Genomic DNA, 112653 nt, shown 5'->3' with positions numbered 1-112653 from the left:
TACCTAACTATCAGTGAGGAAAACTCAGATATAAAGGTAGATAGTGTGGTGGCCCTGGCCAATGGCCGCAGAAACATGGTGTGCCCTGGTCAAGAAATATGAGGACTTACGTGACCCCGAACCCAATGGTATCCTGGTGACAGAGGCAATACTGACTGCAAATGAATTGACAGCAGCTCGTCAGCCACTGCTGGGTCCAGACAGCCAGGCTGCTCCTATCTCTTACAACATTTTCAATTAATATTTTTAGACGACAGTTTGGAAATTAAAAGTATTCAGAGAAATATTAAAGTGATTCACCATTTCAACATCCAGAGGTAGCATTGCTAACATTAGGTACATTTTTTTCTAATTTTTTTTTCTGTACACACATGTGTATGTGTTTTCTTGTCATGGTCGTTGTCAATGTGTGTTTGTAAAAATAGGATCATACTGTGAATGTAGTTGGTATCTTGCTTCGTATTTGTTAACATTTTATCATGAGCATTTATTTTCTCATTCCAGTAGGCTTAAAAGTGTTTAATGTGTCACAAATCCCAAATTCTTGAGCATTTGGTTTGTTTCTACTTTCTTTTTTAATTAAGGTATGATTTAAATACATAAAATGCACCCCTTTTAGTTACTGTTCTGCTAGTTTTTAGAATCATGTAATCACCACCTCAGTCAGTTCTATATAACCCCCAAATTCCCCCCTGCTCCTTGTAGTCAACTCCTTCCCACACCCCTGGCCCCTGGAAACCACTGATCTAGTTTCTTTTTCTATAGATTTGGCTTGTCTAGAACATTGTACATATGGAACAATGCCATACGTAGCTTTTCAAAACTGTCTTTTTTTACTTGGTACAATTCATTTGAGATTAGCTATGTGATTTCATGTATCAGTTTTTCCTGTTTATTGCTGAATAGTTTCCAATAAATGAACATACCACAGTTTATTTATCCGGTTGAAAGATGTTTGTGTTGCTTCCAGTTTGGGGTGATTACAGATAAAGCTGTATTCAAATACAGGCTTTTGCTCCATTTTCTGATCGTTTTTGCTATATTACAACATTACAGTAATGAAGGTATTCCAAGCCACTTACCCCATTAAAGTGGTAATGGCATCAGCTTCCCAGTTTCTATTTCTTTTAAATCAGTCAATGAAAAAATATTTGAATATTTAACCTTTTAGATGGGGCATTTGTGATCCTCCAAGTGTGCATTGCCTAAGCCTGTAGAGGTTGGTGGAAAGCAGATGAGCCTGCTCGTGAGTCAGAGAGCTCACCTCCAGCTGCACTGACATGTACAGAAATGACGTGTCGTAGAGATAGCGTTCACTTGTTTTCTTTTCAGCCCTCACAAAAGTCCACTGGTGGTGTCCTCCAGGGGCAAGGGACAAGGTCGGTGCTTGTTCCCACTTTGTGACACATCATATGACTGTCTAGGCATGGCTAGTTTTTTCTAAGGCTGGCATTTGACTTGCAGCAAGCTCCCATTCAACTGTGCATGAACAAAATAAACCAAATGCTGTTTCACTTGGCCACAGCCATGCCAGGGTGTCTTCCTAAAAGAGAACAACCAAGAACAAGTGCACAGACGGCAGTGTGGGAGTGACTGGCTGGGTCCTTGTTTCAAAGAGCGCCTGGGTCCTACTGCTCATCCTCAGATCTCATCCTTGTCCTCCGTTTTTTTCTGTCATTCTCCGTAATTCTTACTAGTTTTTGGTATCTTTGGAAGATCCTCATTTTCTTACTTTTCCAGACTAGAAATGGGGAGTTAGCAAACTGCTTTCAAGAGAAAACCTCATCCCTTCCCTACTTTGGGTGGGTAGCTGGGGAGGGGGGCAGTAAGCCCTTAGAGATAAATCCCTGAAGTTTGCTTCCTGTTAGAATGCAAAGACTCCACAAGTGGGGCAATGATTATTAATCATTAGGGGAACAGGTCCTCTTCTAAAAACCTCTCTTCAGCTCCTTTGAGAGAGGGAATCGTACTCCCATAGCACTCTGCATCTTGGTTACTTGTTTCTGTAATATGCAATATTAAATTGAATGCTCTTTGTCTCACAAGAAATTAACTCCAGGAAGTCAGGGGCAGAATCTCTTTAAAACCCTATCTCCCTGGGGGTGCAAGGATAGTTCAGTGGTAAAATTCTCACCTGCCATGCAGGAGACCTGGGTTCGATTCCTGATCCATGCACTTCCCATAAAACAAACAAAAATTAAACAAATGGTGCTCCAATAATGGAACACACATGAAAAATAATGAAATGTGACCCTGCCATACAGTATATATATATATATATTTTAAAAATCCTATCTCTCCAGCACCTGGCACAGAGCTTGGCACAAAGCAGTTGTGCAACAAACAAAGATTTGAGTTTGTTACTGACTAAATCTGAATCAGTAATCCAGTCTGATATGTTAATGATAAAAACGATCATTTATTAAGGCCTTGTAGGTGCTTGGCATATTACATCTGTCATTTAACCTCCACAGCACACCTGCAAAAGAGATGAAATTTCCATTTTAAACATTGGGAATAGAGAAGTCAAATTGTTTGTCTGAGGTTACCGTGAATAGCCTGGTTGAGATTTGAACTTAAGTCGGCATATTTTCAAATTCTGTCATCTTTCAATTCACATTGCAATCTTTTTGGCAGCTAGCAGGTCAAATCCAGGATGAAGAAAACTGCATTTCTATTTCTAATAAAGACTTACTAATAATAAGTTTTGTCCAGCTGTTCTACCATATTCACAGAATAGTGATGACATTCTTTGACAAGAATTTGGGGGTACGAAGAAGGTGGGGGAGATTTCTTCCCCCTTCCTCAAATTTCCTTCCAGGTGGAGAGTTCCACCAGTGTATATCTGGCCTCTCCCTCTCCCTCGTCCCCAGGGAAGATGGAATGATTAATTTGACTGATGAGTGTAGGAGAAGGAACTGGGACACTGAGCTCACTACCTCTCCTTTTTCCATTTGGGAGCTAAGAGGTTGGCAGGATGCTTGCATTCTGCTCTGTTTCTCCAAGTAAGTAAGTCCTCTGGGGTGAGTGCCCAGGTGAAGAGGCCTGTGATATCTGGCAAGCAATTAAGGTCAAGTAGAAGCTCCTATTGGGAAAATCACTGAGCCTGAGAAGACTGATTGACAGTCGTACATCTTTGGAAACAAGCATGGGCTTTGAAGTCAGACAGACCTGGATTTGAACCCAAAGACCACGATTTACTTGCTTATTAGCTCTGTGAACCTGGGAAGGTAACCTAATCTCTCTGTAAAGGCAGACAATATTGACCTTGAAGGGTCACTGTGAGGATCAAATAGTATCACCTGGAACACCTAAAAAAGTACCTGGCACATAGTAGGTACTCAATAAACTCATTCAACAATTCTTTTTTTTCAAAAATCAGGTTTATTGAGTTATACATTAAATACTGTAAAATTCATGGTACTTATGTTTTTGGTTTTTTTTAAAAATTATATTATTTATTAAATGTACCAATATACAAACACAAAACATCTTTTTTTATTAACATATCATTCCATTCTACATATATAATCAGTAATTCTTTTTTTTTGAAGATGTTAATTTTTTTTTATTAATTAAAAAAAGAATTAACAAAACAATTAGAAATCATTCCAATCTACATGTACAATCAGTAATTCTTAATAACATCACATAGTTGCATATTCATCATTTCTTAGTACATTTGCATCGATTTAGAAAAAGAAATAAAAAGACAACAGAATAAGAATTAAAACAATAATAGAAAGAAAAAAAAAAAAAACAAAAAACCTATACCTCACATGCAGCTTCATTCAGTGTTTTAACATAATTGCATTACAATTGGGTAGTATTGTGCTGTCCATTTCTGAGTTTTTATATCCAGTCCCGTTGTACAGTCTGTATCCCTTCATCTCCAATTATCCCTTCTCTTTTTTTTTTTTTTAATTAACAGAAAAAAAGAAATTAACCCAACATTTAGAGATCATACCATTCTACACATGCAGTCATTAATTCTTAACATCATCACATAGATGCATGATCATCATTTCTTAGTACATTTGCATTGGTTTAGAAGAACTAGCAACATAACCGAAAAAGATATAGAATGTTAATATAGAGAAAAAAATAAAAGTAATAATAGTAAAATCAAAACAAAACAAAACAAAACAAAACAAAAACCTATAGCTCAGATGCAGCTTCATTCAGTGTTTTAACATGATTACTTTACAATTAGGTATTATTGTGCTGTCCATTTTTGAGTTTTTGTATCTAGTCCTGTTGCACAGTCTGTATCCCTTCAGCTTCAATTACCCATTGTCTTACCCTGTTTCTAACTCCTGCTGAACTCTGTTACCAATGACATATTTCAAGTTTATTCTCGAATGTCCGTTCACATCAGTGGGACCATACAGTATTTGTCCTTTAGTTTTTGGCTAGACTCACTCAGCATAATATTCTCTAGGTCCATCCATGTTATTACATGGTTCATAAGTTTATCTTGTCTTAAAGCTGCATAATATTCCATCGTATGTATATACCACAGTTTGTTTAGCCACTCTTCTGTTGATGGAGATTTTGGCTGTTTCCATCTCTTTGCAATTGTAAATAATGCTGCTATAAACATTGGTGTGCAAATGTCCGTTTGTGTCTTTGCCCTTAAGTCCTTTGAGTAGATACCTAGCAATGGTATTGCTGGGTCGTATGGCAATTCTATATTCAGCTTTTTGAGGAACCGCCAAACTGCCTTCCACAGTGGTTGCACCCTTTGACATTCCCACCAACAGTGGATAAGTGTGCCTCTTTCTCCGCATCCTCTCCAGCACTTGTCATTTTCTGTTTTGTTGATAATGGCCATTCTGGTGGGTGTGAGATGATATCTCATTGTGGTTTTGATTTGCATTTCTCTAATGGCCAGGGACATTGAGCATCTCTTCATGTGCCTCTTGGCCATCCGTATTTCCTCTTCTGAGAGGTGTCTGTTCAAGTCTTTTTCCCATTTTGTAATTGGGTTGCCTGTCTTTTTGTTGTTGAGATGAACAATCTCTTTATAAATTCTGGATACTAGACCTTTATCTGATATATCATTTCCAAATATTGTCTCCCATTGTGAAGGCTGTCTTTCTACTTTCTTGATGAAGTTCTTTGATGCACAAAAGTGTTTAATTTTGAGGAGTTCCCATTTATTTATTTCCTTCTTCAGTGCTCTTGCTTTAGGTTTAAGGTCCATAAAACCGCCTCCAGTTGTAAGATTCATAAGATATCTCCCTACATTTTCCTCTAACTGTTTTATGGTCTTAGACCTAATGTTTAGATCTTTGATCCATTTTGAGTTAACTTTTGTATAGGGTGTGAGAGATGGGTCTTCTTTCATTCTTTTGCATATGGATATCCAGTTCTCTAGGCACCATTTATTGAAGAGACTGCTCTGTCCCAGGTGAGTTGGCTTGACTGCCTTATCAAAGATCAAATGTCCATAGATGAGAGGGTCTATATCTGAGCACTCTATTCGATTCCATTGGTCGATATATCTATCTTTATGCCAATACCATGCTGTTTTGACCACTGTGGCTTCATAATATGCCTTAAAGTCAGGCAGCGTGAGACCTCCAGCTTCGTTTTTTTTCCTCAAGATGTTTTTAGCAATTCGGGGCACCCTGCCCTTCCAGATAAATTTGCTTATTGGTTTTTCTATTTCTGAAAAATAAATTGTTGGGATTTTGATTGGTATTGCATTGAATCTGTAAATCAATTTAGGTAGGATTGACATCTTAACTATATTTAGTCTTCCAATCCATGAACACGGTATGCCCTTCCATCTATTTAGGTCTTCTGTGATTTCTTTTAGCAGTTTTTTGTAGTTTTCTTTATATAGGTTTTTTGTCTCTTTAGTTAAATTTATTCCTAGGTATTTTATTCTTTTAGTTACAATTGTAAATGGGATTCGTTTCTTGATTTCCCCCTCAGCTTGTTCATTACTAGTGTATAGAAATGCTACAGATTTTTGAATGTTGATCTTGTAACCTGCTACTTTGCTGTACTCATTTATTAGCTCTAGTAGTTTTGTTGTGGATTTTTCCGGGTTTTTGACATATAGTATCATATCGTCTGCAAACAGTGATAGTTTTACTTCTTCCTTTCCAATTTTGATGCCTTGTATTTCTTTTTCTTGTCTAATTGCTCTGGCTAGAACCTCCAACACAATGTTGAATAATAGTGGTGATAGTGGACATCCTTGTCTTGTTCCTGATCTTAGGGGGAAAGTTTTCAATTTTTCCCCATTGAGGATGATATTAGCTGTGGGTTTTTCATATATTCCCTCTATCATTTTAAGGAAGTTCCCTTGTATTCCTATCTTTTGAAGTGTTTTCAACAGGAAAGGATGTTGAATCTTGTCGAATGCCTTCTCTGCATCAATTGAGATGATCATGTGATTTTTCTGCTTTGATTTGTTGATATGGTGTATTACATTAATTGATTTTCTTATGTTGAACCATCCTTGCATACCTGGGATGAATCCTACTTGGTCATGATGTATAATTCTTTTAATGTGTTGTTGGATACGATTTGCTAGAATTTTATTGAGGATTTTTGCATCTGTATTCATTAGAGAGATTGGTCTGTAGTTTTCTTTTTTTGTAATATCTTTGCCTGGTTTTGGTATGAGGGTGATGTTGGCTTCATAGAATGAATTAGGTAGTTTTCCCTCCACTTCGATTTTTTTGAAGAGTTTGAAGAGAATTGGTACTAATTCTTTCTGGAACGTTTGGTAGAATTCACATGTGAAGCCATCTGGTCCTGGACTTTTCTTTTTAGGAAGCTTTTGAATGACTAATTCAATTTCTTTACTTGTGATTGGTTTGTTGAGGTCATCTATGTCTTCTTGAGTCAAAGTTGGTTGTTCATGTCTTTCCAGGAACCCGTCCATTTCCTCTAAATTGTTGTATTTATTAGCGTAAAGTTGTTCATAGTATCCTGTTATTACCTCCTTTATTTCTGTGAGGTCAGTAGTTATGTCTCCTCTTCCATTTCTGATCTTATTTATTTGCATCCTCTCTCTTCTTCTTTTTGTCAATCTTGCTAAGGGCCCATCAATCTTATTGATTTTCTCATAGAACCAACTTCTGGCCTTATTGATTTTCTCTGTTGTTTTCATGTTTTCAATTTCATTTATTTGTGCTCTAATCTTTGTTATTTCTTTTCTTTTGCTTGCTTTGGGGTTAGCTTGCTGTTCTTTCTCCAGTTCTTCCAAATGGATAGTTAATTCCTGAATTTTTGCCTTTTCTTCTTTTCTCATATAGGCATTTAGAGCAATAAATTTCCCTCTTAGCACTGCCTTTGCTGCGTCCCATAAGTTTTGATATGTTGTGTTTTCATTTTCATTCGCCTCGAGGTATTTGCTAATTTCTCTAGCAATTTCTTCTTTGACCCAGTCATTGTTTAGGAGTGTGTTGTTGAGCCTCCACGTATTTGTGAATTTTCTGGCACTCTGCCTATTATTGATTTCCAACATCATTCCTTTATGGTCCGAGAAAGTGTTGTGTAAGATTTCAATCTTTTTAAATTTGTTAAGACTTGCTTTGTGACCCAGCATATGGTCTATCTTTGAGAATGATCCATGAGCACTTGAGAAAAAGGTGTATCCTGCTGTTGTGGGATGTAATGTCCTATAAATGTCTATTAAGTCTAGTTCATTTATAGTAATATTCAGATTCTCTATTTCTTTGTTGATCCTCTGTCTAGATGTTCTGTCCCTTGATGAGAGTGGTGAGTTGAAGTCTCCAACTATTATGGTATATGAGTCTATTTCCCTTTTCAGTGTTTGCAGTATATTCCTCACGTATTTTGGGGCATTCTGATTCGGTGCGTAAATATTTATGATTGTTATGTCTTCTTGTTTAATTGTTCCTTTTATTAGTATATAGTGTCCTTCTTTGTCTCTTTTAACTGTTTTACATTTGAAGTCTAATTTGTTGGATATTAGTATAGCCACTCCTGCTCTTTTCTGGTTGTTATTTGCATGAAATATCTTTTCCCAACCTTTCACTTTCAACCTATGTTTATCTTTGGGTCTAAGATGTGTTTCCTGTAGACAGCATATAGAAGGATCCTGTTTTTTAATCCATTCTGCCAATCTATGTCTTTTGATTGGGGAATTCAGTCCATTGACATTTAGTGTTATTACTGTTTGGATAATATTTTCCTCTAACATTTTGCCTTTTGTATTATATATATCATATCTGATTTTCCTTCTTTCTACACTCTTTTCCATATCTCTCTCTTCTGTCTTTTTGTATCTGACTCTAGTGCTCCCTTTAGTATTTCTTGCAGAGCTGGTCTCTTGGTCACAAATTCTTTCAGTGACTTTTTGTCTGAGAATGTTTTAATTTCTCCCTCATTTTTGAAGGACAATTTTGCTGGATATAGAAGTCTTGGTTGGCAGTTTTTCTCTTTTAGTATTTTAAATATATCATCCCACTGTCTTCTAGCTTCCATGGTTTCTGCTGAGAAATCTACACAAAGTCTTATTGGGTTTCCCTTGTATGTAATGGATTGTTTTTCTCTTGCTGCTTTCAAGATCTTCTCTTTCTCTTTGACCTCTGACATTCTAACTAGTAAGTGTCTTGGAGAATGCCTATTTGGGTCTAATCTCTTTGGGGTGCGCTGCACTTCTTGGATCTGTAATTTTAGGTCTTTCATAAGAGTTGGGAAATTTTCAGTGATAATTTCTTCCATTAGTTTTTCTCCTCCTTTTCCCTTCTCTTCTCCTTCTGGGACACCCACAACACGTATATTTGTGCGATTCATATTGTCCTTGAGTTCCCTGATACCCTGTTCAAATTTTTCCATTCTTTTCCCTATAGTTTCTGTTTCTTTTTGGAATTCAGATGTTCCATCCTCCAAATCACTAATTCTATCTTCTGTCTCTTTAAATCTATCATTGTAGCTATCCATTATTTTTTCTATGTTTGCTACTTTATCCTTCACTTCCATAAGTTCTGCGATTTGTTTTTTCAGTTTTTCTATTTCTTCTTTATGTTCAGCCCATGTCCTCTTCATGTCCTCCCTCAATTTATCGATTTCATTTTTGAAGAGGTTTTCCATTTCTGTTCGTATATCCAGCATTAGTTGTCTCAGCTCTTGTGTCTCATTTGAGCTATTGGTTTGTTCCTTTGACTGAGCCATATTCTCAATCTTTTGAGCGTGGACAGTTATCTTCTGCTGCTGGCGTCTGGGCATTTATTCAGATTTCTCTTGGTGTTGGACCCAGTAAGGTTGTAATATTTTTCTGTGAAATCTCTGGGTTCTGTTTTTCTTATCCTGCCCAGTAGGTGGCGCTCGTGGCACACGTTTGTCTGTGGGTCCCACCAGTAAAAGGTGCTGTGGGACCTTAAACTTTGGAAAACTCTCGCCGTCCTGGGGGTTCGCTAGCCGAAGCGGCTTGAGCCGGCCCGGGGTCCGAACGCAGGGAGGGTTGCTGGTCGCCGCAGCCAGGGAAAGAGCCCGTCCGAATTTCCTAGTCGGCCCTGGGCAACAAGCGTGGCGGGAGGGCGCCAGCGGCAGCAGCCCGCCCGAGAGAGTGCACGTTCCCCGGGAGTCACGGGGTCACCGTTCTCCGCGGCCTGGGGGTTTCCGATCCAATTCTCTCATTTGATCCGGGGGCTGCGCGTGGTGTGGGCGTCAGTCGCCTTGGTTTCAGGGGACCACCTCTCCAATTCTCCCAGCCGGCCCGGGAAGGGGGAAGGGAGTAACTCCGGCCGCTTGCCACCCCGCCCGGTAAGGCCCGCGCGCCTCGGCGATCTCACCCGAGCTGCTTCTCTCAGCCAGCCAGCCGTTCCAGGATGGGGTACGCTGTCTTTTTTATCTCTGTTGTGGCTTTGGGCGCTTTCTGTATCGTTTCTACTCCCCTAGTAGGTGTCCTGGAGAAGAAACTAAGGTCCGCGCGTCTTACTAAGCCGCCATCTTCCAGGAAGTCCTCTAATCAGTAATTCTTAATATCACATAGTTGCATATTCATCATTTCTTAGAACATTTGCATCGATTTAGAAAAAGAAATAAAAAGACAACAGAAAAAGAAATAAAACGATAACAGAAAAAAAGATTATACATACCATACCCCTTACCCCTCACTTTCATTTATCACTAGCATTTCAAACTAAATTTTATTTTAACATTTGTTCCCCCTATTATTTATTTTCATTCCATATGTTCTACTCGTCTGTTGATACGGTAAATAAAAGGAGCATCAGAAACAAACAAACAAAAAAGCATCAGACACAAGGTTTTCACAATCACAGAGTCACATTGTGACAGCTGTATCGTTCTTCAATCATCATCAAGAAACATGGCTACTGGAACACAACTCTACATTTTCAGGCAGTTCCCTCCAGTCTCTCCACGACATCTTGAACAATAAGGTGATATCTACTTAATGCGTAAGAATAACCTTCAGGATAACCTCTTGACTCTGTTTGGAATTTCTCAGCCATTGATTCTTAGTCTCATTTCACTCTTCCCCCTTTTACCATATGATCATTGCATTCTACATATATAATCAATAATTCACAATATCATCACATAATTGTATATTCATCATCATGATCATTTCTTAGAACATTTGCATCAATTCAGAAAAAGAAATGAAAACAAAAAAAATTCATACATACCATACCCCTTACCCCTCTCTTTCATTACTAGCATTTCAATCTACTAAATTTATTTTAACATTTGTTCCCCCTAGCATTTAGTTATTTTAATCCATAATAACACCGTCTTTTTTTTTTTGCATGGGCAGGCACTGGGAATCAAACCCGGGTCTCCTGCATGGCAGGCGAAAATTCTATCTGCTAAGCTACCGTGGCCTGGTACTTATGTTTGACAAAACATATATAGCCATTTAACCACCATCACAATTGAGATATGTACTTCCATCACCCCAAAGAGTTCCCTCATGTCTCTTTGTAGTCAATTTCCTCCATTGATCTCCAGGCCCCGGCAGCCAGTAATCTGATTTCCACCCCTATAGTTTTGTCTTTTCCAGGATGTCATATAAGTAGAATGAGACAGTATTATAAACTTTGGTGACTGGCTTCTTTCACTATAGCAAAATCCTTTTGCAGTTCATTCATGTTATTGCCTGTTTCAGGTTCCTAATTATTGGTGAGTAGTTTTCCACTGTATAAACCTAATTCACCTGTTAATGGGCATTCAGTTGTCCCCAGTTTGGGGCAATGTATGAGAGTTCTAATTGCTCCACATCCTTATTAACACTTGGTATTGTCACCTTAAAAATTTTTAGTCATTCTAAAATAGTGTTTAGTGGTATCTTATTACGGCTTTTACATTTCCCCAATGACCAATGACGTTGAGCATCTTTTCACGTGTATCTGTATATCTTCTCTGGTGAAGTGACTTGTTCAAATCTTTTGTCCATTTTTAAAAACGGAGTTGTTTTCTTACTATTGACCTTCAAAGTTTTTTATATATTCTGGATACAAGTCCTTTATCAGATACATGTTTTGCAAATATTTTTTCAGAGTCTCTGGCTTATCTTTTCATTTTCTTGATGTCTTTTGGAGGGCAAATTTTTTTGATAAAACTCAGTTTTTTTAAATGTTTACTTTATGGTTTGTGGTTTTATGTCCTACATTAAAAAATTTCACTAACCCAAGCTCACAATGATTTTTTTCCCTGTATTTTCTTCTAGAAGTTCCATAGGATTAGGTTTCACACCTCAGGTCTATAATCCTTCCAAGTTGATTTTTTATATGGCATGAAGTATGAGTTAAGGTTTATTTTAATTTTACTCGAACATATGAATGTTTATCTGTTCCTGCATCATTGTTAAAAATACTATCCTTTCTCCATTTAATTACCTTGACTCCTTTATGAGAAATCAACTGACCCTATATATATATGGGTCTATTTTTTGACTCCCCATTGTGTTCCATTGGTCTATTATGCCTTTCTTTTCACACCACCACACAGTTTTGATTACCGTAGTGTAGGAACAAGGGTTAAAACAAGACCCGGAGAATTTGTGGGGAGCAGCTGGCATCAGGGTGGCCATGGCAGTAAACTGTGGAGATTGTTATGTAGAGCAGTCTGGGAGGAAGAGAATGTTTACCCCAAATGGTTATGTTAAGTATGAAGGAAGAGAGCACTGAAAAATGAGCACTCTGATTCCTCAGGAAATGCATGCATGCCTTTTGTCACCCTGCAGTATATAGGTAGGATCTGGTTAAGAATTAAGTTGTCTGTTGTCTGTTAACGGCTGATCTTCAGACCCCCATCCCGTCTGTCTCTTTCTTTCTCCTCATTGCTTAATATCCTTCGCGCTCTGGTCCTGTGGAAGCAACACTGTAGTTCTTTTATATTGTGAAGCCAGATAGTGTCAACCTTCCTACCATGTTCTTCTTTTTCAAAATTGTTTTGCCTATTCTGGATCCCTTGATTTTCCATTATAAATCTTAGAATTAGCATCTCAATTTCTACTAAAATACATGCTGAGAATTTGATTAGGATTGTGTTGAATCTATAGATCAATTTTGGGAGAATTGACATCTTTAACAATATTGAGTCTTCCAAATCTATGAATGTGGTATTCTTCCCTTTTTATTTGGGTCTTCCTTCATCAATATTATGTAATATCCAGCATAAAAATCTGGTACATATTTTCTTAGGTTTATCCCTATGTATTTTCTATTATTTGATGCTACTGTAAACAACAGTCTAATTTTTAAATCACAATTTCCCATTCTCATTGCCAATATATAGATAAACCATTGATTTTTGTATATTGACTTTATATCTTACCATCTCACTAAGCTCACTTGATTAGCTCTAGTAACCTTTTTTTTTTTTTTTTTTTTTTTTTGCATGGGCAGACCCTGGGAATCGAACCCAGTTCTCTGGCATGGCAGGTGAGAGCTCTGCCTGCTGCCACTGTGGCCCACCCAGCTCTAGTAGCTTTTTATAGTAGATCCTTAAGCTTTTCTGAATAGACCGTCACATCATCTTTGTATAAAAATGCTTTCATTTCTTTCTTTTCAATCTGGATACTTTTTATTTATTGGTCCTTACCTTTTGGACCGGCTAGGACCAGTTGAGCAGGAATGATGAAATAAGACATCCTTGCTTGGGGAAAAGCACTCAGTGTTTCACCATTAGGTATGAGTTATTAGCTGTAGGTTTTACACAGATGCTCTTGCACAGGTTGAGGAAGTTCCCTTCTAATCCTAGTTTACTAGGTGGTTTTTGTTTTCTTTTCTTTTTAAAAAAATAATGAATAGACGTTGAGTTTTGACAAATGCTTCTTTTACATCTATTGAAATGATCATATTGTTTTTGCTGTTTGTTGATATGGTGAAAATCATTGATTTTCAAATGCAAAATTAACCTTGCATTTCTGGGCTAGACTCTACTGTACAATACTTTTTATGAATCTATGCTCATGAGGAGTATTGGCTGTACTTCACTTTTTGGTTAATGGCTCTGTCTGTTGTGGAATCAATGTTATACCGGCCTCATTCTATTTTTTGGAAGGGTTTTGTAGAATGTTTCTGTTTGCTAAAGCTGCTGGAAGGCAATATACCAGAAATGGTGTGATGGTTCAAAATTGTTACATACCTCAGAAAAGCCATGTTTTCTTTCCTAATACAAACTTGTGGGGGCAGACCTATTGTTCAGGGTAGAAACTTTGGTTAGATTGTTTTCATAGGGATGTGACATACCCAGTTGTGGTGTGGCCTTTTGATTAGATGGAGATGTGACTACACCATTCAAGGTGGGTCTTGATCAGTTTACTAGAGTCCTTTGAGAGGAGAAACATTTTGGCATTTCTTCAGAGCTGACACAGACAGAGACATTTGGAGATGCAGAAAGAAAACACTCCTGGAGAAGCTGTTTGAAATCAGATACCAAAGGACCAGCAGACATCAGCCACGTGCCGTCCCAGACGACAGGGGTGTTTTGGACCCATAGACCTTTCTTGAGTCAAGGTATCTTTTCCTAAATGCCTTAGTTTGGACATTTCTATGACCTTAGAACTGTAAACTTGTAATTTAATAAGTTCCCTTTTTGAAAGCCTTCCCATTTCTGGTATATTGAATTCTGGCAGCATTTAACAAACCAAAACAAATGGGTTGGCTTTTACAATGGGGATTTATAAGCCTAGAAATTTGCAGTTCTAAGCCCGTGAAAATGTCCCAATTAAGGCATCAACAGGATGATACCTTCTCTGAAGACAGGCGGCTGGCATCTGGGGTTCCTCTTTCAGTTAGCAAGGCACATGGCAGGCATCTGCTGGTCCTTTGACTCCCAGGTTTCATTTCTTTCAGCGGCCTCCTCTCTGAGCCTCTGTGAGCCCTGTCTTAGCTTCTCCTGGGATTTTCTCTGTAAGTTCTCTTGGCTTTTTCTGCCTTTTATCCTCTCATAAAGGACTCCAATGAACCTTGAATAGTGTGGGTCCCTCTCAATTGAAATAACCTAACCAAAAGTTCCCATCTACAACAGGTCTGCACCCACAAGAATGGATTAAAAGAACATGGCCTTTTCTGGAATACATAACATCTTCAAATAAGCACACTCCACCTTCTGGACCCCCAAAAGACATGTTCTTTCCATATGCAAAGTACATTCATCCCATCACAATATCCAAAGACTTAATTAAATAATTTCAGTAAGTATTAAGTACAAAGTCTCATCAAAATCAGTTACAGGCGTGGTCTGTTCTGGAGCAGAACTTCTCTCCGGCTGTGGACCTCTGAAACCTAGAACAAATTATCTGCTTCCAATATACAAAGGAGAGATAGTCATAAAGTGAACGTTCCCATTTCCACTGGGAGAAATTGGAAGGAAAACAGGGGTTACTGGACCCAAAAAGTTCCGAAAACCTGCAGGGCATATTTCATTAGATTTCCAGGCCTGAAACTCATCTACAGAATGACATTTTGTCCTCAGGGCTTGATAGAGCTGCAGCCCCACCCTTTCCAAGGGCTTTTGAAGCAGCTCTGCTCTCTCCAAACAGTGGGGTGAGGGCTCCAGTATCTCCATGAAAACTTCCAACTTCCCCTGAGGGTCCCTAATCAGACATCTTAAGTGGAGTGAACATTCCTAGCATCTAAAAGTAGAAAAACTACTCACTGCAAAAGGCTTTCTCTGTACTTCCCTGGGACAGTGCTCTTTTGTGCTGCCCAGCACTAATTTTTCATTTCCAACCCCACTGTACAGATGAGCAAACCAAACTTCAGAGAAATGAAGTGCCTTGACCACGGTCATAGGGCAGGGAGGTGGCTGAACTGGGATGGCAGCCAACTTGTTGCATTAGACTCCAAAACCGGTCATCCTTCCACTGCAACACCCAACCTCAGGCAACATTTTCCTGGAAGCTCCACACCCACTATGGTAAAAGAGGCACCTTCTCCCTGGGACTGAACCGTTCTAGCTAGAAATGTTAGCTAAGGAGAAGGATGCAGGCAATGAGGTGTTGGGGTTCAAAGTCTGGGACTTTTTTTTTTTTGTCTCTATTCATCGGTTCTGAGTACTTATTACCTCAGTGAGGATGGCTACCTCTCCACTGACATTACACCTAAACTGACACACTTAAAGAAACCAATATTCAGGAGTTAGAAAGCGTCCTACCCTGGACTCCGACTTATCTGGGCGTGGGGGATGCCGGGGCCGACTAGCTAAAATTCGGGGGTCTGGGCTCGAGCCCTCTGTCCCGCGTCAGGTGACGGCGCCCCTTCCCCGTTTCCTCGTCCGCCATTTAGGGTGACAGGCTCTGCCACCCGCCTGGGAGGGATATTAGAAGACCTTAGCCACGGAAACACTCCGCCGTTCCCGAAATGGCTCTCAGCAGCCGAAATGGGGCCGGGAGCGACTCCTCAGGCTGTGCGCGTGGACGCAATCACCGCCCCGGCTCTGTACCTCCAGGAACCCCAGAGACTAAAAGCACTCCAGCGTTTATTTGGCAGGCGAAGGCCTGGAGAGGGCGAGAGAGGCTCCGCGCACGCGCGGACAGCGGCGGGGGCGGGGTTGGGAGGGGCGGAGCCAGAGGACGGTTCGGCGAGGGCTGCGGAAGGAGAGCGGCGCGAGCCCGGGTTGTGGGCAGAGCCTGAGGCGGGGCCTTCCGGGGGCGGGGCTGTTCGTTACGCGTAGCCCCGCCCCCTCAGCCGTCGTCTGTCTCCCCGAGGCGGCCACTGCTACTGCTTGACCCTTCCCGGTTTGCGGGACCAGCCTTTACCCCGGTTCTGTGGTAACGATGGGGGACCCCAGCAAGCAGGAGATCCTGACCATCTTCAAGCGCCTCCGCTCGGTACCCACCAACAAGGTAACGGCCGCCGGGCGTGTTTGGGCCTGCTGGGTATCCCTGCGGTACCCCGCGGGCGGCCCCTGCGGGCGCCGGCGGCCGCGAGAGGAGGAGCCGGCCCGGCGTGTGACACGTCGCACTGTGTGGCCGCGGCGGCCTGGGCCTGGCCTGGGTCCGGCCGGCGCGCCTCTGCTAAGTCTCGGGAAGGAGAGCGGATGGGGGGGGGGGCGGACACCTAGGGACTCCACAGTGGGGGTGCGGCGGGCACGGGGGCGGGAGGAAGACTCCTGTAGGTTCCTGGCAGCCGACTGGGGAGCTTAGGGAAGGGGGAGCTCGTGAGAGGACGGGGGAGCACATACGAGGCTCCTAGCAAAGGGGTCAGATTCCCGGGGGACCCAAAGAGGGTAAGGGAGACTGCATGGGGGCTCTCGGGAGGGGGCCAGATACCCCCCAGGGCCCTGTGATGCAACTGGGAAGGATATCGGTCATCCTCCCCCAACATCAGAAACCCCAGCTGGTAGCACCTGGATGCTTGGCAGGCTTGGCTTGCACCCTCCCACCCTCCAGCTCACCTACGTTCCTCAGGGGCCCCTTGTTGGATCCTGATGGGTTCCCTCGTCCTGACGTGGCAGCCTCAGTTTCCCTGTTTCAAAAAGCTTCTAACTGGTCTCTGCCGTGGCTTCCAGCTTTTTCTTTCTTTTACTAGGAAAGCCCACTTGAACCCTTTCCCTTTTTCCTGTGTAGATCTCTTTGGAAATTGAGATTTTCTTTTTTTCCTCTTCAGAGGCTCTCCCATCTATAACTTTTACCACTGTGGGCAACTGGTTGGCGTTGTGATGATGCATCAGCCCAGGCGATACCCTCAGCTGAGTGTCAGAGGTCTGAGTGGGGCCCTGAGAGTACAAAGGGCTGCCCTGCCAGCTGGACACTCCCCACCCCACACTGACAAAAGTTCTGTGTGTCCACAGGTCACAGGGCCTTTACCTTGCCCCCACGCTCACCTCCAAAGGGAACAGCTGTTAACAAGCTGTGTGAGCATTTGTCATGAGCCTTGAAATGATGGCATAGAAAGTTTGTGAGTTTTACAAAATATAGTTGCTTTTGTTTGTTTTAAGACCTGGTGATCTCGGAGGTGAGACCATATTTTTACAGCTTAAAAGAAGTGAGGAAGGAAACAGTTTATTGGGGGAGATGCCTGCTGGTTGTAGAAAGGCAGGAGGGGAAAGGCTCTAGTGCTGTTTCTTGGTATTTTCTAGATTTTCACATTTAGATTGCTCCATTTATAAAGAGTGATTACTTCATAACTACACAAGATTAGAATCTGCAGTTAGCAATGTGGAAATTGAGGGTTTTTTCCTATCTCTCAGAGACAAATCAACAGGTATTCTCTTTTCTCAAAGGAAATATGCACTCTTAAATATAAAATCAGTGTCTTTTGAATGGACATTTGTGGGTTTGCTTGTAAATTGCTACCCAGATTCTGCCACTTTCTAGCTACGTTATCCTTGGGCAGTTATTTCACCACTTTGTATCTTATGTTCCTGATTGAAAATGGTGGCATGAGCTGGACCTAACTCAAAGGGTTATTGTGAAGAGTCAATGAGGAGTTCCAAGAAAAGCTCTTGAAGCAGTACCTGTACGTACTAGTCTTCAATAAATGCCAGCTATGTTTTGTTATTAATTTTTTTATTATGAAGAAGATCTATGAAAAAACTTATGTTCTGGAGTAGGATTAATAAAAACACAGAGGAAAGATATTTTCTGGTAATGTTCCACAGTGATAATGCTATGTATTTCTTGATTAAAATGTTTTATTTGATAATTGGTATGAAACCATTGTTTATACAAAGATGAAAACTAGTTTTAATTTTATTGAAGAATCAGATAACCATAAAATTTTTTAAATTGTAAAAAAGAACTCTAAGATATATGAGGCGGAAAGGTAGTTAAAGGAAAACAACTTGGTTTAATTTTCGGCAATGGTATCCAATTTCCTACTTTCGTGAATGGTGAATATTCACTCTGGATCAAAAGTATTAAGTGTCAGTTTCTTAGTTTGTGAAATCTTTTCTTGTTGCTATCCTGTTCCTTAATTTTACATAGATTGCTTGGTTATTCCTTCAACACATATTCAAATTTTCCTTTTGAAAATTTGTTTTCAAAAATAGGGTTTTTTCCTATCTCTCAGAGACAAATCAACAGGTATTCTCTTTTCTCAAAGGGAATATGCACTCTTAAATATAAAATCAGTGTCTTTTGAATGGACATTTGTGGGTTTGCTTGTAAATTGCTACCCAGATTCTGCCACTTTCTAGCTATGTTATCCTTGGACAGTTATTTCACCACTTTGTATCTTATGTTCACATATTCAATGAACTACTGCAGGATGCTGGGCACTATGCAAAGCATTGAGGATACATTGATAAATGAAAAGACATGACTCCTGCCTGTAGTCTAGTCGATGAAGGGTGTAGGGCTGCGTGGTGGTGTGTTTTCTGCTAATGAAGTGGGCTCTGGAAGCAGACTACCTGGGATCCAGTCCCAGCTCTGTCACTTCTTAGCCATGTTACTTAACTTCACAATTCCTTACTTTTCTCTAAAATGGGGATCAAGACTGGGGCATAATTTGTGGGGCTCGGTGCAAAAAGAAAATGCCAGACCCTCATTGAAAAATTATTGAGAATTTCAAGATGAGACAGCAGAGCATTAAACCAATTCTGGGCCCTTCTGAGGGCCAGACCCTGCCTGTTGCATGGCAGCCAGGAAGCTGGCCCTGACACGGGATGGTCATAGGACCTTCTTTTGTAGGGTTACTGTGAAGATCCTGAATGACTCCTTGACCCTGTCTAGAAAACTTTTTGCATCCTGCTCTTGTTTACTAAGGTACCACCTTATAACTAATTGTCTTGTCTGCTAGTCTCTGGACTCCATGAGGGCAGACTCTTTCTGAATCATCATTGTCCAATGCTTGGTTTAGTGCCAGGTATGCTTCCCATAAATGGTAAATGCATGGAAGCTATCAGTGAACTGAGTAAGTCATAGAATAGGAAGGGCATCTTGCAGAGGCTCAGTGCCCCCAGGCAGGTCATTGTGTTTCCACACTCTAAGGGCTGTTACCACGGGTGTTTTAGTTTTTGTGTCTGTTTCTCCCACTGCACAGTGAGCTCTTCAGAGGCAAAGAATAGCACATGGCCTGGTAGGGAAGAAGAGCTGGGCAGGGGACCATGGAATCAGCGGCTTTGTCTACTTTGTACTCCATCACCTGTCACTTGCCTGACATGCAGCAGGTGATCGATAAACATTGAAGTGAACCCGCTGGCACTTTTCACACTTTGCACCCACCCCCTGCCATTCTTGCCTGTTTAATGTGAGCCTGTCATGGTGAGGGCCTTTGGAAAATCCACTCGTGTTTTCTTTCTTGAATTACCCTCAAAAAGCTAGAAGCCAGGTTTTTCTAGATAATTAATTTGGGGAAACTTCTCATAGGTGGGATCTGCCTATAAAGTGTGTCGAAAATATATATATATATATATTTATATATATGTAATATATAATATATATATTTTAATCTGGAAAAAGTCATTCTTCTACTAGTAGAATTTTCACTATTCTGTTGTGAATTTAATTAATTCTAGATATAAATTTCCGTGACAAGCACTGTATGTATGTGTTTTTTTTTGCATGGGCTGGCACCGGGAATTGAACCCGGGTCTCCGGCATGGCAGGTGAGAATTCTGCCTGCTGAGATCGTGGCCCGCCCCACTGTATGTTTTAAAATACTTTTATGCCTGTTATCAATGAATAATGTTTGACTTTAGTTGGTGTCAGAAGGGCTAGTGATAATTTTCAAGCTAGTAATAAGCTTTGTAAGTTGTTCATTAGATTAACATTTACTAAGTGTCTACAGTGAGTAAAGTATTATTTTTCAGGTTCTATTAGGGATATAAAAACATGCACATCTATTCAGTAAACAGTTATTGAGCAGTTACCAGAAAATCAAGGTGGATGGGGAAGGTTCCCAGCCCCTCAGGAGTACTTTTTGCCCCTCACTGGGAAAGGGGGCACATAGTTTGGTAATGAGTGTTATAAAAGTGGCCTGGACAGAGAGAGGGGACAGACCTGGAGATGGTCACACATTTCATAGAGAAACATCTCTATGTATTGGTTGTATGTTGCTGTGTATCAAACTACCCCAAAACTTTCATACTGAGCCAACAAGCATTTATTATCTCACACAGGTTTTGAGGGTCAGTAGTCTGGGGGAGGCCTAGCTGGATGGTTCTGGCTCAGAGTCTCTCCTGAGATTATAGTCAGGCTGTTCAGTGGGGCTGCCATCATCCGAAGGCTGGAGGATCTGCTTTTACGCCTCTCTGTGGTGTCAGTAGGCCTCATTTCCTCACTTGAGCCTCTCCACAGGGTTGCCCTAGTGTCATCAAGTCATGGGAACCAGCTTCCCCTAGAGCTAATGATCAAGGGAAGGAGAGAGAGGAAGCCAGTTAATCTCGGAAATGACACACAGCCCTTCTGCCATATTCCTGTTGGTGAGCATGGGAGGTGCCTACTGTGGGCCATTCTCCTGGCTGGGGAGAGGAGAAGGAGGCACACTGCCCGCCATCTGGTGTGAAACCGCTGTCCAGGGTAACCAGGAAGGCCTGGAGCATTCCCAGCAGGGGGAGAGCCCTGGCCCTTTGGCAGCCAGCATCATTTACTTGATGAGTAGGACCTCTGGTGATGCTGCAAGGATGTCAGGCTTGAGATGGTATACAAACCTAAGTTCCCTTCACTGTGTAACTGTGTATTCCAATAAAATAAATTGAAATTTGAGGGTTTTTTTTTTCTCCTTATCTAGGTGAGATACATCCTAATAACCAGAGTTTAAACTCTAAAGTTTAAGCAGCTTTCGAGCAAGTAGTGTATTATATCTCACGGGGTCGCTCATTTGGCTAATGTAAAATAATTAATGGCTTTATTTTTCTTTCAGGTGTGTTTTGATTGTGGTGCCAAAAATCCCAGCTGGGCAAGCATAACCTATGGAGTGTTCCTTTGCATTGATTGCTCAGGGTCACACCGATCACTTGGTGTTCACTTGAGTTTCATCCGGTAAGTGAATTTTCCCCCACTGGGGGGGATGCACGTGATTACATTGTTATTTGGTCTCCTTGCCCGTTTTTGTTTTGCATTGACATTGTGGGTTTTGGAGTTTTAAATTTTATGTAATTAAGAAAGCTGGGAAACTAATTATTTTCTGTTCAGTTACTATTATATAGAGATTTGGGTCAGAAACATAAGGCAGTGATATTCAAGAAAAAAAAGTCAACATGGAGAGTTTTGAGACCGTATTTCCTTTCCTTTTGTCTTCTAATAATTTAGAAGTGCAAAGTAATCTTGCTAGGACAAACTCATGGTAGAAGAGACGGCATATGCTGTGGGCCTGCCCTATACGCTGTCCAGGGTAAAAGGCAAGATGTCCTCTTTATAGCAGGGTTCACTTTCAGCATAATCCTATAACTCTGGCACCTAAGGACACTAATCACAAAGCCTCAGTGATTTTTATATAAATTTTAGAAGCAATTTCATATACAAATCTTTCTTCTCTTTTTATCTTAAGACTTGGGCTGCCATGGGTTCCTGCTGGCAAGTAACCTGTCTCCTTCTGGCTCTGGGACTGTAGCCTATTCCCTCCAGGCAGACACAGGACCACAGGCCAGCAGGTGGTGGAAAATGCCTTTGTATAAAGTCAAAGAAATTGAAATAATAAAAAATAATGAAAGAAACACCTGTCAGGATAAACGCTTGGGTGAAGAACAAGGCCTGGATTTCAGCTTCTCTGGGGACCTTGCCAGTGCACTAGCCAGCAGCTGCTCCGACCTCCAGGATTACCAACTCACCTGTTTCTCTGCCACCTCTTTTTGTAGGGAAGGAACCAGCTATGCAGGCTTGAAGTGCGATGAGCAAATGTATTTTATTTTAAGACTTAAGAAATCTTGAACAACATGGTTACTATAAAAGCACATTTGCTCCTATAGGATAAAATCTTTTATAGTTTATGAGAGATTGTGTATGATCACCTAAAAACAATGGAGTAATAACAACAGTGTAATTTCATTTTTTAATATGCTAACTTTTAAAAGTAACTTTCCTGATGCAAAGAGTTCTATTTTCAGAAATGAATTTGTAAAGCATGATGGACTAAACATTTATAGTCTTATAACTCCATAGGTAATTCTTTAGAAAAGAGTTATTTTAGGTGTTCTTACTGCTTTCAGAGTTGCTGTTGGTTTCTTTTTTTCTTTTCTTTTCTTTCTTAGGCTCTGGTCACAGGATATTTTGATACACTTTCCTGTTCTTGTCGCTTTTCTAAATGTTAAGAAATTAAGTTTCCAGAGCAAGTTTATTTACTTTTTAACTTTTTTTTATTGTAGAATATGACATATGTACAAAGCAAAGAAATAAAAAAGCAGTAGTTTTCAAAGTAGTCTTCAACAAGTGGTTACAGGGCAGATCCCAGAGTTTGTCATTGGCTACCATACAGAGCGAGTTTATTTTATTAATAAAATCAATCAACATACAATTCGAACATTCTTAACATATGAACATTACCTACTTAGTGTGCACTCAGTGGCTCACAATATCATCACATAGTTGTATATTCATCACCATGATCATTTCTCAGAACATTTACATCACTCCAGAAAAAGAAATCAAAAGAAAAAAGAAAAAACTCATACATACCATACCCCTTACCCCTTCCTCTCATTGACCACTAGTATTTTCCTCTACCTAATTTATTTTAACATTTGTTCCCCCTATTATTTATTTATTTTTAATCCATAGTTTTTACTCATCTGCCCATACCATAGATGAAAGGTGTATCAGAACAAGGTTTTCTTTTTTTTTAATTTATTTTTTAAATACCAAAAAAACACCAAATAAATGCAGACATTCCTATTTTGATCATTCTGTTCTATATATGTAATCAGTAATTCACAATATCATCACATAGTTGCATATTCATCATGATCATTTCTTGGAACATTTGCTTCTATTCAGAAAAAAATAAAATGAAAACAGAAAAAAAAGAAATTATACATACCATACCCCTTACACCTCCCTTTCATTGATCACTAGCATTTCAAACTAAATTTATTTTAGCATTTGTTCCCCCTGTTATTTATTTTTATTCCATATGTTCTACTCCTTTGTTGACAAGGTAGATAAAAGGAGCATCAGACACAAAGTTTTTATAATCACACAGTCACATTGTGAAAGCTGTATCATTATTCAATCATCCTCAAGAAACATGGCTACTGGAACACAGCTCTACATTTTCAGGCAGTTCCCTCCAGCCTCTAATACACCTTAAACTAAGAAGGGGTTATCTATATAATGTGTAAGAATAACCTCCAGGATAACCTCTCGACTCTATTTGAAACTCTCAGTCACTGGCACTTTATTTTGTCTCATTTCTCTTTTCCCCTTTTCAGTCGAGAAGGTTTTCTCAGTACCTTGATGCTGAGTCCCAGCTCGTTCTAGGATTTCTGTCCCACATTGCCAGGGAGGTTTACACCCCTGGGAGTCATGTCCCACGTAGAGAGGGAAGGGCAGTGAGTTCACTTGCCATGTTGGCTGAGAGAGAGGCCACATCTGAGCAATAAAAGACATTCTCTGGGGGTGACTCTTGGGCCTAATTTTAAGCAGGCTTAGCCTATCCTTTGCAGGGATATGTTTCATATGAGCAAACCTCAAGATTGATGGTTTGGCCTATTGCTTTTGTTGTCCTCACTGCTTACGAGAATATCAGGCCTTCTCCATAGGGGAAAGTTGAATTTTCCCTCTTTCTCACCATTCCCCCAAGGGGACTTTGCAAATACTTTTTTATTTACTGTTCAGATCACTCTGGCATTTATCAGGGCATCACTTTAGACAACCTACAAAATCTTGTGCCCTACTCAAGGTTCCATGTACTTATGGTGTTCAAGTGAACTGTCTATGTAAGTTATATTAGGAGACACACTATTCAAAAATAAATTTTGTACCAAATAATTTTGGCTTTAGTCTCACACATAAGTTAAAGTTTTAAAATATGAATTACCGTCTAATTTCAACATCCTGCAATATGGACAATCCTTTGATCTTCCTCATACAAAAGCATTTTAAATTTGTACATTTAGTTACTATCCTTGTACACTCAAGGCATTCCTAGATTATACCATCTCAGTCTTTATCGTTTGTCTTTCCTTCTGATTTCATTTGTGACCCCAGCCCTCCTCTGTCTATCATTCTCACATTCAGTTTCATTCAATGTACTAACATTATTGTATTACAGTTAGATAGTATTGTGCTATCCATTTCTGAATTTTTGCAATCAGTCCTGTTGCACAATCTGTATCCCTTCAGCTCCAATTACCCGAAATCTACCCTATTTCTATCTCCTGATGGTCTTAGTTCTTAATTGAAATTCTCCAAGTTCACTCATTAATGTTAGATCATATCAGTGAACTATTTGTCCTTTTGTTTTTGACTAATCTCATGTCTTCTGAGTAGATACCTAGCAATGGTATTGCTGGATCATATGGCAATTCTATACTTAGCTTCCTGTGGAACCGGCAAACTGCCTTCCACAGTGGTTGTACCATTTTACATTCCCACCAACAGGGCATAAGTGTGCCTCTTTCTCCACATCTTCTCCAGCACTGGTCATTTTCTGTTTTATTGATAATGGCTATTCTGGTGGGTGTGAGATGATACTTCATTGTGGTTTTGATTTGCATTTCCCTAATAACCAGGGAAATTGAATATCTCTTCATGTGCCTTTTGGCCCTTGTATTTCCTCTTCTGAGAAGTGTCTGTTCATGTCTTTTGCCCATTATTTAATTGGGTTATTTGTCTTTTTGTTGTTTAGTTGAACAATCTCCTTATACATTCTGGATACTAGACCCTTATCTGATACATCATTTCCAAATATTGTCTCCCATTGTGTAGGCTGTCTTTTTACTTTCTTGACAAAGTTCTTTGATGCACAAAAGTGGTTAATTTTGAGGAGCTCCTATTTATCCATTTTTCTTCGATGCTTATGCTTTGGGTGTTAAGATCTAGGAAACCACCTCCTATTATAAGATTTTTAAGATATTTCTATTTCTGAAAAGTAAGTTTTTGGGATTTTAATTGGTATTGCATTGAATCTGTAAATCAATTTAGATAGAATTGACATCTTAACTATATTTAGTCTTCCAATCCATGAACACAGTATGCCCTTCCATCTATTTAGGTCTTCTGTGATTTCTGTTAACAATTTCTTATGGTTTTCTTTGTGTAGGTCTTTTGTCTCTTTAGTTAAATTTATTCCTAAATATTTTATTCTTTTGGTTGCAGTTGTAAATGGAATTCTTTTCTTGATTTCCCCCTTAGATTGTTCCTTACTGGTGTATAGAAACACTACAGATTTTTGAGTGTTGATCTTGTAAACTGCCACTTTGCTGTACTCGTTTATTAGCTCTAGTAGTTTTGGTGTGGATTTTTCAGGGTTTTCGGCATATAGTATCATATCATCTGCAAACAGTGAGAGTTTTACTTCTTCCTCTCCAATTTTGATGCCTTGCATTTCTTTTTCTTGTCTAATTGCCCTGGCTAGAACTTCCAATACGATGTTGAATAACAATGGTGATAGTGGACATCCTTGTCTTGTTCCTGCTCTTAGGGGAAAGTTTTCAGTTTTTCCCCATTGAGGATGTTATTAGCTGTGGGTTTTTCATATACTCCCTTTATCATGTTGAGGATGTTCCCTTCGATTCCTAGAGGAAGGTCCCTTCTATTCCTATCCTTTGAAGTGTTTTCAACAAGAAAGGATGTTGAATTTTGTCAAATGCCTTTTCTGCGTCAATCAAGATAATCACGTTTTTCTGCTTTGATTTGTTGATATGGTGTATTACATTCATTGATTTTCTTATGTTGAACCATCCTTGCATACCCAGAATGAATCCTACTTAGTCATGGTGTATAATTCCTTTAATATGCTGCTGGATTCGATTTGTGAGAATTTTGTTGACAATTCCCGCATCAATATTCATTAGAGAGATTGGTCTGTAATTTTCTTTTCTTGTAGTATCTTTGTCTGACTTTGGTATGAGGGTGATGTTGGCTTCATAGAATGAGTTAGGTAGCGTTCCCTATGAATTAGGTAGTCTTCCCTCCTCTTCAATTTTTTTTGAAGAATTTGAGCAGGATTGGTACTAATTATTTCTTGAATGCTTGGTAGAGTTCACATGTGAAGCTGTCTGGTCCTGGGCTTTTCTGTTTTGGGAACTTCTTGATGACTGGTTCAATCTCTTCATGTATGAATGGTTTGTTGAGGTAGTCTGTTCGTTCTCTAGTCGATTTTAGTTGTTCATGCCTTTCTAGGAAGTTGTCCATTTCATCTACATTGTCTTGTTTATTAGCATAAAGTTCATAGTATCCTCTTATTACCTCCTTTATTTCTGCAGGGTCAGTGGTTATGTCTTCTCTTCCATGTCTGATTTTATTTATTTGCATCCTCTCTCTTCTTTTTTTTTTGTCCAGCTTGCTAAGGGTCCTTCTATCTTATTGATTTTCTTATAGAACCAACTTCTGGTTTTGTTGATTTTTTTTTATTGTTTTCATGTACTCGCTTTCATTTATTTCTGCTCTAATCTTTGTTATTTCTTTCCTTTTGCTTGCTTTGGGGTTAGTTTGCTGTTCTTTCTCTAGTTCTTCCAAGTGAACAGTTAATTTTGCTCTTTCTTCTTCTTTTTTGTTTGTTTCAACAGGCACCAGGAATTGAACCCGAATCTCCAGCATGGCAGGTGAGAACTCTGCCTGCTGAGCCACTGTGACCCACCCTCTTCTTTTTTGATATAGGCATTTAGGGCAATAAATTTCCCTCTTAGCACTGCCTTTGCTGCATCCCATATGTTTTGATATGTCATGTTTTCATTTTCATTTGCCTTAAGACATTTACTGATTTCTCTCATAACTTCTTCCTTAACCCACTGGCTGTTTAAGAATGTGTTGTTGAGCCTCCGTATATTTGTGAATTTTCTGGCCCTCTGCCTATTATTGATTTCCAACTTTTTTCCTTTATCATCTGAGAAAGTGTTTTGTACGATTTCAGTCTTTTTAAATTTATTGAGTCTGGATTTGTGATGCAGCATGTAGTCTAACCTTGAAAATGGTCTATGAGCACATGAGAAAAAGGTGTGTCCTGCTGTTGTGGGGTGTAATGTTCTATAAATGTCTGTTAAGTCTAGTTCATTTATTGTATTATTCAAATTCTCTGTTTCATTATTGATCCTCTGTCTAGATGTTCTGTCCATTGATGAGAGCGGGGAATTGAAGTCTCCAGCTGTTATGGAAGATGTGTCTATTTTTCTTTTCAGTGTTTTTAGTGTTTGCCTCATGTATTTTGGAGCACTGTAGCTCAGTGCATAAATATTTATGATTCTTACGTTCTTTTGTTGACTTGTTCCTTTTATTAATACGTAGTGTCCTTCTTTGTCTCTTTTAATTGCTTTACATTTGAAGTCTAATTTGTTGGCTATTAGTATAGCTACTCCTGCTATTTTCTGATTATTGTTTGCATGAAATATCTTTTCCCAACCTTTCACTTTCAACCTATGTTTATCCTTGGGTCTAAAACGTGTCTCCTATAGGCAGCATATAATTGGGTCCTGTTTTTAAATCTATTCTGCCAGTCTATGTCTTTTGATTGGGGAGTTTAATCCATTAACATATAGTGTTATTACTGTAAGGGCAGTAATTTCTTCTACCATTTTGCCTTTTGCATTTTATATGTCATATCTAATTTTTCTTCTTTTTACCTTTACTCATAGTCTTCATTTCTTTACTCTTCTCCACACCTCTCTGTCCTGTCTTTTCCTGTCTGTGGCTATTGCTCCCTTTTGTTTTTCTTGCAGAGCCAGTCTCTTTGTCACAAATTCACTCAATGATTTTTTGTCTGAAAATGCTATAATTTCGCCCTCATTTTTGAAGAACTGTTTTGCTGGATATAGAATTCTTGGTTGGCAGTTTTTCTCTTTTAGGATCTTATATACATTATACCACTTCTCACTTCCATGATTTCTACTGAGAAATCAACGTATAGTCTTATTGGGCTTCCCTTGTATGTGATGGATTGCTTTTCTCTTGCTGTTTTCAAAATTCTCTTTTTCTTTGACGTCTGACATTCTGATTAGATTATTCTCTCTTTCTCTTTGATATCTGACATTCTGATTAGATATTCTGATGTCTTGGAGTATGTCTGTTTGGATCTCTTTGGTTTGGGGTATGCTGTACTTCTTGGATCTGTAATTTTTATTCTTTCATAAGAGTTGGGAAATTTTCAGTGATAATTTCCTCCATTAGTTTTTCTCCTCTTTTTCCTTTCTGTTCTTTTCTGGGACACCCACAACTCGTGCACTTCATGTTGTCATTCAGTTCCCTGAGTCCCTGCTCATATTTTTCCATTCTTTGTCCTATGTTTTCTTTTGCTTGTTGGATTTCAGATGTCCCATCCTCCAGTTCACTAATCCTATCTTCTGCCTCTTGAAATCTAACATTTAGGTTTCCATTGTTTTTTTCATTCTTCTATTATGCCATTCATTCCCATAATTTCTGTAATTTGCTTTTTCGGACTTTAGATTTCTTGTTTTTGTTCATTCCTTGCCTTCTTTTTTTTTTTTTTAAGTAGAAATATTGCTTTATTGGAGAAACTTACATCCAAATTACTTCCATGTTTTTTTAAAAAGTTCCAACAAGCAGAAGAAAACATACACAGCTTCCACAGGAATAAGGACAAACAAAATGAGGTTGACGATTGACCCAAATGACATTTCCTAAAAGAAAAAAATGTAATATTTAATTTTTCTTCTTTTGAGGCAGGTAAGTGAACTGCACACTTCAGAAATAAGATTTTCTTACTTTAAGAGGAGGGAGAACTGAGATCCTGTTTTTGATGCAAACTAAATGCACAATATAAAATCCATTCTTCTGACCAAGATGAGGGAAAAAACATTCTTCAACATTTCAATTCTCAGGCAATAAAATCCAAAGACCTGTTGAATCCACCTTTTGGATTCATGTACTACCTGTACTTCTTCTTCTGAGATACATTTATGGCATAAGCATTGACAGAGCCATCCACCTTTTTACCTTTTGTGGAGTCAAAGGAGGCAAATCCCATTAACTTCATTATTTCTGTTTCTTCCTCTGTTTTGCCCTCTAAGTCCTCCTCAGTAATCTGACGTTCTTTGCTCTTTGTTTCTTTTGTCTCTTTTCCTCATCTCTTCTTTCTTTCAGTTGAGAAGGGAAGGGATCTGTGTTGTCTTGGGGATCTAGACTGTCTTCTGTGAGGGGATCGAGAGCGGCTCCTCCTCCGATCTCTCTCCCGGGACCGGGACCTTTCTCGACGCCTGCGTTCTCTCTCCCGGGATGTGAACCAGGACCACCTGTGCTCCCGCCATGGGGCGCGGCTATGGGTGTGGCCCATTCAGAGTCCTCTTCTCACTCAGACCCCATTCCTTGCCTTCTTTATATCCTCCTTCAATTCATTGATTTGATTTTTGATGAGATTTTCCATGTCTGTTCGAACATTCTGAATTAATTGTTTCAACTCCTGTATCTCATTTGAATTGTTGGTTTGTTCCTTTGGGCCGTATCTTCAGTTTTCCTAATATGATTCGTTATTTTTTGCTGGTATCTAGGCATTTAATTTCCTTAACTAGTTTATTCTGCCAATTGTTTTCACTTTTTTTACCTAGGATTTTCTTGCTGGATGACTTTGTTGTCTATCTGTTCTTTGACGTTCAGTTTAGCTTATTCTAGACCTCTAGCTTAGGTTTTGTTTAACAGATCAGAATTTTTCAGTTCTTTTTTTCTTGTTTCTTGCCCTGCCTATATTGTGCCTTTTTTTTTCCCCCTTAGTAGGGTCTACTTAGGTATTATAGACCCCAGTCAGATTTTCCCAGACCAAACTGGCCTCCTCTCAGGAGGAATGATTCATGTGCACCAGTTTTCCCTGAGGGTAAGACCCAGCAGGTTGAAAGACTTTCCTATGTAGCCTCTAGACTCTGTTTTTCCTACTCTGCCCAGTGTGTGGTCCTTGTCTACCTGTGAGTCCCACGATCATAAGGTGATGTGGTACCTTTAATCCCAGCAGACTCTCCCTGCTGGAGGCGTGGTTGAGACAAAGGAGAGGTTATATGCTGGATTTAATTGCTTCAATTTTCCAGACCCTGGGGTCTGAATTCCTTGAGGGAGGGGTTCCACCTGAGCTGGGGCCCACCCCTCTCCTGTGTTAGGCACAGTTTCCAGACAGTCTCTCAGATAAGTTTAATTCTGCCCTTGCCTGAGGCACTTGGAACCTGAAAAGCCTTATAGGTATATCCAAAGAGCAGTCAAGCAGTAGAAACACAGCCACAAAAAAGAGAAGAAAAAGAAATTCCTTTTAGAGCAGATCCCCCATTCTTCAGGTTTGCCAGTCAAGAGCTTAAGTTGGTACGTTGCTCTATGTATCTCCAGGTCCTATGCATAGATTTCTCAACAGAAACCATGGAGGCGAGAAGACAGTGTCATGATATATTTAAGATTCTAAAAGAGAAAAACTACCAACCAAGAATTCTATATCCAGCAAAATTTTCCTTTAAAAATGAGGGACGATTAAAATATTTCAGACAAGCAATCACTGAGAGAATTTGTGACCAAGAGACTGGCTTTGCAAGAAATACCAAATGAAGCGGTATAGGAAGATAGAAAAAGGCAGGAGAGAGATGTGTAGAGAAGAGTTTAGAAATGAAGACTATCATAAAGGTAAAAAGAAAAAAAAATGGATATGACATACAAAACCCACAAGACAAAAAGGTAGAAGAGACTATGTCTTTACAGTAGTAACACTAAATGTTAATGGATTAAACTTCCCAATCAAAAGACGTGGACTGGCAGAATGGATTTAAAAACAAGACCCATCTATATGCTTTGTACAGGAGACTCATTTTAGACTTAAGGACAAACATAGGTTGTAAGTGAAGACTTGGGAACAGATATTTCATGTGAACACAATCAGAAAAGGACAGGAGTAGCTATATTGATATTTGACAAAGTTCAAATGTAAAGCAATTAAAAGAGACAAAGAAGGACACTATGTTTTAGTAAAAGGAATAATTCAACAAGTAGACATAACAAACATAAAAATTTATGCCCTGAGCCAGAGTGCTCCAAGATAGATGAGGCAAATACTGAAAACAATGAAGGGAGAAACAGACAGCTCTACTATAATAGTTGGAGACTTCAATTTCCCGCTCTCATCAGTGGATAGAACACCTAGACAGAAGATCATAAAAAAACAGAATTTGAATAATACAATAAACAAACTAGACTTAACAGACATTTACAGAACATTACACCCCACAAAAGCAGAATACACATTTTTCTCAAGTGCTATGGGCATTCTCAAGGATGGACCATATACTGGGTCACAAAGCAAATCTCAATAAATTCAAACAGACTGAAATCATACAAAACACTTCCTTGGATCATAAAGGAATGAAGTTGGAAATCAATTAACAGGCAGGGGGCCAGAAAATTCACAAATATATAGAGGCTAAACAATACACTCTTAAACAACCAGTGGGTCAAGGAAGAGATTACAAGAGAAATCAGTAAATATCTCGAGGCCAGTGAAAATGAAAACACAATATATAAAGATTTATGGGATGCAGCAAAGGCAGTTCTAAGAGGGAAATTTATTGCCCTAAATGCTTATATCAAAAAAGAGCAAAAATTGAGGAATTAACTCTCCAATTGAAAGAACTAGAGAAACAGCAAACAAACACCAAAGCAAGCATATGGGAAAAAATAATGGCAATTATAGCAGAAATAAATGAAATTGGGAAGATGAAAACAATCGAGAAAATCAACAAAACCAGAAGTTGGTTCTATAAGAAAATCAATAAGACTGATGAACCCTTAGTGAAGTGGACAGAAAAAAGAAAAGAGAGGATGCAAATAAATAAAATCAGAAATGGAAGAGAAGACATAACCACTGACCCTGCAGAAATAAAGGAGGTAATAAGAGGATACCATGAACTTTATGCTAATAAACTAGACAATGTAGATGAAATGGACAACTTCCTAGAAAGGCATGGACAACTAACATCAACTCGAGAACAAACAGACGACCTCAGCAAACCAATCACAAATGAAGAGATTGAACCAGTCATCAGGAAGTTCCCAAAAAAGAAAAGCCCAGGACAAGATGGCTTCACAGGTGAACTCTACCAAGCATTCAAGAAAGAATTAGTACCAATCCTGCTCAAACTCTTCAAAAAATTGAAGAGGAGGGAAGGCTACCTAATTCATTCTATGAAGCCAACATCACCCTCATACTAAAATCAGACAAAGATACTACAAGAAAAGAAAATTACAGACCAATCTCTCTAATGAATATTGATGCGGGAATTGTCAACAAAATTTTTGCAAATTGAATACAGCAGCAGATTAAAAGAATTGTACACCATGACCAAGTGGAATTCATTCTGGGTATGCAAGGATGGTTCAACATAAGAAAATCAATTAATGTAATACACCATATCAACAAATCAAAGCATAAAAACCACATGATCCCATGTAACAAAAACGGAGAAACAAAATACAATAAAAACAAGAAAATGTTTCCCTTTCTTCCTCCCTTCCTTCCTTCTATCCTTCCTTCCTTCTCTCTGTCTTTCCTTTAAAAAAAAAAAAAAAAAAAAAAAAAAAAACCACATGATGATCTTGATTGATGCAGAAAAGGCATTTGACAAAATTCAACATCCTTTCTTGTTGAAAACACTCCAAAGAATAGGAATAGAAGGAACTTCCTCAACATGATAAAGGGAATATATGAAAAACCCACAACTAACATCGTCTTCAAAGGGGAAAGACTGAAAGCTTTCCCCCTAAGATCAGGAACAAAACAAGGATGTCCACTGTCACCATTGTTATTCAGCATTGTGTTGGAAATTCTAGCCAGAGCAATTAGACAAGAAAAAGAAATACAAGGCATCAAAATTGGAAAGGAAGAAGTAAAACTCTCACTGTTTGCAGATGATATGATACTATATGTTGAAAATCCACAGCAAAGCTGCTAGAGCTAATAAATGAGTACAGCAAATGGCAGGATACAAGATCAACAACCAAATATCAATAGTGTTTCTATACACTAGTAATGAACAATCTGAGAAAGAAATCAAGAAAAAAATTCCATTTACAATAGCAACCAAAAGAATCAAATATTTGGAAATCAATTTAAGAATACAAAAGACCAATACAAAGAAAACTACAAGAAATTGCTCAAAGAAATCATGAAAGGCCTAAATAAATGGAAGGGCCTACTGTGTTCATGGACTGGAAGAGTAAATATAGTTAAGATGTCAATTCTACCCAAATTGATCTATAGATTCAATGCAATATCAATTAAAATCCCAAAAGCTTACTCTGCAGAAATAGAAAAACTAATAGCCAAATTTATCTGAAAGAATAGGGTGCCCCAAATAGCTAAAAATGTCTTGAGAAAGGAAAATGAAGTGGGAGATGTCACACTACCTGACTTTAAAGCATGTTATGAAACTACAGTGGTCCAAAACAGCATAGTACTGGCATAAAGATAGATATACTGACAAGTGGAAAAGAATAGAGTGTTCAGATATAGATCCTCTCATCTATGGACAATTGATCTTTGATAAGGCAGTCAAGCCAACTCACCTGGGACAGAACAACCTCTTCAATAAATGGTGCTTGGAGAACTGGATATCCATATGCAGAAGGATGAAGAAAGAGCCATATTTCATACCTTATACAAAAATTAACTCAAAATGGATCAAAGACCTAAACATTAGAGCTAAGACCATGGAACTTTAAGAAGAAAATGTAGGAAAATATATTATAAAACTTGTCATAGAAGGTGGTTTCCTAGATCTTACACCCAAAGCACAAGCATTGAATAAAGAAATTGATAAATGGGAACACTTTTGTGCATCAGAGAACTTTGTCAAGAAAGTAAAAAGGCAGCCTACACAATGGGAGACAATATTTGGAAACCACATATCAGATAAGGGTTTAGTATCCAGAATATATAAAGAGATTGTTCAACTCAACAGCAAAATGACAACCGAATTTAAAAATAGGCAAAAGACATGAACAGACACTTCTCAGTTGAGGAAACACAAATGGCTAAAAGGCACATGAAAAGATGTTCAGCTTCACTGGCTATTAGGGAAAAGGAAATCAAAACCACATTGAGATATCATCTTATATCCACTAGAATGGCCATTATTAAAAAAGTAAGAAACAACAATAAACCTTAAGAGCTATATGTTGAATGAAATATCAGAAACAAAAAGACAAATATTTTCATGCCTCAATCATATTGACTTAAGTATAATATAAAAATTCAGTAAACTAAAGTCGAGAGCATGGGTTATCAGGTTGAGGCTCATTGTAAAGGGTCCTAGGTATGTGTACGCTCTTACGGCAGTCACTTATATTCAGGAGGTGTAACTGTAAATTCTAAAATCTGAGATACTGAGCTGTTTGTATATAACAAGGTCTTTCCCAGAAACTTTTAGTGTTTACTTGACACCTGAGATTCACAGTTAGAGCTCTGAGGCTATAAAAGTCAACAATACTCCATACAGGAACTGTTTAAAAAGTTGAAAAAGTGATCAGATATTGAGTAGAGATGTCAATGAAGCTGATCTGACTAGGACTAAGGTATATCAGAGGACTGGATAAGAGATGATGTTGTCCATATTTTAAAACTTCAATTTCTGTGTGAGACTAAAGGGAGAGATATTTATTTGGTGCAAATTTATATTATGGGTAGTACAATTCCTAATGTAACTTCTATGGTCAGTGTGGTTGAACACCATAAGTACATAGAATCTTGAATAGGGTATGAGAGTTTGTTGGTTTGTCCAGATTAGTATGATGCCCTAATACATCCCAGAGTGATATGGGCAAGTGAATAAAGAAGTATTTGCTAAGTCCCCTTGGGGGAATGGGAAGAAAGGGGAAAATACTCAACTACCACATTTGAACAATTTCTGATATTCTTGCAAGCACTGAGGACAACCAAATCAATAGGCCAAACTCTCTGTCTTGGGGATTTACACCTATGAAATGTATTCCTGCAAAGGATAGGCTAAGCATACTTAAAGTTAGGCCTAAGAGTCACCCCCAGAGAACCTCTTTTGTTGCTCAGATGTGGCCCCTCTCTCTAAGCCAACAGGGTATGTGAACTCACTGCCCTCCCCCCAAGTGTGTGGGAAATAATCCCAGGGGTGTAAATCTCCCTGGCACCATGGGACAGAAATCCTGGGATGATCTGGGATCTGGCATCAAGAGATTGAGAAAATCTTCTTCACCAAAAGAGAGAAGAGAGGAATGAGAAAAAATAAAATGTCAGTGGCTGAGAGATTTCAGAGTTGAGAGGTTATCCTGGAGGTTCTTCTTACGCATTATATAGATATCCCCTTTTTAGTTTATGTGTATTAAAATGGCTAGAGGGAAGTGTCTGAAACTGTAGAGCTGTGTCCCTACACAGTTCTTGAAAAATGATTATATAATGATATAGCTTTTACAGTGTGACTGTGTGATTGTAAAAACCTTGTGTCTGATGATCCTTTTATCTATGGGATGGACAGATGAGTAAAAAAAATGGATAAAAAATAAACAAAATAGGGGGGACAAAATAAAAAAAAATTGGGTAGATGGAAATACTGGTGATCAATGAGAGGGAGGGGTACGGTATTGTATGTATGAGTATTTTCTTATGTTCTAGTTTGCTAGCTGCCGGAATGCAATATACCAGAAACAGAATGGCTTTTAAAAGGGGAATTTAATAAGTTGCTAGTTTACAGTTTCAAGGCCGTGAAAATGTCTCAATTAAAGCAAGTTTATAGAAATGTCCAATCTAAGGCATCCAGGAAAAGATTCCTTGATTCAAGAAGACTGATGACGTTCAGGCTTTCTCTCTCAAGTGGAAAGGCACACAGTGAACACGGTCAAGGTTTCTCTCTCGGCTGGAAGGGCACATGGTGAACATACCTCTGCTAGCTTCCTCTCCAGCAACCTGGGAGGCGTTTTCCTTCTTCATCTCCAAAAGTCAGTGGCTGGTGGACTCTCTACTTTGTGGTTCTGTGGCATTCTGTGTTGTGGCTTTGTTGTGGCTCTGTTGATCTTCTCTGCTCTCTCTGAATGTCCCTTTTATAGGATTCCAGTAAAGTAATCAAGACCCACCTAGAATAGGTGGAGACGTGTTTCAAAGATGCAGTGATGAATAGAAATTAGAAGAACCGGCTGCCTTTACAAAATGGGATTAGGATTAAAACATGGCTTTTCTAGGGTACATATATCCTTTCAAACTGGCATGCTTTTTAAAATTTTTCTGGAGTGATTCAAATGTTCTAAAAATGATCATGGTGATAAATACACATCTCTTGTGATATTGTGAGGCATTAATTGTACACCATATATGAAATGTTTGCATGTTAAGAATGTTTATATGTTAAGTTTTATCAATTAAAAAAAAAATCAAGGATGAGAAGAATTTTCTTGGGTGGGAGGGGCAGAGGCATGTGGCTCTAATTAATTAAAAAAAATTATAAACACTAACTCATTGGAAATAAATCCAAGCATTTGCAAAGTAAATAAAGTAAAAATGTGAGTCTTTCCTCTAGAGGATTCTCCCATTCCACCCACCAGTCCCTATATGCACATATAGTTCCACTTCCCAAGAATAATCACTCAGTAATTTAACCTGGATGGTATGTTTATTTAAATGTTTATTTTTTAAGTAGGATTTCCTGTTGATAATTTTATAACGAAAAAATGATGAACTATGCCTTTTGTCAGCCAAAAAGGGGAAGCCAGATTAGGAGTCTATGGGAGGTTACTGCCAGAGTGGATATAATTGAACTGGCCTCTGTTCCCACCACCTCACAGTGCTTGAAACGTTTTACCTTTGTTTCTGTGACATCCATGTGTCAGGGTTTCTTCTCTCTCTCAAGTTCTTCTCAAGTTTGCCTTTCTGGTTGTTTCTTCTCAGATTTCCCTTTAAGTATTTCATGAGCTTATTGAAGGTGAATAGGCACTAGTCCTTGTGCTGATCGTGTTGGGCTAGGGGATAGGGACAGGCTTAAATGTGAACATAAGTAAGAAGATAGTCTGTGAAATGCTGGAAACAAAGTACTATAGGAGTCCCACATCCACTTCTGGTTGGAAAATTAAGCAGAGCTTAAAGGAAGAGGTGACATTTGCAATGAACTTCAGAGTTTTGATGAGACTTGAATGGAGACAGGGTAGGGAAAATGGACTCCAGACTTTAACAGAAGGTAGAGAGGTGGAAAAAAATGAGGTGTTTAGTGGCAAGTTTTTTTATGCATTAAAAAATAATGGTAGGATGGTGCGATGGTGGCTCAGTTGGCAGAATTCTTGCCTGCCATGCCAGGACTTGGGTTCAATTTCTGGTGCCTGTGCATTCAAAAAAAAAAAAGAGTTGGTAAATAAGTTTCAGAGGGAAGGATTCATATGATGTTTTGGACAGTCTTAACAGTCAGGCTGGACATTTATATTTAACTCCTCAGACCCTCGAGGGGTGCTGTACATGAGAAAGCTGACATGAGCGAGGACATGGAGCATCCATAAAGAGTCTTGAAGCAGTGTCATACAGAGTTTAGGAGTGAAGATGTGGAGCTCAGCTGTGGGGGCATCCCTTATGATCTCTGGGCTTGCCATACACCTCTCTGCATCCTAATTTTCTTCTTTTGGAAGTGAAACGCTGTTCCTGGTGCTTATGGTGTAAGGTCTTGGGAGGAGTGAATGAGTTAATTTGTTAGAAACCTGGCCCCTGGTGAGCACCCAGCAGATGTTGATGGGGATCAGACCTGAATCTTCTGAGTGCTTGGTCAGTGGACACAAGAGAAGAACGTTTTTATGCTCTTAGTGATAAAGGCAGTGTTTTCATGACCTTATAAGGAGTCAAGCAAATTATAAACAAATGGTGGAAGCCATTCCTGGGCTTGTCTATGAATGAAAATTGAGATTGAGTGGTACAGTTTATTCCATTTGAAATTTTGATTACATGAAAACTTTGTCTTATTTAAATTTCATTCTGATTTCCTAAATTTCTAAACTTTATGGTAATGTTCCAGTTACAAATAAATACTAACTATGGCAGTTGTTAATGAAGCTGAACCATGTTATTTTTAAGGAGGGTATGAGTTAACTTATATAAGGATTATAGAGGGTTCTCCTTTAATTGGTTGACAGGAACTATTTTATTAAAATGACACTAATTCTACTAACTTTTCTTACTTTCTCTATTTAATTTTTTTTAGTCGTATCATAGACTCTTACTTTTCACACATTTCTTAATCTAAAGAAAAGATAAAATATTTCCTAGTGAGTCATCTCTTCATGTAGGAATGGACCCTGATGAACAATTCTGATTTCTTTTTAAGAGTGACTATATTACATACAGGACGTGCATGTTTTCAGAGTCCATTATCCTCAGAACTTTTATTTTGAAATCCCAATGTTATGACAGAAAGCATTCCTGTCAGCTCAGTTCAAGGGCAATTAGTTTTTAGTTTTTACCTGTATTTCTAAAGTATATATATGGAAATGCTAGGCTCTAATTTTTTTTTTTTTTTTTGAAGGTAATTTAGGACCAAGAGTTCTAAGACAGATTAACACATCTGAGTACTTATAGCCTCAATTTTAGAACATTAATATAGGCCATATTTGAATACCTATTATGTGCCAGGCCCTGTGCTAGGAATTTGCAAGAAAACATGGGACATTATTCGGGGAGAGAGAGGGGTCAGCAATTACAAATGAGACAGTGTGACATTTTTGCCATGGTGATGGTGGTAGTGATGAGAATTTTAGCCTGATAACATGCTAAGTCCTGTAACACATGAGTTTACTTAATTTCTACAAGAACAGTTATTCTCACTCTACAGATGAGCAAAGTAAGGCACAGCCTGTTAAGTACTTCCTAGGATCATACAGCTAGTGAGTGACAGAATTGAGGTTTACACTCTCAGGCTATCTCCAGAGACTGGGTTCTGAACTGCCTCCCAGTTACAGAGAGGATGGGGGTGGCACACAGCTCACCCTGGGAGATTCATGAAAGGGCTGTGCCTTTGGGTTTGAAAGGATGTTTGTCCCTTGAAAAGCCATGTTTTAATCTAAATCCCATTTCATAAAGGCAGAATAATCCCTATTCAATACTGTATGTTTGAAACTGTAATCAGATCATCTCCCTGGAGATGTGATTTATTCAAGAGTGGTTGTTAATGACTAGTGTCTTCCCATGTGGACCAGGGCCTGGCCAGAGAACCCAACACACATAACCCACTGTCAGGGGCAGTCAGAACTCTTCCCAATCACCTTCCTTATCCCCTGACCACACCCCACCCACACCCCAAATAAAGCACCAATGCCCTCAGCAACAGCAACAACGACAGATGGGCTGTTGCTGAGACGTCTGTACTTAAAAAAAAAAAAAAATGAAGAGGGTATAAGGGGAATGGGATGTTTTGGGTTTGGGATTTTCGTTGTTATTGTCTCTAGTAATGAAAATGTTCTAAAATTGATTATGGTGCTGAACGCCCAACTATGTAATTGGGGAGCCATTGATTGTGTACTTTGGATGAATTGTATGGTGTGTGAATATATCTCAATAAAATTGCATTAGAAAAGGAAGGAAAAGAAAGAGTGGTTGTTAAGCTGGATTAGGTGAGACATGCTTCCACCCATTTGGATGGGTCTTAAGAAGTTTCTGGAGTCCTATAAAAGAGGAAACATTTTGGAGAATGAAGGAGATCCAGAGAGAGCAGAGCAGAACGACATAGCCACGAGAAGCAGAGTCCACCAGCCAGTGACCTTTGGAGATGAAGAAGGAAAACGCCTCCCGGGGACCTTCATGAAAAAGGAAACCAGGAGAAGAAGCTAGCAGATGACACCGTGTTTGCCATGTGCCCTTCCAGATGAGAGAAGAACCCTGACCATGTTCACCATGTGCCTTTCCAGATGAGAGAGAAACTCTGACTGTGTTCTCCATGTGCCCTTCCACTTGAGAGAGAAACCCTGAACTTCATCAGCCTTCTTGAACCAAGGTATCTTTCCCTGGATGCCTTAAATTGGACATTTCTATAGACTTGTTTTAATTGGGCCATTTTCTTGGCCTTAGAACTGTAAACTAGCTACTTATTAAATTCTCCTCTTTAAGAGCCATTCCGTTTCTGGTATATTGCATTCCAGCAGCTAGCAAACTAGAACACCAAGGAAGAATTTCAAAACAACTAATTATCTGCTAAATGGTAGATAGATAGTTTAATTCTAAGTTCTAAAGAAAGTTATGTTTGTTTTTGTTTTTTGTCTTTGTCTTTGGAAAATCTGTTTCTTATAAAGTGTGATTTTGTGTTTACTTTTTTATATATCACTGTGAAGTAGATTTGCCATTATGTATTAGTGTTATTATTAATCTTAAGGTAGCCACTGGCTTCAAAATAACATCTCTAAAATTTAAAAAGGTTAAACAGTATCACTAGGCATGAAATTAGTAAATAAAAAAAAGAAAATTTTTTTGTGGCTCTGAAGCTTTTACTTTCTTTTTACCTTGCCCATTTTGTAAAGGAATTCTGCCAATACCATTCTAAAATGTACATATTCCTTTACAGTTAGTCTGGGGCAAGCTATTGTTGAGGATCAGGATAGTATTGCTTTCTGCTCCTATTTATGGAGTCAGTATAAAGACTGCTAACTCTGTTGGACTGGTCAGATCTTGCTTTACAGTGATAACTTGGTGACTTTATGATTGGGCCTACAATTACTGCTTTTACCTTGCCCCAGTTTGATCAGACTGGAGGGTAGTAGGATATAAGGTATGGTGGTGGCAGGATGCACTTGCAGTTTTTACTCTAGGAGCATGAAATCCTGAGTTGTCCCCCCTCCCTGTTGGTGGAAAGTTAGGGTAGTTCTCTTCCACCTAACAATAAGAGTATGAGCATCCTCCAGGCCCTCTGAGGGCTCAAACTAGACAAGTAGATGGCTGACCCAAAGAAACATAAACAGCACATTTATTTTGAGTAGACGCATATTACCAAATTTGAGATTGTAACCCACCAAGAATTAGAGGCAAAGAGTTAGGAGTCATTCCACCAGCCCCACTAAACTTGTCATGCCCGTGCCCTGGCAGAGACAGTTGACTGTAGTTAGTGTAGCCAGAGTGCTGCTGGCTTGGCCTGCTTGTCATGGCCTGGCCTGGACTGCCATGGCCATGCATGGAAGGGAGCAGGCTCTCAGGGCCCTTAGAGCCTTAGCTTCTCAGAAAGATGGGAGGAGCCAGGAGCTGCTCACACCAACCCTCACCCACTCTAGATAGAGTCTTAGTGTCCTGAAAGTGTGTGTTACTGTTAGCATAAACTTAGAATTATTTAGGATCCTTAAGACCAAGGAAATCTTGCTCTTAAAAATTTCAGTAATTTGGGCGGGCCACGGTGGCTCAACAAGCATCCCAGAAGACCCGGGTTCGATTCCTGGTGCCTGCCCATGTAAAAAAAAAAGAGAAATTTCAATGATTTGCTTCTGGAGAAGAAAAGTATTACTATTTAAGAATTTTCTTTCTCTTTAGATCTACAGAGTTGGATTCTAACTGGTCTTGGTTTCAATTGCGATGCATGCAAGTTGGAGGAAATGCTAATGCTGTAAGTTAAACTCAGACTTGTCATTTTCCTTCTTGTATAAATATTTGTTACACTAGTAAAAAAAAAGTTCAATATACTTATATAATAGTTGATTTTTAAATGTAAATGGTTTATAGCCCAGGAATTAAATAGAGTTGGCATGGCACATTCTGTGGTATAACAGAAAGATCATGATGGGCTTTTGGAGTTGGACAGACTTAGTAGACTTGTTTATTCAAAAATTTATTAAACACCTAGCAAACATGAAGCTTTGTGCTAGGTGCTGACCAAACAGTGGCAAACAAGACAAAATCCTCTCTCTTAGAGGCAGAGGCAGAAAAGTCATTAAAGAAGTAAATAGGCAAGAAAATAACACATGTTGCTAAGTACTTTGAAGAAAATAAAACCTGATGCAATGAAATAGGGAAACTGGGGAGGGGGCTTCTTTATGATAATCATTTTTTAACATCTGAGGATGATTTTTATATTTAGAATGGGATGCTTACAGCTGCTTTTTTTTAACGTTTTAATTTTTTTTTTAACTTTAAATGTATAGCATATACACGAAGCAAAGAAATAAAAAAACAATTAAGTTTTCAAAGCACTCTTCAGCAAATAGTTACAGGATGGATCCTAGGGTTTGTCATGGGATACCATACAGTCTTCTCAGATTTCCTTTTAGCTGCTCCAGAATATAGGAGGCTAGAAGGCTTAAATATTTTTATATCATCACAATTGACTTTTTTCTTTTTGTGTGAAAAATAACATATATACAAAAAAGCAATAAATTTCAAAGCACAGCACCACAGTTAGTTGTAGAACATATTTCAGAGATTCACGTGGGTTACAACTCCACAATTTTAGGTTTTTGTTTCTAGCTGCTCTAAGATACTGGAGACTAAAAGAGATATCAATTTAATGAGTCAACAATTATATTCATTTGTAAAATGCTATTTTCTCTGTATAACTCCACCATCACCTTTGATCTTTCTTTCCCTCTCTTTAAGGGTATTTGGGCTGTGGCCATTCATGTTGGAAGGGTCTGTCAGTAATTTGGGGCAGGGAGATGAAATTATCTGATGTTCTGGAAGAGGGCTGGGCCCTCTAGGTTTCAGGCCTTACCTGGTCCAGGGACCCATCTGGAAAGTTACCCTAGTGCATGGAACCCTTGTGGAGTCTTATATATTGCCCTAGGTGTTCTTTAGGATTGGCTGGAATCGTCTTTGTTGGGGGTTGGCAACTTATTTGAATTAATATTTAATATATTAAATCTTGTAAATTAGATAAACCTTTATAATAATTTGGAGTTACCCAAAACTTCAAATACAGTATATAAATATCATAAATTAATTTATAAACAGTAATTTTCTACTAAAATTAATTTTTAATATTTAATTTATAAGCTTAACAGAACAGAGTCTTTTAATCCCATTTACAAACTTAATAATCCTCAGACATTTTAAAGTATAAGAAATCAAATTTGTATATATTTCAGGTAAAAATGGTCTAGTTCAATTAAATATTTGAAGTTAAAGCCATTAGTCTAAAATATTAGACTAATATTTCCAAAGTACTAGATTACCTTCTTGAATGAGTGTTTCTCAACTCTTTTTCATTAGTCTCCAAAGCAGAAAAATTAAATTTTAATTAATTAATGTAACTGTTTTCAGTTTGAACTTAATTTCTGCCTAATAAGAAAAGTTAAACACTGAGGAATATGATTTTGTTGAGTAGAGGTCCACTACAGAGGGCCACAAACCATTGTAATATCTAGATTTCTCACCTTCTAAGAAACAATTTTTGCCTCTGTTAAGAATGCATATCTTAGGACTGTACAACACAGTGACTCTATTGTAAATGATGGACTATAGTTAAAAGTACAAGTCTAAAAATGTTCTTCCATGAATTGTAATGAATGTACCACACTAAAGCAAGGTGTTAATAATAACGTGGTATATGGGAGCTCTTTATTTTATGCATGATTTTTCTATAAACCTATATCTTCTCTGATAAAAAAAAAAAAGAACACATGCCTTTGATGTTTCAAGTCTCTTATTAGAAACCTACATCCATTATCATGCTGTTCAGAAATGTATTCATAACTTAGTACTGTGGGTTTAATTGAGCTATCATTTCTAAACCTTCCCAGGATTGTTGAGTCCTCCACCCAAAAGAGAGACCAGCTTTCTCAACTCGAGCTAGAAGAGGTGGGGCAGATGTACTAGGGAAGGGTCAGCAAGCAGGCTACGTAGTGGAGAGTGCAGGCTTGGGGTCTGCTTGCATGGATTTAAATCCCAGCTCTGCCCCTCACTCTCTGTGTGATCTTGGGCAAGTAGTTGAACCTCTCTGGGCTTCCATTTCTCCTCTGTACAAAGTAGAGGGAGTAATAGTGACTGATGGTGTTGCTGTGCAGATTTCATGAGATGGCACCCAAAAAAAACTTGGGACAGGATCTGGTACATGTGGGTGTTCAAGACCTATTAGCCCATTATTAATCAAATTAGGTTGTAACCTAAATTAGGTTAATAAAAGGATCACTTGTACAGATTTAGAGGACCTGTCTTAGTTAAGATAAAAGGAGGTGTTTGAAAGCAATTTCTTCTGTTTATAACACTTGTTTGTCATCTTAAACATGTTGAGGTCTCTGTTATTGCAGACATAGAGTTGAACAAGGTAGATGTTAGTAGAGCTTCTAAGTAAGTTGTCAAAAATTCTAATTTCATGGAATCTAAATTGAAGTTCATTGCTAATGAATTAAAAGTCTTCCTAAATGGAAAGTCTCCTCAAAATAACTTTCAGAATGGTGGAGTGATTTGATGAAAAAATGAAGGGTCAGTTACTGCGTTTTGTAATTCAAGTCTCATATCCATTTTATCAAAATATCGTTGTTGCATCTGTGGAGAGAATTTCCTTTTTTACAAGGAAAAATGTATTTAAAAACTTTTCATAATATTTAAATCCTGTTAGTTTTTACTAGTATTTGCTGTCATCGTGGTCGATTTAATGCAGTACTTCTGTTAATCTTTCCTTCTGCAGTCTTCCTTTTTCCATCAACATGGGTGTGCCACCAGTGACACCAATGCCAAGTACAATAGTCGGGCAGCCCAGCTTTATAGGGAGAGAATCAAGTCTCTTGCCTCCCAAGCCACACGAAAGCACGGCACTGACGTAAGTCGTTGGAGTTGAATTTTCTCATTCTGATAAATGTTTATTTCCATAGAAAAAGTAGTAACAGTAAAGACTTCTGCCTGGATTCTCTTAAAAGCAAACAGTGTACTTTGGAATCTGCACTTAGATGTGAAGTACTTGATCTGTGCTATTCGGAATAGTTTACGGATCTGGGTACTTGATTTCCTCAAAATTTGGAAGAAAAAATTACTGGATTGATAAATTATTAAAATGTGCTCAGTGGCCCTCTGTAGACATATTCCTGATTTTATAATAACAGGAAGTACTAATCTTTAACAAAAACGTCTTTAGAAGGAGGGGGTGAAGAATATTAAATGACAGCAAGCTTCATATTTTTTTTAATTACTTCGTATCTGTGTTCTAGCTATGGCTTGATAGTTGCGTGGTTCCACCTTTGTCCCCTCCACCAAAAGACGAAGATTTTTTTGCCTCTCATGTTAATCCTGAGGTATGTATTAGGGTTTACATAATTTTGAAGTGGGCTGACACTGACAATTATAAAGGGTATATATTTAAAATGTGTCAGTTAAGATACAGGCTAAGCTGCTGTAATGAGCAACCCTGATATATAGCCATTTAAACAAGATGGAAATTACTTTCTCATCAACAGTTTAGAGGTAGACTGTCTATGCTGACTAAGGGTTTTACTATTCTCAACCTGGGGCTTCCATCTCAGGGTTCATAGTGGCTGTCCACTTCATGACTTGCCAGCCAGTGGAATGATGACAGATATCTAGGAAAGCAAGACTTCTGTCCTTTTATAGAAAAAGATCTAGAGATGACACACATCTCTTCTGCTCATGTCCTATGGGCCAGATGGGAAATACAATCTGGAGACCACATGCCTATGTAAAATTATTTACAAGCAGTCTGCCACAGTTCAATTCAGAGCTTTGGAATAGGTGAAAATCGCAGACATGCAGACAGGTTTTTTAAATCCAAATTTTGATAGGAATTTGAATCTCAGTGTTTGTATTTAGCCGTGTACATAGAACATATCTCAAAGCTATTGTGAGAATTCAATGAGTTAATGCAAGTGAAAGTGCTCAGTGCCTAGCACAGGGGTAGCCTTCAGTAATACTATTAGTATCATTATCTTCCTCTTCCTGGTCTAGTAGTATCAATGACTAACAATCCATGGTCCCTCCTTGGATTTTCCCAAAATCACTTAGATGAGGATGGGCAAATCCTGGCTGTGGGTTAAATTCAGCCTGCCACTCTAATAAATAAAGTTTTATTAGAACGTTGCCACATATTTATTTATAGTGCATTGCCTTACAATGACAGAGTTGGATAGAGAGATCTAAATCCTGATAAAACTAAAATATTTGCTGTCTGGCCATTTAAGAAAATGTGCCAATGCTTAGAGCCTTGGTTGTTCTGTTGGCTGCCCTGTCTCATCTAGTCCCATTAGAGAGTGGGTACTGTTTACTTAACTGCACTGAATTCGTTTTTTTTAATGTAATTTTACTGAAAGATATTCACATGCTGTTTTGGTTTGCTAATGCTGCCAGAAAACAATATACCAAAAAGGATTTATTAGGTTTTAAATTTCTCTTCTAAGGCTGTGGAAATGTCCAGGCTAAGTCATCTAGAGAACAAAACCTGGATTCTGAAGTAAAGTCCGATGTCACCCAGGGTTTCTCTGTCACACAGGAAGGCACATGGTGACGTCTACTGTTCTTCTGTCCTGGCTTCTGGTTTCAAATGACTCTAATTCCAGTGTTCCTCTCTCTAAGTGTCTGTGGGTCCTCATTTAGCTTCTCTGGGACAACTCTGGGTTTTGTCTTTTAGCTTGGCATCTCTAAACGTCAGTTCCTTGGTTCCATCTTTCTGCTTTTACTCTGAATTCTCTCTTTCTCTGAGCTCTTTTAAGGACTTCAGTGAAGACCCACCTCAAGTGGGTGGGGTCACATCTCCATGGAAACAATCTATCAAAAGGTCCCAGCCTCAACAGGTCTGCCTTTACAAGATTGAATTAGGATTAAAAGAACATGGCTTTTCTCTTATAGCAGTCATATTTGTTTAGGAGTTGAAACTGGTATTTCTAAATTCTGAAATGATGAGCTATTTGTATATAACCTGGTAATTCCCTGAAACTTCAGTTATTTATATGACACATGAAACTCAAAGTTAGAACACTGCAGCTATGGAAAGTCAGCATTACCCTATTCAGCAACTGTTTAAAAAGCTGAAAAAGTGATCACACTTTGTCTAGGGATATGAATGCAGCTGATCTGGATAGGACTAAAGTAAATCAGAATACTAGGTAAAAGATGATATGGCCCATATTTTCAAACTTCAACCTCTATGTAAGACCAAAGGGAAAGATTTTTATTTGGTGCAAAATTTATATTTTGGGTAGCACATTGTCTGATTTAATTTGTATGGTCAGTTTGCTTGAACACCATTATTACATGGAATCTTTTTTTTTTTTAACTTTTTTTATTATATAGTATAATATATACAAAGCAAAGAAATAAAAAAACAGTAGTTTTCAAAATATTCTTTAACAGAATGTTAAAGAACAGATCCCAGAGTTTGTCATGGGCTACCATATGATCCTCTCACATTTTCCCTTCTAGCTGCTTCAAAATATAGGAGACTAGAGGGCTTAAATATTTTTTTTATCATCACAATCAACTTTTTTCCTTCTTTTTTTTGTGAAAAATAACATATATACAGAAAAGCTATAAATTTCAAAGCGTGGCTCCAGAACTAGTTGAACATATTTCAGACTTTGACATGGGTTACAGTTTCACAATTTTAGGTTTTTACTTCTAGCTGCTCTAAAATACTGGAAACTAAAAGAGACGTCAATTTAATGGGAATCTTTTTTTAAAAAATATTTTTATTGTAAACAACAAACGAATATGCAAACATTCTTGACATATAAACGTTCTTGACATGGTTACAATCAGTGGCTTACAATATTATCACATAGTTGTGTATTCATCACCATGATCTTTTTTTTTGAACATTTACAACTCTCCAGCAAAAGAAAGAAAAAGGAAAAAAAAAAGAAAAACTCGGACATGCCATACCCCTTACCCCTACCTCTCACTGACCACTGGTACTTCAATCTACTCAATTTATTTTACCTTTCTTACCCCTATTATTTCTTTATTTCTCATCCATATTTTTTACTCATCTGTCCATACCGTAGATAAAAAGGAGCATCAGACACAAGGTTTTCATAATCACACAATCACATCACAAAAGGTGTATCATTATACAATCATCTTCAAGAAACATGGTTATTGAAACACAGCTCTACAGTTTCAGGTACTTCCCTCCAGCTACCCCAATATACCACAAACTAAAAAGGAAATATCTATGTGATGTGTAAGAATAACCTCCAGGATAACCTCTTGACTCTGTTTGAAATCTCTCAACCACTGACACCTTATTTTGTCTCATTTTTTCTCTTCTCCCTTTTGGTTGAGAAGGTTTTCTCAATTTGTTGATGCCAAGTCCCAGCTTATTCTGGGATTTCTGTCCCACTTTGCCAGGGAGGTTTACACCCTTGGGAGTCATGTCCCACATAGAGGGGAGAGGGCAGTGAGTTCATTTGCTGTGTTGGCTGAGAGAGAGGCCACATCTGAGCAACAGAAGAGGTTCTCTGGGGATGACTCTTAGGCCTGATTTTAAGTAGGCTTAGCCTATCTTTTGTGGGGATAAGTTTCATAGGGGCAAACCCCAAGACTGAGGGCTCAGCCTATTGATTTTGTTGTCCCCACTGCTTGCGAGAATATCAGGAATTCTCCAAATGGGGAATTTGAATTTTTCCTCCTTTCTCTCCATTTCCCCAAGGGGACTTTGCAAATACTTCTTTACTCACTGTTCAAATCATTCTGGGATTTATTGGAACACTAACCTGGACAAACCAACAAAATCTCATGCCTTATTCAAGGTTCAGTGTACTTATGGTACTCAATTAAACTGTTTATATCAGTTAAATTAGGAAATGTACTAGTCAAAATAGAAACTTTATACCAAATAAACATTTCTTTTTTAAAAAATATTGTTATTATAAACAATCGACATACCAGCATTCTTGATATATAATCATTCTTTTTTAAACTTATTTATTTTTTATTTATGATACATAACCACATAGAAACACATTCTTATCATATGATCATTCTGTTCTTGTTATATAATCAATAACTCGCACTATCATCACATAGTTGTATATTCATCATCATGATAATTTCTTAGAACATCTGCATCAATTCAGAAAAAGCAATAAAAAGAAAACAGAAAAAAATTCATACATGCCATACCCCTTTCCCCTCCCCTTCACTGATCACCAGCATTTCAATCTACTAAATTTATTTTAACATTTGTTCCCCCTATTATTTATTTATTTTTAATCCGTATGTTTTACTTGTCCATCGATAAGGTAGACAAAAGGAGCATCAGACACAAGGCTCTCACAACCACACAGTCACACTGCGATAGCCATATCATCATACAATTATCTTTAGGAAACATGGCCACCAGAGCACAGCTCCACATTTTCAGGCAGTTCCCTCCAACCTCTCCATTACACCTTACCTAAACAGGTGATATCTATTTAATGTGTAAGAAAAACCTCCAGGATAACCTCTCTACTCAGTTTGCAGTCTCTCAGCCACTGACACTTTATTTTGTCTCATTTCACTCTTTCCCCTTTTGGTCGAGAAGACTTTCTCAATCCCTTGATGCTGAGTTCCAGCTTATTCTAGTGTATCTGTCCCATGTTGCCAGCAAGGTCCACACCCTTGGGAGTCATGTCCCACGTAGAGAAGGGGAGGGCAGTGAGTTTGCTTTTTGTGTTGACTGAGAGTGAGAGGCCACATCTGAGCAACAGAAGTGGTTCTCTTGGGGGTGATTCTTAGGCCTAATTTTAAGTAGGCTTAGCCTATCCTTTGTGGGATTAAGTTTCATATGAACAAACCCCAAGATTGGAGGCTTGGCCTATTGCTTTGGCTGTCCCCACTGCCTGTGAGATTATCAAGAATTCTCCACTTGGGGAAGTTGAATTTTCCCCCTTTCTCACCATTCCCTATTCACTGTTCCCTATTCACACTATTCACACTTCCCTATTCACTGTTCAAATCGTTCTGGAACTTATCTGAACATCACTCTGGATAAACCTACAAAATCTCATACCCTACGCAAGGTTCCAAGTACTATGGTGTTCAATTAAGCTGTCCACATAAGTTATATTAGAAAATGCACTAGTCAAAAATATAAATTTTGTACCAAATAAACATTTTTTGCTTGATCTTGACATATAATCATTCTTGACATATGAGCCCAAATAAACATTTCTTGCTTTGGTCTCACTCAGAAGTTGAAGTTTTAAAATATGAATGACCATCTATTTTTAACACCCTGCAATATTGACATTCGTTTGTTTTTCCTCATGTAAAAACATTTTTTAATTTGTACATTTAGTCACTATCATTGTATACTGTAGGCATTCCTAGATTATACCATCTCAGTCTTTATTGTCTATCTTTCTTTCTGGTTTCATAATTACATGGAGTCTTGAGTAGGGCATTAGATCTTGTTGGTTTGTACAGTAGTGTGATGCTCCAATATATCTCAGAGTAATTTGAGCAGAGAATAAAAAAGTATTTGCAAAGTTCCCTTGGGGGCTGGGGAGAAAGAAAGGAGGAAATATTCAACTTCCTCATCTGGGAAATTCCTGACATTCTCATTAGCAGTGGTGACAACCAATAGGTGAGTCCTCAGTCTTGGAGCTCACCCTTATGAAGCTTATTCCTGCAAAGGAGAAACTAAGCCTACTAATAATTATGCCTAAGAGTCACCCCCAGAGAACCTCTTTTGTTGCTCAGATGTGGCCTCTCTCTCCAAGCAGGTGAACTCACTGCCCTCTCCCATGTGGGATATGATTCCCAGGGGCGAGCCATTGATTGTATAATATAGTTGGACGTATATGTATGGATATTTTTCAATAAAAAAATTTTTTAAAAACTCAAAAATCTCAGTGACTGAGAAATGAAAGAAGAAAAGGCTTTTCTGTGATACATAACAGCTTCAAACCAGCACAACACATCTTATAATCCATCCAAAATATACAATCAGTGGCTCACAGTATCATCCTATAGTTGTGCATTCATCACCACAGTCAACTTTAGAACAATTTCATTATCCCCCCAAAAAAAGAAATAAAAAAAGAAAACTCCAAATATCCCATATCCCTTATCCCCCCATTATTATTTTTATGGTTTTTGTCTTTATTTAATTATTCATCTACCCTTACACGGTATAAAGGGAGTGTCAATCACAAGTTTTTTATAATCACCTGGTCACGTGATAAAAGCTACACATCATTATCAAAGTCAATCCATTTTTAAAATAATTTTCAAATTAAAATTGTGTGAAATTGTATAAATTGCTAAACCCTGATTTTTGTTTGCTATTGTAACTTGCATACACATATTTATCATTAATATAACTACCTACAACCAGAAGTAGTTTTCAAAAAGAGGGAAACAAAAAGCAAAAGATAAGGTGAGAACCATTAGAAGCTTATTCATTTATGCAACAAATACCAAGTGTCTTCTGAGTACCAGGCTACTGTGTGAAAACTGGGCAAGAAGTGTTAACACAACATACATGAACACAAGTGGTGAACATGAATGGTGAACATGGGTGTATAACCTGGGGGAGACTAGAATGTTTCAGAAGTTCTTTCTTGAAGAGAAGATAAGCCTCAAGTAGTTCAATTTTGCTGATTTATGTATTCTAATAAAGCAACAAGCTTAACACATGAAATCTTAATAAAAGAGAAATTTTTAGAACTTTCATTTTTATTGTTTTGAAACTAATCAGATTCATGGATGAGTCTAAAGGTTCTCAAACTTAAGTTTGCCTCAAATTCAAACAATCAGATTCCCAGTGCCTGCCTCCCCACTGCCTTCCCTCTCTTGCTTCCCCACTCCCTTCCTACTCCTGGCCTCCCTGGCGCCTGTCCGCTGGTTTGCTTGGACCCAGATAGGGCTGGTTATTTGCTTTGTTAACAAGTGCTCCAGATACTTCAGAATAGAGGACCGGAGGAAGTGTTCTGGGCTGGCTGGTGACCCAATGTCTTCTTTCAATATTCTTGAGTTTTGAGGGAGGCTAGGAGAGCAAGTGGGAAAATAACCCCATTAGTTCCTACTGAGGATTGTTAGCAACATCAGCTTCAACATTTTCTAATTGCCATTGCTCCCTATTTTTTATTCTTCATATAAAGGAGAGAGCAAAGTTTCTATAGAGTTCAGCATGTTAGAATCTTAAACAGAGGGCATTTTATAAGGAAATATTAAATTTAGAAAAAATAACCAAAAACCTTGCTTATACTTTCTTCATTTTAGAATTTTAACATCATGGGCTTATGTCTTAACATACCTAAATACCCACTCCAGTATGTTCCCTTCATGAGTGCTAGCATATTCATATTTAATTTATTATTGCACTTTGCTTTAGCAACATGGCTTAGAAAATACCTAACAAATCTTGTCTGTGCTTCAGCTTGATATGTCATATATATGTATTTAAATACTATGCAATTTCATTTGCTATTATTAGTTGTAGTAACTAATGATGAGTTCATTGCTGGTTCTAAAATACTTTCCACATACTGTGATTCATTTGATCCTTTAAACAGCTTGTGGGAGAAGTGGGCAGGGTCTGAGAAGCCCAGACTTTGGAATCATTCTGGCTGTATTCTGGGCTTTACCATTTAACTATTTGATCTTGCATTTTGAAAAATTTAATTATTGTACACTCATCAGATGTCAGAAAATGTCATCAGGAGAAGAGAAAAATAATGTCACATGGAGCACTTGCCAGGTGTTATATAAGGTGTAATGCTTTCCCTGTGACAGGTGATCCTGGCAAAAGTGCTATTGGGGGATTGTTAGCCCTACTTTCTACAGGCTAATTATTCTTCTAAGGGGAATGTTTGTAGACTGTTTCAAAGTCAGTAATGTATTATGTTCTAATGTGAACTGTTGCTACTGTTTAACATAAAACTAGATATAGAATGTTCATGATTAGCAGCTGCAAAATGTTAAGAATAGAAATTATGGATTAGAAGAGGAGAAATTTGAACCCTGTAGAGTGGGTTAGAGTTACATATGTACACAAACATACATATACACAAAGATGGAGAATTAATTATAAATATGTATAGAGTCATGGCTTAGGACCTAGGTGTCCACAGAGGGTCTAGAAACAATGAAACTCCTGTACAACGAGCACACCCAGCTCCCAGAACTCAGATTCTGTATATCATTCTCTAGTTTCTCTTTCAGAGAAGTGGCAGATTCTGTGGCTGAGGTAGAGAAAATAGAAGGTGAGCAAGGGATATCTTGTAGTGCTAGGCAGTAAGGAAGTGCTGAGGAAAAAAAAGGGCAGGGGTTGTGTTAGGAGACTCAGAAACTACCTGAACAGGCTCCCAGTGGTCAGTGCTGGAACAATGTGAACACCAAAAAAATAATTATAATGCTTGTTAGTTTTCTAGGGCTGCTAGGAAATGTATTTTCTCACAACTTCTAGGTAAAAGTCTGAAGTCAAGGGGTCAGCAGGGCTGTGCTTTCCTCTGAAGACTCTAGGGAAGAATCCTTACTTGCATCTTCCAGCTTCTGTCAGCTTTAAGCCTCCTTGCTTGGTGTCAGCATAACTCCAATCTGTGCCTTTGTCTTCACATGCCCTTCACTTGTCTCTGGGTCTCTCCTCATAAGCACACCAGTTATATTGGATTAGGGCCCATTGTGACCTCATCTTAACTTGTTTATAACTGTAAACATCCTTTTTCTAAATAAGGTCACATTTACAGGTACTGAGGGTTAGGACTTATGTCTTTTGGGGGGCACAGTTCAACCCACTAAATATTGGCTTTTAATCCAAAGAATAAAATAAACCTTCATGAGCCTTAAGTGATATAAGTAAATGATTGGGTAAATAAATAAGTAAATGGGGGTGGGGGGACAAATCTTCCTTTCAGAAGAATTCCATCATATGTAGAGATATTTGCTTCCTTTGGGTGGTAGATCTCAATTTCCCTCCCCTTGAGTGTGCATTGAACTTAGTGACTTGCTTCCCAAGATTATAGAAAGGGAAAAATAGTAATTTTACCGTGGAGACTCCTGACAGACATCCCTTTAACCAAAAGATTCAGGTTCACAGCAGTAGTAAGCCCTGATGATGTGATGAAATGAGAAAGGCACCTTACCTCTGTGGTATTCTTCTCTCAAACCTAGTCAAATCATGAGAAAACAGCAGATGAATCCCAATTGAGGGACAGTCTATAGAATACTTGACTGGACCCTTTAACGATTTCATGGTCATGACAAACAAGACTGAAACACTGTCACAGACCAGAGGAGACTAAGGAGTCAAGATGACTAGAAGCAGTGTGGTTTCCTGGATGGAATCCTGAAACAGAGAAAGCATATCAGTGGAAAAGCTGTTGAAATCTGAATCAGGTCTGGAGTGTGGTGTGTAGTGTTGCATTTAAAGATGGTTTCTTAGTTGGGACAGAAGTGCCATGGGTATGCTAATATCAGGGAGAGCTCTGTCAGGGACACACCAGAAGTTCTGTACTATCTTTGCAACTTTTCTGTCAATCTCAAGGTGTTCCAAAATAAAAGTCTTATTTAAAAAAGAAAGGAGAAATAAGAAATATGAGCATTAAAGCAGATTTAAGAATATACACTTTTTAATACTATATTTCCTTCCCACTAATCCAAGTCCTTAGAATGTGGCTATTTTAGTTGTTAGGTTATCCTTCTTTCTTTCTTTCTTTTTTATGAAGAGGTTTTCTTGCTTTGTCTACTAATGACTCTTCTCACCTAGCTTCAGGTGAGTGGCACACCGTGGGCATCAGCACAACCAGAACCATTTTTAATGCCAAAGGCTGTGGAAACCACACAAGAAAATAATGAAGGTGAGTCTTTCAAACTGTCAGCTGATGATATTCCATGGTTCAGTGGCATGTTATGAAATGATTAAAAACCATGATGTAGAAATTATGTTAAAACACTGAATGAAGCTGAATGTGAGAATGATAGAGGGAGGAGGGCTGGGGGCACAAATGAAATTAGAAAGAAAGATAGACGATAAAGACTGAGATGGTATAATCTAAGAATGCCTAGAGTATATAATGATAGTGACTAAATGTAAAAATTTTAAAAATGTTTTTGCATGAGAAAGAACAAAGGAGTGTCATTACTGCAGTGTGCTGAAAATAGATGGTAATTAGTATTTTAAAATTTTATCTTATGTGTGAGACTAAAGCAAAAAATGTTTATTTGGTATAAAATTTATATTTTGACTAGTGCATTTCCTAATATAATTTATGTAGACAGCTTAATTGAACACCATAAGTACATGGAACCTTGAATAGGACATGAGATTTTGTTAGTTTATCCATAGTGATGCCCTGATAAATCCCAGAGTGATTTGAACAATGGATAAAAACATATTTGCAAAGTCCCCTTCGGGGAATGGTAAGAAAGGGGAAAAATTCAACTTCCCCAAGTTGAATTCTTGATATTCTCACAAGCAGTGTGAATAACCAAAGCTATAGGCTGAGCCCCCAATCTTGGGGTTTGTTCATATGAAACTTAACCCCACAAAGGATAGGTCAAGCCTACTTAAAATTAGGCCTAAGAGTCACCCCCAAGAGAACCTCTTTTGTTGCTCAGATGTGATGTCTCTCTCCAGCCAACACAACAAGCAAACTCACCACAATCCCTCTGTCTATGTGGGACATGACTCCCAGGGGTGTGGACTTTCCTGGCAATGTGGGACAGAAATCCTGGAATTAGCTGAGACTCAGCATCAAGGAATTGAGAAAACCCCTAGAATGAGCTGAGACTCAGTATCAGGGGATTGAGAAAACCTTCTCGACCAAAAGGGGGAAGAGTGAAATGAGACAAAATAAACTGTCAATGGCTGAGAGATTCCAAACAGAGTCGAAAGGTAATCCTGGAGGTTATTCTTATGCATTAAATAGATATCACCTTGTTAGTCAAGATGTAGTGGAGAGACTGGAGGGAACTGCCTGAAAATGTGGAGCTATGTTCCAGTAGCCATGTTTCTTGAAGACTGTATAATGATATAGCTTTCACAATGTGCCTGTGTGATTATGAAAACCTGTGTCTGATGCTCCTTTTATCTGCCTTATCAACAGATGAGTAAAACATATGGAACAAAGATGAATAATAGGGGGAACAAATGTTAAAACAAATTTAGATTGAAATGCTGGAGATCGGTGAGGGGGAGGGGTGGGGGTATGGTATGTATGAATTTTTTTCTATTTTCTTTTTATTTATTTTTCTGAATAGATGCAAATGTTCCAAGAAATGATCATGATGATGAATATGCAACTATGTAATGATATTGTGAATTACTGATTATATATGTAGAACGGAATGATCAAAGGTTAAGAATGTTTGTGTTTGCTTGGTGTTTTTTGATATTAAAAAAATAAATTAATAAAAAAGCATATTTGAATATAAAAAAACCCACCATGATGTAGAACATATATTAACAGGGAAAGAGGTCCATGATAGAGTATAAAGTGGGAAAAAATTTGCTGAACATGGAATATGATCTCATTTTTGTAAAAAAAAAAACAAAACGAGACAAGAACATATACATACACAGAAAACATTCTGGAAGGAACACATCAACATTTTAACTGGAGGCAGAAATTACGGAGGATTTTCACTTTCTTCCTGATAAAATGATTGAATTTTTATAATGAATGTGTTACTTTTATAATCAGAAATCAAGATTTTGATTAAAACTGTATTCTATAAATAGTTTATACCTAATGATTCACATTTGGTGACTATTATATTTGTTGTAAATACACTTGTATTTATTGCCTATGTTTTAAAAACACGTATATAAATAACATGGATCAAGAAATGAATTGTTTTAAAATCAAGCATCTTTTTTCTTTAGCTAGAATATTAGTGTAAACTAGCAAAAGAAATGTAATATTTGACGACTAGGCAGCAAATTCATGGGGTGTGGAACCGCAAGCAAAATTGGCATATATAAACTGGGTGATGTAATTGAGAAAATTTTTGGTGAGGCTTTTGCTGGAGGGTTGGAGAGTAAAGATTAGAAAAGATTCCTCATTTGTCTGTTTAAGAGTGGAGTCATGGAGGATGTTGTAAAGAAAAGAAGTCAATTCATTTATATTGAATCATAGGTATAAGGGTAGAAGTGCCAGAGATTTCCATCAAACAACATATTTGAGAATACCTGTTTTCATTTTATTGGTATAGGAGTAGACATATCAGTGCATTAGGATAAGTGATTTCACATCATGGGGACCAATAGGTTATTGAGTAAATGGAGTTGGGACATCTCTCTAGCAGTTCGGAAAAAATAACGAAACAAGGCAGATTCCTCTTTTACTCCTTGTACAAAAATAAATTCAAGTGAATCAAATATTTAAATATAAAACATGAATTTATGATGGTACTAGAGGCAAACAGGTGAAATTTTTCTATAGTCCTGGCTTGGGAATGGCCCATTTATGCATATTTAAGCCTCATGAAAGGAAAAGATTGTTATATCTGACTATAAACAAATCAAACATTTTTATTTTGAAAAGTACTTTAAAGTCAAAACAAATGATAAACTGGGGGAAAATGATAAACTTGGAATGCATTTGTACTTCATATACAGACAAGGATTCAGAGAACTCTGATGTGCCTGTTTTTTGTGTGAGTCACAAGCTGTGCTTTTTTTTTCACATTTCATTTTTTATGCACATGACCTGAGATGTGTGCAAATAAGACATTTACAAACCTCTAACTGGATTTTAGTTTTCTGATTTCTTAGAATTACAGCACACTGCAGCCACATTGACCCTTCTGTCTTCCCTTCTGTTTTGCTTGGAATGGGAAGCTCTCCCCTGATCTTCCTGTGGCTACCCTCTTATTAGAGTCTCAGCTCCAAGTCACCACTGAGAGGCTTTGTTCAGCCACCAGAGCTGAAGCAGCCCTCCTGGTCGCAATCTCATTTGCATATTTTGACTGTTCCCTAGCACAGCACATACCACTTCTGGAGATTATTGGAGATAATCTGTTTACATGTTCACTGTTTGTCTCTCTACTGGACTGTGAACAACTTGAGGCAGAGATTCTTTTTTAAGATAAGGAATCTCCGTAAAGGGAGAAGAGAAAATATAATTCTCTCCTAACAAAGAGAAACAATGAGTTATGTATCTTCTCAAAGTACAGATTATAATTTGAATATTATTTATTGTTTCCATTACAACCCATTAGCAAAAAGGCCTTTTGAGATTGAAGGTTACATGCTATGGGAGATGCATTTAACCTTTTCTAGTCCAGAGTCTCAGTTTGTTTTACTAACAGAAACCTAAGATAACTAAATACACAAGATTTTTTTTTCCTTATAGATATACTTTAATCTATATCCTTAATTGAAGAGTTTCTCCTAAAAGGTTTTATTGTTTAGAATTCCATCTCCGTTTTGCACCTGCAACAGTACTTTGTTCTTTCTCCATCCAGGATTTTTCTTCACTAGCTGCTAATCAGGGAGACCTGTCATCTCAAGGATTTACCCCAGATTTCATTTATTAGTATTGAGTGACAAGGTACAATCTTGAATTTAAGGATTACAAAATGAAAAGAAGAAAAAAAGAATTTTAGCAAGTACTATATGGGGCATAAAGTACTCTGCTTGTATGTTGTTATTCATTCATGATCCTCCAGGTCCCAGAGTAGCTCCAGGCCCAAGTGGGTAATCCCTAAGTGTGGAGTCAGCTCCTTTTCTAGAAAATCTCCATGCTCATGCATCCTGATTTGCCTCTTTAAATGTCTTACCTGACATTTATCTTTTTAAAATGAAACAAGAATGCTCACTTTGGCAGCACATATATTAAAATTGGAACAATACAGAGAAAATCAGCATGGCTCCTGCACAAGTATGATACAGAAATCTGTGAAGAGTTCAGTACTTTTATGAACTAATTATAATATGTAAACTCACAGATACAAAATATAGAATATAGGTTACCAGGATATAGAATGAGGCTAAAGAATGGGAAGCAATTGCTTAATACGTGCAGAATGTTTAACTAGGTAAACTTAAACATTTGGAAATGGACAGAGGTGATGATAGCAAGTTCTTGTGAGAATAATTAACAGTGCTGAATGGTGTGTGAGTGTGCTGGAAAGAGGAAGTTTAAAGTCATGTATATCATCAGAAGAAAAGGTTAAAACATGGGAGTGTATAACATAGTGAATCTTGTGGTGGACAATATCCATGATTAGCTATGCAAGTCTTAAAAAGTTCTTTCATGATCTAGAACAGATGTATGATACTCTTATAAGGAGTTAATAGTAGAGGAGTGTATGGGGAGAAGGTACCTATTGCAAACTATGAGCTATAATTAACACTAATATTTTAATCTTTTTTATCAAAAGCAATAAATGGACCACACCAATACTGTGGGTCAATAATATGGGGGATAAGGAGTATAGGTGGATTAAGGTTTTCTTTTTTATTTTTATTTCTTTTCTGGAGTAATGAAAATGTTCTACATTTGATCATAGGGCTGTATGCACAACCATAATGATACTGTGAATCAGTGATTGTACACTTTGGATGGTTTCTATGCTGTGTGAATAGATCTCAATAAAAATGCATTTGAATAATAATTTAAAAAACAATTGACGAAAAAAGTGGATGGGTAAAATAATTATGTAGATACTTGGTCCTCAAGGAGGTAGAGCATAACTCCCTCCTCCTTAAGTGTGGGATGCATATGGTGACTTCCCTCCAAAGAATACAGTATGAAAAAGGGGGGGAAAGAGAGTAACTTTGCAAAGGAGAAACATGACAGATATTACCATAGGCAAGTGACCAAGGTCAACATTAACAGTAATAAGTCATGTTGATAGACTGTACCCTTGATATGTGATTGAGAATGGCACTTTATTTACATGGTCTTCCTCCCAAAAACCCAGAAACCCAGTCTAATCATGAGAAAAACACAAGATCCTAACTGAAAGACAGTCTATAAAATACCTGACCAGTACTACCCCAAATTGTCAAGATCATTAAAAACAAAAAAGTGAGAAACTATCAAATCCAAGAGGAGTCTAAAGAGATATGGTGACTAAATATAATGTGATATCCTAGATGGGATCCAAAAACAGAAAAAAGACGTTAAGTGAAAACCAAGGAAATCTGAATAAAGCATGGACTTTAGCTAGTAAAAATTTATCATTATTGGTTCATTAGTTATAAGAAGTATACTTTTGTTGTACATTTGAACCAGTTTATACAAATACTTATTTAAATTTATAGTGTTAATTGGTGACATACAACACAGGTGCAAAGAATTAATAATAGAATGATATATGAGAGGAAAATACCTATTGCAAACTACGGACTATAGTTAACAGTAATACCTTAAAATTCTTTCATCAGCAGGAACTGATGTACTATACCAACACTAGGGTTCCATAATAGGAAGAGATAAGGGACATGGGGTATTTGGGGTTTTCTTTTTTTGTATCTGTCTGATAATTTTCTTCTTGGAGTAATGAAAATGGTTTAAAGGTGAGTAGTGATGATGATTACACAACTAAGTGATGGTGCTATGAGATATTGTATAATTTGGATGTAATTTTTGATAAATTTTTTAGACTTCTCAGTAAAATCTGGAAAAAAACAAATGGTTAAAAAAAAAAGAAGTATACTAATGTAACAGGTGATTACATGTAAGAGGTTACAGGGAAAACTGGGGATAGGATATAAGGGAACTCTGAACTATCTTTGCCATTTTTCTATAAACCTAAAACTGTTGTAAAATAGAAAATTTATTTTAAAAAATGGTTGGGTCAAGGAGTTAACATAAGAGGGGTATATGGAAAAAATATACCTGTTGCAAAGCATGGACTATAGTTAATAGTAAAATCTTAATATTCTTTCATCAACAGTAACAAATGTACCACACCAGTACATTTAGATCAATAATGGAGGGAATAAGGGGTATGGGATGTTTTGGCTTTTCTTTTTTATTTTATTTTTTTAGAGTTAATTTTTTTGTATGCTGTATGGTGGGGGTCACATTTCATTCTTTCTCCGTGTGGCTATCCTGTTCTTGCAGCACCATTTGTTGAATTTTTTTTTGAGGGGAGGAAGTGCACAGACCCGGAATCGAATCCTGGTAAGAATTCTACCACTGAACTACCCCTTGCACCCCGAATTAATTATTTTTAATCTGTTAAAAATATTATTTATTTTTCTTGTGGTAAAATACATATACCAAAATATTTACCATCTTAACAGTTTTTTCCAGCACTTAAATAAAAGCATAGTTGGAAGAAGAAGAAGAAAAATCATGATACTCCTAAATTAAAATTACTAGGCTAAGAGGAAATGAATCTTTAAAAAAATTTTTTTATTGTGAAATGTATATATATTAAAAAAAGCAATAACTTTCAAAGTACATTTTAACAAGTAGTCAAGTAGTTACAGACCAGATTTCAAAGTCTGGTATGGATTACCATTCCACATTTTCATGTTTTTCCTTTTAGCTGCTCTAAAACATTGGAAGCTAAAACAAATATCATTATAGTAATTCAGCAGTCATATTCATTTGTTAAATCCTATTTCTGTTATAACTCCTCCTGCTCCTTGGATCCTACTCCCAAACTTTTGGGATATTTGAGCTATGCTCTTTCTAACTTTTTCATGTTGCAGAGAGGTATCAACAATATAGAATAGGGGGGTGGAAGAAGTTGATATTCTTGGAGAGGCTAGCCCCTCTGGGTTTCTGGACTTATTTGGCCTAAGAACCCTCTGGACAGTACAGGTTAAAGAAAGTAAACTTAGTACAAGAAACATTTGTAGAGTCTCAGAGCCTAGGTGTTCTTTGGGGTTAGCAAGAATGATGTTAGTTGAGGTATGGCAAACCATGCCAATTCGCAATATCTAGCTGAAGCTTGCATGAGAGTAGCCTCCAGAATAGCCTCTCGACTCCATTTGAACTCTCTTAGCCACTAATACCTTATTTTGTTACATTTCTTTTCACCCTTTTAGCCTAGAAGGCATTGTCAGTCCCACAGTGCCAGGGCCATGCTCAACCGTGGGAGTCATGTCCCCTGTTGTCAGACACCCCCGAATGTCATGTCCCATGTAGGGAGGAGGGGAATAATTTTCCTTGCAAATTTGGGTTGAAAGAGAGAGAGGCTACATCTGAGCAACCAAAGGGTTTTCCTGTAAGCAATTCTTAGGCATAATTATAGGTAGTCTTAGCTTCTCTGCTATAGAAATAAGTTTCTTAAGGGCAAGCCTCAAAATCAAGGACTTGGCCTATTTTCTTGGGAGTCCCTAATGTTTGAATGAGTACCAGGGGTTTCCCAGATGGGGAAATTTAATATTTCTATATGTTTTCTCTAGTCCCTCAAGGGACTCTAGTAATATTTTTCAATTATCGGCCCACCAAAGTCTGGGATGTTTCCAGGTATTACATTAAGCTATACAGAATTACCAGGTCTCATTCCTACTCTGGGCTCCATGTATTTGGGTTGTTTAAATGAGCTATCCAGACAGGTTGATTTAGATTGTGTTGCAGAATATTTAGGTTCTAAACACAATAAATCTGTCTGCCTTTGGTCTCATGCAGTAGGTGAAAGTCTAGAGTACGTACATTATCATCTTTTGTCCTGTATTCTGATTTGCCTTAGTCCCAACCAGATCAACTCTGTTTTTATCTCTAATTGAAGTCTAATCTCTTTATTGATTACTTTAATTATTATTATATGTAGCAATGCTGACTTTCAGAGCTGCAGAGCTCCAATTCTGAATCTTCAGTGTCACAGAGGTAGTCAAAATTCCAGGGAAATACCAGCTTATACACATATAGCTCAGCATCTCAGAATCTAGAAATAAAGTTACAACTTCGAACTAGATGTGGCTGCTATAAGAGTTTACAATCTAAGCACTAGTTTTCTTATAAGTATTTTCTGAAAGAGACCATATTATATTTGTTCTTTTGTTTCTCACTTATTTTGCAACACACAATGTCCCCAAGGTTCATTCAGTTTGTTGCATGCCTCAAGACATTCCTTTTTGTAGCCACATACCACAGTTCACCTTCTGGCTTCTCAGTCATTGTGCCCTTCAGCCCCCTCCATCCATTGGGCATCATAGATAATGTCCAAAATAAGTGAATCATGCTTACTGTGTCCTCACTTAGTTGTACAATCAGCAGCACTCTCAATTTTAGACAGTTTTCATTTTTATTGGTCAAAGAGACAAAGAACCAATAAACACAGCCTCACCAAATAGCAATTCAAAACTTCCCCTAATCTCTTGTCCCTTCCCCCCCACCCCCCCACCCAGTTATTTACACCTGGTATTGCTGTGGTACTTTGGATGTCTTCCTGTTAACTGTAGGCCATAGGATGCAATATTAGTATTCCCCCATACCCTTCTATTGAATCTTTATATAAAATCAAACCTTTGAAGGAGTTCATATGTGAACTTATTTATAATTGTAGAATTAATCAGTGGGGTACATGGAGTCTTGGAAGAAACCTGTCCAAGGTCAAAACACTAGTTAAGAGTAGAGCTGGGCCAAAAATCCTTGACTTCCAACTCTATGTGCAGAGTTGTGTCGCCCCCTGGGAGTATTAAAGCTACAGCAGACACAAGGTTCCCTTACATTTAAGTTCAACGTCCTTGGGTAACCTTTCCCCATCTCTAGCTTGTGTATACTTCTAGGTCCCCTAAATTTTACAGTATAGACCTTTGAGATCCCCTCTACCAGATTTATAATAGTAAAATCATACGGTATCTATTCTTTTGTGTCTAACTTATTTCACTCAGCGTTATGTCCTCCTGGTTCATTCATGTTGTCATATTCTTCAGGACCTCATTTTGTCTTACTGCTGCATAATATTCTGTCATATGTATATACCACATTCTGTTTATCTACTTGTCCATTGATGGACACTTGGATTGGGTATTTGGGTTACGCCCTTCTAATATTTTCATGTTGGAAAGAGCTGTCAATAATATGGACTAGGAAGATGGAAATAGCTGATGTTCTGGAGAGGCTGGCCCCTCTAGGTTTCAGGACTTATCTGGTCCAGGGACCCATCTAGAGGTTATAGGTTTCTAGAAAGTTACCCTAGTGCATGGAACCTTTGTAGAATTTTATATATTGCCCTAGGTGTTCTTTAGGACTGGCTAGAATGGTTATGGCAAGTTATGATGGGTAGCAAGTCTAACTGAAGCTTGCATAAGAGTGACCTCCAGATTAGACTCACGACTGTATTTGAATTCTCTCAACCACTGATACTTTATTAGTAATACATCTTTTCCCCTTTTAGTCAGGATGGAATTGTTGATCCCACTGTGCCAGGGCCACACTTAACCCTCAGAATCATCTTCCACGTTGCCAGGGAGACTTTCACCCCTGGTTGTCATGTCCCACATAGGAGGGAGGACAGTGATTTCACTTACAGAGTTGGGCTTAGAGTGAGGCCACATCTTAGCAACAAAAGAAGTCCTCCAGAAGTAACTCTTAAGCATACCTGTAGGTAGGTTAAGCTTATATTAACCTACATAATATAAGCTTCTGTAGGTAAGCTTCTGCTACCTACATAAAAAATGCAATTGAATTTTTCAGATATTTTTATTGACAAAACAACATACAAACACAAACATTTTTAACATATGAACATTCCATACTTGGTGTACAATCAGTGGCTCACAATATCATCATATAGTTGTGTATCCATCACCATGATTATTTCTTAGAACATTTGCATCACTCCAGTAAAAGAAATAAAAAGAAAAAACTCATATATACCATACCCCTTACCCCTCCCACTCACTGACCACTAGTATTTCCATCTACCCAATATATTTTAACCTTTGTTCCCCTTGTTTTTTTCTATACCCCTTATCACTCCCTTTCATTGATCACTAGTATTTCAATCTACCCAATTTATTTTAACGTTTGTTCCCCCTATTATTATTTTTTTTTATCCATATTTTTTACTCATTGGTCCATACCATGGATAAAAGGAGCATCAGACACAAGGTTTTCACAATCACACAGTCTCATTGGAAAGCTATATCATTATACAATCATCTTCAAGAAATATGACACCTGGAACACAGCTCTGCAGTTTCAGGCCATTCATACCTTAAGCTAAAAAGGAGATATCTATATAATGCGTAAGAATAGCCTCCAGGATAACCTCACGACTGTTTGAAATCTCTCAACCACTGACACATTCTTTCGTCCCATTTCTCTCTTCCCCCTTTCGATCAAGAAGATTTTCTCAGTCCCTTGATGCTGAGTCCCAGCTCATTCTAATATTTCTGTACCACGCTGGCAGGGAGGTTTACACCCCTGGGAGTCATGTCCCATGTAGATAGGGAAAGGGCAGTGAGTTTGCTTGCCATGTTGCCTGAGAGAGAGAGGCCACATCTGAGCAACAAAATAAGTTTTTTTTCTGGGGGTGACTCTTACGCCTAATTTTAAGTAGGCTTACCCTATCCTTTGTGGGGATAACTTTCATAGGAACAGAACCCAAGATTGAAGGCCTGGCCTATTGATTTGGTTGTCCCCACTGCTTGCAAGAATATCAGGAATTCTCCAAATGTGGGAGTTGAATTTTCCCCTTTTCTCCCCACTTCCCCAAGGGGACTTTGCAAATACTTCTTTATTCACTGTTCAAATCACTCTGGGATTTATTGGGGATCACACCAACCTGGGCAAACCTACAAAACTCACGCCCTATTCAAGGTTCCATGTACTCATGCTATTCAATTGAACTGTCCATATCAGTTAATTCAGGAAATGCACTAGTCAAAATAGAAATTTTGTACCAAATAAACATTTCATGCTTTAGTTCACACAGAAGTCGGTTTTAAAATCTGAATGAGCATCTATTTTCAACACCCTGCAGTGTTGACATTCCTTTGTGCTTCCTCATGCAAAAACACTTTTTAATTTGTACATTTAGTCACTATCATTATACACTCTAGGCATTCCTAGATTATACCATCTCAATCTTTATCGTCTATCTTTCCTTCTGGTTTCAAATGTGCTTCCAGCCCTCTTCCCTCTATCATTTTCACATTCAGCTTCATTCAGTATACTTATATTATTGTGCTACAATCAGGTGGTATTTCTGAATTTTTACAGTCTGTCCTGTTGCACAATCTGTATCCTTTCAGCTCCAATTTCCCAATTTCTATCCTATTTCTAACCTCTGTTCTTAACTGAAATTCTCCAAGTTCACTCATTAATGTTAGTTCATATCAGTGAGACTATACAGTATATGTCCTTTTGTTTCTAACTAATCTCACTCAGCATAATGTCCTCAGGGTCCATCCATGTTATTACATGCTTCATGACTTTATTGTGTCTTACAGTTGCATAATATTCCATCATATGTATATGCTACAGCTTGCTTAGCCACTCATCTGTTGATGGACATTTGGGCTGTTTCCATCTCTTGGCAGTTGTAAATAATGCTGCTATAAACATTGGTGTGCAAATGTCTGTTTGTGACCTTGCCCTCATGTCCTCTGAATGGATACCTAGCAATGGCATTGCCGGATCATATGGCAGTTCTATACTTATCTTCCTAAGAAACTGTCAAACTGCTTTCCACAGCAGTTGTACCATTTTACATTCCCACCAACAGTGGATAAGTGTGCCTTTCTCCACATCCTCTCCAGCACTTATTCTTTTCTGTTTTACTGATAATGGCCATTCTGGTGAGTGTGAGATGATATCTCATTGTAGTTTTGCTTTGCATTTCCCTCATAGCCAGGGAGGTTGAGCATCTTTTCATGTGCCTTTTAGCCATTTGTATTTCGTCTTCTGAGAAGTGTCTCTTCATGTCTTTTGCCCATTTTTAAACTTTGTTGTCTTTTTGCTGTTGAGTTGAACAGCCTCTTTATATATTCTGGATACTAGACCCTTATCTGACATGTTGCTTCCAAATATTGTCTCCCATTGTGTAGGCTGCCTTTTTACTTTCTTGACAAAGTTCTTTTTTTTTTTTTTTTTCCTGGGCAGGAAGGGAACTTTCTTTTTTTTTTTTCTCTTTCTCTTTCTTTTTTTAAAAATTTTTTATTAATTAAAAAAAATTACAAGAAACACAAACATTCCCAACACATACACTCAGCAATTCACAATATATCACATAGTTGCATATTCATCATCATGATCATTTCCCAGAACATTGGCATCAATTCAGAAAAAGAAAGAAAAAGACAACAGAAAAATATAACAAACAGAAGAAAAAAAAATTTTACAGGCCATACCCCTTACTAATCCCTTTCATTGATCACTAGCATTTCAGACTAAATCTATTTTAACATTTGTTCCCCCTATTATTTATTTTTATTCCATATGTTCCTCTCATCTGTTGACAAGGTAGATAAAAGGAGCATCAGACACAAGGTTTTCACAATCACACAGTCACATTGTAAAAGCTCTATCATTATACAGTCATCTTCAAGAAACATGGCTACTGGAACACAGCTCTACATTTTCAGGCAGTTCCCTCCAGCCTCTCTATTACATCATGGATAACAAGGTGATATCTACTTAATGCATAAGAATAACCTCCAGGATAACCTCTCAACTCTGTTTGGAATCTCTCAGCCATTGACACTTTGTCTTATTTCACTCTTCCCCCTTTTGGTCGAGAAGGTTTTCTCAATCCCTTGATGTTAATTCTCAGCTCATTCTAGAGTTTTTCTCAATCCCTTGATGCTGAATCTCAGCTCATTCTGGGATTTCTGTCCCACGCTGCCAGGAAGATCCACACCCCTGGTAGTCATGTCCCACGTAGACGGGGGAGGGTGGTGAGTCTGCTTGCTGTGTTGGCTGGAGAGAGAGGCCACATGTGAGCAACAAAAGAGGTTCTCTTGGGGGTGACTCTTAGGCTTAATTTTAAGTAGGCTTGACCTATCCCCTGTGGGGTTAAGTTTCATATGAACAAACCCCAAGACTGGGGGCTCAGCCTATAGCTTTGGTTGTCCACACTGCTTGTGAGAATATCAAGAATTCAACTTGGGGAAGTTGAGTTTTCCCCCATTTTCACCATTCCCCGAAGGGGACTTTGCAAATACTTTTCCACTCACTGATCAAATCACTCTGGGATTCATCAGGACATCACCTGGACAAACCAACAAAATCTCATGTCCTATACAAAGTTCAATGTACTTAAGGTGTTCAATCAACTATCTACATAAGTTATATTAGGAGATGCACTAGTCAAAGTATAGATTTGTACCAAATAAACATTTTTTGCTTTAGTCTCACACATTAGTTGAAATTTTAAAATATTAAGTACCATCTATTTTCAGCACACTGCAGTAATGACATTCTTTTGTTCTTCCTCATGCAAAAACATTTTTTAAATTTGTACATTTAGTCACTATTCATTATACACTCTAGGCATTCCTAGATTACACCATCTCAATCTTTATTGTCTATCTTTCTTTGTGATTTCATTTATGCCTCAGCCCTCCTCCCTCTATCATTCTCATATGCAGCTTCATTCAGTGTTTTAACATAATTGTATTACAGTTAGGTAATATTGTGCTGTCCATTTCTGAGTGTTTATATTCAGTCCTGTTGCACATCTGTATCCCTTCAGCTCCAATTACCCAATATCTTACCTTATTTCTATCTCCTGATGGTCTCTGTTACCAAGGAAATATTCCAAGTTTATTCACTAATGTCAGTTCATATCAGTGAGACCATACAGTATTTGTCCTTTTGTTTCTGGCTAATCACACTCAGCATAATGTCCTTAAGGTCCATTTATGTTGTTATGTACTTCATAACTTTATTCTGTCTTACAGCTGCATAATATTCCATCTTATGTAAATGTCACAGTTTGTTTAGCCAACTGTCTGTTGATGGACATTTTGGCTGTTTCCATCTCTTGGTAATTGTTATTAATCCTGCTATAAACATTGGTGTGTAAATGTCCATTTGTGTCCTTGGCCTCATGTCCTTTGAGTAGAGACAGCATATAGATGCTGTTTTTTAATCCATTCTGCCAGACTGCCTTTTGATTGGAGAGTTTAATCCATTAACATTCAGTGTTATTACTGCATGGGTAGTACTTTCTTCTATTATTTTGCCTTCTGGATTTTATATGTCATATCTAATTTTCCTTCTTTTTACCTTTACTCATAGTCTTCCTTTCTACACTCTTCTCCACACCTCTCTCTTCTCTCTTCGTATCTGTCTCTAGTGTTCCCTTTAGTATTTCTTGAAGAGCTGGTCTCTTGGTCACAACTTCTCTCAGTGATTTTTTGTCTGAAAATGTTTTAATTTCTCCCTCATTTTTGAAGGAGAATTTTGCTGGATATAGAATTCTTGGTTGGCAGTTTTTCTCTTTTAATAATTTAAATATATTATCCCACTGTCTTCTCGCCTCCATGGTTTCTGCTGAGAGATCTGCGCATAGTCTTATTGGGCTTCCCTTGTATGTGATGGATTGCTTTTCTCCTGCTGCTTTCAAGATCCTCTCTTTCTCTTTGACCTCTGACATTCTGATTATTAAATGTCTTAGAGTATGTCTATTTGAATCTATTCTCTTTGGGATATGCTGCACTTCTTGGATCTGTAATTTTAAGTCTTTCATAAGAATTGGGAAATTTTCAGTGATAATTTCCTCCATTAGTTTTTCTCCTCCTTTTTCCTTCTCTTCTCCTTCTGGGACACCCACAACACGTATGTATATTCATGCGCTTCATATTGTCTTTCAATTCCCTGAGTCCCTGCTCATATTTTTCCATTGTTTTTCCTATAGTTTCTGTTTCTTGTCAGATTTCAGATGTTCCGTCCTCCAGTTCAGAAATCCTGTGTTCTGTCTCTCGAAATCTACCATTGTAGGTTTCCATTGTTTTTTTCATCTCTTCTACTGTGTCTTTCATTCCCATAAGTTCTGTGATCTGTTTTTCAGACTTTCAGTTTCTTCTTTTTGTTCTTTCCTTGCCTTCTTTATATCCTCCCTCAATTCATTGATTTGGTTTTTGATGAGGTTTTCCATGTCTGTTCGTACATTCTGAATTAATTGTTTCAGCTCCTGTATGTCATTTGAATTGTTGGTTTGTTCCTTTGACTGGGCCATATCTTCAATTTTCCTAGTGTGATTTGTTATTTTTTGCTGGGGTCTAGGCATTTAATTACCTTAATTATTATTCTGGAGATTGCTTTCACTTCTTTTACCTAGGGTTTTCTTGCTGGATGAATTTGTTGTCTATCTGTTCTTTGACATTCCGTTCAGCTTTATCTGGACATTTAGCTTAAGTTTTGTTTAACAGAGGAGAATTTTTCAGTTCTTGTTTTCTTGTTTCTTGCCCTGCTTGTGTGGTACCTTTCCCACACACACACATTTAGGAGGGTCTACTTAGATATTATATACCCCAGCCAGATTTTCCCAGACCAAACTGGCCTCCTATCAGGAGGAAAGAATCACCTGCGTTGGTTTTCCCTGAGGGTGCGACCCAGCCGGTTGAAAGACTGTCCTGTGAAGTCTCTGGACTCTGTTTTTCTTATCCTGCCCAGTCTGTGGCGCTTGTCTGACTGCAGGTCCCACCAGCATAAGATGATGCAGTACCTTTAACTTTGGCAGACTCTCCCTGCTGGGGGCATGGTGGAGACAGAGGAGAGGTTGTAGGCTGGTTTTAATGGCTTCAAATTACCAAGCCCTGGGGTCTGAATTCCTTGATGGAGGGATTCCACCTGAGTTGGGCTTCACCCCTCCCCTGGGGAAGGCACAGGCTCCAGATAAGTCCCCAAAAGAACTCACTTCTGCCTATGCCTGGGGCACTTGCAGCCTGAAAAGTCCTGCTGCTGTATCCAGAGGCAGTCAAGCCTTTGTAGATACATGGCTGCAAAAACCTCTGTTTCCTTCTCTTTTTTTCCCCCCTTTTTCTGTCAGTCCTGCCCCCTTGGCGCAAAGGCAAAAATGAGCAGCCTCCACTTTGATCAGGTTCACCTAAGCTGGGGGCCTATTTTTAGTAGTCAGAATTTGTTAATTAATTCCACAATTGGCGTTTGATTGTGCCCAGTCCTGCTGCTGGTAAAGTCCTTTCCTTTCCCCTCTGGGAAGCGGCCTGTGGGGGAAGGGCACCCGCTGCCGCAGCTTTGGGAACTCACGGTTCTGGGGGGTGCTCGCAGCCAGTCCAGCTGGTCCAGACTGGGGTATGCTGTGTGTCTGGTCACTGACGTGGCCCAAGGAGCTGTTCTGTACTGTTTCTGGTTATTTAGTAGTTATTCTGGAGGACGAACAAAAATGCGCATGTTGTTAAGCCGCCATTTGACCCAGAAGTAGCTCTCTTTCCTTGACAAAGTTCTTTGACTGCACAAAAGTGTTTAATTTTGAGGAGTTCCCATTTGTCTATTGCTTTCTTCAATGCTCGTGTTTTGGGTTTAAGATCTACGAAACCACCTCCTATTACAAGTTTTATAAGATATTTCCCTGCATTTTCTTCTAAAAGTTTCATGCTCTTAGCTCTAATGTTTAGGTCTTTGATCTGTTTTTAGTTAATTTTTATATAGGGTGTGAGATAAGGATCCTCTTTCATTCTTTGCATGTGGATATCCAGTTCTCCAAGCACCATTTATTGAAGAGACTGTTCGGTACCAGGTGAGTTGGCTTGACAGCCTTATCAAAGATCAATTGTTCATAGAGGAGAGGCTCTGTATCTGAACTCTCTATTCAATTTCATTGTTCAGTATATCTATCTTTATGCCAGTACCATGCTGTTTTGACCACTGTAGCTTCGTAATATGCCTTAAAGTCAGGTAGTATGAGACCTCCAACTTCATTTCTCTTAAGCAGCATATTTTCAGCTATTTGGGGCACCCTGCCCTTCCAGGTGAATTTGGTTATTTGATTTTCTACTTCTGCAAAATAAGTTTTTGGGATTTTAATTGGTATTGCATTGAATCTATAAATCAGTTTAGGTAGAATTGACATCTTAACTATATTTAGTCTTCCAATCCATGAACACGGTATGCTCTTCCTTTTATTTAGATCTTCTGTGATTTCTTTTAGCAATTTCTTATGGTTTTCCTTGTATAGGTCTTTGTATCCTTAGTTAAATTTATTCCTAAATATTTTATTCTCTTGGTTGCAATTGTAAATGGAATTTTTTTCTTAATTTCCCCCTCAGATTGTTTATTACTAGTGTACAGAAACATTTCAGAGTTTTGAGTGTTGATCTTGTAACCTGCCACTTTACTGTACTCATTTATTAGTTCTAGCAGTTTTGCTGTGGATTTTTTTGGGTTTTTGACATACAGTATCATATCATCTGCAAATAGTGAGAGTTTTACTTCTTCCTTTCCAATTTTATTTTGATTTATTTATTTTTTTGCTTGGACAGGCACTGGGAACCGAACCCAGGTCACCGGCATGGCAGGCAAGAACTCTGCCACTGAGCCACGCTCACCCACTCTTCCTTTCCAATTTTGATGCCTTGTATTTCTTTTTCTTGTCTAATTGCTCTGGCTAGAACTTCCAACACAATGCTGAATAATAATGGTGACAGTGGACATCCTTGTCTTTTTCCTGCTCTTAGGGGGAAAGCTTTCAGTCTTTCCCCATTGAGGATGATTTAGCTGTGGGTTTTTCATATATTCCCTTTATTATGTTGAGGAAGTTTCTTCTATTCCTATCCTTTGAAGTGTTTTCAACAGGAAAGGATGTTGAATTCTGTCAAATGCCTTTTCTGCATCAATCAGGATCATCATGTAGTTTTGCTGCTTTGATTTGTTGATAATGGTGTATTACATTAATTGATTTTCTTATGTTGAACCATCCTTGCATACCTGGGATGACTCCTACTTGGTCATAGTGTATATTCTTTTAATCCTGCTGGATTTGATTTGCAAGAATTTTGTTGAGGATTTTTGCATCTATATTCATTAGAGAGATTGGTCTGTAATTTTTCTTGTCGTATTTTTGTCTGATTTTGGTATGAGGGTGATGTTGGCTCCATAGAATGAGTTAGATAACCTTCCCTCTTCAATTTTTTTGAAGCATTTGTGCAGGATTTATACTAATTCTTTCTTGAATGCTTGGTAGAATTCACATGTGAAGCTATCTGGTCCTGGACTTTTCTTTTTTGGAAGTTTCTTGATGACTGGTTCAATCTCTTCATTTGTGATTGGTTTGTTGAGGTCATCTGTTTGTTCTCGAGTCAATGTTTGTTGTTCTGCCTTTCAAGGAAGTTGTCCATTTCATCTACATTTGTCTATTTTATTAGCATAAAGTTGTTCATAGTATGCTCTCATTACCTCCTTTATTACTGCAGGGTCAGTGGTTATGTCTCCTCTTCCATTTCTGACTTTATTTATTTGCATCCTCTCTCTTCTTCTTTTTGTCAATCTTGCTTAGGGTCTCTCCATTTTCCTGATTTTCTCAAAGAACCAGCTTCTGCTTTTGTTGATTTTCTCGATTATTTTCATGCTCTCAATTTCATTTATTTCTGCTCTAATCTTCATTATTTCTTTCCTTTTGCTTGCTTTGGGGTTAGTTTCCTGTTCTTTCTATAGTTCTTCCAAGTGAACAGTTAATTCCTTGATTTTTGCTCTTTCTTCTTTTTTGATATAGGCATTTAAGGCAATTAATTTCCCTCTTACACTGCCTTTGCTGTATCTCATAAGTTTTGATATGTCATGTTTTCATTTTCACTTGCTTTGAGATATTTACTGATTTCTCTAGTAATTTCTTCCTTGACCCACTCATTGTTTAAGATTGTGTTGTTGAGTCTCCATGTATTTTTGAATTTACTGGCCCTCTGGCTGTTACTGATTTCCAACTTCATTCTTTTTTGAGCCGAGAAAGTGTTTTGTATGATTTCAGTCTTTTTAAATTTATTGAGACTTGCTTGGTAACCCAGCATATGGTCTATCCTTGAGAATGATCCATGAGAAAAAAATGTATCCTGCTTATAGAGTATAATATTCTATAAATGTGTGTTAAGTCTAGTTCATTTATTTTATTATTCAAATTCTGTTTCTCTGTTGATCCTCTGTCTAGATGTTCTGTCCATTGATAAGAGCAGAATATTGAAGTCTCCAACTATTATGGTAGATGTGTCTATTTCTCTTTTCAGTGTTTTCAGTGTTTGCCTCATGTATTTTGGAGCACTCTGGCTCAATGAATAAATATTTATGATTGTTATATCTTCTTGTTGAATTATTCCTTTTATTAATACATAGTGTCCTTCTTTATCTCTTTTAGTTGTTTTACATTTGATGTCTAATTTGTTGAATTTTGTATAGCTACTCCTGTTCTTTTCTGATTGTTGTTTGCCTGAAATGTCTTTTCCCAACCCTTCACTTTCAACCTATGTCTGTCCTTGGGTCTAAAATGTGTCTCCTGTAGACAGCCTATAGATGGGTCCTGTTTTTTAATCCTTTCTGCCAGTCTGTGTCTTTTGATTGGGGAATTTAGTCCATTAACATTTAGTGTTATTACTATAAGGGCAGTACTTTCTTCTACCATTTTACCTTTTGGATTTTATGTCTCATATCTAATTTTTCCCTCATCATTTTACCTTTACTGATTGTCTTCATTTCTACACTCTTCTCCACACCTTGGTCTCCTGTCTTTTCCTATCTGCCTCTAGTGCGCCCTTAAGTATTTCTTGCAGAGCTGCTCTCTTGGTCACAAATTCTCTCAGTGATTTTTGTCTGAAAATGCTTTAATTTCCCCCTCATTTTTGAAGGACAATTTTGCTGGGTATAGAATTCTTGGTTGGCAGTTTTTCTCTTTTAGAATCTTAAATATATCATCTTCTTGCATCCTGGTTTCTGCTGAGAAATCTACACACTGTCTTATTGGGCTTTCCTTGTATGTGATGGGTTGCTTTTCTCTTGCTGCTTTCAAAATTCTCTCTTTCTCTTTGACATCTGCTGTTCTGACTAGTAAGTGTCTTGGAGTATGTCTGTTTGAATCTCTTCAGTTTGGGGTACACTGCACCCCAAACTGAAAATTTGGAAATTTTCAGTGTTAATTTCCTCCATGTAGCTTTTCTCTTCTTTTTCCCTTCTCTTCACCTTCTGAAACACATACAGCATGTAAATTTGTGTACTTCATATTATCATTCAATTCCCTGAATCCCTGCTCATAGTTTTCCATTATTTTCCCTATATTTTCTTTTGCTTGTCAGATTTCAGATGTCTTGTCCTCCAGTTCACTAATCCTATCTCATGCCTCTTAAAATCTAACATTGTAGGTTTCCATTGTTTTTTTCATCTCTTCTACTGTGCCTTTCATTCCCATAAGTTCTGTGATTTGATTTTTCAGACTTTTGATTTCTTTTTTATTGCCCATTGCCTTCTTTATATCCTCCCTCAACTCTTTGATTTGATTTTTTTTTTTTTTTTTTTTTTTTTTTTTTTAAAGGAAAGACAGAGAAAAGGAAGGAAGGATAGAAGGAAGGAAGAGAGGAAGAAAGGGAAACATCTTTTAAACATTTTCTTGTTTTATTGTATTTTGTTTCTCCGTTTTCGTTACATGGGCTGGGGCCGGGAATCGAACCGAGGTCCTCCGGCATAGCAGGCAAGCACTTTGCCCGCTGAGCCACCGCGGCCCTGATTTGATTTTTGATGAGATTTCCCATGTCTGTTAAAACATCCTGAATTAGTTGTTTCAACTCCTGTATCTCATTTGAATTCTTGGTTTGTTCCTTTGACTGGGCCATATCATCCGTTTCCTAGTATGACTGGTTATTTTGGGGGGGCTGACATCTAGGCATTTAATTTCCTTAATTGGTGTATTCTGGAGATTGTTTTCACTCCTTTACCTAGAATTTTCTTGCTGGATGGCTTTGTTGTCTGTCTGTTCTTTAAAATTCAGTTCAGCTTGTTCTAGACCTCTAGCATGAGTTTTGTTTAATGGATCAGAATTTTTCAGTTGTTTTATTGTTTCTTGCCCTGCTTGTATTGTACCTTTATTTTTCCCTTAGGAGGGTCTACTTAAGTATTATAGACCCCAGTTAGATTTTCCTAGACCAGGATGGCCTCCTATCTGGAGGAAAGAGTCACCTGTATCAGTTTTCCCTGAGGATGAGACCCAGCAGGTTGACAGACTTTCCTATGAAGCCTCTAGACTCTGTGTTTTTCCTAACCTACCCAGTGTATGGCACTTGTCTGCCTGAGGGTCCCACCAGCATAAGGTGATGGAATACCTTTAACTTGCAGACTCTTCCTGCTAGGGGCGTGGTTGAGACAGAGAAGAGGTTGTAAGTTGGCTTTTATTGCTTCAGTTTTCCAGTCCCTGGGGTCTGAATTCCTTGAGGGAGGGATTCCACCTGAGCTGGGCCCCACCCCTCTCCTGGCAAAGGCGCAGCCTCCAGGGGATTAACTCCTTTCACCTGGCCAGCCTCTTTGTCTCAGACAAGCTTAATTCCACCCTTGACTTGTGCAGTTGGAGCCTGAGAAGCCTTGCAGTTGTATCTAATGAACAGTTAAGCAGTAGAAACAAAGCAAAAAGGACCCCTGGTTGGGTTTGCTAATCATGAACTTATGTTGTTACATTGCTCAGTGTATCTCCAGGTCCTATGTGCCCCTGCTTTTTTTAGGTTCCAGGCCTTTTCAAGTATTTTGTGCTGTCCCATCCAAAACAAACCTCTGTGGTTGTTTGTTTGTTTGTTTTGCTTTTTTCCCCATCAGCTCTGCCCCCTCTGCACCAGGGCAAAAACTAGTAACATTAGCTCTGATTTGAGTTTATCTGAGCTGAGGGCCAATTTTCAGTAGTCAGAATTTGTTAATTAATTCCACAGTTGGAGCTTGATTGAACTCAGCCCCCTGCTGCTAGTAAAATCTCTTTCCTTTCCCCTCTGGGAACCAGCTTGTGGGGAAGGGGTGCCACCCTCTGCGGCTTGGGGGACTCACGGTTCTGGGTGCAATCGCAGCTGACCCAGTTTGTCCAGGCAGGTGTATGCTGTATTTTCAGCACTACTGTGGCCCCAGGAGTTGTTCTGTACTGTTCCTGGCTGTTTACTAGCTGCTCTGGAAAACAAACTAAATTCCACACCTCACTAAGCCACCATTTGGAATGTCTCCTGCAATTATTTTTGAGTATGATCTTATACCCTTCAACCTTGCTGAATTATTTTATTAGTTTTAATAGGTTTTTGGTGTTTTTTTTTTTTTTTTAGTGTATTGCTTACAAAGTTCTATATGGAAGATGATATCATCTTGAATAGAGATAGTTTTACTTTTTCCTTTCTGTTCTGTATGCCTTCTGTTTCTTTTTCTTGTCTAATTGCCCTGGGAGAACCCAACAAATGATGTGCAGTACCTGTATGCTGAAAACTGCAAAACATTGCTGTGAGAAATTAAAGAAGATTTAGATAAATAAATATATACCTTGTTCATGGATCAAAAGACTCAATATTGGTAACAGTCATTTCTTCACAATTTTATCTATAGGTTCAAAACAATTCCAGTCAATATACCAGCAGGATTTTTTGTAGAAACTGGTTTTAAATGCATATGGAAGTTCAATTGACCAAGAATATTCAAAACAGCTTTGATATTGAAGAACAACACCATTTGCGAGAAATGGAGTTGGTACGATTAGATATCCATACTCAAAAAAAAAGAAAAGAACCTAGAACTATACCTACCTTATCAATCATGAACTCAAAATGGATCATAGAGCTACATGTAAAATTTGAAAATATAAAACTTCTATATGGAGTCATAAGAGGAAATCTTTATAACCTGGGGTCAGGCAAAGATTTCTTAGATAGGACACTAAAAGTTCAATTCATAGAAGAATGAATTGATAAATTGGACTTCAACAAAATTAAAAACTCTTGCTCTTTGAAAGATACGGTTAAGAGAGTGAAAAACAAGACAGACTGAAATAATATTTCGAAGCATTTTTCGCACAAGGAATTGTGTCTGACGTATATAAAGTACTCTTACATCTGAACAGTAAGAAGACAGACAACCCAATTAAAAATGAGAAGAAGATTTGAACACATACTAATAGAGGTTCAATCATGTCCCCACAAAAGGCATTTTCAGGACCCAACCCTGGTCCTGTGGGTGTGAACCTATTTGTGAATAGGACCTTTGAAGAGGTTATTTTTTAAAGATGTGCTCAAACTGAGTGAGTAGAACTTCATCCAAAATGGTTGAGGTTCTTATTTGCAAAGGAAACTGGATACTGTGAGGAAGCTACAGGAAGCAGCCAGAAACTGAAAGTCAGCAGAACCCAGAGGAGAAAAGAGAATACAACACCACATGACAAAGAAGCCACAGATTGCCAGCCAGCCAGAAGATACAGACCCCAGGAGGAAACAAGCCTTCTAGCTTCTGAAACCATGAGCCAGTGAATTCCTGTTATGCTGACTCATTGGATGGTGTTTGTTTTAGCAGCTGAGAAACTGAAACAGATACTTTTCAACTGAAGATATAGGAATGCCCAATAAGCACATGAAAATATGCTCACAGGGAGTTACAAAGTAAAACCTCTATGAGATAACAACTGCACTCCCATAAAAATAACTAAAATTAAAAAGACTAGTAATAGTATGTGTTGGTAAGGATATGGAGCAACTGGAGCCTTCATACATTGCTGGTGGGGGAATATAGCACAGTATAACCACTTTGAAAAACAGTGTAACAGCTTCTAATAAAGTTAAATATACATTTACAATAGAACCTAACAATTCCACACCTATTCATTTACCAAGAGAAATGAAAACGTATGTCCAAAAAAGAACTTGCTTACAAATGAACGCTCATAGTGGCTTTATTCCTAAGAGCTCCAAAGGGAAGACGATGTTTATTAACAGTGACTGGATAAATAAAGTATATTTATACACTGAAATACTAATTAGCAATAAAAATTAATGAACACTGATACAGACAACATGAATGACTCTCAAAAACATTGTGCTATATAAAAGAAGCAAAGCATAAAAGACTGCCTACTGTATCATTTCATTTAAATTATAGTATCAATTAAATTTATCTATAGTGGCAGAAAACAGACCACTGGTTGCTTGGACTCTGCTTCTGCTGTTGGGCTGGGGAGGACTGACTGCAAAGGGGAATGAGGGAACTTTTGGGAATAATGGTAATCTCTATATCTTGATTGGTTTTACAGTTATATATGTTTTCCAAAATTCATTATAGTATATGGATGTTTTTATTATGTGTAAATTATACCTTAAAGTGACAAATACAATTAAAAAAATTTATTTTGGGGTACAAGGGTAGTTCAGTGGTAGAATTCTTGCCTGCCATGTGGGAGGCCTGAGTCCGATTCCTGGCTCATGCACTTCCTAAACAAACAAAAATTCAACAAATGGTACTACAATAAGGGGATACTCACATAGAAAAAGAATAAAATGTGACCCCCGCTGTACAGTATGCAATATATATATATTTCACATAAATTTAATTATATAAATAAATAAATATATAAACATTTATTTATTTATTTATTTATTTTTATCATCACAATCGTAAAAATTTATTTTTTAATGAAGGCTAAATAGAGTTCCTCACCAGGATCATTTTTTTAGGTATATTATATATATTACATATGTATACATATATTGAGTATATGGTACAACTGTGTACTAGATATCTCAGAATAAGTTGCTTTAAAACACAATTACTGGGTACATGGGTGGTTCAGTGTTAGACTACTCTCTTTCCATGCGGGAGACCTAGGTTCGATTCCCAAACCATGCATCTGAAAAAAAAAAAAAAATAAACGATAACGCCATCAAAAGTAGAATTCCAAATGATATTAATTAGGGAGACCAATAGTATTTTTATTCTATAAACAACTAGATAAAAAAATACTTCTATATTAATAGACTTTTTAAATAAAAAGTCTTAGATGGATAAAATAGAATATGGAGCCAAAAAGAAAGATGAACGCTAATGATGTTGGATATTGGGTAAGATATGTAGCATTACATATTCAAAAGCAAGTTTGATGAGTCTGTTTTCTGCATTGATATCAATATTTTTAACTTTCAGGTGGACCAGAAAAAGGACCAAATGTGGAAAGCCTTAATATACCAACAAAGCCTGCCTTAGGTAATATACATAAAACCCTGTATTCTGATTTATAGTGAGTTTTGTTAAGAAAATAAATGAAACGTCTTTGTATTCTGCCTAGATAAAATTCGTAGAGTAATATGGCACCATAACTAAATCTATTGAGATTTTATTAAACAAAACAATACTGTTCTATTGTAGCCAATTTGATGAAGGTAAACTTCAGCAGCCTATAACTATTTGAAATTGCTGTTGATGCTTTTGATTTGCTGGTTATGTTCTCAGCATTAGCCGAGGTCAGAGCATTTGCTCCTCATTCCTCTTTAATCAAGCACTCAACATTTTTTTCTCCTTCTGGTTTTATAATAAGTGAACTTAATCTTTAGTTTTCACTATCAGGGAATTATAGCTTGAAATTTGTGTATAGTGCATTGCATTTGTTAAAAGCTATAGCTTTGGTGAAAAATAACTAAATTGGGAGCAAGTTACATGACTACTATAATACAAATCTAAGAGGAAGTGATGGAAAGAAAAATTTCCATGAGTATCTCTTCATACTTGAAATATAATGATATTATTCTCTTATGAGGACTAAAGATTTTAATATTTTGTTTTTTATGATTTTATGCTGCCTTTTCCTATTAAAATACTTCTTTTCTTTGTAGGAAAAGAAATATGGTTTTATTTTTACTGGGTCTCTTAAACATGATTCTAAAAACAGAGCATAAAATCTATGATCTAAATTTACCCAGAAACATCCTCTAAGAACATCGTATATTTTTATGCAATTTAGAAATATTGCTACTAAATTATAGAATTCTTTGTATTTCTTATTGGTTAATGTGATAAAAGCTGTATATAAGTTAAGGTGAAAAACATATCACTAACTGCTTTAGTTGTACACATAACTACTTTATATTTTAAAATAATTTAAAAAGCTTTTGAAGAGTGAAGTTTAACTGAAGAGTTTATTCTATTATAGATTTTTTTTTTAAATGCTTCTGAGAAAAGCAGTGAATGGTGCAAGCTCTGGTGTCCATCTTGCTCATTGGATCATTTATTTCCCTTTAGTATGGTGTTAAAAAATATGCTGTCTTCTGGTCTGAATATTACCAGGAATTATAGCTCAAGAGCATCTGAGTACTCCATTTTGATGAAGCTCTTTTAATCTAAAATGCATTCATGAACTTGAGTCTTTTAGATGACAAACTAAGTGGAAAATGTTACGGTCTATTAAATAATAATGTCTAATATCTTAGATTTTTTTAAGCTGTAAAAATTGAATGATTATTTATAATTTCCATTGGTCTGACTTTTTTTTATTTTTTGACAGAAGTTTCCTCTATCATAAAAAAGAAACCAAATCAAGCTAAAAAAGGAGTGAGTATTTTAAAATATCTGTTATATCAGCTCTAAAATAGCTTGTGCACTCAAGAGAGCTACTGTTGTCATTTTAGTCTTATTTATTTTTATTCTTTATTTTGAATCATGTAATAAATGTGACTTTGATATATAGAATTTATGTTTTATTCAATGAAGTAAGTGTTATACTTAGTGAATATTTTCTAGACTGAGTATTTAATATTTCTTCAGTTTATGGCCAAACACACACAAAAAAAATTTGAGGAAGTCTCTGGGAGATTCTGTTATGTTTACGTTTTTTTAAGCAGTGATGTCTTATGAGGCTTTGAGGGCGGTCCTCTCTTGAGCAGCCACACACAGACTGTGGAGCCAGGGACCAGGGCTTAAAGCTTGGCTTTGCTGCCCACTGGCTATGTGGTCTTGGCCAAGTCACTTAACTTGCATGAGCTTCAGTTTCCTCATCTGTTAACTGGGGAGTAGTAATAATACCAACTGCACAGAGCTGTGAGGCCTAAGAAAGAGGGCAAATGTAAACCTCAGTAAGTGGTAGCTGTTGTTGCAAGTCTTCAAACACCCTGAGTAGAACTTAATCTTAAATTTATCTTCTAGCTCGGGACCAAAAAAGGAAGTTTGGGAGCCCAGAAACTGACAAATAAATGCTTTAATGAAATTGAGAAACAAGCACAAGCTGTAAATAAAATGAAGGAACAGGAAGACCTGGCCAGGGCAGCACCTAAGGAAGAATCAATGTAAGTTTGATTTAGTTATAATAATCTATGCTTAGTGAATGTCTATTAATTAAACAACTATGATATTTGCTTTTCAAATGTCAGTTATTTCTAAGTAGAAGAGATAATACAAAGTTATAGTTTTATGAAAACTAATATCACATTGGCATGCAGACTGGATTGAAAAAGAAAGAGACTAGTGGCAAGAGAACGCAGCAGCAGTTTCTGGTTGGAGTTGTGAGGCCAGGCTTGGGATGGTGCCAGTGAGAAGGGAAAGGACGAGATGTATACTAGGAGGTATTTGCCCATGAAAAGGTGCCCAGCCATAGTAGTCATTAGGGATATGCAAATCAAAACCACCGTGAATACCACTTCACAGCCACAGGGGTACCTATGATGAAAAGACAGATAATAACAAGTATTGATGAATGTGGAGAATTCGGACTCTTGTACATTGCTGGTGGGAATGTGCAATGATGCAACCACTGTGAAAAAAAGTTTTGCAGTTCTTCAAAAACTCGAACATTGAGTTACCATATGACCAAACAATTCAACTAGGCATATACCCAACAGGAAGTAAAACATGCATCTGCACAAAAACTTGTACGTGAATATTCAGGTCAACATTATTCATAATAGCCCCAAAGTAGAAACAAGTCAAATATCCATCAACTGGTGAATAGATAAACAAAATGTGATACATCCACACGACGACTGTTTTTCATCAATCAAAAGGCATGAGGTATTGATACTTGCTACAACATGGGTGAACCTTGAAAACATGCTCAGCTCAAGAGGCCAGTCACAAAAGCTCACTTATTGTATGATCCTATATATATGAAATGTCCAGAAAAGGCAAATCCATAGAGACAAAAAGTAGATTAGTGGTTTCCAGAGATTGGGGACGGGGGGAATGGGGGTGATTGCTAGTGGGTACAGAGTTTCATTGTAGGGTTTTGAAAATGTTCTAGAATTAGATAGTGGTGATGGTGGCACAACTTTGTGAATATACTGAAAACTGAATTGTACACTTTAAAAGGGTAAATTTTATGGTGTGTGAATTTTGCTTCAATAATTAAAAAGAGTATTTATAATTAGAAACCCACTGGACTCAATGACTAAATTCTAAATATATGGTTGAAGACTATGGTGTTATCGCCAGGCGTTCTAGCCTAAATCCTGAAGGGGCCGTAGACTCTGACTTAGCAAAGAGAGGGGAGAATTTAAGAGGAAGTAAAAGAAGGAATTACAACATCCATACTGGGGGACCTACCTGGATTGGAGAAGTTGGAATGATAATGTAGAGCACCTTAAAGTCAGGTTGTGGTTGGTTTACATTTTATCTCAGATTCAGAAAGAGCACCTTAAGGAGTGACACAATAAAGGGGGTGTTTTTAGGGAAGTGAGTTTAGTAGTAATATCTAGGACAGAAAAAATAGGAAAGAAACTGAAAGACAGGGGGCCAGTTAAGAGACGGATTTTAAATAGTCATTTAAGTTGAAAACAGAATAGAAATATGCTAATGTGGGAACTGTGTGGGACTTTGGGTACAAAAGACTATAAGGAGAGGAGAAAGGAAAGCAAATGTGACACAGAAAGGAAACTTGGCTTGGATTCCTATTTTTCATATGTTTATATTTTGTTTATGTAGTATTTTCATGTGTATTTTCTAGATTTAGCATAAACTGCAGACTATAAAATAAAGAAAATAATGTCTATTTTATGGAGCTGTTTTGAGGATTAGTTTAGTTAATGCTCATTAATGTGCATCCAACAGTGCCTGTGATTTCTCACTGTTCATTATAAAATAATATATATATGTATATATAAATACAAAGTAAGCCCAGATAATTTGAAATTGATGGATATATCTCATTGTTGTTCAACTCATGGAACATAGGGGGCAGCACCAAGCTATATTTTGGTTAAGTATTTTAAATGCTTTATGTAAAATTTACTTTGTGTTGCCACAGACTTCACTTTTAGTTTCTCTTATTAGGCTAGATTTTGACCCTGGAAAAGGGGAAAGTTTGAATTGAACTGTTTAGACAACTTCTCTTGGTGTCTGGGGGTGAGCTCTATCCAGATTACTTATGCTTGGGTTGTTGGTGGTATTGGTGGGGATTATCTGTAGGTAACCAATTATCTTGGGGTTTTCTCAGGGAGTGTGTAAGATCAGGTGCCTGATCAGAACAAAGGAGATAGAATATGGAAAGCAGCAGCTCCCTTCCTGAGGGTGGGGTGAATAGGGAAGCACAGAAACATGAAGATCAGCAGATTAATAATAATATTAGAAATAATGACAGCTTTCACTGTACCTTTCATTAGGAGCTGTTTAATAGAACATAACGGCAGAGATGCAGAGCACGAGATTTTTAGGAATTTGATTTGAGAACTCACCTTGGCACCTTCCTTGGGCTTTTTCCTTGTTCAGAAACACCGCATCACTGTCTGAGTCACTGTCAACTACTTCTCAGACCATCGTAGCTCAGTGTCACCAGTACTGTGCCAGCCACAGGCATCCTTCTTGTTTTTACCCTTAAGTCATGACAATGCTATTCTTATGCTAGTTAATTTTTAAATGTTTTTTAATGGCTATAAATAAAGTTATTTCATTTGGGTAAACTGTCAGGAGCAGCGTTGTTTCTTGCGCTATCAGACTGTGAAACTAATTTGTCCACATAGTGCCCTGATTTCTCCTGCTGGCAGTTTCTCAGCCATCTTCAGAGGTGGTCTGTGTGCATCAGCTGGTAGGATGAACAGGAAGAGTAGAACTGCTGCCTCATTTCTGGTAGATCCACCGGGGTGCTCTCCTTTCCCCATCTGAGCATACTGCAGCCCTCCCTTGAGCCTGTACAGGGGAAAGGCTTCTACAGTTTTCAGAAATGTGGTGCTCTGGCTTCTTAATTCCATTATTGCTTGCAGAGTGGTGATATAGGAAGGCTGGATGTTAAAGTACATGCTTTTAATGAGTGACGGACGCAGTCCCATGTCAGATGTCCTTAGAAGTAAAATATTGTCATCTTATATCTTTCTAAGAGAACTTATTCATTCTCATCCATTTGTCTATAGAGTAATCTGTTACTAGAATCATATCTATTTGTGTTGGGAACAGATCTGTTATTTTCCTCCAGAAATTATACTTGAAAGAATATTATTTATGTGCTAAGGAATAAAATGGGTGTACTATTATAACCTGTTCTAAAGGAATAGTAGTAAAGAAAATAAACTGCCAGAGAAATCATGCTTTACTCCTTAAAAGAAAGAAACAGAAAAAGCAAGATATTTTCCTAATAAGTCATTTCCTATTACAATGCAGAAATTTAATTATATTAATATGGAATTTATTCAGTTCCTTTCTTATGAGGAATTTATAGCATTTTGCTTAATTTTATAAAATGAATGATAATTTCAAAATCCTTATAAAATAAGCATGTCACTTTTCAAGGTTCCCTGAAATTTTGTGGTTGTTTTGTGAGAATGATACAATACTGCTGTCATTGCTCACGTAGGCATAGTTTTCTTTATTAAAAAAATTAAGGATTCACTGTACTTTTAGAAATACGAAAATAAGAGCAGCGTTTTATACATCTTTTTACTCCTTTGGTGCATAATTCATAACGAGTATTTGATAAATAGATTATTGGTAGGTAGTGCTGTAGAAACTGTTGACTCATGAATGATTATCCTTCTTTAAATTCCTGATTACATAAAGAGACTCTGAGGGAATTTCTTTTGCAATTAAGTGACCCCTCTCCAATTTATCTATTTGTCAAGTTTATAATATCTCAAATCAGAGCAAACCAATGAGACTAACTTCTCACTTTTGATATATAATGTGACAATGTAATAATATATTAATTCAAGTAAGAAATTCTGCTTTTTATTACCCTATATAGAAACAATTTGGGTGTGTATTACATTATTATATAATAAAAGACAATATAGGTGTGACAGTGACTCAGTGGCAGAATTCTCACCTGCCATGTCTGACATCCAAGTTCAATTCCCGGTGCCTGCCCATGTTAAAAAAAAGACAATATAAACAATTATTCTATGATGATAAGAAATATAAACTAAACTGGAACAGTAATGTAGGTTCTACAGCAAACAAAAAGCTCCTGTAAAAACATTCAAATTTTCTTTTTTTTTTTGTTAAAGAAAAAAAAAAGAAATTAACCCAACATTTAGAAATCATTCCATTCTACATATGCAATCAGTAATTCTTAGCATCATCACATAGATGCATGATCATCATTTCTTAGTACATTTGCATCGATTTAGAAGAACTAGCAAAACAACAGAAAAAGATATAGAATGTTAATATAGAGAAAAAAATACAAATAATAATAATAGTAAAAAAAAAAAAAAAAGACAGACAGACAAAAAAACCCTATAGCTCAGATGCAGCTTCATTCAGTGTTTTAACATGATTACTTTACAATTAGGTATTATTGTGCTGTCCATTTTTGAGTTTTTGTATCTAGTCCTGTTGCACAGTCTGTATCCCTTCAGCTCCAATTACCCATTATCTTACCCTGTTTCTAACTCCTGCTGGACTCTTTTACCAATGACATACTCCAAGTTTATTCTCGAATGTTGGTTCACATCAGTGGGACCATACAGTATTTGTCCTTTAGTTTTTGGCTAGACTCACTCAGCATAATGTTCTCTAGGTCCATCCATGTTATTACATACTTCATAAGTTTATTCTGTCTTAAAGCTGCATAATATTCCATCGTATGTCTATACCACAGTTTGTTTAGCCACTCGTCTGTTGATGGACATTTTGGCTGTTTCCCAAATTTTCTTGCATGTCTATTCTAAAAAAGACCAGTAGGAAAAAATGCCAACTTGTCTTCGTAATTGTTAATTTTGGAAAGAAACACAGAGCTGAAATTACAAACACATATTTAGTTTTGCTTGATGTTGTGACTTAAAAACACAGCATTAAAGCTAAATTAAGGAGCAATTGGTTTTCCTTGCAGTGTTTCATCATTACGATTAGCCTATAAGGATCTTGAAATTCAAATGAAGAAAGATGAAAAGATGAACATTAGTGGCAAAAAAAAAATCGAATCAGAGAGACTTGGCATGGGATTTGGAAGCTGCAGAAGGTATGTGAGACTATGTATTCTTGGAGTTCACATTTAAACTAGTTTGCTAATAATGAATTTATTTGCCTTGGACTGTGTTAATTTTAACTTTAGAAGTATTTTCCTTCCCTTCTTTACCTGTTTTGCTTTACTGTAGTATTTAATATAGCATGAAAATCCCAAATTCAGTTCTTAGAAGAAAGGAAACAGGCCTGGCCCATCATGAAGCACACTGGAGTAAATGCTACAAACCTGTGTGATATATGTTGACTGTATTTTGCATAATTAGTTACAGCCCTCACAAAAATTCAATAATTTTAGAGGCTTATACCAAAAACTAGGATTATGTTTATTGCTTGTGTTTTTAACTCCACTAATAAATTTATTTTTGTTCAGAGTATAGATTAACACATGATTCTCTGGTGAAAACAAAAATCTATATGAACTAAGTAATGCCTTTTTTTTTCCTGTTTTATTCTCTGCCTTGTGAAGTGGTATTTCACATTCAGTGACTTCAGACATGCAGACCATAGAACAGGAAACACCCATCACGGCAAAACCAAGAAAAAAGTACACTGACGACAATGATGACTCATATTTCACTTCTAGCTCAAGGTAATCGATTAAAAATCATCATTAAAGTATCATTTTGAAAAGCAAAGCCTATTATGGACTTATTAGTTTATTTGCATTAGGAGCAAGTACAACTCAATTTACTTCATTTTTTGAAAAACTTGGGCTAGAGTCAAAGCTGTCCTTCAAAATAAAAATTGGTGAAATATTTATAAGTAGGCATTGTTTGCTGATAGTAAATGCTTGATGAAAAGATCGGCAACGAAGAGTGAAAATTTGAAGTAGAAGAGATGTGTTTATCTGAAATGTGAAATTGGAGAATTATGCAAAATCTTGAAGGTATATATTAAATTGTTTAGTCTGATTTCGGCATCAGCTAGCGATTGGAATGTTTTACATCTGTACCTTAGGGCTTCAGAAGATTCTTTTGGTCTAGAATACTAGTTTTGGGAGCCTCCAATCAGCAGGATAGAATATGAGACTCTGTTAGTGTATATATATTTATTAATACCAAACACTATTGCACTTGAGAGGGGGATGAGGATGAGGGTCTTTGCCCTTTAGCATCCCCTGTCTTGTTGGGACAAGATTCATAAGTCTGGTATGAAGCAGACCAGAGAGTGCCCTAGCTCAAGTTCAAGCAACCAGCAGGGGTGAGGAAAATGAGTTCAACTGGAATCAACCTGCTTTGCAAAGTTCTTCCAAGAACCTGACCAGTTCACGGAGAGGCCCCTTAAAAAGGCACCAAGTAAACCTGAGATTCTACTGGAGGTGGGCGTCAGCCAAGAAGCAGAGGGAGTAAGAGTATAAGCCTAGGAGCAGACAGCCGGGTTTTGACCTTGGACGAATTATTTAACTTCAGCACTGTAGTCTACTCACATACAGATTAGGGTACTAACAGTACCTACCTCATGAGGTCAATGGAGGTTAGATGAGTTATTAAGAATGGAGCTTTTACAATAGTGCTTAGCTATTATTATTGTTCTATTTAGCTGCTATTATAGTATAGAAACTCAGTTCAAGGGACTGTGTGGCTCAATCTAAATGTTTAATTACTATTGTTACTAATAGATGTTTTAGTAATCACATGAAGACAACCTTCAGGTTAGGGGTTCATGAAAATCAAATGTCATTAAGGGGTGGTGCTTACCTGTAGGCTCTATCACTTACTTCTCAGAGAGCATTGGAGTTCTCTTACCAGTAATACAATCTCGAAGTGTTTTCTTAAAAGATATCAATATTATGTCTTTTAATAATATTTAATAAAATGTTAATTATTAAGCAGAAACTAATTTTGAAATTATGTATTTTCCTATCAAAGTTCATAGATAAGGAATTGTATAAGGAGAACTGTACTTTAAAAATCATCTAAGCATTTCTCCAGATTATTTGAAATCTATGTATTTTTCCAAAAGAAATAAATAATAAGTTAGTAATGTAGTAGTGTTCTAGTTCAGTACTTTCAGGGACTGGATGGTTTTATATTTGCCTAACTTGACTAATGTACCAGTTCTTACTTTACTTAGAGGTTATAGTCCAATTGTTCCTCTTTAAAGTGTTTAAAGAAAACACATTTATATAGCATAAAATTGCTTATAAAATTGCAAGGTGCAAACATGTCAGATTATTTTAGATATGCCTATTAAATGAGGAATTAAGTGGGGTTTAGAGGAAATTCTTAGGGATGCACATTCTCAATTCACCTGCTTGGGTTTTCTGCAACACCTTGTTGGCTACTTCACTGCACATTAGCAACCCCAAATAGTGTAGTTAATCATGTAAGAAGATAAAGAAAATAAGTTTTAAGTTAAGTCCTACCATTGCTTAGTAGCAAGGTTGGTAAGAAAAACAACCAAAAGTGAGGAGGTCCCCTACTCACTGATGGGCCCTGAGAAACTTTGGGAGAGGCATCACCAGCTCCGGATCATGAGACAGGGAGACAGACAGACATCACCCTAAGTTTTATCTTTGTTTCAGGGCTTTATCTACATTTCAGGGCATCTTAGGAATCCTTCAGGCTTCTCCTCCTTAAAAAATTAGTCAAAAAAAAAAAAAAAATAGCCCTGAAGGCCTCTGTTGCTGTGAAACAGTATTTATGTTTTAAACCTGGGAGCAGATGGTGTTTTCATATAGACCACACTTACTGGATCTTGCCAGAGAGACCTTGGTGTACTGTTTATCATGGCCTGCAAGTGGTCTGTTTTCTATTCCTCCCCAGTATAGTAACTGCTATTACTAGAACAAGGGGCACTGTTAGGTACTCTGGCAACTGAGGTAAAATAAACATGGACTCTGAAAGCAGGCCTCTGAGTTCCATGAAAGCTCTTAATGCTTCCAAATTATTCATTAGCCCATTAGAACTTGAATATTATGAATTATGAAAGAGTATTTGCTGTTTTTATTAAAAATAAGATTAACCATAGCCTTGGTTTTTGTTTTGTCTTTAATTCCATTATTTTCAGGATGTAAACAATGTAATTATGTGTTTAGTACAAAATAATGAAATTAGAACAATTTGCTCAGCCTTGTAAAGTCAGCGAAGCCTTAAATGGAATAGACAATTGTCTATAGCCATAATACTCAGATATGAGAGTGATGGTAGGGTGCTCTTTGAAGGGATTTTGAGGGATGTTTTCAGGGTTGGCAGGGCAAAAATATAAGCATTGAGAACTGGATTCTAGAAGTAAAACATTAGAAAGTCAGTAAAGGTTTAGAAGTTTGAAGACTGTTGAGTTTCTTATGGGGGTGAGGGGCAAGTGCGCCAAGGTTGTTAGTCATCTTTAACTAGTCCTTCCAAGGACAGAGGCCTGACTGGGCATCTGTCCATCCTCCAGTGAACAGGACAAGGAGACGCATTTGTCCTTGCCCTCACTGGTCCTGTGAACTGGTTTATCAAAGCGAGGCTGATTTGAACTCAGAAACCCAGGAAAAGTATATGTATAGGGCAGTGTTTCCTCAGAGAACTGCCTGTGGACTGAACGGGCGCCCCTGATGAGAAGAAAGCCTGTACCATCCCAGGAAGAATATAAGCAGAAGCTGAATGTCCACCTGGAAGGGCACAGAATAGGGTACAAGAAGAGAGAGACAGAGTCCAAGTGCAAGTCTTAGGAAAGATGACTGAGGATAATGCAGAAGCTTTAAAATGCCACCCAGGCTTTGGGTGAGAGTGGGGAAACATATAAGAAACAGGGGTGAGCAACAAACTCCAATGTGAGGAGAAGTTGTACAAAAGATGGAAAGCCTGGGCAGGTGAAATGGGTACCTCCTGCATGCACAAGAGTGAAGAGAGCCCCCTGTGGTGGACGAATGATAGGAAGAGATGCTCTCTCCCTCACGAGGTGCATGGAATGCTATATAGTCAGTGGGATCTAAGCAGAATGGCTTTCTCTCTTGATTTTTTAATGATCCAGTCATTTTAAAAGAATCCATTGCCCCTACATTCTCGATAAGCACTTTGGCTTTTATGAATGAAGAATGTTATTTCTTTGGTATGATGCCAAATCTGCAAAATTCCAAGTCCCACAATCTCAAAATTGTAAAGCACCTCAGAGATCCAGTCACTGCTATGCAGTGCTTGTACCGTACTCTGTGCCCTTCCAGGTGGGCATTCAGCTTCTGCTTGTACTCTTCCTGGGATGGTACACTCTGTCTTGAGTCCATAGGCAGTTCTCTGAGGAAGCACTGCCCTATACAGATACTTTTTCTAGGTTTCTGAGTTCAAATCAGCATCACTTTGATGGCAAACCAGTTCACAGGACCAGTGAGGGCAAGGACAAATGTGTCTCCTTACCCTGTATCTTCACCTGGCAGAGTGCCTGCCCCCCACAGGTGCTTAGAAATTATTTTTTAAATTCTTCATTGAATTGCTATTGCTTCTGCCTTTGGGCCTTAAAAATAAGTTCTTGAAATATTTGAAGATAACTTTCCAGGTCAACATGCATCACACCTCTTTCAAATCATCCTCCTTTGATGTGACTGTAAGTTCCTTTGTCTTCCTGATCTCCCTTCTTGGAACAGGGTCCGGGTTTGCTCTGTTCCTCCAGCAGAGCCCATTAAGCAGCTGTAGAGATCACATGAGTGGCCTGGTCAGTTTCTATCTGAAATCCAGACACACCTTGTATGCTGCATTTTCCTTCCTGGAGAAAGAAGGTGATTTAATCTTAATGACCTTCTTGCCAGTGAAGGCAGAAATTACATTCTCTCTATTATCCATATAAAATCACATCATCTGCCTCAAACCGCAGGCTTACTTCCCCTTCTCCCACCCAGATCTCAGCTTATCTGAGTCCCTGACCTATTTGTTCTTACCAGTTCATGCTGCCCTCTCAGATTCATCTTTGATTGCATGCCCTTCCAACTGCCCAGGTTTTCCCTCTTTTGCACAACTCATCACATTGGAGTTTGTTGCTCACTCTTGTTTCTTATGTGTTTCCCCATTCTCACCCTACAGAGAGCCTGGGTGGCATTTTAAAGCGTCTGCATTATCTTCAGTCATCTTTCCTAAGACTTGCACTTGGAATCTGCCTCTCTCTTCTTTGAGATTTTTGAAATTTGCCTTTATAAGGAATTCGTGTCTGGCTATACTCTTTTCCCATCCTAATCTGTCATGAATTCTCAGATGGCATGATCACTTTTTATTAAGCCTCCTGGCACTTCCACCTCACCCATCAACCTCTGTCCTCTATATTAGGCACACTCTGCTGCTCTTGGTCAAAGATTTTTCTCTAACCCCACAAGACTGAAAGCTGCCATTTTATTTTGCTCTCTGAGCAACACTCTGTGCAATGACACATAGCTCATGGAAATACAAGCCGAGCCAGAAGGCCAGCATCTCCTCTGAGACATGTACAGATCAGGTCAAGTTTACTTCAAGCTCCAGCATAAAGAGCATCTGCAGAATGGTTCAGTGATGTTAGTCCATGAGGAGGTTAATTAGCATCATTTACATTAAATGGTTGTTATGATTAATGTCTTAAAACCACTCTTGACGTGGAATGGACTGTCAGCAATAAGCTCCTAGAACGGAGTCAGTTCTCCAGGTCCAGCCGCATTATTTGTGACTACCTAACTCAACAAAACTAGACCTAGAGAAAATGAAATATGTAAATCTGTGTTGGATAATGCTCAAAGATGTCATAGTGCCTGGATAGGCTTGGTTATGCTACAGTAATAAACAGCCCTCCTGTCTCAATACAGCAACAGTTTATTTCTTGCTCATGTTAAGTCTGCTATGGGTATAGGTGATTGTCCAAAGGACCAGTCCTCCATGTGACACCTTGGTTGTCCAGTCTGATGGAGGTTTCACCTGCCTGAAACTGCACTAAGTGAAAAACATGACTTCTTTCAGGGGCAAGGGAATAGTATACTCGGCCAGTTGAACACAGACACCTTAGAGGCTTTGAAAATGACAAACACCTCATTTCTAATGCTGTTTCATTGGCCAGATCTAGTCACATGGCCACCCCTAACTTCAAAGGGTCAGAAAAGTACAGCCCCTTCATACCCAGAAGCAGAGGAGAAACCTCTGTGGGGGAACAGCAGTAAGATCCTCCCAGGTCACTGTCCTTTTCTTTCTCATGCAGGTACTTTGATGAGCCAGTGGAGTTAAGGAGCAGTTCTTTTTCTAACTGGGGTGACAGTTCTGATTCCTACTGGAAAAAAGAGACCGTCAAAGATACTGAAGCAATTCTGAAAAGCACAGCCTATTCAGACAGGTATGAACAGCAAAACTGTGGAATTGTAACAATAAATCTGTATATCTCAAGGAAAAAAAATTGATAAATGACATGAAAAACTTTTTCATGGCTAGTAAATGATTGTTTCTACTAATTAATACTATTCTTTTTATTTTAATAAGTCCTTCTAAATCAGGGACCTTTTAAAAAACATGTATTCATGGGCATTTTCCCTAAAGATTCTGATTCCATGGATCAGGGGTGACTACGTCCAGAAATGTGCCACTTTGCTTTCATTTTAAGATATTGTTTACATACAATAAAATTCATCTTTTTCAGATTACAATTCTGGGAATTTTGATAAGTACATATAGTCATATAACTACCACTAAAACTATGATAGAAAACAGTTCCATCACCCCCCAGAATTCACCTTTGCCCTTTTTAGTCAACCCCTCTTCCTACCACCAGCCACTGGCAACCACTGGTATATTTTATGGCTTTTCTGTTTTGCCTTTTCCAGAATGTCATAAAACAGAATCAAACAATAACTGGCCATTTGAGTCTGGCTTCTTTAACTTTCCATGATGCATTTGAGATTCATCCTTTTTGTTGCATTCGTTCCATTATTGCTGGGTTTATTTATTCATTCACCTCTTGAAAGACATCTGAGTTGTTCCCAGTTTTTGGTGATATGAATAAAGCTACTATAAATATTCACGTACAGGTTTTTGCCAGAACATAAGTTTTCCTTTCGCTTGGGTGAATACCTAGAAATGGGATTGCTGAGTCATATAGTAAGTGTATGTTTAACTTTCTAAGAAACTATTAAGCTGTTTTCCAAAGTGGCTGTAGCAGTTTGTATTCCCACCAGCAATGAATAAGAATTGCATTTGCTCCACATCCTCGTTAGCCCTTGGTATTGTCTGTTTTTTTAAATTTTAGCCATTCTAATAAGTGTGTGGTTATATTTCATTATAGTTTTAAAATTTGTATTTTCTTAATGACTAATGATGTTGTGTTTATTTCATGAGTTTATTTGCCATCCATATGTCTTCTTTAAAGAATGGTTAAAATCTTTTGCCCTTTTTAAAAATTGGGTTGCTTGCTTTCTTCTAATCATCTTGTTATTATTGGATTTTGAACATTTTTATGTATTTTGGATCCAACTTATTTATCAGGTAAATGTTTTGCAAGTATTTTCTCCCAGTCTGACTTCTTTTGAATTGAGTATTGTTTATAATTCCATTATAAAATAAGCCACCATTGGCTTATTATTTATACCTCTTTAAAAAATTTTAGCGGGGGCCCTAGGATTTATAATATACATCTCTAATTTATTAAAATCTCCCTTCAAATAATATTATATCACTTCACGTGTAGTTTAAGGCTCTTACAACAGTCTACTCCCAATTCATCTACCCGTCTTTATGTTATTGTCATATATTTTACTTTTACATATCCTATAACACAGAATATATTGCTACTATTTTTGCTTTATATAATTACCTTTTAGAAGAACTAAAAGTAAACCCAAAAATGTACTCTATCATTATCTTCATTTATGCTATTTCCAGTGCTTTTCATTTCTTTGCCTGGATCCAAGTTTCTCCCTATGTTAAAATTTCCTTTAACATACTGTGTAGTGCAGATTTGCTGACAATGAAGTCTCCGTTTTTGTCTTATCTGAAAAAGTCTTTATTTATCCTTCATTTTTGAAAGATAGTTTTGCTGCATATGAAATTCTTGGTTGATGGTTTTTCTCTTAAAACCTTTGTCTTCTGGCTTGCATAGTTTCTAACAAGAAGTTTGCTGTTATTCTTGTATTTGTCTCTTTATGTAATATGTCTTTTATTTTTCGTCCTTTAACTGCCTTCAAGATTTTCTCTTTGTCTTTCAGCAGTTTGAATACAGTATGTTTGGAGGAGGGTGTTGGAGGAATTATCTATCTTGTTGGTGTTTTCTGAATTCTTTGGATATGTGTTTTGGTGTCTGTCATAGATTTTGAAAAATTACTGGCCATTATTTCTTTAAATAATTCTTCTCCCATCATTATCTTTTTACTCCTTCTGGGATGCCAGTTATACTATGTTAGGCCATTTAATATTGTTTCACAGCTCTTAGATGTTCTATTTTGTTTTGTGTGAGTCTGTAATTTTTATTGCTCTATCTTCACGTTTTCTGATTCTTTCCTCAGCCATGTTAAGTCTACTGCTGAGTGCCTCAAAAGCATTCTTTATCTGTGTTACTGTGTCTTTCATTGCTAGTATTGTCATTTGATTCATTCTTATAGTTTCTCTCTGCTAAAATTACCCATTTGATTATGCAGGTTGTCACTTTTCCACTAGAGACTTTACATATTAATTACAGTAATTTAAATCCCCTGTCTGATGGTTCCAATATCTGTCATACCTATTTTTTTCTTGCTTCTTTGTGTTTGTGATTTTTATTGAAAATGACATCTTATGTAGGAAAGTAGAGACTCACATCAATTATATTATGCCTGCAACTGGAATGCCTTATCTTTTCCTAGGCCTTTAATGTGGAGAGGTTGTCAGTCTAGTCAGAAATAAAGCTGAGTTGGAGTTTCATTCTTGGCAGTGGTTACACTTGGTGCAGAACTTAAATTCCTCTCCTGTTCCTTATGCCATAGAAAGGGGGTGGGGGCTGATTTGATTTGCCAGAATGTTTTTCTCGCTGTGTATGCTTACCTCAGCTTTAGGGCTTCCCTTTGCTCTTGCCCCAAGAGAAGTTCTCTGTATACACTCTTATCCTCTCTAGCAGTAGATTGCTGTTACTTGGTGTTTGTTACCTGGTGGTTTTGGGGAGTGGGTGGTTCTCTGTTGTCTAATTTAGCTTAGTCTTAGGCAAGCCCTGTGTCCTTTGATTTGGGGATTAGGGCAGTGATTCCACCACCCTCCCCCAGGAGACCAGTGATGGTCTGAGCCGAGGACAATTTTTTCTCCTGCACAACCAGGGCAGGGTTTTTTCCTGTTTCCTTCCTTCAGCCACAGTTGGTCTTCACCTGAGTCCTAAGAATGGCAGGGCCTTAAGTTGTTCCATCCTAGCAACTTAAGGCTTTTTGACTAGAAGAGAAGGGTCTAGTGAGGCTTCCTGCCTTTCCCACAGCAGTTTCTCATTCTCCCTCCCCTCCAGGCCCGCATTCCCCTCTGTCTGTACTCACACTAGCTCTAACTTAGCTGTAGCAATTCCTTAAACATTTTAGCTGAATTCTTACCAACTTGTTTGGAGTCCAGCATCTGTCTCCAGTAAACAAGTGCTTGTGTCCCATCTCCTCTTAGAGGCATCTTTCTTCCCTTCAATTTTGGACTAGTTGGTTGGCCTGTAACCACAGCTCTCTTATAGGGTTCAAGAGAAGTTGTGATTTTGCAGATTACCTGGCACTTTTTGTTGTAGGTATGAAACAATATTCTCTCCAACTTTCTGCATCCAAAGCAAAAGCTGGTTGTGTAATTTTTTTAAAAAATGGTAATATAATGTGTGACATTCTGTATGTGGAATCAGCTAGAGTGTAAGTACTGTGAAGAACTAGGGAATCTTTGAGAGTATACATGGGCACTGCTAATAGTTTGAGTTTGTCCCAGGTAACAGAATGCATGGTCACCTATTCATCTTATAGCCATGTCCTGGGTACATTATCAGCAGCCTATTCAGTAGTTACTAACTAATCCATAAAGCTGATAGCAGACCCATTTGAAGCAGAAATATTCCTTTAAATGTTAAATGGCTTGATTTTTTTTACTTATTGTTTTATTAGAATATTCATTCTAATGTTTTATTAGAATGTTCTAATATTGTTTATTAGAATATTGTTTTATTAGCATTTTTAGAGTACCCTTAAATCCTTTTACAAAATTACTACTGTTAGAGTTAACCATGTAAGTTGGCAATTGCACTGCTGGGTATATAATAAAAAAATTGAAAGCAGGGCCTCAGACAGATATCTAAGCAACAGTGTTCATAAGGCATTATTCACAGTAGGTAAAAAGGGGAAACAACCTAATTGCCCGACATATGTTTGATAAAAAAAATATATGGTATTGCATACAGTGGGATATTATTCAGCCATAAAAGAAATGAAGTCTTGATACATTCTACAACATGAATGAACCTTGATGACATTACAGTGAGTGAAATAAGCTGGACACAGAAAGATAAATATGGTATGAGATTGTATTATGAAATATCTAGAATAGGTAAATTCATAGAACCAGAAAGTAGAGTCGATATTATTGCTTAATGGGTACAGCATCTCTGTTTGGAATGATGAGAAGTTCTGGTAATGGATGGTGGCAATGGTACTAAAACGCTGTGGATGTAATTAATGCCACTGAATTATACACTTAAAAATGGTTCGTATGACAAATTTCATGTTCTTTATCTATAATCATAATATCATTTTGTAAAAAAGAGTGATAGTTTATATACTTTTGTATGAATCTGGATTTGAATTAAAAGAAATTTTACATGCAAATTTTTAATTTTACATTTAACTATTAATAAAGAGTCGTTTAAGAAAAATTATTTAACAAATAAGAAATTTAAAGTAAAAGATTAAAAATGATTCCTGCTGTCAGCTTTTAAAAGCAGAAATCTGTACGTGTATATGTTGTAAGTGAGAAAAACATTTGCCTCACCTTGAAGTAGTTTAACCTATTTTGGTTCTTTTTAATTGTAGACCTACTGCTCGACGCAAGCCAGACTATGAGTTGGTTGAAAATACAGATGAGGCCCAGAAGAAGTTTGGCAACATCAAAGCAATTTCATCAGATATGTACTTTGGAAGACAAGACCAGGCTGATGTATGGGTCCAAAGAGTTTCTGTGCACCCAGCTCCCCATCCCACTACCCGACTCCTCCCATCTAGAACAGGAAGCAAGTATGGGCGGGGGAGGCACTGGAGGGAGCCACTGAGTAAGAAAGCACCCTGGGCTGCCTGAGGCTGGGAGCCCCTGGCCCATCAGTACTGCTGGGGCCAGGATCTGGCCCAGGTCTGGCTGGCTAGTGCTCAGCCTCGCTGCTTCACTAGAGTAGTGTGGAAGGGCAGGGGTGGTTTCATGTTTCTCTTTTTCTTCTCTGAGTTTCCAGGAGCGAATTCATACGTTTTGAATAAGTTTCAGGTGGTTTTTTATATAGCTGTGATTTGTTGTTTAATAATTTGTGATGATAGCTAACTGAAGTCTATAAATATATTTTGGAGGGTAGATATATTTATCTGTAGGTTGTCTCTTTTCTCAGAAATGTTTATGAGCTCATTTTAGTGGAGTCTTGTTAAGCAGTAGAATGCAAATGGACAGAGAAAGATGGAAGTTTTCTCTCTAATTCTGAAGTGCTCTTCTGCTTACATAGAACTCTTGGAGATAAGTGACATTACTCAGCTTCTCAGACTGTGCAGGGAGTCACTTCCTAAAGTGTACTGGTTTTACTTTGCAGCAGTAGGTTCACGTATCATTTCAAGGGTATTTAGAGTAGCCACTTTGCTCTCACTACTCCTATCCCTGTCCCCCTGTCCTGCTGGTGTCCTGCCTGCACACCTACACATGTCTGTTCTAGGGACCACCCCACTCCCCTCTCCAAGTCAGAAAAGCAACCTCCCAGCTACTGCTGAAGGCAAGTTCTGCTGCCACTGTCTCAATCTCAGCCTCTCTGTTCTGCTGCACCAGTACCTTGTGGGATTAGCCATTCCCTCCCTTTCTTCTGGCTCCTTCTGTACAACCTAAAAAGTCTCCCTTATTTAAAAAAAAAAAACAAGCAAACAATTGAGACCTTCCCTGACGTTGCTGCCATCTCTCACTGACCCCGTCCCAGCCATGTTCCTCAGAAGAGCCCCCTGAGCACCTTGTCCCCTTGTCCTCCCACCATCCACTACAGCACATCCCCAAGGCGACCCCAGGCAGGGGTTGCCTGCACCCAGTCTTCACCCTCTTGAATCTCTCCAGAGCATTGGACCAATTCATTACTTTCTCCTTGAGGCATTCTCTCTCCTTGTCTTAATTTATCTCTCTCTCCAGACTCACAAAAGAACCTAACAACAGCAACTCTCATGTGAACTTGCTTTACATTTATACACTCATTTCAGTCCTTACAGCAGCCCTATGAGTTCGGTCTTATCTCCATTTCCCACCAGAAGGTTCAGCTGCTTGCCAAGTTTGCAGACAGGATTTGACAAAGCCAGATATGAATCCTCACAGTCTCCTTTGTGGAGTCTCCCTCCCTGATATTCTACTCATTCCCCTGTTCCTGCCACCTCCAGTCCATGCCCACCCCCAGTATGCAGACCTGTCCCTCGAGGAACGCCCCCAGCCCCTTGCCCACACCCTTCCCTCCACCTGGACAGTCTTCCTCAACCCCCATGTCCGTCCAGTGAATACCTTCTCATCTCTCAAGCTTTAGATCTTTGATGCCTTTCTTGGCCTCTGGGAGAGAATTGACCACCTCCATCTATGGCATCTTCACTGTTCTCTTCAGCTACCTTCATGAGAATGTCCTGACACTTGAGCATCTTTATGTGCATGTGTGCCTGCCTCTCTCCAGGTCTGCGTCTCCATCTGCCACACACTCAGCACATAGTCCCCACCCACTAACAGCATGTGGAACGAGTGGATTAGCCTTTCTGAAATGTGTATCTTACGGCGCTTGTTCCTGCACGAGGTCCTTGAGGGGCTCCCCATAGCCAACAGGGCAAGATCCAGAACTTGAGTGGATCCTGTCTCTCCAGAGGCTTACCTGCTACTCTCCTGCATATGTTTTATTTTCCAACCAAATTAACTCCTCAAAGTTCCCCCATGCCTTTCTCATTCCTCTGTGCTTTTGTACATCCTGTTCTAGAAGAGTGATGTGCTTCCTTTGTTCCTGGGCTTTTATTTAGATGTTATGTGGGGAGTCTTACTGTTCAACCTCAGGTAGGTTCATGAGAAGCAAAGTATCAGGCTGACACACTGTTGTGGTCTGTTTCCCCACGTTGGGGTAGGTCGTGTCTTCCCCATTTCCCCCATGGTGCCATGAACCTGTGGAGGGTGAACAGCCTTCCCCCCCACCCCACCCCCCACACCTCTCGTGCCTGCCACAGCCCTGTACATAACAGGATCTCCATGCCCAGGCCCTGAATAGAGTCTGGCCTGACTACGGGACTGTCACAGGGGCTATGGGTAGAAAGGGAGAAGAGGGCAGAGATACCCTCTTCAGAAATTCTGGGGTATTCTAAGGAGATGGATATTATGGATTTCAAAGGACATCCAAAAGCAGCTTTAAACTGAACTATATCACAGAAAGTCAGCTTTAAGCACCCAGTCTCTGCAAACTAATTTTGAGTCTTAAAGTCTATCAGAGCCCAGGATTTAAACAAGAAAGAAAACATTTCAGGTGTTGGAGGTGGGAGGCAGTACTGGAAATTGTTGGAACAGAATCTACCCCTCACAGAGCACAGAGGAGCAATCAGGGATCTGAAACATCTAATCTAGGTATGCTCCCAGAATATACCTTGTCTGAAAGTTAATGATAACCCAGCTCATTACAGAACAATGGGTACAGGGAGAGAATTTCTGGAGCAGCCTTTTCCTGTTGTGGGACTTGGACAGCACCATGGCTTGGCTGCTGTTCCTCTCCCTCACCCTACACTGGTGCTGAGTGTAGTTGGCCCTGGTGCTGTATGTCAGCCTGTCTCCCTGCGCTCTGCCTCCTGGAGCAGAGCGTGAGCTTCTGGCAGAAACTCGGTGAAGCAAGGCTGCTAGTGGTGTTTCCCACCATGGCTGGGGCCAGCCTGGCATTCAGGAACTGTTAGAGAGAGGCTGGCCGACAAACATATTCAAATTACAGCTCTGGTGATTCTTTTACAAAAATGTAAGTGATGTTTCCTTTACCTTGTCTTTTCTAGTATGAAACCAGGGCTCGACTAGAGAGGCTTTCAGCAAGTTCCTCCATCAGTTCAGCTGATCTGTTTGACGAGCAGAGGAAGGAGGCATCAGGTATGTGGGAGGGCCAAAATGGGGTACACTCGGTTTGACTGTGTCTGACAGCAGGTGGTCCCTACCATGTCTTTCCAAGATATTTTAGCAATTATTACTTGTTACTCTTATCTCCTCTAAGTCATGTAGAGCAGGATTTATTCCAGGCTTTGCATGTGAGGGGACCAAGTCATGAAAGCTAAATGACATCTCCAAAGTCACCCAGCAAGTCAGCTTCTGGGACATCATCAAAGATGAATATTTTCTGGCATCTTGTGAAGGTGCTGGGGTGATTGCCTAGGCTCCTGTGTGATGTGAACCACTCCCTAGCTGGGAGACTGCAAGTGACTTTCTTTTACTCTCAGTCCCCTCCTCTGTAAAACGGGGTAGATTATAGCCCCTCATGAGGCTGTAATAAGACCCTGTGTATAAACACCCACCATGGTGTACTGCATGAGCCAGCCCTCCCAGGCCCTGGGCATCAGCAGATGTAGAGAGAAGCAGGTGACTTCAGCAGCTTCAGTTCTCCAGGGAAGACAGCGCACTGGGCTTTGGGAGTGAGGTAGGGACATTCCTCCCTACCTAGGAGAGGAATGTCCTATCTCCCTCACCCCCTTCAGTTCCAGGGCTAGGGGCTGGGGGCAAGGATGGTGCCCACTACATAGCAGCTACTGAGAACCAGGATGGGGCAGGGCATGTGAGCCCCAGAGGGTCGACCCTTCATCACTGTTCAGTTCTTGCCACTCTTTACTTTTCCTTCGGTCGTTCCTGAGCCTTAGGAAGCCTTGCTCGAGTATCCCAAACTGACCTTCTCCAGACTGCAGGCTTAGGGTGAGGGTTGTGTGTGCTATAAACAATCAAGGGTGAAAGCATCGTCTCAGGCCGTTTCAGAAACTCAGTTATTAGCAGGAATGCCCAAGGAGTGGGTATCTCAGGTGACAAGAGTCAGACATTCAGGCCCAGCGCCTTCTGCACCCACCTTATTTACAGCCCTGGAGGAGGTGGGCTGGGCTCTTAAAGAAGGCAGCAAGCCTCTATGCACGGGGGGGCCACTGTGGGGGACTACCTGGTCTTGCAGCCATGAGCCCAAGAGAAGCAGCCTCAACAGTGGGATAGACATGAGTAGCTAACACCTTCCACATATAACTTTGGGGGGTGCTTCTGCTGTGGCCCTGGGTGTGTGGTGACTGCTGCCAGGCTGTTGTGCTGCAGCTGGAAGGAGCTTTCCAGCCAGGCATTGCTTGCTGTGCCAAGGGCGTGTGTGGGCAGAGTGGTCAGTGGGCATCCAGAAAGACATCCCCCACCCCATTCAAGGAGCAGGAGACCAGAGCAGAATTGGGAAGCTGCAGGAAATTGACTGACAGTAGATTTGGGGGCCTTATGGCTAGGATACCTGTGGGCAGCAGGCAGAAGGCAGCAGCCAAGGCCACTGAGGGGCTGCTCTCCAGGCAGTATCATGTCCTGTGCCTAACCTTCCTGCCCTTCATGCAGGATTTCTGACTGGGTGCTTCCTAGCATTGATTCTGGATGAAGGCAGGTGTGGCTCATGGCCTTGTGTTTTCGTCTGTGAACTTTCAGTGTCCTGGCCTGTCCTCAGGGAGCACCTGTCTTGTGAGCATTCCCTAGAAGAGACGTGCTACAGCTGCCTTTGGGGGCCTCTCAGCAGACCCACCTCTGCTAACCCTAACCCCCCCCACCCCCCAGCCCACAGGACTGCACCGCCTTGCAAAAGCCCTGGCATAGTTGGGCAGGTCAGTCCAGAGAACCGTAGTTGTTGAAAGTCACCCACTGGCAATGTGTGTTTTTGTAATTCAAGTTGCTGAGAGGTTCACTCAGAAATGTTTTGGTAAGGAAAAAGCTTTCGAGATCAAATGAGAGTGGCCTGTTGTTGAAGGACAAAATATGGCCCGCCTAGGTTCACCTTTCTGTCCTTTCTAGAGAGCAAAGGTCTACTGATTTTTCTGACCTTGTGTGGGTTCCAGACAAACTGGTCTGTGGGAACTTGCAATCATAGGTAGGGTGCACCTGGGGTGCTGTGTCACCCAGAGGCCTCTTCCCCTCTCCCACTTTCCCACTTGCCAGTCTGCTGCTGGGCAGAGCTTGCCCCTTCTCCCTAATCCCCCTCCCCGTGCTTTATTCCAAACCCAGTTGTTCAGACCTTCCTGACAGTCGATCAAGCTCTTTATAAAAGATGCCTTTAGTAACTGCCCTAAATGTAAGTGCACTAAACAATTCTTATCAAATATTTATTTTCTGTTTAGAGTACATTTCCTCAAGGAGCCAAAGCTGGTTTTAAGAAACTGTTCTGTGTTCTTTAACTTTGAATGTCCCCATTTGTGAAACACCGGTGTCATTGGGTAGATCATAGGGAAAAAAATAAGATGGTTCCAAATTTGAAATGACACTTGATGAAGCAAAATACTTGGTTGGATACGGTTTAACCCAGGAGTCCTGTGGCTAGAGAGAGAAGCAGATTGTAGAACAACCAAATAGATCTGCAGGTACTAGCGTGTTTCATACCTAATGAAAACTGTGGCCTGACTGTTAAACAAGCATTTACTTCCACAGAACTAGGGGACAGTTACGGGTGTCCTCCCTCCCTTCCTCCCTCTCTCCCATCCTTTCTTCCTTATAAATTCCCCATCTGCTATTTATCGCTTACCTTAAAGGAATAACTGAATTGGGAGAATTTAGTTCAAGTTTTCAGAAGTTTTAAAATATTTGGCATAGTCCTATAGTCATCTGTCACAAGTTGCTCTTTTCTTTTTAAAGACGTTTAAATTTTTCTTTTAAGTACAAAAATAATACATATTTTAGACATTTTTAAAAATTAAGTACAGAAGAGTGCAAAGACAAGAAAACAAATTATCCGTATCTCCACCTCTCAAAAGCACCTACTATGAATACATTTTCTTCCATTCTTTTTTCTGTGCAATTTAGGCATTATTAAGATGTTTTTTTATCTTGCCTTTATTGTTAAATATAACATATATATGAAGAAAAGGAAAAAAAAAGCAATGGTTTTCAAAGTACACTTCAACAAGTAGTTACAGAACAGATTTCAGAGTTTGTTATGAGTTACCATTCCACTATTTCAGATTTTTCATTCTAACTGCTCCAAAACACTGGCAGTTAGAAGAAATTTTTTTTTCTTTTTTGTGAAAAGTAACATACATAAAGAAAAGCAAAAATTTCAAAGCATGTCACAATTCGTTGTAGAACAGATTTCAGAGTTTAGTCTGGATTATAATTCCACAGTTTCAGGTTTTAACTTCTAGCTGCTCTAAGATACTTCAGACTAAAAGAAATATCAGTATAATGATTCAGCAATCATACTCGTTTATTAAACCCCTACCTTCTTTGTTTACCTCCACCATCACCTTTGATCTTTTTCCCCCTCTTCAGGGGTATTTGGGCTGTGTCCATTCTAACTTTTTCATGTTGGAAGGGGCTTTCGATAATATGGGATAGGGAGATGGAACTAGCTGATGTTCTGAGAGGCTGGCCTCTCTGTATTTCAGGACTTATCTGATCTAGGGACCCATCTCGAGGTTACAGGCTTCTGAAAAGTTACCCTAGTGCATGGAACCTTTGTAGAATCTTATATAACACCCTAGGTGTTCTTTAAGATTGGCTGGAATGGTTTTGGTTGAGGTTTGGCAAGTTATTTATCCTGACTTTGGACTTAATGTTCGAAGATATTTTTCCATGTCATTAAAAATTCTTTACATTAAATTAAATTTTTTATTGTGGTAATATATATAAATAAAACTTACCATTTTAACCATTTTTAAGTGTACCATTCAGTGGATTAATTACATTTACAGTGTTACACAACCATCACCACCACCCATTACCAAATCTTGACGAACATTTTTAATGACAACGTAGAATGTTTTTAAGTATCCTTGCCCACTTCTGCAGTTCCTCCACACCATTCAGTCTAGAAACTGTGGTCCTTCCCTGAGGGGGACCTCAGGTCCCAGCAGATGTGGGGAGAACATGGAGTTGAGGATGAGGTCTGGAACTTAGGCCTGTTAAAGTCGCTTTTCTCCACATCTTGAGAAGAACATTTTTCACACATTAGTGGTTCCAAACTCATCTTCCTTATTTACCAGGGCTGGCTATGTAATTTGTGGGGGCCAGAGCAAAATGAAAATTAGGGACCCCTTTTTCAAAAAGCTGAAGAAAAGTTCCATTAAAAGTAGTAAGACATAAAACTTTTCCCTTCTGTAGTCTCTCTCTCAGCTTGTCATGGTGGCACGTTTGTTTTTGTTTTTTGCTATTTAATGTCATTGTAAGTGAAGAAAAAATAAACATTTAAAATTATTAGCATGAATTTTACCAGTCATTTTTATATTGTGCAATACCAGTTTTAATGCAAATAGAAAATTCCTGAAGTTACACAATTTGTATTTTGTAGCTCATACACACAGATATTTTGTTCTTTTCAAAACAGTGGACACACTACACAAAGCAGCGCAACTCTTTATTCCACTTCTCATTATGATTCTACCAATATTTTGTCCCTTCAGCCTACTTATGAGGGAGGGAGGACTGAAAGGGAATCCCTATCTTTCCCTTTCTCTGTCACCCTTTCCAGTGTGAGTACTTGGCTAACACAGGGAAGCAATATCTGTAAGTCGAAGTATGATGGAGTTCCTCAGTCATTTGTGCGTCTTAGAACCCATGACCTTCTTTCTGCATTCAAAGCGAGCTCGGATTCATATTGAAAGCAGACCTCTCAGGGCTCTCAGCACCCTGCTGATTAGGTCATAACCATAGGATGCTCACCTCAGGCTCCGTTTGAGTCTTGCTGAAATCCCACATTTTGGGTCCACTGGAGTTCTGTGCTCTGACATTGTGATGGGAAGCAGCAAGAACTCGGACACACGTGTTACACCTCTCTTCTGCTCACGTGTATGCTCTGTTTTCCCTTGGACTTTACTTACAAAACACAAGTTCAAAAATAAAATTATTAAGAACTTTTAAATACTTACTAAGTACCAGCAAGCATGACAACAGGTGCGTGGCCCCTCTAAGTGTGAGGCCTTCTATGACTGCATATCTTGCATCTATGCAACCACATTATTGGACAAGAACCAAATGTGACAGAGCATCCTCCTGCTTGGGGAACCATGGGGGTTCTTTTGTGCTCCCTTTTCTTCAGGACCAACCCCAGGGCCACCTTTTCCAGAGAGTGTTCCTGACCATCTCCTAGTGGTTAGTGACAATAATGGCCCACATGTACTTTACCAGCTGCCAGACATGGATGGTCTTGGCCAGACATCCTGCCCTGTGTATGGCGGGTTCTGTTGTATTCCCACTTTGCAGATGAGAAAGCTGAAACTTAGGGAAGCCCACAGCTAGGTGAGGTATCAGCACAGGAAGCCTAGGCCTCACAGCTGATTCCAGCAAACAGGAAATAAGAAACAGAAGGAGAAGGACAGGCCCTGCCCTTTAAGGCACTTCTGGTTACATCATTTTGACTAGAACTTCGTCACCTGAACACACCTTGTTTCAAGGGTTAAAATCCAAGAGTTCCATAGAGAAGGAGAGAGAGGAATGGCACTGGGGCTATTATCTATCTATGGGCACGTGGGGCCTAAATATTATCAATGAAGGGACACGGTCACAAAGCTGCTCTGCTTGGACCTAGGGCAGGTTCTAAGGAAGCATCTAAATACCAAGAGGAGGCAATCCAGAGGTGTTTCTGGTTGAACTCTGCTGTGCATGCCTCTTCAGAAATTTCTCAAATGGGAAACTGCTAAGTAGAGGACTTTTGCCCAGGCAAGCACTGCACTGACCTCTCGTTCACTCCTGCTCAGTCACAGTATACCTCTCTACTTAGTCAAACAACTGGTACTGGCCGGTTGCACTCATGATCCCAAGTAACTCCTGATTAGCTATAAATACCTATTTGTAAAATATTTGTAAGTACTTGCCCCAGGTGACACACCCTATAAGTGACTGGGCTGGGATTTGAATCCAGGCCCAATCATTACACTAGGCCTCAGTATGTAATTGGCAAAGGGCTGTAAAACTTTAAAAAGCCACCTGTCTAAGCACAAACATAGAAAAGGGAGGTCCCTGGTCCATTTCACCCACATGGATGGTGTTGCTACTGAGCAAAAGCATTGGCTTCTTCTAAGTACCCCCTTCCCTCCTCACCCATCCCCCCCAATTGACTAGAATTTAGTGATACTTGACTCAGATGATGTACCTGAGAATGCACCAAATCCCGTCTCCAACCACCTGTTTCCATTAGATTTCCAGAGACATGGTCCCGACTAGAAGCAGCAGTGCTTCTGTAGGAGGGGGATGGGCTCAGTGTTCTCCTGGAGAGAGGTCAGGAAAGGGTCAGTATTGTGGGCACATGTATATCTTCCCAAGTTCTCTTACAGTTCCTGTTGGGACTCCCTGCCTTTTTTTGGTTGATTCCTAGTGATACTACTTCGACAAAATACACTTTGTAGAATTTGATTACCTTGTTAATTTAATGTGAATTTGTACCTTTTTTGTCTAAGTCTTTCAATACAGGCATATTGGGATAAAAAGCAGTCTAATAAAATTTTAGGTGAAGCAAAAAAAAGCTCACTGTTATTTCCCAGCCCTTTGAGAAGGCAAAGAGGGGAAAGCCCACATCATGGCACCTCCCTTGGGGACAGGGCTATGAGCACTCCACAGTCTCTTACGGATGTTGGCTGCACTGAAGGATATACTTGTCATTTCTATTTCGCTCTGGGAAAGGAACCTATTACCAAGGGATTCTGTTGCTCAGGGGCAGGCAGGTGTGGACAGGTTACCTGTGAGGCCAAGAGAGCAGCTGGCTCAGCAGCCCCAGAAGAGCCACAGAGTGTGGGTTCAGTTTGCGATCACTGAGCTCTTCCAGAGTCAAAGCTTTACCATGAAACCCCTGTCTTCACACGGATGTGTGGTCAGACCCACTTTGTCTTTACCTACACTGGGAGGCATAGTGTCCATGTTCATGTCAGGATAATCAAAGGTAAGGCAACAGAAATCCAGCTAAAAATAAACCTAAGCAAAAACAATGACAGTATTGGTTTTGTTCTTGGGAAGCCTGACGATGAGTTTGGTCAATTCAGATGCAAACAGGGTCTTTGGGACAGTTTTTGGCTAGCCTTTCTGGATGATGGCCTCATTCCCTTGGACTGTAACAAGTTTCCCCGTTCCTTCTGGAGAGATGAGTGGGAGAGGACAGCCAGTGTCACAGACAGCTACGGCTTTGCCTCATCCCATCAAGGAACCGCAGAATGAACACATGTCTCCTCTCACTTGAGTATATGTGAATCACATGGAAGGCTCTGATTGACTTGGCCTGGGTCACATGCTTACCTCTATGGAGGGGGTAGGGGAAGAGGTATTCCCCAGCAGAAGGAAGGATGACTGTCACCAAAAGAGGGGCAGAGCTTCTGAGCAGACAAAACCCATATATGTCTGCCCATCTGCCATTCATTGAAACTTACAAGCCAGGTTTGCGTTAGGCACCTTGAGGAAACAGAGGCCCAGAGAGGGTAAGGAACTTGTCTGACAGCACACAGCTTGGAAGTGGCAGTGTAGAATGTGAACCCATGATAAGTCTTTAGATTCCACCTACTGCAGCTTTCCTGTGAGGTCTTGCAGCTGGTTCCTGGTGGGACTGGAACTTAAACCCAGGTTCTAGACCCATTACTGGGAACTTTTCCCTTAGCCATAGCTTATAAAGCAGGGAAGGAACAGGTTCAGGTTTACTAGAGTCATGCCAAGTCCTCTGGGTACTGGGTGTGCTGTTCCCCCTGGATTGCTACCCTCACAAAGCATCTGAAGCTTCCTCTGCAGAGGAGTCACAAGCCAGCATCTGTATGTGTGTGCAGGGAACTACAACCTCACCAGCGTGCTGCCCAGTGCCCCTGACATGGCGCAGTTTAAGCAGGGCGTGAGGTCCGTGGCCGGAAAGCTCTCGGTCTTTGCTAATGGTGTCATGACTTCTATTCAGGTAAGCGAAACCAGGGTGAAAGTCGGGGGAAACTGGGGTCTCATAGATTTGAAAATGAGATTTGGACCACTCTTAAATGGTTGGAAAATTAAATTTTAAATTACTGATTTATGTGTTTGCTACAGTGTAACCCAGAACATTATGAAAGCCAGACACTACCATTTTATGTTTGTTTTAAAATTTTCTAATTTATGACTCTAGGGAGAATTATTACAGGAATTCTCATGATCATCATCAATTTTTTCTATATAGAAAAAATTAAGAAGAAAATTGAAACTACCCATAATCCCACCTCACAGAGATAACATATATTAATATTTTGGTTTTAGATTTTGATGCATATCTTTTTTAATTAAAAAGGAATTATATTGTATATATATATATATTTTTTTTTTAACATGGGCAGGCACCAGAACCAAACCCAGGTCTCCAGCATGGCAGGCGAGTATTCTGCCTACTGAGCCACCATGGCCTGCCCTGTTATGATTTTTTATCCTTTTCTCCATGATATCATGAGCATTTCCATGTAACTAAAAATTTTTCAGAAACTATGTTCTTTTGAGTGAAAATACATACCATAATTTGACTATTCCCTAGTTAGATATTTAAGTTGAATTTCAGTCTTTTAAGTAAGGTAAGTATGGAACATCTTTGTAAAACAAATTTTTGATGATATGAAAGACTTATTTCTGGAACCCTCTTGTTTGTGTCAAGTTGTCTTAGAAGGATTCTGTTACTGAGTGAACCTTACCGCAGGGCAGGATGTGAGGGGATGCCCTCACCTGAAGAGGTCCCTAGGCCTGAGGCCCTGGTGGGTGCTGCTGACACTGCTGTTGACCGCACAGCTGTCCCTTCCATGGGCCCTTAGGATAGAGTTCACAGAGCCCTTCCATGTCCCTGAGGCCAGCAGAGGCACAGAGGCCCCCAAGTAGATGACCTCCCTATTTTATAGATGAGGAAACAGATGCTCAGAGGTTAAGTTGCTTCTGCAAGATCCCTCAGCTGACCAAAATGTTGGAATCAGGACTTCAGACCAGGGTCCTCGAGTGGCTGTTCAGTAAAACCTAAGAGAAGCTTCACTTGTGGCCACCACCTCCTTCCTGCTTACCAGCCTCTCCCTCAGTGACAGGGGACTCCCGCCAACCCTGTTTATGGACCAGGAAGCTGAGGATGTCAGTGCCAGAGACAGGATGTTAATCAAAGTCAGGGTCCAAAGCCAGCCAGGGCCCTCAGCCCTGGAGCCAGCGACAGTGTACTCGTATGGATTGTGATGTCAGTTTGTTAACACCGAATGTTCAGTGTGTGTGAGGGTGAGGAATTGATGCTGAGCATTTGTGAACTTTCACTTTGGTTCTTGTCTCTGTTTAGGATCGCTATGGTTCTTAATATCCAAGACGTGCTATCTGTTTTCTGGGGAAATTCCTTTTTAAATGAACCATTGACCACGTCGAAAACTGCAACAGAGACCAGACAATTTTGCTGATTGTTTTGTGACTTTTTTCACATAGTATATATACTGTTCAGATTTTTAGTATTTCTTTGGAGAAATTTTTATTTTGGCAGTAGAAGCTTTGCTGTAATTTGTTTGCATCACTTCCTGTGCATGCCCTCCCCATGGCTTGTCCGTGCATATCTATACTTTGTGTTCTTGGGATCTTTCATCCCATCAGCTGGGGCCTGTAGACCCAGCCCCTGTCATCTCCCCATGGACTGAGCCTTTATTTCAGGGGTCTCAGTGCTGCGTGATTGACAAGCAAAGGGCTGCCGCCGCAGCTTATGCTGGATCAGCCTGGAGAGACAAAATCCACTGCACACATTTCATTAAAAAGGAGAAAGAATAAAAACAAAATACCAAAACTGATCGGTGTCTAATTTGACAGATTGCTTCATTTATATTTCTACATGTTAAGGTGATTTAAAAATAATGTTTAAAGTCATCTGTCCCTTTGTAAATTATTTTGTATAATCTATAAATTTAAAAATATTTTTCAGTGATGGCTTTTAACAAACCTAAGCTTTCTCATTGCCAGGGGAATTAAGTTTGTCTTTTGAGAATGTTCAACTCGTTGAATTTATGAGAAATGTAAGATGAGAACTCCCTAAGTGCATTTATAAATTGATGTAGTGTACAGAATTAAAATTGAATAAGGTAAGAAGATATACCTACAGAAAATATTTAAGTATGTGGGAAAATATTGTAATTGGGTCATTTTGTTAATATTTTTATCTTAATCTTGGTTTTCAAAAAATTATAGAATGTGTATAAATGAATAAAGAAAAGTAATTTGGCTGTGTTTTAGACAGCATAGAATATATTGTTCAGCACAGTAAAATATATTTGAAATTTGATCAACCGAAACTGTGGTTTCAACTGAATATTTTGTGAATCTTTCTTAAAAGCTCAAATTTGTAGACTTCTAAATATAATAAACAGCTGCAGCAGATGTATTGCCTACATTTTTTATAAAGCTTTTGTAATCCTAAATTAGAGCTCATGGGATAACATTTACATAGCCTTGAATTTAGCAGTAATTGCAGATGTGTCTGTTTTAATGTATGTGTGGGGACTAATGGGCAGTTGTCATTAACTGGGGTGGTTTTCATAATGTAGTGGCAAAATGGGGTGACCTTGTTAGAAATGAGAGTCTATGGGACAGCCCCCTTCCTTGGTGGGCCTCGTGGTCTCTCCCCAGAGGCTGAGAGTCCTTACAGCCCAAGGTGTCCATAGGAAATCCTGCTCCAGGCTGGCTTGTGCAGTCTCACAGAGACCCTCGGAGCAGGTCATGTTCCCACTTTGCAGAGAGGAAGTAGGACTCTTAAAGGGCAAGGCCACTGCTCCTGATCTCTCCTTCTTCCTCAGAACATGGCTGTGCTTTCTCCCCATCATTGAATTTCCTCCCATGAAATTCTTTGACAGCCATCCACTCCCTGGG

General features: G+C 38.5%; 1 protein-coding gene, 1 long non-coding RNA gene, 1 other non-coding gene and 1 pseudogene across 5 annotated transcripts; 2 read left to right on the top strand and 2 right to left on the bottom strand.

The window, feature by feature from the left end:
• Positions 1-16084: 16084 nt before the first annotated feature.
• On the top strand, positions 16085-112164 carry ARFGAP3 (ARF GTPase activating protein 3). 2 transcript variants are annotated; one of them, XM_077169076.1, is made up of 16 exons: positions 16087-16309; positions 21270-21388; positions 41976-42048; positions 45064-45195; positions 45581-45664; positions 55075-55165; positions 80306-80365; positions 81660-81706; positions 82298-82437; positions 87405-87533; positions 88005-88127; positions 93668-93799; positions 98460-98583; positions 101655-101745; positions 109599-109720; positions 111089-112164. In XM_077169076.1, exons 1-16 carry the CDS (start codon positions 16241-16243, stop codon positions 111104-111106), a joined length of 1554 nt encoding a protein of 517 aa, XP_077025191.1. In that variant the 5' UTR covers positions 16087-16240; the 3' UTR covers positions 111107-112164. The 2 variants fall into 2 exon arrangements, with proteins under 2 accessions (XP_077025192.1, XP_077025191.1); XM_077169077.1 differs by lacking the exon at positions 88005-88127 and having other exon boundaries at positions 16085-16309.
• Positions 28986-29789, bottom strand: LOC143691088 (uncharacterized; annotated as a pseudogene). Its single transcript, XR_013179341.1, has 2 exons — positions 29222-29789; positions 28986-29136 (listed from the first exon to the last, which is right to left on the bottom strand). The product of XR_013179341.1 is annotated as an uncharacterized LOC143691088 (transcript).
• Positions 52024-54011, bottom strand: LOC143691089 (uncharacterized). Its single transcript, XR_013179342.1, has 2 exons — positions 53846-54011; positions 52024-52353 (listed from the first exon to the last, which is right to left on the bottom strand). It is a non-coding gene; the product is annotated as an uncharacterized LOC143691089 (long non-coding RNA).
• LOC143642978 (U6 spliceosomal RNA) lies at positions 59122-59228 on the top strand. Its single transcript, XR_013156034.1, has one exon. It is a non-coding gene; the product is annotated as a U6 spliceosomal RNA (small nuclear RNA).
• Positions 112165-112653: the final 489 nt, after the last annotated feature.

Source organism: Tamandua tetradactyla, chromosome 7 (genome assembly GCF_023851605.1).
Source record: "Tamandua tetradactyla isolate mTamTet1 chromosome 7, mTamTet1.pri, whole genome shotgun sequence".
In the NCBI taxonomy this organism is placed as follows: Eukaryota; Metazoa; Chordata; class Mammalia; order Pilosa; family Myrmecophagidae; genus Tamandua; species Tamandua tetradactyla.
Note: the sequence above shows the minus strand (reverse complement) of the source record. Positions and strands in the feature narration are given on the sequence as shown.

Bases quoted from the DNA above. Each gene is read 5' to 3' on its own strand.
- ARFGAP3 (XM_077169076.1), top strand. From the start codon at position 16,241: ATGGGGGACCCCAGCAAGCAGGAGATCCTGACCATCTTCAAGCGCCTC. The intron at 45,665-55,074 runs GTATGTATTAGG...CTTCTCACCTAG, and splicing joins CCTCTCATGTTAATCCTGAG to CTTCAGGTGAGTGGCACACC. The intron at 98,584-101,654 runs GTATGGGTCCAA...TGTCTTTTCTAG, and splicing joins GAAGACAAGACCAGGCTGAT to TATGAAACCAGGGCTCGACT.